At 34.6% G+C, this 144,179-nt stretch overlaps 1 protein-coding gene across 2 annotated transcripts; it reads left to right on the top strand.

Annotated features, from left to right (window-relative positions):
• The first annotated feature begins 34,941 nt into the window (after positions 1-34,941).
• On the top strand, positions 34,942-139,017 carry LOC120632134 (syntaxin-23-like). 2 transcript variants are annotated; one of them, XM_039901943.1, is made up of 5 exons: positions 34,942-35,061; positions 128,273-128,439; positions 136,511-136,644; positions 137,344-137,526; positions 138,899-139,017. In XM_039901943.1, the coding sequence occupies exons 1-5, from the start codon at positions 34,942-34,944 to the stop codon at positions 139,015-139,017; spliced, it is 723 nt and encodes a 240-aa protein (XP_039757877.1). The 2 variants fall into 2 exon arrangements, with proteins under 2 accessions (XP_039757877.1, XP_039757880.1); XM_039901946.1 differs by lacking the exon at positions 34,942-35,061 and adding an exon at positions 105,633-105,698.
• The last annotated feature ends 5,162 nt before the right edge of the window (positions 139,018-144,179 follow it).

The following is a 144,179-nucleotide window of genomic DNA, read 5'->3' as shown; positions in this document are numbered from 1 at the left end:
TCAAGAACTAACTTGTAGAGAAATAAAAAAAAATCTATAAATAAACAAATTAATATACCACAACAAGACACACATCGCCATCTAGCTCAAAAGTAGCTTGTGTTATGGATACTAAGATGAATGATGAATAGTTCTACGAATAATATACATAATAAACTGATAAACACCCAGACACTGAAAAACATACATGTTCATCGCACAAACATTTTCCAGTTTTGGGAATTGAACCCACGGCCTTGGACTCAGAAGCAGGGTCGCTGCCCACTGCGCCAATCGGCAAATAACGGGGTTTGGCGATATCAGTGGTTATGCGTGGACGTCGTCTTCCGAATAGTTAGTGTGTTAGTCATTATTTCAGAGTCAAAGTCGGTTTAAGTAATTATTAATTGTCATATAGCACTCTAAGAGAAAGTATAATAAAAAATTCTCACGAAACCTCGTTTATATTAATTTTAGGCATGACATTGCATAATAAAAACTTCATTCCCAAGGCGCACGTATTATTAAAGGGATGTATTTCCAGATAGCAAAATGAGTGGTAGAAACATTTACATTTCTAAGCTAAGGGCGGTTAATTTTAACAAACCACATAAAAAATTTAAAAAGTCTTTTCGATTATATAAAGCCAAACCTATTTACAAAGAAACTGTAAAGGATTAAGCAAGCCCTAATATTTTGCTTTTTCAGCCCTTTTACCCGACTACGGATATATATCTTCATGCATTTCCGTAGTCGGGTATAAATAAACATATTACCTTTTATTTCTTTTTCGTGGTGTAATTTATCGTCATCGTACGGAAACCTACAGGCTACAGAGTTCTCAATAATTTTCTCAATGGTATGTGAAGTCCACAAATTCGAACTTGACCATCGTTAAAGACTACAGCCTAAACCATTCACATTCTGGGCGGGAGATCTATGCTGTGTAATGGACCGGTAATGGGTTGATAAAGATGATGATGATTCATACTGTTGGTGTAAAACTGTACATAGCCATACAGCTTAGGTTTCTTGCCCAAACGTTTTTCCATACTACTCGCTCGCCGATGCCTCATTACATATCCTAGTATTGAAAGGTTAGGTCTCAACAACCAATCTAAATCTAATATAGCTATCCCGCTATAACTTGTGATGGCGTCCGGGTCACTTTCACACCCTGGTGTGAAAACGTAATTTTATTGTCTCGTGAGGTGTGAAAAGTAGAGTATACAACTCAGGATTAAGCCTGCCTTCGTTTTGGGCGCCCCTAGCTACACTCAGGATTCTAGATAAAATCCCGTCGCTACGCTCGGGAGTTACTCTAAGATCCCTCGTTTGCTTGGGATTTATTCCGGCGCCCGTAACGTAAGACATCACTTTACCATTTTATTAGGGCCCTATTTAACATTATGTCTCCAAACAAGTAATCTTTTATAACATTTTGAAAATGAACCTTGAATATAAGCTTAAGAAAAATGTTTCCTAGTTAATATTTTAGCCATGACATTTACCTAATAAAAATTCCATTCGCGGAGCGTACGTGTTACCCACAGAATGTACCTACCCAATTTAAGATAACACAAAACGAGTGGCGCATTTACATTTGAACTTTTCATGTGGTTAATTTCTCCCCGTATTATCCCTCATATACCTAATGATTGTTATAATAAAACCACAAAAGGAAATGACTGAGCTTTTTCTCCGATAAATATATATTTTATCGAGAACCTGAGTAACAATGGATGATTGTGTGAAATTTTGGAACACTTTATATTGCTCTGTATATTGTTGCGGGAGAAGTAATTAGTAAGGCGCTATTTACAATATTTATTTACGGTATGCATTTTATTGCAAAATTTGATTAATATAAATGTTAATTTCATTGTTTATCTCATTAACGACACTGATATTTAGGTACATATTAATACGGTAAACCCAAAATGAACTTTAAAGCCAGAAGTAAAAGCTAACGTTTTGAAAAATTCAGTGTTTCTTCAAAACTTTTTAGATATTGCCACTCTGCGGTCTAAGGTATGCGCTAACTTTTTTTTTTTTTTTTTCGAAAAATCAATAATAATTTCTTTCGTACAGTTGAAACATAATACATCGAAATTAGGGCCATCCTAGTAGGTTACTAGTATTACTACATGTACTTGTGGCAGGCTGCCCTGGCTTCCATAACATTATAAAAAATAGAATTAATGACACAATTAATATCGACAATATTTTTGACCAATACTTTAATTCTTCTGTATTCCGAGGTATTTAAATTCTTTTACTATATTAATTATCGGACGTACTTACCAGTGCATGCTGTGACTACTTATAAGTAGAATTATGTGTCATTAGTAACCTAAGGGTAGTTTTATCCATAAATTATAATATTACATGTTATTTTGGTGGACCTAATAAATAAAATAAGATTCTTCAATACACACACTCACACACAGGCAATATTATTGTCAAAAAGCAGAATATTGTCAATAATATCGACGTTTTTTCGGGAAGCCTTAAAGCAAGTGCTATTTCACATAGCGACACGTTACAGGACGTGTTCTTGCCATACCCTGCGAAGTGTTTCTGTTTTTATAATATAAGATAGCTAAATAAATAAATAAATATGAGATGTCTCTCAATATGTTCAAAGTTTATATAAAACGTAAGCTTACCGAAGAATCCTATTGTAATGTGAAGGACAACTTTAACGATAGCTTGGGTGTGAATTGCTCTAACTTCATAGCTTAATATGAATTCACTGTGAGATAGAGATAAAAAAAGAAAAATTTACCCGGCTAAGTTTGTTGTGGGCTCTTCTTAGAACAGGGCGCGTTTGGAACCCTGGTAGTAGTAGTAAATAAAGAAATTTTTAATTTGAATTTATGGGCGATAGTTTTTCACTAACCATCATGCCATGGTGGGCCATCGGCTTGGTCCGTCAATCAGTACAAAAGAAAGATAAATTCATATGAATTGCTATATTGTGATAAGGATTGCTGCAAAGCAGTATTTTAGAAAAGAAGGTTACTTAGAACTGCGACAAACGTAACTTCAATAATGGTATAGCGAAGAAACTGCAGTACCTATTAAGACTCATGCACATGTGAAAAATATTGCGCGTATAGTTCGTTCTTACAAATACTTTGCTGAGCTTTGGAAACGTCCACTAACAGATGCCGAAAAGCGAACGTCGCGTCGGCTACTCTGAAGATTGAACCCCGCAGGCCGCAGTGTATAAGTGCGTAACTATTCTGAGGATTCAGGTGATTAAATAGATTGGACACTTTAATAGTGGTTGCCGAATAATGCCAAAAGGTGGGCGGTGTCCACTTCAAAGATTGTACACCCGCAGCGTACACTAAAAATTCTGATAGCTAATACTTTTATACTATTTTCATTATTGTCATAAATTCAACCGATTGACGTCCACTGCTGGACGTAGGTCTTTTGTAGGGAGTTCTAAAATCCACTTACTAGGCCGTTTGTTACCAGCGGCTTCCAGTGACTCACTAGATGTGGTCTGTACACGTCGTTTGGCCCCGATCTACGTTGCGTCAACTATTGTAACCAATGCAAAAAAAATACTCTATAACAAGTTCCCGTTGATGAAATAATTTTTTTTTTATTCCTCTACAAGTTAGCCCTAGACTGCAATCTCACTTGGTGGTAAGTGATGATGCAATCTAAGATGGTAGTGGACTAATCTGTTACGGAGTACAGACTAGAGAAAATTCAGAAATTATAATTTCCCAAATGGCCCCTGCCGGGAATCGAAGCCGGGACCTCCTGTAAAAATTCACGGCGCGCACCGTTGCGCCATGGAGGTTGTCAAACAATTTGAGCGGACTAACTGTACAATGTATAACGAAAAGTAAAACGAACCATATGCTATATGGCAACTATATAGCATATGGTTAGTTTTACTTATCAAATTACCCAAACGATCCATTCGGTGCAAATGTTCCCTTTGTTATTAAAACTATGAAGTGAAATTGCAAGATTACGTGTTTGATTAAATCCGAAATTATTCGGTGTTTCTTCTGCAATATCTAAATATGTTCAACTACACCTGCCAACGAATCGGTGATAGCCTAGTGGCAGTGGCGTGCACAGAGTTTGTGACCAGGGTATGCATAAAGAAGGAAGATGGTGTGAAATGGAATAATTCTTCTCCTTTATGAGAAATACGAAAATTTTAGGGTTTACCACTGCCTACTGGTAAGGACCTCGGTCTTCCTGGGACAAAGTTCAAACCCCGGCACGCACCTTTAAGCTTTTTGGATCTATGTGCGTTTAAGCTATCAAATATCACTTTCTTTAATTGAGAAGGAAAACGCCATGAGGAATCCTGTATGCATAAAAAGTGAGAGTTGACAATGATAATTTTCAAACTTCACAGTGTGAACTCCACCAATCCGACAATCATCTTGGATATGGATTTTTTTCGTGGTGTATTTATTGTACGAAATTCCTTTCATTAAATATACAATATGTATATATTTGATGAAAGGAATTTCACAGGGTTGTAAAAAATATGTAATCACCAATTCTGTGGCGGCGGCTTTGATAACATATCATTGTAATATCATACACTTATATAGACTATCATCAAAACGAATGGAGTACCTAAACCAAATTTCAGATCAATCCGTCAACAGGGAGGTTTACGCCCTGATTTCTATTAAGTTACTAGATTTGATCCACGCAATAATTTTACAAGGCAAGGCATAAAACCGTTTCAAAATTAAAAATATAACTTGCGAATCATTCACGAACTCAGCCGAGTTGGCAGGTGTACACCCAAGAAAAGTACGGAAGGCGACTCACAAACTTTCCGCTTACCCAAGCTGGTGTAATTTATAGATAGCGTATAAACTCAAAAAAATTCAATCTTCTAACCCGATCTTGCATTTACTTGGAATTCAATTTGGTTGATATAAAATTCATGCAGATGTAGGGGAGAAATACTCTACGGCATCCAATCTGCACTAGATCACTTACGTTTGCAAATTTTATTTCTTACGAAAAATGAATAGACCAAGTAATCTTTTCGGCTCTTCTAGAAACCGCCAAGTGGATCAATTGGCGAAAATGATCACTGCCCTAAAATAAAATATTTGAATTTAAACTCAATTTTTTCTTACATGTCTTATTATTTACGCAATCTTTCAATCACTTTATAGTGTAATTATCGTTTTAAAAATATTTAAACAAAAAAAGCTTTCGTTCATAAAGAATAATGTCTTTTTGTTTTATTTGTGTTAACTAATTACAATATATATTTTTTTCTATTTTCAAAACATAGTTTGACAGACGATAGTAGCATATTAAATCAATGCTTAAGACTAACAAGAGATTGTGTCCATAATAGGACAGGTTAGAAAAAATAGAGTTTAGGTTTTCGATCGTTTTTAAAAATAATATTTATGTAAAATACATTTGCTTTAAATAGGAATAAAGAGCACACAGATTTTAAAACAGGAAAGCTGGAACTACTATTATTCAATTTATATGATAATACTCAGGTCATTTTCACGTGACTTGACCTCTAATGATATTTCCAATAGGATATAGCTTTCTGAATCGTTATGTCTGGTCCATTATTAAAGCTATATATGAATAAACCTGTTAACTTAACAACACCTCTTATCAGTTTTTTCACTTCATAAATCAGACTTATAGTTGTTCATATTATAATAATATAAAACATATGATATTGTAATGGGATTTTAACTAAATGAGTAAATAAATTCACGGCATGGCACTGGAACTAGCTACGGCCAAATCCACCACACAACATTCAGACAACTTTGTAGATGAAACCAGACTTACCCAAAGTTCGATAAATAAACAGGCAGTTGGTAGGGGCTCAAAGTTATGAGAACCGACGGATGCCGAAGTCCTTGTTGACGCGCTGGACTAGTGAACACGAAAAAAGCATCGTTGTCAGAACTCCCAATAAGTAGACAGGCGACATCAAGAGTCGTAGTGACTTGTGATTTTTAATTTCTTCGATCCTTATTGAAGAAATTAAAAAACACCAATCACCACACCAAACAGATCTTCGGCAATGTACCCTCTACGGACGTTTCACTCCAAAATCAAAAATGCATACCCAGGAGACGTTGACTTGACAATGAATAATTATTAGTAAACATTAAATTTCAATTATAAATATAAATAACACCATAAAGATTCTCCTGTTTTTCGCGGAGTATAGCAAATTAAGCTTGATTTTCATAATATATCATGGATTTCCGCAAAGTAACGTCTGCTTCTGTCCAATCATTGGCCATATCCAAGCCTTCATTGGTTGTAATGTTACATTGGTCTTACAAATAAAGATATCTCGATTCAACCCTTAGGTAGGTATATATAAGTTATTTGTTTGTAAAAAGTTTTGTTGCTGTTCACCCTCTTTTTTGCGTACATTGCGTTGCTTTTCTAACATACGTTGTTAAGATGAGACGTGATGATAGATTTCATTTATAAGACTATCGGAATTACTCCGAAATAGCTATCACATCGAGATAGCACACCTACCTACCATACTAGCACATTGAACTCAGTTTTGCATTTTATTAATTCAATTTAAATTCAGATTTTCAAAACAAAACAAGTTTTGGCACCGAGCCGTAAGCATGCTACAAAGCAATGCATGTTTTAAAATTTTATGGCAACAAAATTTCACAAATAAAACCATGGAGCAACTTAAGCATATTTTGTGAGAGTTTTGGCTAAAATGGAATCTGAATGTCCTCTAGGCAAATATTGTTTTATAAATACTTTTTACGCGACACATTACTGAAATGCATAAGGCAGGGTTCCGTAGTCAAACAAAATATTTTCTTACCGTAAGCTAAAATCTCATTTTGAAACAATGTTGATTTCCAGACAATATCTACTCCAACTCCCACTAGTTGCTACTATTAGTATTTTAGTTCTGTAGGATTTGTTCGAAGTAGTATCAAATAAAAAGTACCAAATACAGATTGTCTTGGTTATTGTTCGTGAGTTAATTGTTTTAGCTATTTTGCTCGGTCTTAATAATTTTCATACTATAGTTTATACTATTTTTTTTATTTACTATACTATAATTTTCATATTTACGTAGTGTTACTTATTTATTTAATAAATTAGTAGGTACAAAGCCCCGTACAAGTGCATTGTTATTCTAATTATACGAATGAACTACAAGAGAAATACGTACAATTTATAATTAAATAATAATAATGGTATCAAAAAGAAAACAAAATAAATTTGAGAAATAAAATCAAAGTACTTAGTTACGAGTACATTCTTTCACAGAACTGAAGAAGCTGGCGTAGTGATTTCAGTCATCATATTGCAATTTGCTACGGAACCCCCTTAGCGCAATTCCAATTCTTAGCCGGTATTTTGTTTTGGCAAACATTACAGATATACCTACTAATTATTAAAAGTAGAGTCCCACAAATGAAAGTGGTATAACATCAGAACAGTGCAGTGTTTTGTCAAGCTATAACTGAGGGTACCTTTCAAATGTCAGAGCGTGACAAGCCACTGAATAATTATTTTGAAGTTATTCCACGTTTATTTGTGTATTAGCCGTGATAGCGGTGGTAGCTTATCAGGTAAAATAAATCTCACTAGTAAGTACTTCGTACCGAGTCCTCTTAAAGGGGGTCCAAATTAAAAAAAAAAAGTTTCATGCTGTTAGCGGACGCCCTTTTATACATTTTTTTTCAATATATTACGATCCGGTTCAGAATTAAAGTCGCTTTCAATTATGTGCGAAAAATTAATTAACAAGAGTAGCTTTCGCGTAAGGGCGTGACGTTGTATCAAAGGGTTGATTACTTAACGATGCGTAGGTACTTAATCACTTTGCTGTATTAATCTGGGCCATTAGCTAATATAGCCAATTTAAACTTACAACTACAATTTAGCTTGCATTATGCAATCACCTGCCAAGTTTTATGTTTTATTCTTACATGCAGGGATCAATGCACTGCAAGTGTTCCGTCGGGGATGTAAAAAAAGCATGCATACAATTTGTGTGAACTCGTTGACACTTCTCACTTTAGGCCAAAAAGAGGCATTAAGCCCGCGTTCGCGGTGTTTTGACCAATTACAAGACGCGCTGGTTTAAGCACTAGTTGTCATTGGTCGCAAATTAGTTCAGTATTATGAAAGCGGGCTGCATTCGTTGGTTTAGTCTTGCGTTAACTATTCCGGTTCCATCAGACTTGCCGTATTCTACAGCATGATCTGATGAACGCACGCTGTCAGTGCTAACCTAGCAGAACCACCTGGTCTTACAAACGCATAAAAAAGACTTCTTGTTCTTCTGGTCCCGGGCGTATCTACATATTTAGTTAGCCGGACCCATCCTTGGTAGGTAGGCCCGCTGATGTGGCTTCACCTTTTGTCATTCCAGCCAGCCGAGCTCACTCCAGAAGCGTAATAAACCAACCAGGTTTATTTATTTATTTAAATCTTTATTTGTACACCACAATGAAGTTAGGAAAATAAAAAAAAACAATAGAAATACAAAGACAGAAGTAGAATACAAAAGGCGGCCTCGCTTAGTAGCGATCTCTGCCAGGCAACCTTTGGATTAGGACAAGATGAGAGAGAGCGGACAGGTGGTGTAAAATTATTATAAACGTACATTCAAATAGCTAAATACAAATACATAAACAAAATTGCACAAATAAGAAAAATATAATAAATAAATATAAAATAATAAACTAATATATACTCAATCATACATAAATACGTATGAAAATATAGATAATAAAAATAAACATAATCAAGGTATAATAAATGTCGTCATTATTGTGCAAGATAATATGCTTTCACCGCGATTTTAAATGTTTCAAGCGATTTTGCCTCACGTATATTTAGTGCTTCAGGTGCGTTCAGGTTTCTGAGTGCTTTAGGGAGTGATTCTGAGGAACCAAGGTGTTCTGCGCGTTGTTAGGATACTCCGTTTTATCGGAGTATCACTTTTATCATTTCTTTCTCAGCTTCAATGCATGCTTTTCACAGAGGTGAGCTGAGCATGCTGAGTTAAACAAAACACTCAACTGTGAAATTATTGTATTGTATTTGTTTATGTGTGAACATAATATTAACCGTCATTTCACAGATTCATGTTTCCATGGCCTAGAATCTGAAAAACTGACCCTAATATATCTTAATAGACACTTATTATGGTGGAAGTGGACTCGTACTGTGATAATTTTTTCAACAAAGCTATACCGCAAAGCAAAGAAATAAGGGCTACTAAAATAAATGTCGGCGGCATTAAGAAAAGGGTCTTGGAGCTAATATTCATGCTGCTGCATTGCGGATAGTCCAGTCCATAAATCTTGTAAATTCCTTCAAGACACACTGTATGTTTTCTCAGGTTCCTTCGTTCGCTACATAAATTTTTAGTATAAGCTAAGAGACGTGAGGGCTTCACGCAAGTGTTTACCCAATAAATAAATTACGGGAAGAATTACCTAAGTAAGTTTCTATATTGTTTACTTGAAAAATTATCTACACACAAGTGAGATACCTATATATCTGATAATAACACTTGTGTGTTCACGGAATCACGCCGAATTAATTATGTGAACAGCTGTTGAAATGTGATTTTCGATCAGTATTTCTATACTCCTCAGATCGTCATCGGGATACAATATTTCGAAATATTTGAATATGAATTGAATCAGTAACGAAGAAATAGCTGTAAGTGCCATTTCTGTCTGGTGGTACCTTTGCATGATCCTGGGGTTTTGAAGAACCTCTAAGAAGTTCTAAGAACCAGCTATGACCACCCCATGGAAAATTGTTGGTCCCGGTTATTATCTCAAATGTAATGTTATTGTATTGGAGCAGCTTACGTGAGTTAAGGCATCCTATATCCCTGATGCTATGAGAGAGGAGGTTTGTGGCCAGCAGTGGGACAAATAAGGTTGATGTTAATGATAATTATAAAATTACAGATAAAGTATGGACTTTGGGGTCCAAAGGTGCTGGAATGGCAGCCCCGCATTGGTAAGCGCAGCGTTGGTCGACTCCCAACGAGGTGGACGGACGAAATTAAGTGCATCGTAGGTAGCCGCTGGATCCAAGCGGCACAAAACCGTGGAATTCGGAACTCCCTACAAAAGACCTATGTCCAGCGGTGGACGTCTATAGGTTGATATGATGATATAAAGTATTTGTCAATGACATTAGTCAAGACGTAAGAAACCCGTATTTATCTACGTTTCTGATATGAATTTACCGCTGAGAACGCTTTTCCGGCATCGGTGTTTTCTGATACATACAACTAGAACGTCTTCAAGGTAAGAGTGAATAGATAGTTTTTAATCAAGCGCGTCCCAACTTGAACCGCATCATAGTTTTCCATCGGGCATGATAGTTGTCAAGCGCAAGATTATCTAGTATTAAAAAAAAATAACATAAGTGCGATTTTATCTTAATTTTGCATTTTGACCTTTCAAATCACACTCTTGATGGGTGGATGGTAGAATGGGGATTCAAGTAACAACACTGCGTATTACAGATACCTAATGTTGTTACTAAGCTTTTTTTAGCTTTCAGTTTTGTTCCTTTAAACAGTAAGGTATGGTTTAAAATTATTAAAAAGCTTGAAAACTTATTTTTTTATTTATTTTGCTTTAACGTTCTTTCACACTAAAAGAAATGAAAAGATGGCTTACAGGATGAGGAAGGAAGGAAACTACATTAAACCCTTGAGTGTTTTTTTGATTTGGTTTATGAACATAAAAGTGCACGAGTATGTATCTATGCTATTTATCTATGTCGAATTGAAATAATTAGTTTGCCGAATAAAATTACAACTAGGTCAAACTTGGAAACGTAAGCTAACTTTACAAATGCCAACTGGTCTAGTTTGATAGTAACTTCTATTGAATTACCTACTAGTTTTACCTCACATCACTTTTACGAGCGTCAGGCAAATAGAAATTCTTTATAATCGCTTCTACTGCAGCTTTGACCATGCCGCCATTTCTGGGATATTGCTTTTATGCGCGCGATAAAATTTTATATTCATTTTAGTAACTTTCAACATTCTGAAAGCTATCAAGTAGGTAGTGGTATTATATGAAATCCTAATATTCAAGAGACATTTTTATTCAAAATATTCCCAAGTTTTAAACGCGTTTGCCTGGTAGGAGACTTCGGCCGTGGCTAGTTACCTCCCTACCAACAAAGTTGTGCCGCCAAGCGATTTAGCGTTTTGGCACGATGCCGCGTAGAAACTGTTTAGATACTCCTAAACAGTTTCTACGCCACATTTAATATTTAAATTTAAATGCAAATTAAAATTCAAAAATTCTTTATTCCTGTAGCCCTATCACATGCACTTATGAAGCGTTCATCCATAAAGAGATGTTAAGATAATATTGTGAGGATATGGTGATAAATACGTTGGCCAACCTAAACGTAAAGCTACGAGGGTTCGAAGAAGAGCCTACAACAAACTAACCCGGGAATTATTTTGTTATTACCGTCTCACATTTAATTAATATTAAGCTATAAAGTTAGAGCAATTTATCCCCAGCCTTTTTATGGTTTAAGGCTTGGGATTAAAATAGTTAATTCTTCTATAAGCTTAAGTTTTACATAAACTTTGAACTTATTGAGATAAATTTCAAATTCTTCGGTGATTAGTTGTAAAATAATAAACAATTTCCCTTGAATTACCAATTTTATGTAGCCTAGTAAATTGCACAACGCGTTTATTTTTACTTCTTATATTCATATTGTCACAGTCCTAGCCGGATAGCCGGCTACCATCTCAGACAGCATCTTTACAAGCAGGTGATATGGCACTTAAAAAAAGATTTCTATTTCATAAGTACCTACGTTACAAAATGATCACAGGAACGCAATCGTTTGATCGCATATCTATAATTATCACACATAGCTTGGCCAAATACAGGGTGGGTCACGGGAATAGGGCCAATAACAAAAAGGCATAAATATGGATATTTTAGGAGTACAATAATTTTATTTACATTTTTTGGTTGAGAAATATCTGCAATTTCAAGTTTTAAAAATTACATCGCGCATATGGTGTCCATCTTGTTCATAGCATGAAGCAAGTCGATCCATGAAGTTATCGAGAACGCGCTGCAACAATGGTTCATCAATTGATGCGATGTTTTCTCTTATTGCATTCTTAAGTTCGTCCAAAGTTCGTGGCTATATATCATCATCATCATGATATCAACCGATAGACGTCTACTGCAGGACACAGGACTTTTGTGATGCTCGTGTCCAGCTTTTCCCTGCTACGCGCTGAATGTCGTCTGTGCTTCTCGTTGGGGGTGGACCAACGCTGCGCTTACCAGTGCGGTGCTACCATTCTAGCACCTTGGGACCCCAACGTCCATCCGTTCTCCGAGCTATGTGCCCCGCACATTGCCACTTCAGCTTCGCGACTCGTTGAGCTATTTCGGTAACTCTGGTTCTTCTACGGATCTCCTCATTTCTGATTTGATCACGCAGAGATACTCCGAGCATAGATCTCTCCATCGCCCGCTTAGTGACTCTGTGCCTTCTTATGAGGCCCTATGTATATGCCCATTCAAAAAGTTCTTATCTGGTAAGAAAGCTGTGTTAGCACGCAATCGAATACTCACTTTATTGTTATATTAACGTAATTTTATATTGTAAGTATATAAGACAAACTTATATATCTGTTAGTAGCCATTAAATTATAGTATTGTGTTAATAGAATACAAATCAGTAAAATGTGCGTGTCTACATTTTTTATCTCTGTAAGTATTTGCGCGCTAGTACGTAGAAACAAGATGATGATAAATAAAAAGTCTTTTGGATAGCGATTTAGTCAATACAAAATTCTATGATTTTTTTTTAAAGTCTCACCTTATCTCCAGGACCAAGAGTTCAAGGGCCGCTAAATTTTCACGGTCTTTACGTGGAAAAATACGGACTGCGTGGAAGCATAAAATAAGTAACGGCTTAATAAATGGGTGAACCCGAAAACTTGGGTCATATTTGCCTTAATATCATCATCTTACGTACTAGTAGGCTTGTTAATATCTACCTAGTGTAGCTATTTGGAAATCCTTTATATTTTTTCTTTTCCTCTAGTTAACATCCGGAGAACAAATAAATAAAAAAATATAATAAAAGTGTGAATCTGTGATTTACGAATAACAGCGTCTGATTAGGTTGTTTCAAACAACGTAATATACTATACTTAAATCTGTTAAGTCCTTCAGCGCGAAAAAAAGGATATGTCATTCTTGACCAATTTATAACTAAATGGTTGTGCACTGTAACGGTTATTTAAAATTTTCTCGAAAGAAAAAGTGACAAAATTACCTCTAACATATATTTGCAGTTTGGTTTCTGTTGTTAATAATATAATAATAATAAAGTTTTTATTTAAAGGCATATAAACCCATAAATTTCAATGCAATGTTAAATATCAATGCTTATTAATATTCGGGTTTAAATAAAAAATACCATGTTATATGGTACTAGGTTCAATTTTACTTAGGCAATATAAAGCCAGGTATCATTTTCGGTCGTGTTCTTAAAATATAATCAAGTCATGTCACGTTTAAAACGTTACATTTAAATTATTTGGACGATCACTATTATCATCAGATGATTTTGGAGCATAGACCCACCATGCTCTTCCAGTACTTTTTAGTGGGATTTAAGAATTAATATTCATAAGAGATGATAACGGAAATTGACATTTTACTTCTTCTCCGAGGTGTGGACAACCTTAATGTCTAAACTACGTTCTGGTAGGTACTAAGAGTTTCTTCACAGAAACATAAGGAAGATGTCACGTCGTACGCTCCCGGCAGAACATAAAATTATAATAATTAATATATCTGTAAATATAAAAATACTCATTGTACGTTGATAACTCAGTCAGAAAGGATCTGTGCAAATATAAATTTTAGTCATACGATTAAAAAAAATCCTCTCTAATGTGTTAAATTGGGAAAATTAAGTATGGAGAAAGTTTCTCCCTAAATTAATAGTCTAATTCTTGTGGAATGTTATTCACTCTACAATATTTTATGTTTTATTTTGTTTTGATTTATGTATGTTTATTTTATCTATTATCATTCATTATATTAGTAATGATATAGCAAAACCAACATTAAATGTCAGCCTTAAAACTTATTTTTTTTTACTTTTTTTATTAACTTATTCCAGTTATTTTAACCTAAGCAGGCGTTTTATTATGAAAAATAAAAGGAAAATGATATTATTAACATGTTAATTTTTTTTAACAAAATGTTAAGCAGTAACACATCCAAATGCGGTATACTAATATTGTAACTGTATCTTATTGATATTTGAGCAAAACGTATGCCTGTTTTCTGCCGCAAATATGATTATATAATATTTCTCTTATGAAAGAAATACCTAAACCCACATCAGATATAAATTCATTGCTCGATAGAGGCGTCGCAAATGATCGACCCTCATCATAAACGGGTTATGGGTACAGCATTTCTGAACTAATATTATATTTTAACTTAAGGCTTCGCTTTTCAATTTGGCTTTGATTGGCTATTCATCATTGGTAAAAATTACAAAATCCATACATAATATATAAAATAAACAAATATTTTTCGAAGTTTTTTTAGTTTTTTTTGTTGCCAGAATTGTTTTGACGTTGATTAAATATCTTAAAAACGAAAAGAATTGCGCTATAACGTTACATTTTCTCCTCCGCAACTCCTTCCTTATATCTTCGGCAATAGTCCTCATTGTAGTTAAAATGGGACTTTCTGTACATAGAATTAACGGAAAAATAACTTTTTTTAGCTATGTCATTCTGGTTGCAAATGAGAGTAGTAGGTACATACAAAAACAACGAAAACAAAAATTTGTTCCAAGACACTTCCTAGTAAAAAATCGTATTCATACTTTATTTTAAATCCGTCAAAAAAAATTGTAATTGTAATATGACAGAAAAATAATGCAAACTCAAGGCTTGACGTCATCGCCAGAAGGTGCAAGCGTGCGAGCAATAAAGCTATATATGTCCTCTCTACATTCCATATATTCATCATTTGGAAATATTAATTGCTGCCCATTAATTGGTACCGTTGCTGCAGATAGTTTTCACCTTTATGGTAATTACCGTAACGTTTACAAAACCTTACATTGCAATCTAACCTACCTAGTCTTTAAATATATATTTAGATGATAAGAAAAAAGCACCTTTTTGAAGAGAACCATTAAAAAGTTGTATATTTAAAAGAAATTACTATTATTATAGTAACTGATTAAAATAAAACAACCAATAAAGTTAGAGTAAAGTTATTATTGGAATGAATGTTTACAAAGTCTAGGTACGAAGTATGTGTGAATGCTAAATTATTTTAAAAACAAGCTATAATTTTTCGTTATGACATTAGTGTGATGAATTCACCCGTAGTTACAACACGTGATACGCAAACACATTAGATAATGGATTTGCTTGAAATAGTGGAACGATCCTTTTAGCGTTATTTAATTTATTATTTTATGCCTCTCTTGCAATAGTGAAAAAGTGTACGTTAACAAATACAAAGTTGCTCAAAGCACTAAAGGCGCGGCTGAGTCTCTCTGGGGATAAAAATCGTAACGAGAAAATCCGTAGCAGAACTCAACTCACCGACATAGCCCAAAGGGTTGGGCAAAGATGGCTCCAGCCCTGTGGATAAGCAAAGGTGGCTGAAATGTATGATGATGATGGAAATGATTAACTCTTCCAAAGCCAAAATCTAAGTGAAGCCGAAGAAATATATAAGCCCTCTCAGTGGACTCAGTGGACAGTGCCAGTGAATATCCAGCAATGCACTGGTATGATGATCTGTGGTAACGAGAGTAATCAAGCCATAAACTGTCGTCGAATAAAAAAATCACATATGTACCGTACTAGCGCAAACTAGCATTTAAAACAACATTTATCACGTCGTAAACATCTTTTCACGTCTGCGTTTTTTTATTGTATTGTCCAACCATTTTGCCGGCATCCATTTAACGACACTGTTACGACATCAATCATAACCGATTTTAATCCAGATTGAGTCACCTGAAAAACATAAAATAATAATTGTGACTTTAATTCCTCATTTATTCCAGTTTCGTTGTTATCTGCCTATCAATGTGACTGTCCAGAAGCCATTATTTTATGCTGAAATACAACGTAAATCTCGTAAATACAAGCTCAATATAAGATTAAAGACAAAATGGGGACGTGACCGGCCGTCAGGCGCACAGCTCACTCGATGTGGGATAATGAAGGCTGACAGCCTACTAATAATTCTGTAGGTAACACATCTTTTACGGTCACGGTCAAATTTCATTTCAAATTTTCAGTAGGATTTGTTTGGGATAATAGCTTAAGCCTACATTCATGGTAGTAATCTACATAGAAACCCCATAAGCAAACACAAACACAGTAAGTAGTTTTAATAATTCGATAAGTATATTGAGATACTACGGATCGCGAGATTAAAATAGCTATTAATATATCACACTTTGCCATTTTGCAATTTTGAGGTATTAATTGGACGGAAGATTTGATGCTTCTCACAAATAACACAACAAAATGTGTAATTGAGACCCATTGAATTATTTATATTTAGAAGCGCTTTTCCAAACAAATGCTGAGGACCGAGCCGGGGGCTGCAAGCGATCCACGATGGGCACGCGGTTCGTATTTCTTGTTTTATTCTTCTTCTCAGTCGGTTCGCTCTTGTCAGAGCGGTCGTGGTCGTCATTTAAGGGTTGTGGCACGCTTGACTATTCGTCTCTACTCCTCTCTGGCAGCTGCCTTTCTAGCACACTCATGTAATGGGACAGCCACTGCAGCCTTTATTTGGTCAGCCCATCTCATGAGCGATCTTCCGCGTGATCTGGTGCCCTCGATTCTTTCTTGGACAACCAGACGTTTAATGGAGTCGTTGTCTCTTCTGGATACGTGACCAAAGAACGTGAGAATACGAGCCTGTACTATGGAGGATAGACGTTGCGTGATGCCGAGTTCTTCAAGAATGGCCTTATTGGTCCGGAATGCATTTCAAGGTATTCTTAGCATTCTTCTCCAGCACCACATCTCAAGAACGTCTATCTTCTTTTTCTCACTCTCCCGCAGGGTCCACGTCTCCGAAGCATAGAGGAATATGGGGAACACAAGCGCTCTAACAAGCCGGATTTTCGTGGCTTTGGTTATTTTACGGTTCCTCCATATTTTCTGCAACTTATCCATAGCGGACCTTGATATCGCTTGTTTTATTAGAACAATATATTACGCAACGCCTACCTACTACTATTATAAATCCGAAAGTATGTAAGGATGGTAGGATGTTTTTACTCTATCACGCAAAAATTACTGAACCAGATTAACTAAAATATTAATTATTAAAATATTAAATATAAATTGGAGATAGATTAAATACTGAATTAACCAAAAAAGATGCTGCCGAAGTCGCGGGCAACAGCTTATATGTTATACGGCGTAAGAAATTAATTGAGTTTTAAACAAAAGCGCGCTTCAGATCTGACTCCCAGCTCATTACCTAATATGCTCCTGCACGGAACACAGTAATGATGAGTGCTGTCTCCTCTATAAATATAACTCAACGGTAAGGCAATGCTTTACAGGAGATAAGATGACATCACACAGCGCCTTACGCCAGTTCCGCAACCTTTAATCGTGTTAAAGTTTCGCTTCCATGTACGCTTTGATTAATCAGCACCGCTTCTATACTGTGATCAGAGCACACTGTGATATAATTAGAATATGTATGCGTAGATACTTGAGAACTAAGTTTATTATCCTAGTATTAAGGCGGCACTGACGATACAGGTTTTATGCATCTCAATGTACTTGTTACATTTTTTCTAGGAGGAAGGAAGGAAGATCAGTAATCGGTCAAAAGTTTCAAGAACTGTATTGAAAATAACACTGCTTGAATGTTATATCACGTGAGGAATATAAACGTCAAAACTTGACAGTTTGTGTGAAATTTCGATTTAACCGTAATATGAATTGTCTAACAAAAATTTCGCCAAAATTTCGAGAACATGGTCTTAGCCGTCTAGGGTTTCTTCCTCTTTGAGAGCCAATCCATGCAATGCATTAACCATGATAATGTTCAATTTCGGCAAACTAATTAAAATATGTAGCTGTACAAAATGTTGTTTCTTTACTGCAGACCATTGAAGAGTGGTTTAGATTTAATTCTACTAATACAAGCCCGCGGTTTCGTCTGCATATATCTTACAATGTAGCCCGGTAGCAAAATTTTATTTTTATATAATCCGGAGTATCTTGATCTTGAATGACGTTACGATTATTTCTGCGGTTGAGCCAAGTATCGATAAAATATAATACAAAACATATTTTACTATGTATCCCGTATGAACGCTTTATTTGGTAAGCATGAAAAGTACATACTCTGCGTCCTTTACCGAGATGCGAGCTATCTCTGTGCCAAATTTCATAAAGATCAGGTGAGCGGGTCAGACAAATATTCATTATTACATTTATAACATTAGTATGCAAGAACCTTACTTCTCGGTACACGCCACCTCAGGTCTTTGAGAACCGCGAAGTTGCTTCAATGCGTGTTGGCGGGAGGGGCTTTTGATATACACAACCTTATATACCCTTGGTACAAGTCAAAAAATCATACAAACCACGGTATGGTTATATAAAATATATATATATATATACTACGGACAACACACACATCGCTATCTAGTCCCAAAGTAAGCGTAGCTTGTGTTATGGGTACTAAGATAGCTGATGAATATTTTTATGAATATAATATAATACTTATTATATACAGATAAACACCCAGACACTCAAAAACATTCATGTTCATAACACAAACATTTTTCCAGTTGTGAGAATCGAATCCACGGTCTTGGACGCGGAAAGCAGAGTCACTGCCCACTGCGCCAGCCGGATGTCAAATATATTTAAGCCTGTCGTCTATACAGACTCAAATTAAACTTAATATTTCGGGTCTTGACTTTTTTCGCCCAAACATTTAAAATTTTTAAAGTAAGTAAAGTTATCTGACTACAACTTTTGTATGGAGATGCGACTAGGTAGTGCCGCCTTAATATTCATCGCTCGCTCATTTAAGTTTGTAAATTGTTAGTGCCATTGAAACTACCCGCGGTAGGTATTATATATAAGCAGGGTCTTAATTTAATAAAATCAAACATATTTTTGTTTTTCGTTGGCATTGGCAAAAAATTATAAAACGGCTGATTACATACATTAGCGTTAACATTTTTTGACGTTCTGAATGCGTAGATCTGTGAATTTTAGGCTCAGTCATATAAATAATAAGTTTTTTAAAAAACTTTGAAAAATAATTACAATTTAAGGCTCAGTCATTGGTACAGTGATATTTTATTACTTTGAAAAAAAAAACAATTTACCGTTACTCCTATAGAAGTCAATCAATTTGAATCAATAGAAGTCAGTCTGAATTCTGAGGCCTGGAATGAAGAGGGACTCAAACCAAGAGCCTAGTAGGTAATAACGATTAACAATAGCTACATTCCAACGGAATGTAACTTCGTGAACGAATTTTGGCACCGTATGTATGGTTGCATAATATTATATTGCTATGAAACGTAACGATGACTTATGTTTTTTTTTACATTAGTATCTGTACAATAACTCAGTATGAAAAGAAACCTATTCTAAAGAATATTTGCGACTCGGAGATGCAAATGAATAGAGTTATAAACTGAGTTACTTTATTTACTAACCTAATACATTTGTTTTTTGATCAAGATACCTATTTCAATTTTCCCTCTCGCCTCAAATTCATGACACGCTCAAGTGCTCGGGATGACTATTAGTCATTTAAATGGGCAAACATGGTAGGAGTTTTAGCAAAAATAAAATAAAATGCGTTTTTTGTTGTTTAAGAGGAGAGTATAATTTTCCTTCTGAAAGTCTAGAATAAAATGTTCATTCAACGCATTAAACTTTTCCGCCCAATACTCTAAGCGGAAAAGTTTAATGAACATTTACAATGAAATCAAAAATATACACATTTTATAGTTTAGGGCTTCCAGGATTGAATCTATGCTTGGACAAGTTTTCAAATAGGGATCTTTAAACAGGCTCTGTGTTATTAATATTTCATTACAGATTTCACTGTAGTAAATTACCATACAGGTAGAGTTGATTATTGTTTAACAATTTTTACTATTTACTATTTTTAATCCCCGATGCAAAAACGACGTGGGGTGTTATAAGTTTCACGTGTCTGTGAGTGTCTATCTGTGTTATTGTAGCTCCCAAACGGATGACCCGTGTTTTACTTCGAATTCTTTTTTTGAATGGGGAATTAGTCGGGAGTGTTCTTACCTATGTTTGACAAAAATCGGTCGGTTTAAAATTTTTTTTATTTATGGTTATTTGTACCGAGTTTTAAGAATAATAGCGAAGTAGCCCAGTGAGCGAAGAATGAGATATAGAAAAAGTAAGTAATGGATACATATTTACATACCTATATGCAGATATATGTAGTAAGCAGAATTAACAAAACGTAGAATTACGGTTATATAAGTTTGTATAAATTTGCTCGTAACCTTCATAGAAACACATTTTTCATTCGTTTCAAGAATTGCTTCGACTTTTCGTTCAGAAGTAATTAGTTTTCTTCGTCACTTGAGTTGGTTTCTCCAATATCCAATTAAAGTACAACAATCGTTGGAACACTGTATCTAGTTTTAGTATTATTTATACGTTATAATATTGCCTCTGAATATAAATGTTATTAGGTTACAATTGTACGTGCAATTTTATTCTTATTCTTCAGAAGTACATAACTGTAAGGAGATGGTGATAACTTCGTACGCCAACTTGATCCTAAAGCGACGAGGGTTCCAAACGCGCCCTGGTCTAAGAAGAGTCCACAACAAACTTAGCCGGGTATTTTTTTTGTTATCACCATCTCACAGTTTATTTATATGAAGCTATGAAGCTAGAGCAATTTGCACCCAAGTTTTTTTATCGTTCAAGTAATCCTTAATATTATAATAGGATTTTTCCTCCTTAAAAGAAAAACTTAATCAGGAGTGAATCAGGAGTAATCACTAGTGAATCCTTAATAATTCTAAGCAATATTTTCGTTGCAAAAGTGTGTTTCTTAGTTTGTCCTTACTTTACGCTATAACTGAGCGACCAATAAACTTTATTTTTGGCATGGAATTAGTAGAAAGGACGGAGAGGAACATAGGCTAGGCTAAGCTAGGCTTTTGATCCCAGAAAAACAAACGATCACACGGGACTTGCATAAAAGCGTAATGGACGCGGACGAAGAACGCGGGCAACAGCTAGTACCTATTAGAAACAAATTAAGCTCTTACACACTAATCAGAAGCAATAATAGTCTTAGTAATTGTCCGAACATTAAGTTTTTTTGCTATACTCCCCGAAAAGCAGGAGAATCTGTATGGAGTAATTTATAATTTCTTCAATCTTTATACTACCACAGTCCACACCAAGCAGATTTTTGGCAATGTACTCTTTACGATCGTTTCGCTCAGACACTCTCAGGAGATGTTAACTTTACAATGAATAATTGTTGTACTTAACAAAACAAGAATGGGAATTCCGCAGATTAACGCAAGCCAATACATAGCTATTGTGTTTTCCTCGCGTTTGCGGCTCACAAGAAATGCAATCTTTAGCAACGATAGTTCTCTTAACACTGTCTCACAACAGTCTCTTCAAGAACATCAAACCAAATGAATCGTGCGAAAGCTTTTAAGCCCATTCACACTGCGCGCAATCCCTAGATGAAAAACATCGCTCGTCACGTCGCGTCGGAGAGGTCCGCTCTACACGCTAAGTGCGCGTTTTATTTTACGAGTATTTATTTCTGAGCCGACTGCCACGTTCAAACGACTAGGAACTAGAACTAAATGTTAACATTTAATAGATTTAAAATGCTATTAGAACCAAAGCCATAGTCCATGTGGTTAAGACTTCGGCCCCAATTATGGGGTCCTGAGTTCTAACTTTTCTAAGTTATGCGCGTTTGAAGTAATTAAATTATTTTTATTTATACACTGTATTTGCACACAAATAAAAATACAGAAGACGAATAAAAAAACACAGACAGAAGAAGTATACAAAAGGCGGCCTTATCGCTTTGTAGCGATCTCTTAGGCAACCTTAGGATAAGGGAAACAAAAGGAAAAATCCCTTCACAAATTATCACTTTCTTCAACGAAACCTGCATGCCTAAGAGTTTTCCATAGTGTTCTCAAAGGCGTGTCAAGTCCACATCATCATCTTCATCAACCCATTACCGGCCAATAACAGTTCACGGGTCTCCTTTCAGAATGAGAATGGCTTCGGCCGTAATCCACCACGCTGTCCAAGTGCGGATTCTAGTAGTCTACCACTACCCACGATTTTGAGAATATTTTGGAAAACACTTATGTATGCACGTGTTTCACGTAGTTTTCCTTGAAGGTTAAAGCAAGTGAATTGACAACTTCGAAAATTAAAAGGTGCGTTCCTTAATTCGAACACGGGCTTCCGATATTGATGCCGAAGCCTTAACCAGGCTATCACTTCTTTATAGGCATTATATTTTTTTCGCTACGCCCACAGTACATGTTAGGCTAGTGCTATTAAAGTCAAAGTCAAAGTCAAAAATATCTTTATTCAAGTAGGCCCTTTTAGGTGGCACTTTTGATGCGTACATAACATGTTATGAGTGCTATGAACATGGTATAAGGTGTAACTTACATTGAAAAAGGCGAGACAATCATTAACGTATTTATGTATAATATAGTAGATATTTTGAGATTGTTGATACTTGTGTAAGAAAAACATTCTTATCTAATTATATTTTGGTTTTGTATAGTGCTATATGTGTTTATGTTATAGACCTTGTTTCCTGATTCGAATATATAACTATCGGATAGAAGCGGGCGTTTCTTAGTGGATTTGAATTTACTATTAATAAAAATATAAACATTAAGCCATTCAATTGTACAATGTGCATTACAGATAAGCCTTTATTGAAGCAAAAAATATGTTAAAATAACTATGAGCATAAGAGGGCGCAGCTGCTCGGTTTCATTATGGCTGAGATCCGCAATGTGGAGGAAGAGACTTTAAGCACCGTCATCGCCCATTAACCTCATAACACGTTAAAATATGCTAAGGAGCTCCCGTTTTATGAAATTAATAGCAGTAAGGGTCTGCAACGTCTCACATAAGACAAAGCACATAAGACGGGGCCAAGGAGTAAGGTGGACTGGGGCGGCAATTTTCGTATGCTTTAAGTTTGTATGAATAATTATGGTTTATAATATATTAAATAAATTTTTACCAATTAATATTAACAATATGGCAAATGGCCGCAAACTTAGCCTTATGCCGTGCATTAACAACAATTCTCAGCGCGTATTTTCAGTCTGCTGTAGTATCAAACTGAGCAAACAAACGCGTCGCCCGTTGCGTTATTACGTTATTATTATTATTACTTGTTGTGGGCTTCTTCTTAGACGAGGACGCGTTTGGAACCCTCGTAGCTTTAGTTTTAAGTTTACGAATGTGGTTATCGCCATCATCTCACTACCGTGTGGTTCTTATGTACGCATCAAAAGTGCCACCTGTGGGCCTACTTGAATAAAGATATTTTTGACTTTGACTTTGACTTTGAGAGTTAAATTTTAATAAAAAATTGATATAAAAAAAAGAAATTTAAAAATAACAAATAAAACTAACACAAACAGTACATATTTAACAGTATAAAGTAATAAAGTTAAAATTGTAGGAAAAAGAAAAATAAAAATAAAATGTTCAAAAATAAACAAAACAACAAATGTTCATAACTGATTAAATTACTTACTATTTATCTATTTATTTAAAACAGAACTCAACAACTTGAATGTATATTCAGGTTTGGAACCAGAAGTCCGAGTTAGATTAACATTACAAAACGGGGTAAGGAAAGAAGCATTGTTTCAACCCCATGCCTCGGTAAGCACGTTTAACTTCTTCGGTTGTTATCACAAACATGTGTAAAAACGCCACTACAACCTTATAGCAAACAAAAGTTAACTATACCAGTTCGCTTCTATGAAGGGAGATTTAAGTGACCAGCAGGTATAAACTTAAAGCTGATTATAGCTCCATTTAATAGAGATTTTGTCAACTTCCCTCGCGTAAAAGCTACCTAGCGTAAGTGGGAGAGCCTAGTTTTGATCCCCGGTAGGCAGTTGCTAGTTATAAATGTTCTGCCAAGAGATTTGGCGTCCCAGTACAATGCCGTGCAGAAACCGGATATTAGGTATAATATAACTGACATACTCCAGACAGATTAACCCGTTAGTTACGATGCGAAAATACAATCAAGGTATTGGTAGCAGAATAAAAAAACGGGGATTTTTTTTTCTCGCTGACGACAAGCAGATGTGTTGTAGGATAATTAATTGCTTTTTTGACAATGTCTATTGAGTTAATAGTCATATCGAGACAAGACTGAAGTAGGATTTATTTAGATCTAAGAATATTATTTTCGTTTTTAGCCGGCTAAGACAGTCTAACATGGTGAGTTGAACTGCCAGCCGATTTGGATGGTGCCTAATTATTAATCGTACTAACAAGTCTACAGTTTTTTTTTATTCCCCTACAAGTTAACGGGCTTACCTGTATGGGGTGTGGCATTTATATTTTACCCGTACTTACCTCTTTTCGGTAAATTGCTTAGCGGAACGTCTTTATCGGTAGCGTGGTAACTAGCCACTGCCGAAGCCACACACAAAGCCAGACCAGGCAAAACTCACTATTCTGTCGAGTCTGTTCGAGTCACAGCTTTTTGTTATTATTTTGATGTTGTGAAGAGAATCTAAATTTACTAAAGTGAAAATGGATTGAGAGCTTTTGCTTGCTAGGAAGGAGGTTTGTGAGTAAACAACTGTTACGTATGAATGAAAAAGATTTATAGCTGCTACGTAAATAGGTTTATAGCGACATCCCGTTTACAAAGGGCAACTACCCACATCCGAAATGAAATTTAAGCTATAAAACGTAGCGCAGTGAATGCATTCTCCAAGGAAGCATTCAAACAAGGGCATCGTCGAGCAAAGCAATAGGTTAGAACGATTAAATTCAACTGGCAGCTATAACAAGCATGTCATGGTAACGCTGACTTTGTAGGCATCTGCTAACAAAAATAAAAGTACTAGTGAGTTCACAGTAATCCAAAAACATTTAACCAGCTAGAGATGAATTGCTATCGGAAAAGGAGTGTAGTTCATCATTTTATTGTTAAGGAAATCATCACTATCATTATTTGGATGGCCGATTGGCGCAGTGGGCAGCGACCCTGCTTTCTGAGCCAGAGTTCAATTCCCACACTGGAAAAATGTTTGTTTGATGAACATAATTCATTTTCTGAATATTTTTCAGTGTTTGGGCGTTTATCAGTATATTATTAATATTTATGTTTTTTCATAAAAATATTCATCAGTCATCTTAGTACCCATACTGCAAACTATGATTACTATGGGGCTAGATGGGAATTTTTACAGTGTATACTGACGTTGTACATTAATTTATTTACATTTACTATCATTCTCCGCTATTTAGTGGGAGAAATTTTTTTTAATCTTATTTTATTTAAATCTTACATAAAGAAATCTAATGAATACAAGATTGCTAACTTCGTTTTCTTCTTCTTTAGTATGAGCCAGTTTATGTGGGTATTGGATAGAAGCAAGCTTTACTTTGCGGAATTCTATTATATGCCTACAGTTTAAATTTTTATACTTCACACCAAAGAGAACTTTCGCAGTGATCCTACTCTTTACACACGTTTCGCTCCGACACCAGAACCTCCCAAGATTTCGACTTTACAGTAAACAATTGCAAAGTACATTGCGAAAGGTATGCATTGCTATTTGGAGTAGAATGAAATTATAAATTGCACCGTACGGATTCTCCTGCTTTTCGCAGAGTATAGTAAATTAAGCTTAAAGTTCGGTGTGGTTTATGTGGGATTTCTAACCTTCTCGATTACCTAAGAACGCACCGGTGCGTCTCTTACTACACACTTTCACTCGTCCCTGGGGAAAACTTTTGCTACGGGATGCGTACCCATGTTTCTTGCAGCGTGGCATGGTAGCCTGGGCTACCAATATCAAGCTGCCATATGGAGTGTGGAAACGTAAATGGCCAAAGCCCCCACTCGCGTCGATTGCAATCCCTTCGCCTGGGACTAAAATTGGACGGATCCCTCTTATAATTATGTACCACTGTACAAACATCCTTTTAGAATAATTTGCGTAGATCAAAGTATAATAGTTTATATCCTAGGGGACATGGCATACTTTTTAGCTCGGACAATAAGCGCCTACAGTGCGCCGACACCTGAGTTCTAACGAAACAACCATGAAGATGTAACGGTGGTTTAGGTAAATACTAAAGATACTCAACACATTTTAGAGGCTATTAAAAGGGGGCATTTTTCAAGACGAAAGGAGTCCAAATTTTGTTATTATAAAAAAAGAAACGGAAGGCACACACGCAGATACCGTTTAATTTTATTAATACTGTTATAATATTTCTTGCTCTGAATGCGTTAGAATTATACGAGTAAGTGTGCCGTTAAAACGATGTCAGCCTTTATTGGATTACATCGCAAGGCGAGCGTCTGTCAGTCGTTCATGGCCTCTCAACATTCGTCCTTAATCTTAGTGACCTTGAACGAGAGTTGTGTGTCCTTCATTCTTACGTAATGGTCTGTGTATAGGCTTTGGCATCTGCCAACTACTTTGTTGAAATACATAATGATTAGTCCCTAAACACAATCTTTCTCGAGCTTTTCACGAGCTATATAGATAGCTTAACAAGACGCGAGTAACTGTGGTTCTTCTAGGGATCTGCTCATTCCTGACTTGATCACGTAGACATACCCCAAGCTAAGCTCTCTTCAGTGAGCAGCTGGGCCCAAACGACAGAAGACCACAAATTCCTACAATACCAGTCCAGCAGTGGACGTCCATTGATTGCTCGAAATTACTTCCCATACCGTATCGTCAGTTTATTAAAGTCCCACAAAGGTTTTTATTATAATAAGGGTTTTAGAGCATCACGCTAATTCAATAAAGGTTAGTGGTCTTAACTGATTGTCACACGGCACGGCTTCTAACTTTTAATGTAAAAAAAAATAAACTTACGAGGAAACAACCTTGCCCAGTGTCTCCCGTTGGCCTTTAACCATTAACTGCAAAGATTAAAAATAAACTATCAAGCCTATGTAAAGAAGCAAAGTCTCCTGACAGACATCGGTCTTCCAAGAAAAATCAACTACAATACTCTTAACATCAAATTCATGAGACAAAATATCTACATAGGAGACATTTTATATACCGAACCTACTTGCATTTTCGAGGGGCTAGGTAGTCTTCAGATTTTCTAGCATCGGGTCAAGGTTACCATTATTGCAGTGTCATTAGTAGTGAACTAACGTGAACCAAAGGGGTTCGAAATGTAGAAGTTCGTGTTTTAAAATGGAGCCTAGCTTACCAAAATTTTTGAATTTTGAATTTTGAATTTTGATAGCTGAGAAAAGCTTTCCTTTAATCGCTTTGGAGATATTCATAAAACAAAGCCTAAAACCGTCGTAATAAAACACTTAATCGAATATATCACCAAACTCAAATCAGGCTGTACGTTTGATATATATATACTCGTACGTTACACGCACAAATAAATTTCATCACAAATGTCTTGTTTTAATTTTTCAAAAGACGGGGCATTGTGTTTTTTATTTGCATTAAAAGTCTTTGATCAATAAAGTTTGTAATAGAGCCTAAACTTTTGTCAATAAAGAAAAATAAAAATCTCTCACCGCCTTTGACATCCCATATTGATTCCAACAAAAGTACTTTTAGGAGTGCCTAAACAGTAAAAGGAAGTTGCTTTCTCATATTTCCACCCTCGGCGGTTTCATGCTGGCATTGATGAATCGCACGATAGCCCGTCCTGATATTTTCCTTCACTGGTTTTATAAATAAAATATTGCTCCTTCATTGTGGCTTACTTACCTACTCTTGGAAAAAGTTTTAACAAGCAGAAGTTTAATAGATTGGATGTATTGTATAGTTTAGCTATTCAGAATTTTTGATATAAAGTTAAAAACATTAGTGTGATGTCATCTAAATTCACCGTCCAATCAATCTCCTACAAATATATATCAAAACTAGCGGACCCGCGTGACTTCCGCCTAAAAAAATTGTCGTATGTTGTTGCGGACTGTTTTATAGAATTTTAACGAAACAACAATTCCGACAATTCCGATATACTTACTACATACTTCCGTCGTTTGGAGTAACGTTTAGGTACCATCATAATTGGCAAAACACTCAGGCCGGAATAGCCACAGAGCAGTGGCGTACAAAGGGCTTCTGAGATATTTTTTGTCTGCCTGTCTTCTTTTTTGGATTGGTAGTAATAATTATGGCTATATAACATCACGCTACGACCAATAGCTAATATCATTAATGAGAAATGTTGCAAAAACTGCAAAAAAAATCCTTTTTGAGAGTAGTAGTAGTTAAGTATCCTATATGTTGACTCGGGATATCAGCTTCCACTATACCAAATTTTATTTAAATCCGTTAACCACTATACCAATTTTTTTCACGTGATGCCCGGACAGACAGACAGACAAAAATGATCTCAGTATCAGTACAAACCCTTTGCACGCAACTGATCTATGGCTATTCCGGCCTGAGTGTTTTGCCAATTAAACCATGGTCCTCTGTCCTCCAATACAGAAATCTAAGTCTAAAGATATTTGCGACACCTAGTAAGAAACATTAAATTTCCTTATAGGTTCATATTTCAATGATTCAAGACATGTGTGTTATGTATACAATACAGGATGAATCCTACTTCTCCGCATGGAAGACCTGGGTAAAGAGGCAATACCCCGAGGCTCGCACCCCAAGTTGCCAATACGGAGCTGACTCGTATCTATTTTTTATTTCAAATTAATCAATCAATCAATTTTTTTATTTTACTTGCTTAATTTTTATAAGTGTAACGTATCCTGCCCAGATTGGCGTGCAAAAAGTTGTCGTTAATAATCTTAGAGAAGAATTTCAAAGAGACGCTTAAAACAATAGAACATACATATATACATAAACGTCCTCATTTTTTTGCTCTAAGTTGTACTGTCTTAAAGTTCGCTGGTTATAAATCATTTTCTGTTGCGCAATGTACTTAATTCTCTGCTACGTTACAACTAGATACCACTCAACTAAGAACAATAGCTTCTTGAACGAAGAATGAAATCTCATTAGGTATCGTAGAGGTAAACTGGTATTGCCTATTTGCAACAATGCTGCAAAAACATCATTAATCAAATTAACTTTTACCTGATGAATAGTTGCTGTTGGATAGAACGAAGCTAAGAAAATTTGTACATAAAAACTGACTTTAGTTCAATATCAATTGCCGCATTTTATTAATATGCTTTCCGTATCTAGTTGGAGCGTACTAATCATGTAATTTAACAAAATGTATTTATATACTATTTATGTTAAAATAAATATACTACGATAATACACATATCGCTTTCTAGCCCTAAAGACAATGCAGCATGTGTTTTGGGTAGGTACTCAAATGACTGATGAATATTTTTATATGAATAACTAGCTGTTGCCCGCGACTTCGTCTGCGTTTGATTTTGTTTTTAAAGTATTCAGTATCGCTTAGCCTTAAGTGAGTATTGTAGTATATATATATACATATACTAGCCGTTTCCAGCCCGCTTCGCTGGGCGAATTGAAAAAGGAAATAAATTACATTTTATGTTTCATTTTTATTTATTTTTTTCATATTTTTATTATTCTCCTTTTTTTTATTTTAGTATGAACATAAATAGGCCCCGCGGATAGAACTGTAAGCATCGATATTGTTTAGACTTACTCAAATTCCAAATTCCATCGATTTAGCCTATATCTTTCATCCAGGTGATTTTTCTCACTAATATTCATTGTAACTTTCAATGTGCAATCATTATAACATTTCCGTGCCTTTCTTCCAAAAATTAATAATAATTGACATGAAGAAAAAAATTTGAAATGAGCATTGAAAGTTTAAGTTAAAGTCATTGCAAGTCTCATATGTGAAGTTGAAATCTGTCTAGGTTCAAGTGCGATGAATTTTCTGTTAACTAAAATTTTCTCCGTGACATCAATTTTTTATAGAAAATTAATTGTGCATGTTTTTTATGAATTCTATTGGAATAAGTAACTAAATTTTTTTTCCACATCTCATGTGCTTGGAAATGCATTCATTTTAATCTGTTACATTTCCGCGATCCCGCAATAAAAGAATTCGTCGGTTATGTAGTCTGCAAAAGTAAAATGAATGTAAAATTCTTAGTCCGTTGATTGGATAGCTACATGTAAAGAAAAGTTTTTGAAACCTCTCAATGACTTTTTCTCCGCTGCCAAAAAGACGATTGTTGTAAGGAAATACACGAATATCCCTACATACACGAAGATCCCCACCAAATTTGGAGTCTGTAGAAGTTACAGGTTAGAAATAAAAATTTTAGATTTTAACACCCACCCCCGCAATTCCTGTCGGAAGTAGACTTTATTGAAATCCATTTTGAGATGTTCTTTATGTGAATAATAAAAGATTCCTACCATATTTAGAATTTTTAGAAGCTATATTTCGAAATTGAAATTTTTTATTGTTAACACCCACCCCCGCGAACCTTATTGGAGGTGATTAATTGTAAAATCCGCTCGAAGATCATTTTTATATTACATATAGAACACTCTCACTAAATTTGGAGTCTATAGGAGCTATAGCTTGGAAATTGAAAATTTTCATTGTTAACGCCCCCGCAATCTTCTTTGGGGTGGGATATCGTAAAATTTGTTCATAAATCATTTTTACATCACTTATAGAAAATTCCTACAAAATTTGGAGCTTGTAGGAGCTTTAGCTGGAAAATTAAAAATATTAATTGTTAATACCCACCCCCGCAACCCCCTGTGGGGTGAGCTATCGTAAAATTCGTTCATAGCCTATTTCTACACCTCTTACAGAAGATTCCTACCAAATTTGAAGTCTATAGGAGCTATAGTTTAAAAACGGGAATTGTTCATTGTTAACGCCCCCGCAATCCCCTTTGGGGAATGAATTTCTTAAAATATATTCATAGCTGACCTCTACATAGCAAAAGTAATATTCCTACCAAGTTTCACGTTTCTAAGTCTTATGGTTCCCGAGATTTCGTGGTGAGTGACTATATAGATGGGAATTCTTCGATTATCATCGAAATTTTTACCTTTTTATAGGGCTTTTTTAAAATTTTCTTACATACAAAACTTTCTCCTGACAATTCTGAAGATAAAAAAAAAAGCTCAATTGGTCCAGCCGTTCTCCACTACCGTGAGTAGATTCTTAGCTGAATGTAAAAAACCATAATCCGTTTAATACACTCTGTTGAAATCCATGAAAACAAAAGAATCAAGAGAAAATGCTTATCTTTTGTTTTTATTAGCGGGATAAATGTTCATAAAAGTAAAACAGCAATAAAAAAATGAAGGAATGTTGGAATTCAAAAAATAGATAGCCATAAACCATCTAGGAAAAATTTCGCATCGAATGGTGGTAGTTTCATGTCGATACGATCAGTGGTTTAGGCGTGATTGAGCCTCAAACGAAGACCATTTTCATTATATATATATAGATATATAACATGTGACAAATAATTTGCAATAAAATAAAATTGCGACTATAATTAAAGATCTAAGATATCCTATCTCTTAAGTTGGACCAGACTGCTCACGGTGAGCCAATTTTATTTAAAATCGGTTAAGTAGTTTAGGAGTCCATCGCGGACAAACATCGTGACAGGAGATTTATATATATTAAGAAGATATACATATAATACACAGATAAGCACCCAGCCACTGAAAAACATTTTTTTTCATCACATAAACATTATTCAGTTGTAGAAATTGAACCGTCAAATACATATATATGTATATATAATTACACTATAATGCTCACTCATATATTTTTATCATTTGGAGTCTAAGAACGACATACCCCAAGCACTATTATTAGGTTCTTTTATCGTAATACTGCTAAGCCTTGGATATAGCTGAGGGTAATATGAATGCCCATAATACACGTTTGGACGCTCTCGCTTTATAGCCTTTCCGATGCTAACGGAGGATTCCTCGAAGTAAATACATTTTTCTGCATCACTTCTCCTATTTTTATTTTTATATTTTGTTATTTAAGTAAAGTAAGTATAGTTCTGAACTGCTGTGTGTCTTTTTGCGTCAACAATACACAGTACCTTCAAATCAGATGCCTCTAGAAATGCTGCAACGACATGACTGTAGCGTGTAAAACACCAAACAACTGAGATCCTATTTATTTGTTTAATTAAAATTAATGTTTTTATTATTCCGATGCTTACGGAGTTTTTGATGAAGTAAATGCCTCTCGAAGCACTTCACAACTACATTAATTTGTGCCTCATGTTATGTAAGCACAATATGTAGAAGTATAGTCACTAATGGAGCCTTAAAATCAGACGCTTTTAGGCGCTGCAGTAGCGTGACTGTGGCACAGACTCGCCAGTAAATATCACGGGAAAACCCTACCATCGACGTCGCAAAACGGACGTACTACCGGGGCGTTTTAGTTCCTAGAACTTCCTTCCCAATTCGCGCTGAGAATAGCCAATGATGGAGGTTGAATTCATAGGAATCTAACATACATAAACTCTGCCTTGGTTAGGTAAGACACCAAATTTGATTGAATAAAAAAAATGCTAACACAGAAAAATAACGACATACCATACCATATAGCGCGAGTCTGCCACAAAGGTGTTGCTGTCACTGCGCTTCTAGATATTAAATTGGCAGCCCCGCCAACATACTGCGCGTTTTCTCATGTCTCTAATTTAAACGGTCCTTATCTTTTTTTATTATTTATTTTATTAATTAAAGCTTTCTGATTCAAAAGTGCGTGACCGTGTCTCTACAGCAGAGTATAATAGCTAATAATCTGGTGGTCACGATGATCTATTTATATACTAGTCCACCTTCATTTAAGCAGCGAGAAGAGTCATAGCTTTAAATCTCTATATATAAAAATTATTAACATCTACTTGTTCCCGACTTGCAAAAAATCCTTTGCTATTTTTAGCCTGTCCGAGAGCACAATATTAGAACAAAGTTATGTTCTCGTATTATATTGTGGTTATGCAATCTTTTTTATTAACCAGTATTGGACAGCTTTGATTAATGTTGTATTACGAACCATAGACAAAATCGCAATTCAAGTTCAACATAAACATGATTATGATGTACATTCATTTATATTTTTCATTTTTAAGAAAAAAAATGCGACTATACACACATCAGTACAGGAATGAGTTCTATCACGGACAACAAATGGGCGTCGCAAATGACATACCCTCATCATGAGCAGAAATTTTTTACTGTTTGGCCTATCTTTACTAGTATTTCTAGAGAAAGTGGCTCGTTTATCTAATACAATCATAATATAATACCTACAAATGTTACAATTAATTCCCTAGTATTTTCCTGCGGCTCGCCCGCGTGATCGCCAACTGTATCACCACGTTAGCTCAATATGTTACAAACAAATTTAACCTTGGTATAAATGATGTTTCGCGTGAATCTTCTAATTTACTGTAGTTATAATAGTAGCATATAATGCGTTCGTCTAGAGTATGCAGCCAAGTCATATTAGTATTTAATGGATCATGTATGGTAAATTGCATTTTACAGTCGAGGCGGTATTAAAAAAATATTAAATAACACGGCGTCATTTTAAATATAACAGCATACTTGTTATTTACTTATGATGACCCGTTTAAGTTTATTTTGTACCTGACAGCAAGTTATATTGACAAATTCTATTTTTTAACCAAATAGGGCAAAAATAGTAAACATTTCCTTAAATTAACAAATATTTTTATCTTCTCAATTATCATAAATGAACGTTTAATTTTACCAAATTATTCACGATTCATAATTAGTTATACTCTCTTAATTATACTTTTAATATGGGCTGTATCCAATGAACGATGCTGGTTGGTCGGTTTACCTTCACCCGCGACAAAAAACGTCGCGAATTTTTTTCTAATTAATTGTTTTTTTTTAACATATGTTTGCATTGTGGTTGATTATAAGTATTTTAAAAGCGCAGATTGACTTGGAAAGCATAAATCGAGGCAAGAATTGGAAGTGAGTAAATTTTTTCAACCAAAATCTAGTGGGCTACGAAACTCTCATACATATAGCTCATGGGCCTAATACTGTCATACTTAACGCATAATCTACTATACCGTGATAGCTTGAGCTGCCAAAATTCTCAATCCTCAGATTCTTGGGAATTATATTGAGTTTGTAATTTGCCTATTTTTCCTTTGCACGCCCAATTCTTCTAATATACATTTGTTAACTCATTCCAATTTGTGGAATAAAAATGTATTATTTTCCTCAATACGAGTGAATAAATTAGCTCTGCCTGTATTAAAAGTCATCTTGTTTGTTTCAGATGCAGTCGTTGCCACTTAATACTACCAAATAATTTAGTGTATAAATAAAAAAAAAAAATATTTAAAAATAATGTGCCTACTTTGAGAATAATACCAAAACTAATTAGCTTTAACTATTAATATGAAAAAGTGATTATCATACGGAATACGCTGCTGTGTTAAATTTAATAACAATAAAACAATATTGTAAACGAAAGGTCAATGTGATTGTATACTATCTATTATATACGAATTAATATTACATGAAAACATTAATATTCCATTAGTTATCTCTATAATATTATGTTACTATAGTGTCGTTGCTTCGTAAAGTGATACAAGTGAATCCAACATGTTACCAGTGCCACAAGATCGTATGTCTGGTCGACGCAGCAGTTCTATTGTTAGTAGAACATTGCTGGGTCGTCGAGCCTCCGTCTATGTTACAAGCAACCAGCAAGATCCGGCGAAGGTATGTACTAACATAATAAATAAATAAATAAATAAATATACTACGACAATACACACATCGCCACCTAGCCCCAAAGTAAGCGTAGCTTGTGTTATGGGTACTAAGATGACTGATGAATATTTTTATGAATTATATATACATAAATACTTAGAAAATACATATTATAAACACCCAGACACTGAAAAACACTTAATGCTCATCACACAAACATTTTCCAGTTGTGGGAATCGAACCCACGGCCTTGGACTCAGAAAGCAGGTTCGCTGCCCACTGCGCCAGTCGGCCGTCGATAATATAAATATAGAATTGTAGTAGAGACATTCTTGTAACTTTTAACTCACATTTTTGTTACAAACATGATGATTGATAACATATTTATGTGTATTATAAAAATTTAGCTTAAATTGCTATACTCCGCGAAAAGCAGGAGAATCTGTATGGTGTAATATATAATTTGAGATGTTCACTTTACAATGAATAATTGTTAAGGCTTAACAATTATTCATTGTAAAGTCAACATCTCCTGAGGATGCTCCGGTTTCGGAGCGTAACGTGCGTAGAGGGTACATTGCCGAAGATCTGTTTGGTGTGGAGTATAAGGATTGAAGAAATTATAAATTACACCATACAGATTCTCCTGCTTTTCGCGGAGTATAGCAAATTAAGCTTAATTTTCATAATATATCATGGATTTCCGCAAAATAACGCCTGTAAATATATTTATTTGCACAAGCTGAGATACGCGGTGTTGCTTGCATTGAAGAAGTAACTGATAAGTGATTGAATTAACAGAAGTAGTTATAACTCATAGACATGAATTTAAATTTTTTACAAATCGCACGGAAATCATGGTTTATTCCGAGGTGAAAAGAAGCCCAGAGGTATTTCAGGGTATAATCCATCTGCATTCCAAATTTCAGCCAATTTTTTTTGTAGTTTTTGCGTCGAAGAGTAACAAACATCCATTCATTCGCACGCAGCGGCAACCTTTACAAATGTGTTCAATTTTGAGGGCAAATGCGCATTATTTTGGCAAAAGGATAAATTTTAACATGTTCAAACAATCCCTTAAAAAAAACCTTAGTCAAAACACACACTAATATTTTTATAAACACACAAATTTCATTGTCATCTCTCTAAGAATCTGAAATTTCATATTATGAAAACTGATATAAACATTATTTGAAATTAAAATATTTTATTAATAAAGTTTAGGTTGTAATTTCTTTAAAAAAAACTGAAATTTCAAATGATATGAACATTATTGGAAAAAAAGTCTAAATCGAGTAGTGGTGAGAATTTTTATGGGTGTTTGGTACCACTACCATTTATTTTCCTTATATTGTTATCTGTGACAGCTGCTTTTATATGTTTGGTCTAGGTTTGGTCACTGTGGTCCGTTTAATACTTATTGTTATCTATAGCGGTTGTCACTGTTTCTCACTGGTTTTAATTTTAGAACAAACGAATTGTCTTCCAGTGCAATTAATTATAGTTTTTGATAAAAATATATTTATTCATATCTGAAAGGCTATCCAACATTAACAGTGAATTTTATTGTTTCTGTCTTTAGTTCATTTTTGTCATGACTTTCCTAGAAACCAAATTATAGGTACTAAAGTTATATAACTATGCCTTAATAGATAATAAAAAATCATGCCATAAGATTTCCGAGATTTAAGATTAGTTTTGACGCACTGTAATGGTTTTCTCCACACTTTATTGCTAAGGGTCAGAATTTGACGAAATCGTAATCCCGTAGGTACAATTTATGGCCCCAAGTTTCCGAAGTCGATTACGGGAAGCCTCAGTCCTGCGATTCCCTATAACGGGAAACTATCTTTTGTTGATCTCTGGTTTATTTATTGTGAATTTTTTTTCCTACAAGAAGACAAATAGAATTTTCAAGGTACGCAGACTTGTTCTTTTATTTATATTATTCTAGGATATATTACACCTATACGTAATATATTTTTCGTTTGATATCATAATATTATGACCTTTTCACAGATATAGTTATGGATTTCGAACTATGTTCACCGTGTATACTTTATTGTAGCTAACATGTATATAAACATAAAGAATTGTATAAACTAATCATATTTCATAATAGGATGACTGCTGATATTGATGATTAGTCCGGGGAAAAAAACCTTTTGTAAGGTAAAGTGGGATTTTAGAGCTAAAACCACTACGCATTTCCAATATGGGTCGGTAGGATCTTAAAAATTGCTATTAAATCATTAAATAACATTTTTTTAAGATAATAGTCTGGACAGAACATAAATGTTATTTCCGAGGCACGTGGAATACGCCAATTTCTTGTTCTCGGGACTGAAAATCCAATACTAATTTGCTTTTCTTTCTTAATGACGATGGCAATTACATAACTACAATATTATACAAGAACATTTCTTTGTTCTAATATTGTATTATCGGACGAAAGTCAGGCCAAAAATAGCACAGGGCTTTCTCGGAAGTCGAGAACAAATTATGTAAAGTACTTAACAACTAGATTCTGATATTCTTGTAAGATGATATTATTTAAATACAGATACAATGTACTGGTTTACAAATGTTTAACAAAACGACTCAAAAATGATCATTTACCAAAATCTTTTCATAAACAGTTGAAATATCAAACACCGTATTCTGCAAACATGTTTTTTCCGTTCTCTGGTAATTTCATTAAAGATCATTTTACAAAAACTAAATTTATAACGGTTTATTTTTACGAAATGAGTAAAAGTATAACATGTAAATTTATTCACAGCAACTTGAAATGTGGTTCCTAAATTTGCCAAACGTTGCTTGTAAGATAAAACATTGATAACGTAAGCATTTTCAAATTTATTTAGTTTTTTTTATTTATGTAAATATTTTCAAATGCAAATTCAGTCCGGGTACAATTTTATCCGGTTCATGAGATGAATAGAACATCTAATGCACCGAATTGAGTTGTACTTGCATTCATTATTGCCCATTCCGTTTGTCATGAATTATATCAGTATTCATTAAACAAAATCTTCGTACCCAAACTTAACTCTTTGTGATTTTACTGAATACAAATGTTTTGAATATTCGATAATGCGATAAATAAGCGTGATTGATCGTTCCTTACCACGATAGCTTCACACGATACTTTAATACCTACGTTTTAGATTTTATTAACATACTAGTCGTTGCCCGCGACTACGTTTACGTGGAAATTTAGATATGTATGCCTATGTTATTCTCTAACCACTTAACTTCCACTATACAAAATATTTCGTAATCTTGCTCTGTGAAAAACAAAAACAATTGAATCCAACGGGTACCGTACATTTTTCTGAAATAATAAGTACCATATAAGCTATTCCAGAATGTAATCTAACTCTCTAAATTTCATCAGGATCCGTTCAGCTGTTTGGCGTCACTGAGTAACAAGCATTTATACTATTATTATCTAAATATTAAATAACTTCAAACCGGTACATACGGAGATTTTTTGTACAGAATAACTCATTATCTAACAATGTTTGGCCTATCGGATATCAAACTCAGTCTTTTGTGATCCGTAGTTTTCTTACAATACATTTATTTTGTTATTCTTACTTGCTCTTAGTTCGCGTGACTGAAACAATTGAACACTATGTGAACATTATCACTGTTGTACTTGAGGTTGTACTCAAAATGGATGACATTTCAACGACAAGAATTCCCCCAAGCATCCAACTATGTGCTCCAAGCATTCGGAACAAACTCATACTGTGACACGAAATGTCACTGTATTTTCTGAGCGAATCGAAATTTCTTTTTACAAAGAAACCAACGTTACTCGAGTCACGATTCGCTGTATGGCTACACTGTTATAAATAAATGCACTGTTCTGTAAACATTTAAAATCATTCCATCGATTATTTTTTAGGGTTCTGTGAAATAGTGAATGCCAAACTTATGTAGAGGTATTCAAACTCTTGTAAACGTACGAAATAAAATTCGCATTTAAAACAATATTTTGAAATAATAAAACAAATTAGGATTATAGGTTTAATATAACTGCCATACCTCTAAACCATTTTAGACTGCATCATCGCTAACCATCAGGTGAGATTGCAGTTAAAGGTTACCTTCTAGTGGAATAAAAAAATATGTTTACAGATAAAGATAGCGAAAGCTGAAATTACAACGAAATTATTATCTGGAAATTAATCATTTCCTCCGCAAACAAAGCAACGGAAAATGATACGAATTTCTGTTTGCTTTTATCTCATATTCGTATATCAAATAATAGGCCGCACCTGTCGACTGCGTCACACATGCGGGAATAACTTGAATAGATTTCAGAACCAATTACGTATAGTGACTTTTTTGCATGAAATTTGGGTATCGTACCTATCTAAAATTTGAATTTTTTGGAATAAATTAAATTGCTGTTATACTGCTAAATCGTAGTGGCTCTAGCGGTTGTTTTGAATATCCTATAACTATTGTAAGACCCAAGCTGGATATCGCTGCACATAGCTCGGAGAACCGATGGACGTTGGAGTCCCAAGGTGCTGAAAACGTAGCGTTGGTAGACCCCCAAACATATACACCATCAAACGAGTCACATAAAACCAATGTAGCATAGCGTTAGCAGCGGTATCGCTAAAATATCTGAGTAGGTATGAAATGTATTAAGTTTCGTTTTTAATAATTTATTACATATCTATTAGACTAATGACGCTAATAACTAGTCATTAATTATGTATTAAACAATATATTATGTATTAAGAGATATAACAACAAGCGAGCGCCAACAAATAATCTCCCTTGTAATTGCAATAGTAGACCCTGTTCCCTTGAACGGGTTGATATGACGATGATGAATATAGATTAATATAATAAAACTGAAGAGTTTCATAGTTTTTTTTTTGTATGCTAGCTAGTCCCTGAAACCATCAATAGGATTTGAAAAATGTTTTTGTTCCATTAGGCACTCATTCATAATAACGAAATTCTGTTAAACATTACGCTATGGCTACTAAACATTACGCTACGGCTATTAAATATTACGCTACGATTCTAAGCAATCGAGCAAGATCAGAAAGAAAGCTAAGAAATCGAAATAATAATGAGGGCGGGGCCATGTGACTGGTGTACTAGAATAGCAGATTGATGTTTGTAAGGAGAAAATAAACTTCATCATCATCATCATATCAACCGATCGACGTCCACTGCTGGAAATAGGTCTTTTGTAGGGAGTTCCAAATTTCACAGTTCTGTGCCGCTTGGATCCAGCGGCTACCTGCGACGCGCCTAATGTCGCCTGTCCACCTCTTTGGGGGTCGACCAACGCTGAGCATAACAGTTCGGGGCTGCAATTCCAGCACCTTGAGACCCCAAAAATATTTTTATCTAGCTATAAATAGATGTTTTCGCGTATGAAGTAGCAGTGAACTGCTAGTCGTAAAATAATACGGTACCTAGATACTAGTAAGCCTCACAAGTTCATGTATGATAGCTATTATCTATATTATGGGGGGGAATATTAGGTGGGTTACGATATAAGATTGATGAAAGCTTTATACGATTTGTAATCTGGTTCTGAATAAGTTTACCTCGTTATTACTATTACAATATGATATAACCAATTCTTAGATACTGGATTCATTATCTATAAGCTTACTTTGGCCTACCTTACGCAGGGTGTTTGACCAGCGCATTAAACAGATTTCAAGAGTGGTAGGAATTTTTAAAACAAAACTCGTCCTGGGAAGTTCTACAGCCACGCCTGTTTCTGCCGCCAAAAAGCCGGTGTAAATAGAAGCACATGTGGCTTAACGTACGCCTCAGGTGTATTACACAGGGCGTGTTGATTGCATGAAATATTGCTCTGCTTATAGATAATCATCTATTCAGTACAAACAAGAAAACATAAAATTCTTTCATCTTTTAAATATGTATGCAATGTCTAATTAATAATACAATATCTAATAATAAATAACCCTTTTATGTTTAGTCATACCCCTAACAGCTTATTGGGGTACCCATCTTAAGTGGCTTTATCTCTTACCGCAAGCCAAAGGCTAAATTGTAGAAAATAAAAAAAATTGGTTAGAAAAAAACAGAAACAAACGCGGACGAAGTCGTGAAAAAAACAAGTTTACGATACGATATAAAGCTCTGCCATAAGCTGGAACCATGCACTGATTGAAAGCGGTATCAACGCACTATATAATTCAACCAGTCCCCGCAGTTACTTTACACTGCTACTACAATATTAACCTTGTGAACTGACTCGCATGTTTAACTATTCATGTATTGTAGCTTTAGATAAACATGTGCTCACGAAAACATATTGGTGCCTTGGGCAAATATGTGCTTCCCAAAACAACACAATACATACGCAAGACGTAATCGTTGTTCAATTTCAGTTAGAAACAATTCAACTCTAAAGCAAGTTCAAATAATAAAAAACCAAATCCTCTCCTATAAAATTAACTTCAAATTTCATATTTTCATACAAATTACAATGAAATTGCTAGTGTTGCTCGGCTTAAGCGGTTTAAAAAAGTTAAAAAAAAGGCTTAATATCTTTCTTCGCCTTTAAAAATTAACGTACAAACTATTCAGCTATATTTTAGGTTTATTACAGGTATATTTTTAAGTATTCATGAAGGTAAAAGATTTTTTAACAAAATATAAAATTAAACGTTTGAATTTACTTAGTTCTTTTAGGTATTGAGGTAGCATTGCGATTACAAAGTAGGTATAGCCTGAAAAATATCAAACTGAAATTTACGTTTTAATTGGAAACACTTGATCAAGAACTCGGTGATTTAACGTGATCATTTAAATATCTACGAACAGTATCAAAATTTAAATTTACGATTTCACGCTGAAACGTTTAAGGTCTTAACGTCTTCAAATAGGCTATCATCGAAGATTTTGGTTATGATAAAGTTTAACAGGAAATTTAAGCGGCGGCACGAATTCTGTAAGTTAAGGGTCAAATTTTATATCACTATCGATCTTATTTTAAAGATTGTTACGAGGGCCAAATTGGAAAAGTACGCTTAGGTATTGTGCCAGTTTTCTCATTTAGACTTAATCTTGTAATTTGTTTGGATTCTAAAAAAATAAACGACAAATTCATTTGATTGGTGTACTTTCGATGAACCTTCCTACTTATGACAACAATTTAATATCGAACAATCGAATATATAAAATTTTTGATACCTCTCGTAACTATTACTTGCGTCATGCAGATTTTTCGATGTCATCTCTCCACCTGATTGGGGTCTACCTACTAATATGTAATGGTATATAACATATTTATTTATTTCTATAAATTTATATACTTGTGTTTTTCACGCCATTGGTTGCCTGGAAGAGATCGCTAAGTAGCGATGAGGCCGTCAGATTGAATACGCTGTGCTTTGTATAATCTTATTTTTTGTTTGGTGTGCTATAGAAGTATATTCATTCATTCACCTTGGGACCTCAGTATCCATCCGTTCTGCGAACTATGTGTACCACCCATTGGCAGTTCAGCTTCACGATTTCTGATATGATTCACGTAGATTTATATAGTCCGAGCATATTTCTTTCCATCGCCCGCTTACTGGTTCTTAACTTTATTCAGTATCATCAAAGTCAAATATTTCCTTATTCAAGTAGGCACATAGATGGCACTTTTGGTTTACATTACATGTAAAATATGGCAGAAGTTAGTTGATGGCGATAACTAAATTCGTCAACTTAAAACAAAAGCTACGCGTCTACTTTCAGAACGCGCCCTGGTCTAAGAAGAAGTCCACAACAAACTTAGCCGGTTGATATTTTTTTTTATGTTACATCTCACATTGTCAAGCCACCCAAGCATTTTTATCGTTGACGTAGTCCTTAATACTACAATGGTACTTTTGTACGCTTACGTTAAGCTTACGTTTAATACAAACTTTGAACTTTTTCAGAGACATCTCCAAGATATCAACTGGTAGTTAATTGTAGAATTGTATACAATTTCCTTTATGAACTACTTATTTTATGTTGTCTAGTACATTGCACTGCAAGTTTTTTTTTCTAATCATCAAATTATTGCAGTCGCATTTTCTCTTAAATTAAGATATATTTTTGTGAACATACATTCAAGTTTCAAATATGTATTGGCTAAAAACTGTCATTATCTGAAAATCTTTAAATTTATCTCTCAATGATCAATCAAAATTCATCATCATTAGCAACCCTCTTACGGGGCACAGCCTCAACCCTTCTCTAAGAGGTGTTTAAGCCCGAGTCCACCACGCTGGTCAAATGAGAATAAGTGCGAAGTAGGAATTCACAGGCTTTTGAAAAAATTATAGAGAACTCTTTGGCATGTAGGTTTCTTCACGATGTTTTCCTTCGACGATAAAACAAGAGATATTAAATTATTTAAAACTCTAATATCTTCGGAAAGTTGCTGTGTGCCGAAAATATAGCCGAAGACCTAACCACTGGGATTTATATTAAACAATTCTTTGTAAATAAGTCGTAAATAGATACATAATATAGAATCTGAACGGTACCTTCGATCTGCATAAGTTTGTAAAGCTCTCATTCAAGTTGTCGTTGCAATGAATGCCGGCACAGTTTGTCCCCAACTTTGCCCATTTAACTCCATTCGTTTGTTCCAGGCTTTGTTGCGCTTTCCTTATTAAAATATCTCATTTGTTCTTGGAATTAAAAACTTCATCAACTTCAAGCGAGTCTTATACCTGTGTCTTAAGTTTTACCTAGCATAAAATTTTTATATTAGAATTTATTAAGACTTGAAATAAAGAAAGAAGAAGAAGAAGAAACACTTTATTGCACGTATAACATACAGGAAATGAAACAGTAAGGAGTATACAGTACACAATGTAGACATGCAAAGGCGGCCTTATTGCTAGTTTAGTTGCTAAGTATACTTTAACGAGCTAGCCACGAAACATATGCAATATTAGCTGTATGTGCGACTTTTTCGCGTATGTTTCGCTGTTTTTTTTTATTCTTTTCAAGCAGTTCCATCTTATGGTAATTGGAAAACAGAGCAACATTTAGAAGGTAGCAGAAATAATTATGGTGATAGTACTTCCTCGGATGAGCTCTGCCACCAAGAGCTCCACTACTACTAAAACATTAATCTTCCGGGAACAAAAAGTATCCATAACTATAATAAGGGTGTGAGCCATATAGGTGTAAAATTTAATCAACTATGTTTCCCTCAATCATTGCTATAACAAATAGACGAATAGACACTAGGTATCGCATTTTATAATACTAAATACTATGATACACAAACGCCACATAGATTTTACACTTACACTTTTGACGGCCGATTGGCGCAGTGGGCAGCAACCCTGCTTTCTGAGTCCGAGGCCGTGCGATTCCCACTACTGGAAAATGTTTCTGTGATGATCATGCACGTTTTTCAGTGTCTGGATGTTTATCTGTATTTTATAAGTATTTATGTATACTATTCAACAAAATTATTCTTCAGTCATCTTAGGACCTACACAAGCTACGTTTACTTTGGAGCTAGGTGGCGATGTGTGTGTTGTCGTAGTATATTTATTTATTTACTTAAACAATCGGTGGTCTTATCGCACCTAAACAGGGTTCGCTGCGTGGCAACCATGCTGACGAGGTTATGATGAACTGTGACGGCGAGTATAAATGCAAAAATAAAGTAATTGCATTGTCAAACTGGTTTTGCTCTAAAATCGATACTCGATTTAAAATAGCTAATCTAGTTTTATACATATGCTTCATTGATTATATTTGCTTTGAGAGATTATTTTGGCTTGATATCACACATTTTTTATACTTTGCGAAGTTTTGTAACTCTAGAAGTGCCCGTGGCTTGGCCCGATATTGTTTAGGTTTCTTTACAATCCCACGGGAACCACCTAACTAATTAAAAAAAAAAATATTAAGTAGCTTGCATCTTTAAAATGGCTCCCTAAAAAGTAGCCCGTGATTTTGGCAATTTTTTTTTAAACCGGGCAAAAACTTGGATTTACTTGCGGATAAAAGTATAAAATATACTGGCGCTTGGCCTAAGTGATGTAGACTAAGGTGATTCGTGCTTGCCTTGAAGATCACTCTTGATTTGGAGGTACTCATATTATGAGTTATAGGGAAACAGAATCATAAGATCAGTATAGAATGATATTTGCGAAGCGTATAAATCGGGAAGAAATACATTCGGGTAACCTCCACAAATAAAATTAAGTATATAAACTAATTCTATTGATATCCAGAGATCTTAATGCCTTTGAACAACTTTGGAAGTTCTTGAATGTTGAAATACAGAAACTCTAAGACGATACGAGCTTACCCATAGCCGTTAAAAGGGTAAAGCTGAACGACGTCAATCCGATAACGGAGTTAATAAATAACACCCTTTCGATTAAGAACTACGGCGCCTCGTTAGTGATAAGCGTCTTTTGAGATAGTGTTAACATTTCGTATAAAATAGAACCTATTAGCCACTGTAAACACCATGGCAGTAAGTATTTCTCCACATTGCTCTTATGTTAGCACCACTTAAGCCTGAGATCTTCTGCCCATGTTGTGTGCACATTAGGCAAAAAAATTGGTTCTTATCGCACTAGTTAGGTATGTAATGTTTTTTCACTCCGACATTTGTAACGTGGCGTCAGTAATGTGACAAAATAATGTATTCCTGATTTTGATTTTGTTAATCTTACTAGTTACTTAAATTACCTGATGTGCACACTAATGATATTCTTTTTTTAAATGCAGAGTTTGATAGTATTTTTCTCTAAATCAGATGTTATGTATAAATAATTGAGAAAGTGTCTTTTGGCTTTTTGGCAAAAAATATATTTAGCTAGCTACGTTAGGTACGTATACGTATATGGTCGGATCGCAATATAGGTTCACTTTTACACAAATAGCATGTTTAATAAAAACAGACACTTTCTGATTAGTCCAACGGAATATCCGCTCTACTAAAACTACGATATAATAATAACAAATTTTCTTGTTTATGTACGGGAATATAATTTCTAAGTAAACTTGGATAAATATTTAAAAGGGCGAGTCGATTAGGTTTAATAATTTAGTGGGATATGAATAGACACGGGGAAGCGTTGAATAATGTTATGCTCGTACCCTTTTCATTCAGCGTACAACTGTCCACGATAAATCATAGAAATGTCATTTGAATTATTTTTATATTAAGTTCCGATATAAAATAAAGAAGTCATTTTGGATCTATATCATACTATTTATTTATATATTCTATATGAATGAATGAATGAATGAATACACTTTTATTGTACACCACATAAACATAACAAATTAACAGTAAAAATTTAACAAAAGGTATACAATTTGGCGGTCATAGTGTTCCCATTTATTATATTTATCTAACCGAAATTATGTGAAGTACGTCAGTAAATCTATCGCGAATATGTACGGTGCTGCTATAATATGGGGTTGAAACTACTATAACAGCTCCTTCATGTAAAAGAACTGATACATATCCCTTTTTCGAAACCTTTCGTATAAGTATATCTATATACTTCTTGACAACAAAAAAGGGAACCACATTTCTGTTTGAAGAATTTTTCGTTACATGTCACAAAAAATTTTAAGCATGTTTTTCATTGTTTCTACATGAATAACTACGAAAGTATAATATGAATATTCAGTGATTATTTAAGTTGTTTTAATATTTTTTTATTACTTAAATAAAAAAATTATACATAAGTTATGATGAACGACTCCTAAGACTGCTAAGTTATGTGACGATCTTAAGTGGCTTTGATGGAATAGAGCAGAACTTTATATATCCACACCTGAATCGTAAGTATTTCTATGGTTTGTTTATAGGGATTGTCAAATCATTGTCTTTCTTTCACGAAGAAACTTTCGCATGCATGACAAATTAATAGGGTTAGTTGCGGTTGTATGCGATAGAGTTTCTATGACCCAGTCACCAGGCAGTGTGTTCGAGCACCGTAGGCAGAGCCAACAAACATTTATAATTTTTCGTTCCAATATATTTGATAGACATCGATAGACAGATAGGAAAAGGACGTTTTAAAGTTTGTATTTGTAGTTGTTGTAATATTCAGACATACGTTTGTGTAATAGATAATATTCCGATTTCTTGTCAACCTATTACTTTCCGCCTTCTTTAAGACCGCCAGTTAGTTCTTACGGCAATCTCACCTGGTGTTTTTGATGATGATGCAGTCTAAGAAGGTAGCTAACCTGTTAGGGAGTATGGTAGTCATACACCTAATGGGTTTCTACGCGACATCGCACCGCAACACTAAATCGCATAGCAGCACGTCTTTGTCGGTGCTTCTTTTGTGTAACTTGTATTGTTTTAATATATTTATGTGCAGTAAAGTTTTTAAATAAATAAAATGTTACTTTACTTATTTCAGCTGCTAAATAATTTGCGAGAGTAAAGGGAAGTAATTAATTCATCATGGTTATCATCCCTAAAACCCCACGCAAAAATACACCATAAAAGTAAACAGTAGATATGTTTTAATTTCGCGGGAACTCGAAATAGGTCATTGTTCCCAGAATAAATGGGAGAGGGCTAGCAAATGGCTGGAAACCCGACAGCTGTTTTACCTCTCGAATTACGAGTACCTACGCGGTGTGTACATTAACATTGAATGGGGAATGCGTACACACTTCTAAATGAAAGTGTAATAAAGGTCATTTCTAATGAAAAATGCGAGTTTTTTTACTTATTTTTTTCTTGTAGTGTAAATGAAACTGCTTAAAACCTTACTTTGCATTATTTTACATCAGTTTCCAACCCAAATTCTTGACCCAAAATCTGTGACGCCATGCCGTTGGCAACTTAGGTAACCCAAGTATCCTTACTAATATTATAAATGCGAAAGTATGTTTGTATGTTTGCCCTTCTAACTAAGCAACCAATCAACTTGTTATTTGTATAGATTTAGTGAAAAGGACGGAGAGTATAATACATAGGCATCTTTTTACCCAGGAAAACAAACGTTCCCGCGGGATTTGTTAAAACCCGTAAGAATCGCGTACGAAAAACGCAGCTAGTATGTAATAAGTGTTTAACACAGAGTAACATATTAAATCAATGGTTTTTATTTTATTTTATAGTTTTTTTTCAGTTTTTATGTCAACTATCTAAAGTTCTGAAAACCAGTATGGTTGGGATAGTTGACTGGGATTGTTGACTGGGTTCCTGTGATATAAATAAATCTTAGATTTAAATAATTCATTAAGCCTTCATGATAAATTTGCTGAAAGAGTTATTGTTAGGTGTTAGGTGGATCGTGCAAAACTTATTTTTAGCTCTGAAAATGAAAATCAACTATTATTATAAATGTACGATGATGTTTATTGATTGATACTTCTTTTGCGTAACAGTTTACGAATTTATAGCATTAGTAGGCACTTAATCCGGTAAAGAAGAACACGCCGGATTGTACGGTGTATTAGTAAAAATTTTATTTCACCTTCTAACAATACATTTCATTTTAAACGTTCACCAAGGGTTGTCCGCAAAACCGTTCACAAACAACCCTTGATGAAAGTAATAGGTTAAAAAGAAAGAGAAATAATGCAAACATTAAAACAAACTCTTCGTATCTGTCCATCGATGTCTATTAAATATAGTAAAAGTATTTCTGTATATTCGTAAGGACTCGCTTAAGGATTTATGCCGTTTAATAACATTCTGTGGTTCCATCATCTTTAGCCTCCAACAATATGATGTTAGCGCTTAAATTTACAGGCGAACCGCGCTTGTAAAATTACACACAATTTGTTGCCCTTGAATTTGTTGTTGGCTTATATTCTTTGTCGTAAATCAGTAGAATTTTGATTTATAGACCATCAAACGAAACTTTATGACCTAACATGATTCATTACTTATACTTCGTAGATGTTTACATTAACGCTAAACGCGTAATATGGTCGTTTATAGTCCTATACCACGTAAGGGCCTAACAGCGTCACTAATTATTTAATGTTGCTTAAGTATATATATATATATAAGTATATATACTCATCAAATACATCAAAAGTGCTTATATTAGGCCTACTTGAAATAAATGAATTTTGAATTTTATATATATCCATCATAAGTCTATTGATTCCTATGTTCGATAACAGATCATGCGATTCAATCCCTTTTTTTATTGTGGCAGGATCTCGTCTGCATGACAGGAAAATGTCCCTTTCATACCACCGGGAGGTATCTTTGCATCGTTCGAGTCCATGTAGGACTGAAGTGTATCGAAAAAGCAGTCGTATTTATATCAAAATACCCACCAAATCAATGTCAAGAACATTAAACAAAGTACAGATTTGGTCAGTAAATAACGATAACCGCGAAGCCCTGCCGGTTTAGTGGTAGGTAGAGCGTTTTTGTACCATTGAATCAATTAAATCACCGGAATGAGTCCGCAGACTATGACAATTGAAAGTGCACACTTTCAAACATAGCTAAATTCAGGGTGTCGGTTTTTTGTGACGGTGCGCGCGCGCATCGTAAAAATTTACTCTCATCATTTTTCCCTAACGTGCCAAAAGAAGTACAACTTCAAACAAATACAAACAGAAAAGTGTTCTTCGGCTCTCTCTGTAAAAGGCTTCAGTAGTAAATAGGTGAGCCCTCACTATATAACCACAGGTAACTAAGTATTTTCAGCAAATTCCGCTTGTGTATTCGTTGAGATCATACCGATTTATCCACATAGTATAATAAATAAACTTTTAAGGTTGTAAAACGTAGACGTCTCGTTAAATGTTGGTAAGATTTATCCTTCATTATTCAAACGATATTCTATAAATATGTCAGCTTCTTTATGCTGCCTTTGAAGCTGAGAAAACCCAAACGTGATTGATTATACTGTAAAATACGTTCTCGTGCCTATGATGCCTAATTATTCATTTTATATTGCTCCCCCAAACAGTTGGTATTTATAGGGTACGAGATCTTGTGGTAGAACAGTTAGAAAATTGTCCGTTGAAACTATGTTGCAGAGAGTGTTCACGAAAGGTATGACATTGTGACCATTTATAATTCTTATTAAAGTTCATTAATTATCTGTTGGATAAAAACCCACAAAACAGATCTTCGGCAATGTATGGTCTGCGCACGTTTCGCCCCGAAACCGGAGCAACCTCAATAATAATTGTAAAGGAACAATCCTTAACGAAACGTGCGTAGAGGGTACATTGCCGAAGATCTGTTTGGTGTGGGGTATAAGGATTGAAGAAATTAGAAATTACTGCTTGCCTATTATTCTCCTGCTTTTCGCGGAGTATAGCAAATGAAGCTTAATTCCGCCCCTTTCTTTGCAATACTTAAACTTTTTGATATTTCAACAAGGCCCTATGGAATCGTTTTTCCCTGACCACTACGCTGCTGCTGTACAGACGCAGGTGGCCACAGTAGATGGTAGTTGTATCACAGAACATTATTGTTATTACACATTATTAGTATTCGTATCTGCCGCCACCAAACGGCACATTTTTACTATTAAACTCACTTAATTCCTTCACACAGTATTTAATTTATTTTTTAAAGATAAAAATTAACGGGGCCTTTGCAAGACACGTTTTTTTTCTGGATCTTGGTAAAAACATCTGTATTTCTGATATACCTGGGTACGGAACCCGTCGTGTGCAAGTCTATACGGTACTTCCTAAGATTTCCTCTTTCTTAGGAGAAACAGTTTTCGAGCATAAACCCACCATACTACTCCAATGCAGGTTGGCGGGCTTTAACGATGACTATCAATTGTAAGTGATACAATAAAATTGTATCAATTATATCCATAAAAATATTGAGTTAACGCTCCAAGCTGACTCTCCCAAACCCAGTCTTGGTGTTTTAATTTTCTTGGAGAGATTGTTTGTGCATATTAATTTGGGAGTGTCTTTGGGAGGACGTTTGTATGGAGAGAGGTGACGACACGTGCCTTCGAAATTCATTTAAAATTTTAAATTTAATATTACATTGACTTGTGGATCATTAAAATTAGGACCGTATTAAACTTCTATTAATTAATAATCTCATTAATTACGTGCAGAATCCACATGGTAACGAGACACTTGAGTTCATAACGATGCGGTTAGTGTGCTATTGTTTTAGAATCCATAGCGCAATACCACTCGCTTACTGAATGAATATTCGACTGTGTAATAAGGTATGAAAAACTAAAATGTTACAAAACATTTTTTTTAATTAGAAAGGTATGTTTTTATATGTAGAAAGCGTCCAATAAAATTAAAATTCATAAAAAAACCGGGTGTGTACTTATGTACACGCGTTAGAATAGCTAACTTCAGGGTGTCGATTTTTTGTGACAGTGTGCGCGCGCATCGCAAAAGTTTACTCTCATCATTTTTCCATAACGCGTCAAAAGAAGTAAAATTCTAAAACTGTATAAATAAGGCAGGAACAAAGCAAAGCCAAAAAACTTATACAGTAACAGGTAAAGGCTCGTAAAAAATACAACTGTATCCTAAAACTCCATGTCATCATCATCATACCAACCCATTACCGGCCCACTACAGGGCACGGGTCTCCTCCCACAATTATGGGCTTAAGGTAGTAGTCCACCACACTGGCCCAGTGCGGATTGGTGTACTTCACACTATGGAGAATATTATGGAGAACACATAACTTAGAAAAGTTAGAGGTGCGTGCCGAGATTAGAACTCGCCCCCCCCCCGAAACTGAAGTCGGTCCTACTCACTCAGAATCTCAACGAGACCTTCCTTTTGGTGCCACCATTCCCTTAATTTAATTTTTATTTTGTTCCAAACAAATTGTCATAAGAACACATAACATATGACATATGACAGAAAAATATTCTTTTCTATTCTATTCTAAGAACAATATCTACATTAGTTCTTAGGTTTTATTATATTATATATGTCAAACAGTAAAAACGGAAAAGCGATGATGAGATAAAATATATAATTTTTTAAAGTAATACGAGGAACATATAATAAACAAACATAGAACCAAAGCCGTAACCCATCCATAATCGAGTAATTGCGTTAATTAAGCTACGGTCTATTAATATTCCACTGCCACGCAAATCTCTCAATAGACTAGTATGCAGTATAGAATATTATAGGCACGCTGTTCTATTGCAGATAAGCTGTATAAACATATCCCTGAATTTCCGTTGAGGCGTGTATGTAGATTTCTTTATGTATAGTGATTTCCTGCACGTGATTTAATGGGTTATCCACAATTTGTTTAACCTTTTACAAAAAATAACTTTACTATTTTTATCTATTTAAAATATTTTTTTCTTTGACGAATTGCTCATCAATACTACCAGTACTTACATTGGTTTAATTGCGACACCTCGATAGTTCTTATACAAAATTGGAAAGTCATACGTAACCCATTTTCCTGTACTTTCTTTGCTCTGAAAGGGGTATTTACTTGCAGATTATTACAAATACTTATGCGTCATAATACAAAAAGGTATGCATAATTTCAAGCGTGTATGTGTCCTACCTACGAAAAGATAACGAACGATACAATCTGTGCCTTTAGGGTGTTTTCTAACCGCTACTGCCTCCAAGAATGAGATGGCGCTGCCAAGGTAACGATATATAATTACTATGGCAGTTACCTGAGACCCTAAGATTGTACTTTGACTTTTTCAGACAGAAGTTACAAGTAATATCAGCAGATCGTCTAAGAAAAGTGCAGAAAACCTTTGTGGGGTATAGTAGTAAATATACCTATGCTTTTATAACATGATACCGAAGTTAGCATTAGATTTACTTTTACTTAAGTTTAAAGAATGAATCAATACACATTTAATACATCGATGTGACGATAAGCAAGCCGATCCACTTTCATCTCACACAAGATAGAACAATAGTTGATAAATTGTAAAATAGTGTTGAAAAAGAGCAACTGCTGAGTTTCTTGCCGGCTTCTTTTCGGTAGAATTAGCCTCCCAAACCGGTGGTAAAGTCAATACAAACCGACATACTTGTCGTATCCAAAAGTGCTTATAGGAAACTTGAAATAAATTAAATTTGAATCTTTTTGTTTTTTTTTTATTAATAAGTGTCATATTATGTAGTTTCCAAAATGAAAGATGCAACTATCGATGGTTTGAGTCTGGGTACTTACTTGACTCTGACGCTAAAACATTCAGGAAGCGGGACACAGCGAATTTTTAGTGCCGTAACTAAATTTAGCAAGGTCTATTACCACATTAAACCTACAGATTTACGATTTAATTATGAGGTTATAAAATATAGAGTTACATGAAGCATATTCGCATATTATTATAGTATTAGGTAAAAAAAAAGCAGAAACTATCAGACAGTTAAATGGATAAAGTTGCGAAATCAAACTTTGGCATTCGCTTTTCTTTGCATCGAGAAGTTCGAATGAAAGCTTTCGAAACTCATGCTTTGTGGACAGAAATCGAATGTATTATAGGTACCTGGTTCTTATGAATAAACTTTTATTGAACGTAAACTAATTGAAATAGACAGAATTCTAATAGGTATTGTTTGTTTCATAACTTTATAATCTTCGTTAGTAAACTTGGGATGGAATTTAATTCGATAATATATAGTTATATAGTAGATAGTTGAGAACGATATCAATTTTGATTGATCAATACGTTATTAGGTATATTTAAGTACCTGTATGTCATATTACTAAATTATATGGAAGAAACTGGAACTAAAATATATGTCACCAAACATGCGTAAGACGATAGAAGCAGACTAATATTATTGAGACACTGGGCTGGTTATCACTACAGGTGCAAATTACAGCCTAGATTTTGCCCCCCATTTGAATCTGAAACTAATAGTATAGTTTTATGACTAGTTCAAATCCTACACTTCAAAGGGTGGAACTGGGAATTTCCTACTAGTAGAACTTGTTTGAGTAGCAGTAGAGCTTCTTTTGTCAGAGCTCGTCCGGGTAAGTACTACCGCCATCCTTATTTCTGCCGCTAAGCAGCATTTTTGCAATGACGTTATCCGGTGTAAAAGGCGTGGCTGCCGGTCAGTGGCGTGCATTGGTTACCAGGGTATGCATACTGCAGGAAAATTGAAGAAAACGGTTAAAATCCTTCTATACAAGTTATATATCAATTTTAGGGTAGGCAGTGCTTTTGTGCATGTATGAAGTGCACGCCGCTGCTGCCGGTGTAATATAAGCACATGAGGCTTAGCACCTACGCCTCAGGAAGATGGACATATCTAGATGGCTACGGTGGCACTTTGCAGGATATGTTTCTTGCATGCCCTACGAAGTCTTGTTTAAAGGCGATGGTGTTTTACTCACAAACAAGTGGCCCATCTGCTTAGTCCGCCAATAGCTAATACAAAAAAAAAGTGTGTGCGTGTAGGTTACACGCACACACTTTTTTTTTGCGCGCGATTGAAGTAAAACTTTTATAATTATTTATTGATGAAAGAGTAAAATGTTACTGGAACTCCGCCATTCCAATTGAATTTCACTATTGCATTTTATATTCTATTTAAAATTTATTAATATTACTTTCACATCTTATAAATATTTTCATTTGTTAAATAGAATAATTGAGAGTACAAAATTGAAGTAGATGTCAATATAACCTTTTTTTTGTATATTATAGAATGTCGCAATCGTCAGGAAATTTATTAATAATTAAAGATTTTCAAAAAACTTGCTATTTAATTTTTTTTTTAATCTCTTGAATTTTTATTCACTTTGCTATTCACAATTGCTCAATGATTTTTTTGAATTTTTTAAATAACGGAAACTACACAGACGTCTGACGTAAGCGTTACTTACGTCGAAAAAAATCTGAGTTACTCCCTAGTCGCGCCTAAAGAAGTTTTAGTTCAACAAAACATATTCAGATGATAATTAAGTAAATGTTTATTTGTAAAAAGACTATCATTATGATTATAAGCACTGCAGTACAATATAGCTGGTAGTGCATATATATTGGTACTAAAAAATGAAAATATCCTAAAAAAAGCTGACACTTTCTTGAAGCGTATACGCACTCGGCTCGACAAATCTCCCTCCATTAGCGAGTAAATAAATTTCAACACGCCCGTATTGACAAGCTGCCCCATTCCATTCGATTTGCCAACTCGATGTAAAACCGAGCATGTTTAATGGTGACCCAAAGTTACTATTTTGTACAGAAAAATACAAGTTTTCACAAGCCGTCTAGTTTATGTTCAAGATAATTATTTTATCAAACTTTTATATTAGTTAACTTTTTTATAATATTTTTTTAAGAAACCCTAAGTAAAAGAACTACTCTTGCAGTTTCGATTCGTGTTATTTTTTAGGGGTTTTTTTACAGAAATTGCTTTCCAAACCGGTGGTAATGTCTCTAGATGCAGGAAATGTCAAGTACATTTCCTAAAACAAATGAGTTTTTAATAACGATCAGTAGCAAAAGTTCGTACCTAAGTAAATTACTACATACTAAAACACAGGTTAGTATTTAAAAAAAAATAATGCTCGTAATGTTTTAAAATCATTAAATTGGTAACAATCAATGACATTACCATGAGAATAAAATAAATATTAGAGAAAGACAGGAGATTGAAACCTTCTAGAAATGACCACAGCACGCTTAATTAACATAATCTAAAAGCTAAAAGCTAATCAACTAACAAAGCAAAGTTTAAAACTGAATACCTGTACAAAGAAAATGGATAGTAAAAAAGTAACACGGAAAATAAATAAATTTAAGCTATGTAAGTACATGTTTGACATGTTTGTTGAATGAGGTCAAAGAACTACTAAAAATGTCACAGTTGTTTCTGTGTATTTAGTAGTTAATCAGGCATTCCTTAGCATAATACTCTTAAAAACTCACATATTATCATGGAAAGCACATAATCTCGTGATTATTGTAAGGGTTCCATTATTTATTAGTAAATGCTTTCGAGCTATGTTTTTGCTCATAGCAAGAGCGCGCACATTTGATATTCTCTAAATCGTAGTGTTCATCGTTGCAACGAAATTCATCTGTCGTCAAAATTAAGTCATATATAAGTATTTTGGATTCTTATGGTCTTACCACTAAATGTGGTATATATAACTTTAGAATTGTAATGCAGTATTTTGTCACGCTTAAACTGAGAGCACTTTTCAAATGATAGAGCGTAGACAAAACACTGAATATTGCAATATATTGACATTGAATATATATTGATTTTATATTGCACCGTTATTATTTTATATTATCATCAAAGTTAGCACTCTTCGTTTATTAAAATTTCAATGTCAAAGAAAATCAGAGACTGCGAGCCAGGTCTCAGCGATGAAACGAAGATGCACGCTCATATAATTGACACTGCTGCGCAATCTTCATGAGCCCCAATCTGTCATCTAGTAGTAATGCCAGTGACAAGGAGCGGTGGTTGCTAACATGCGCTGTTCTTGTGATATTTCACAATTTGGTTATACTGAACTGAGACGGTAATAAAACTACACTAACAAAGGCATTAACAAACATAAGAGTTCTTTTTTTGTTTACGGTATACCATTCGTTTTTGTTTAAACCCTCACGTTTTCATGTAACTAACTTTATAATGTTTAAATTAATAGTTAAATTAAGAAATTAAAATGTTACTTGCTTGAGGTGAAGGACAACATCTTGACGAAACCTGCATACCAATCCGCACTTAGCTAGAGTAGTGTGACTAATCCCGATATTTCTTAATGGTTACGCATTTATTCTTTTTAAATTTTTCAACGCATCTTCCTATGTGGAGCACTTAATGAAATCCAATTAGGTATTGCGACCTGGGATTCCGATACATATTTAACGTAGAGCAAAGATATGCATAGATGACTAGAAGGTAAACCTTCATGGTACGAAAAATTTGCTACGAAGTTTTGATTTGCTCGTAAATGAAACTCCATTCGATGGGTCGTTAAACCGTCGGGAGTTCTGCCGACGATTTCACGACCCCCCTGACGCAGTGGTAAAGCGTTTTCTCTGGTCTGCTGCCTGATTTACGAACTAACTAACTAGTTGCCAACTTATCGTCTTCATACAAAACACACAATTTGATAACGACAGTTTTCAACTCATCGTATATTTGTATGGCTTTAACAGCTGGCCATCACTTAGTGACTGAAGTCAAAAGTTAGTGACTCGGGCAGCTAGTCCGGTTGACTGGAGGTTTCGACATTTACCATCTTACCGACAAATGCGTGTTGCGAAGTGATCTCTGAAATCTGTTAGGATAAGGATTCCTACTCCCATACCCCTCACAGTGCTCATAACCAATATGTATGACGTACCTATAATAGGTACAGTTCTTGCATGAAGATTTTGTTGTATTCACCCGAAATTAGTAGTCAGTTATCGATCCAAAATGTGTAGATTAAAGATCGGAAGTTCAATCTGTATAGAGTGATTAATCTGGAATAAATCCGGGGAGCCAAACGATATAATAGAGCGATTTGTATTACTTGATTAATTTCAATCTTAGATTGTAGATAACGTATCCACAATCTCGTACGTTAGAAAATAGGAGACTGTAACAGTATATGTTTATATGTCTGAGTTCTATTAGTTGTTCGTATGAACGCGAATCATACAGAAACTACCTAATAGAACGTTCGAACGTCTTTCACAGTTTATAAAAGATAGCATATTCCAACTTTTATCGGAATTGTTCCACTAGGACCTATCAGGGAATTATTTTGACCTAAATTTCATGAAGCTGCGAGCCCGTACAAAATAAATAAACTTGCTCGTTCAATTAAAAATTGTAAATAATATATAAAGATAAAATTTAAAAACCTCCTATTTGTAGACTTGACTTGACTTGATGCGATGTAGTGTAGGTACATTATTCTACTAGTCAAGCCCTTTCATTTGACACCCATATCAAGGGATTTGTGAAAATGAAATGTTATTCACCATGTTTTTGTGGCGGCCATCTTGGGTTTTAAATTTTTAGTGTATAGTTACTAATCAAGCTTTTCCACTTGATACCCATATTGAGAGTTGCGAAAAGAAAAATGTAATTGGTAATTTTTTTTGGCGACCATCTTGGATTTGAAATTTCTCATTTTGTATAGTATTCTACATAAAATCTGTACATCTGCCCATGAGCTACAAACACACACACACGCCAGAATCATAACACCCCGTCGTTTTTGCCTCAGGGGTTAAAAAAAGCGTTTAGAGACAATCTTTCAAAGATGAGTAAAATAATTCAAAAGCACAAAGTAATTGATTCGCATATAGAGAAAATACTATATTTATAAACCATTACAATAAAATAAAAATAAATAATAAAAAAAATATATTATAAAAATATAAAATAAAAATAAATAATAAAACAAATATACTACGACAATACACACATCTCCATCTAGCCCCAAAGTAAGCTTAGCTGACTGATGAATATTTTTTTGAATATTAATACATAAATACTTAGAATGTACATATAATACCCAGACACTGAAAAATATTCACGCTCATCACATAAACATTTTCCAGTAGTGGGAATCGAACCCACGGCCTTGGACTCAGAAAGCAGGATCGCTGCAAACTGCGCCAATCGGCCGTCACAAATATATTATTACAAGATCGTTATCAATCGTAGACATCACAAAATATAGTCACAGAGAAAATTTAATAATTTGACCCGATCGTGCCAATCCACCCGGTTGATGGATTAGTATCGTTATAATCTTATGAAACCACTTTCCATTTACTTAAATTTTCAAAGTATTCAATGCTAAAATAAGAGTTCACCGCCCTGAAAATTGTATGCAGACGTTATAAATTTTATGGATTATTTTTCTTCGCTAACGTAACATTTTACATTCTGTATAGAATTTTAAAATTATTTTAAAGTAGTGGTTCGCACTCACGTTTTGAGGAAAACCTTTTTAATTCTACATTTATAGGTACGCTTATAAATGTATACATGATAGGTATTAGTCTTACATTTTGTTGGTATTACTTTTTTGTTATTGTTATTACTATTAAACCGGATAATATGATATGATTGAAAATATAACAGTATTTATTTCGAAATAACTATCGCTTTTCAGCATGTTTAATTTGGGCTCTTCTTAGACCAAGCGTTCCAAACGCTCCCAGCTATATTTCAAGTTAACAAATGTAGTAGTTACCAACACCTACCATTAATGCTAACATATTATAAATTCAAAAGTGCCTGTGACAGTTCTACATGATGAAGCATGATCCGAGGTATGGTAATTTTCGTAGAATACCTAGAACCAATTCTGTTTAAAACTTTTTTTTATTACAAAAAGGTAGACTTTCCATAAGTCTTAATAACTTGGAAGGTGTACTTTTCCGCACTAATATATATATTTTAATACAATAATGTAAATGTATAAATAAGTAAATAACGTGGTTAAAATGATATTGAATTATTCTTATTCAATTGGCTGAATGTATGGAAACCGTTGCCCTGCCAACCTACTCGAACCTCGTGCAGTAATGACTTACTTTTCTTACTGAGATTAAAATTTGCTATTTTCTACAATAAGCCACAAGTCTGTACAAATGATAGGTATGTGGACAACCTGAGGTTTATCTGTCACAAATAGAGGATAACGGACAGAGCCACGCTAGGATCTAACGTTGTTTCATTATAGGTAAGTATCGTATCTATCAGTCAATAGCCCGGTACACAAATTTTCGATTAATAACCAAGCGGACAAAGAATTTCATACTTACTTTGTGCGACACTATCACCGCAATTCGCTTCTCTTTATCACCCTACGCCATTTTAATGTCACAAGAATATTTAACAAAGATAGGTACGAAAATTAAAAAAAACTAAAATGAGATGGAACTAAAATGAGAATGGTCCCATTAAAATGAGAAAGATATGAGAATGAGAGGTTCCAAATTCAAATGTAATATTATAGTTTTTAATGTTGCATGCATAATTATTTATGGCCAGACTATGTATATTTTAACGTAATTTGTGGCGTTTAACTCTAGATTCATCACCATCATATCAACCCATTACCGGCCCACTACAGGGCACGGGTCTCCTCCTACAATGAGAGGATGTGAAGGCCGTAGTCCACCACGATTTTTGCGAATGCATGTTTGGCAAACTTTGAGAAAATTATGGAGAACTCTTAGGTATGCAGGTTTCCTTCATCGTTGAAGCAAGTGATATTTTGGTTGCTCAAAATGCACGTAACTTTAAAATGTTATATAAAATTATATAATTATAACTTAAAAAGGTTCGTGCTCGGATTCATACTCGCCCCCCGATAGTGAAATCGTAGTCCTACCCACTGGGCTATCATCGCTTTACATCACATTTCTAGATTACATGTAATTTATTATCCTGAATGAAAGTAGTAAGTAAGTTAATAAGGGAAGTCATTTGTCTCTAACAGGACAATAAACGAAGAAAGGACGAAAGAAATTCAACTAAGTCCAAGTAAACTTAAAGATATATCAAGTACTGCAGCTGAGTAGGTTGGAAATGATGGATGTGTTATTTCACTTCACGAAAATCGGCACTAAACTGCATGCACGCCTCGTTGCTGCCTTCAAAGTACAATTTTCTCACAATTGAATTGCATTTGAAATACGTAAAAGCGTGGCTGCCAAATCTCTCGTTCCACTTTGGAATATAGCAAGGAACCCACCATTTAACGCCTGGTTGAGTCTTTTACATGTTTGTAAGCAAAATTGCAGTGCAAGAAATCGCTTTCATTGCTTTAAGGAACGCGGATTATTTACAAAACACATTGAGAGGATTGAGTGGTGAAAGCCAGCTGGCCAGCATTTGGGACACTTATTTATATGGTCAGGTCTTGTTACCGTCAATCAGTGTCTGAAAACCAAAGTATTCAAGCAGTGTGTCCTTTCCGTCCTCACTCATGGCGCTGAATCGTGGACGCTTACAAACGGGTTCATTCACAAATTTAAAGTGACTTAACGGGCTGTGGAGAGAAGAAAGAGAGTACGCGGTTTCTGTATGTTCTTAAGTCTGTGTGGCGGGCGTAGGCATGTCGTAGGTGCGATGGCCGTTGGACCCGGAAAAGGGTGGTATGCTCGCCAGCACGACAGACCGACGACATAGAGAGAGTGATGGGTGTGGGTGGATGAGGAAGTCGGTGGAACAGATGAGTTACGCTTCTTGGGCTGGGCCTAACGAGAAGAATTAGTGTTCATATGGAAAAAATAATTCGTATTTATATCATTATTTCGTAATCGATTCATGTTATTGGCTGTTGTTGAACAAAACTAAGTAACCAATATATACAAATAAACTCTTCAAGATAAGTCCTCAAATATAAATAAATAATAAAATATAACTATTAATTGATACTCTAAAACGCGTGTTCTTAAATAAATAAATAAAATTAGAACAAGTTATAGACCGCCGTCAGACGGGCGGACAATCGTATAGAAAGCATTTATACCCAATTTGACTGTAAATAAAGTAGTCAGCTTAGTACGGGTTGACCTTTATCCCTTGAGCACCCCCATTATTGCCTTTACCTATAATAAACCGTCCTATTAGTCAAACAATAAATGGCTATTTTCCAAACATAAATTCTTACTTGTGCCAAAGGATTGCAAACGCAAGGCTTGAAATATTCAGGGATCACGATTCTCGAGCAGATGTTTAATGCCTCAACTGAATTTAGTAAGGACCTTTCACTCCAAAAGCACTTGTGCACTAATTACGATCGGAAACCGAAAATTACGGATCGCAAAAGCTTGAACTGAATTAAAATGTCGCTAGTGCAGCATGTTGTGAAAGATTTTGCACTATACAAGGTTAAATGTAATTGTGAAATTTTTAATATTTTACATAGGTACTCTACTTTTACAATGTAATGTAACCTCGGCTCTTTTTGTGTTTGTCTTTATAGAATCTTTATCTGTCTCATTGGCATAATTAATTAATGCTTTACAACAAAATTTTATTAAACATTTGTTATATATTTTAAGGCTGTAACATAAACTATACTTTATTTTAATTATTAATTATTAATCATTGTAGTTTTTTTTACATTAATATAAGTGTTATTATTATGTTTTTACAACAAAAAAATGTATGTCGTTCATAAGTGCTGTAACTATAGCCTAAACTGAATAAAGATTTGATTGATTGATTGATAGCATCGCGTATTTCCTAACTACTCGCAGCAGTTTGGTAACAGGAACAGTTGACTATACACACACAGTGTTTTTCAGGCATAACATGATTTTCTTTTTGTATTTAATTAATTAATACTGAATTTTGGAAGATATTACAAAAGATGTAAGTTTTATTTATAGCAACTACAAGGCCGAGAGCTTTCTGGTATTTCTATTTAACCCTGTTTAGTGTACCTACCCTCTTACTTCCGCCACTTATAACAGTATAGTGTTAGTTGACGCTTTATTTCAAAATCGTAATCCTTATTTTTAAAACGACAAGGTATGTCAAATAAACGATCATTTTATAATAATATTGCTGTAAGCGACGGACGGACAGACTCTAAAGAAAATATAGTTAAATGTGTCAAACTTGTATATAGATAGCACATAATATTGAAGAATCCAAACAAATACAACGGGATGTTCATAAATTAAAAATCTATACTTAGATCGATAACCGCTCATACAAATTGTACTTCACCTAATATTGTGCGTATTTTCTCGGATTCAGATCGGATGAAGTGCACAAGCGCTATAACTCCGCTAAGCGTACAGATTTATGAACTGGCAACATGTGGTGATAAAGTAAAGGGACTGAACCAAAAGCATTATGGATATTTGAATAAGTTATTTATATTTAATGCTTTGTTTTATTTACTGCAGTACTTGAACCTGATTCGCTTCTGCCATATTACTATTAGAACACACTCTCAACTAATAAGAACCTAATTCCCGAAATTAAGAAATACAAAGTAATCAAAAATCCCAAAAATAAAAGAATATATGTACCTTGTATATTTATTTATATCTTGTTCTTCTGTCGATAAGGTAAGCTCTACTAACTTAATTATTTGATCTTAGTGCCTCGTGTGAGATATTTTACCGAGAGATCGCGTAAAACTTTACTACGATTTGTATGTAATCGAAAGTTCGCCATTTAACGGCAATACTATTTTCCAGTACTATAACTAAATCTTAGATAACTTCGCGAATTAACGCGATCGAATAGATTATAATTAACTTAGAGCAACACTCCACCACAATTTGAGACGTATGGACGTATTTGAGAGTTTTTTATAGGAACCGTCATATAAAGATTTATATACTTACATAAGCTGAAAGTGTTTCAGTTATGAATTAAACCTTCTTTGACCAATAAATAAATAAATAATGTGTTTTGTTGGTTTATCCAAATGTACAAAATGGTGACAAATATTTTTTTTACTTTGATTTATTAAATTTCTTCAAATAAGTACTGCAGGCCCTGATTAATTAAAGATTTAAAAGAAACAGGTAAACGCTTATTTGAGTTAACTAAAATCATATTATATTGATACAAAATGTTCATCAGAGCTTAATAAGCCGCAGTTATTTCGAAATAACAGACACAAAACTATAGTCAATTTTAGGGCCAATTCTGCTTATCAATCAGCCACAGGCTCATTACCAGTATCATAAAATAAAGCCGGATTTAAATTGGAATTTGAAACTACATCACAATACCAGAACCATACATTTTATATTAAGGCTATCAATGCAACATGAAATATTACGACATTGATACGGCTTTAAATATGTTTAACTTACCTAGTCGTCCACCATCTATCTGCTTTTGAAGTTATACTTCTTTTGGAGCGTTAGGTAAAAATATGAGAGTAAATTTTTACGATGCGCGCGTACACCGTCACAAAAAACCGACACCCAGAAGTAAGCTATACTTAGTCAACATTTTAGTTTTAAAACAAGGTTTGACAGTGTACACTTTCAATTATCAAAATCTATGAGCTCATTCCAGTGATTTAATTTATTCAATTTTACAAAAAGTTTAACGTTGAGTGATACTTGGTTGTCCGGTGATGAGATAACTAGATAATGCGTTGTAATAAAACTTTTAATGTATTAAATACCTTTTTTCTATTGTTAGTGTAGTTTTTTTCTACAAACGTAAAATAAGATAAAAGATTTTTATCTTGTTACCCCAAAGAAGTAAAACTTCTAACGCGTGTACACTATTGTATATTTATTTATTCTAGTTCACATATACCGAATAAACCTTGGGTCGATGGCGAAAATGGATTATAAAGTCAAATAATTCAATAATTATTATTATTATTATTTCACCACCCAATAGTACAATAGACATTGAATTATTAAGAACATACAGAATCCTCATTCAGCCATTATTGTATGCAGTGCTTTGTATCCAAAACCAGTGAAAACGCCCCGCGCACGTTACACGTTGCCAGTTCACAATTTTTTCCCCATTTTATCATTTTATGGTAAACGCTTAGAACATTAGAGGTAAATTAATTACTACTAGTCAGTGGCACCGTCAGACGATTTTTGATACTACCTTTTTTTCTCTACTACAAGCTAGCCCTTGACTGCAATCTCACCTGGTGGTAAATAAATAAAATACAGATTATAAAATAAAATTTGCGGACTGTAAGTAAGCTAGGACTCCGTACGTACTAAAATATTAAAACCTCATTGCAACGTCGATGTTACTGTTTAGCAATTTATCACTGTCGAATGAGAAATATTATCACTAAAAGCAAGTAAATATTCCTGTTTATGGTTTAAGTGCACATTAATGATTTACACAGTTAGTATTATACATGTATGGGCTTTTTTTCTAAAGTTACATTCATTTAAAAAGTTTTTCTTACAAATTTAGTTGGCAGCCTAAGTCTTTTCAGGCTCCAAGCCAAAACGTGGAAAGGCGCATTAACCAAAACGAACTCTGCATTCTATCAAACTGATATCTTGCCAAGTTTCTCTGAAGGATCCTTTGTTGATTACACGAGGACGCGCGGAATATTTTGATCTCTTTCCTTTTATATTTGTTTCTCAACAATTAAAACAGTTACCGAAGTATTATACAAATTTTACTTTATCGCACTCCTTTTATCAAGACACACGGCAGTTTTTCAGCCAAGTTCTAAACAAGAATAAGGAACTGGCGACGCAGCTACCGTGTGTATACATCTTTCTCCAACCAAACAATTATATAATTGGAACCCCTATTCCAAATTTTTGAATAATCGATCAGATATTTCTCTTTTTTCGTCTATGCTCTATTGTCCGATCTTGTCTCTTTTCCTAACAGAGTTTTGTAACTAACTTTAAAAAAAAATTAGTTCGTGATTCAAGATTTATCCCGGCTAATCTGAGACAAGCAATTTATTGTTTGTAATCACTCTTTGACATTGTTTCTGTCCTATCGTTGTGTATAGAACGCAGATCCATTTCCGGCAGAAAACCGATTAGTGGTAGGAGTTTCAGAAAAATACCACAGATCTAACAGGTTAGCACGCTAACATCTCAACTGTATAATCACTTTCCACTAGGTCACATTGCAGTCAAAGGCTAACTTCAAGTGGAATATTAAAAATATATATATGCACCAAGTATTAAAGAAGAATGACAGAACAAAACAAAACAAAAAGTCACATGGCAAATTGTCCTACTTCATCGATCAATTCAGAAAGAAGATCTGAGCAGAACTGTACCATCATACATAAAAAGGTCAAAGACACTTTGTTAGAGATTTATTTCTTCAGTTCTTTACATCATGGGAAATAAATTGGTCCTCAATTAAAATGGCTGACGGACGTTGACTGATATATATCCTCCGTAGTCCTTTCTCGCTGTAGTCCTGAGAGCGACAGAAGCGAAAAAAAATAAGGCGCCCGTCCAGCCACAAAATTTATCGGTTGTTTTAAAAGAATCTAATTTTTGCCATGCAATCTCACTTAAATAGAAAATGCCCTCATAAAATCCGCTCCGTCACGAGACGCTGCGAATTATTTCATCTAAAAAACGCGTAGAACGTTAAATTAATATTTTAAATAATTGTATTTTTACGCTATAACAAAAAAACAGCTGTTGTGGTTAGCCAAAAAGGCATTCAATTTTTGATGGAAAATCAACGCATCAGTAAAAAATAGCTGCATTGATATATTTTGGCTGTAGTTCTTTTTTTTAACGTTAGTTTTTTTTCTTATAGCTTACACTATAATCCTATATTATTGTATGTTTATGCATGTTCGGATAGTTATACGATACCAACCTATTGTATATATATATTACCCAAAACTTTCACGTGTCATATTTCACGCAAGAAAAAAGGAAAATTTCAGTATATCCCCCGTCAAGCGCCATCTATAGGTCTATCTAGTAACTAGCGCGGTGCACGGGCTTTAGTAGGTTTTGTGATTTTCGTCTAGTTTATACAGAACCTCCTACTCCTCCTGAAACACAACTTAAACGTAGTCAACTAGATGTCGCTGCTCATACAATTCGTAATGAACGCAGTATAGTAAAAGAACAGTGGCAGTTTTTTTGTTTTATTACATTTAATTTAACAGTTTCTGTAGAAAATTCCATTTGAATAAAAGGTATACACAGATTACATAACTAAACTTTTTATTTTATCACTGGCACTTGATTATTGAGAATGATTAGTAGGTACTGAAAAGTTTTTTTTACATTCAGATCCGTCAATCTTCTACGATCATGACGATTTCATAGCAAAGGTTTCATATCCGAATACTCGTTCTTTTATTTAAAGTTCTATCGAATATATAGAAGCTACAGGCGGACTGCAGTTTGTAATAATATTATGTAACCTGTAGCTACGTTTGCTTAATTTCTTATAACCATCCCATGAAATCTTTCGTTTGACACAATTATTAGAACCCCGTTGTACACAAATATACGCCTACGCAGTTATTTTGTATTCCTAGTACCAGAATGTAAGTCTACAGCCTACCTAAATAAATTACAAGTGCACTGTCTACAAAACCCCGATTCGGACTACTTGTAACCTTCATCAAGTATAAGGATAACAAATGCAACAAATGTTTTACAATTCCGTCGCCTTCACGTCCAGAGATTAGCTTGAAAACAAAATTAAAAAAATACGTGTCAACTACTTTTTTTTAGGTAGGTTACGTTCCTTTTTAATTATTGAGACACCACATTATTTGCTTTTTAAATTAATACACTGTAAAAGGGTTCATTTCCCTAAAATATTATTAAACTCCAAGAAAACACTTTTATTAGGCACTTTACAAAGTCGACGCTAAGTTGTACGAGGTAGCTTTTTCGAAAGTTCGGCTAAGTCAACGAAATCCCGGTTCAGAAAGTTCTTTGCAAAGTAGTCTTTACTCATATATAACGTGCCACATGAGGGGCATTCAAATGGCCTACTTCTAGCCTTTTCCACTTTTTATTTTAGTCATCATCATTTATATCAACCCATTATCGGCTTACTATATATCGATACTCCTTTCAGAGTAAGCAGGGTGTTAGCGATCACCACGCTAAAAGGTTCAGACCAAAAATGAAAAAAAACGATTAAGCGTTCCGGTACGATGTGGCGTGGAAATTGATTAGGGGGTTTTAATATAACTAACCTGACAAATTAGCCAACTAACATCGTAAACTGCTTCTTCATTTAGTTACCATCAGGTGCTAACTTGTAGTGATAAAAAAATGGTTTATGTGGTAGAGTTCACACGCCTTTGAAGACATAATGGAGAACAGGACTCCTAACGTTGTTTTCCTTTACTATTTATGCAATAAAACTCGGTCCCCCCGAAAGGCTATAGCTTCCATATATCCGTTTCCGAATATCCAGTATCTACGCATAGAAACCGATTATGGATATGACTACCTTACTCCCTAACGGGTGAGCTCGCTACCATCTTAGACTGCATCATCTCTTACCCAGGTGAGATTGAAGTCAATAGCTAAATAGTAGTGAAATTTAAAAAAAAACTCTAAGGATTTCTTGTTATCTACGGAATCCAAACCTACTTATTCACTTATAAAAAATCGTGTTTGTTTACCATTATGCAGAAGTTCTATAATAAACCATAATACCAACTTACTAGCAAGTTTATTTCTTACCACTGGCTAATTACTAGTGGGCTTTTATAATAAAGCCCCACTATGGGCTTCATTATAAATGGAACGTAACCTCATTTATGTATCGTAAAACATAATAATTTTCTCACAATCTTTACTCGTGTACCTTTTTAACTTACTCGGAACTTTAAAATTTAATTTCTCGTTAAAAACATAATCCTAGCAAGAAGATATTAATCATGAATGTACACTAGCCGTGGTTTTCTTGCTAAAGCATTGCATTATACTTTCATTACACACGCGAATGTTTTATATAAATAATTATTACGAAGCGCTAGCAATCTTGTAGTACATATTTTTAACCGACTTAACAAAAAGGAGGAGGTTCTCAATTTTATTGTATGTTTTTTTATGTATATTTGTTCCTTGATTACTCTACAAATTATAAGCCGATTTTAATGATTATTTTTTGTTTAGTACGTTATATCACAGAGGTAGTTAAATTTAATTGGTGAAGATTTATTTCGGGCATTTTATTTTATTTAATTTATACAACTTTATTCCATAATAAATGAAACACACACAGGAACACTTATTTTAACATTATTTTGAATGAATAAATTAATTAATTTACTTTTTTGCACACCACAAAAAGTACATAGAACCAAAAGAAAAGTATAACAGAACAACGTATACAATTTGGCGGCCTTATCGCTATATAACGATTTCTTCCAGGCAACCAATGGCGAAGATAAAAAACAGTTACAGAAAATATTATGTGCAAAAGGCGGCCTCATCACTAAAAGTGATCTCTTCCAGGCTACCTTAACGAATGGAATAAGGCAATGAGAGACGGGAAATCGCAATTCTATAAAAAAAATACATAAATAATTAAATAAAATAGTAAATTCAATAATGTATATATATACATTTATATAAAATAATAAATGTAATAATAAAATGAGAATGATTGAAGATAATGGAGAATCATCTTGGGGCATCTTCGAGAAATCGAGGGAACTCTTCAAATATAATAGTTACACCTATAGCAATTTGAGTATTTTTAATATAGATATGGCACCTATGGAACTATACAATCATTATCATTTTATTCGATATTACATTGGTTGCGCTTTGATTATGGCATATGGCTGCTAAGCAACTAAGGCTTCATCAAAGTCATCATACAACCCATTATCGGCCCATTAGCCGGCGCAACATTACCCACTAAACAGAGTAAAAACAACTTTTTTAAACAACTAAAAAGCAAAAAATAAATATTTTCAACAACATTTTTAAGTGGGTGCCCAGTAAAATGTAGAAAATCACTAGGAACTTTTCCTGTTATTGTTAGGTGCTATAAAAAGGAAACCGTATACAAAGTATATCTATATTAAGTCAAAGTATTTCTTGCTTTTTAGTTGTTTACCAAATTCGGTTTATTTTTTACTATATTTTTTGTGTGACATAGTTTTATGAATTTTATTACATTATCTTGCTATTTTTTATGGTAAGCCTTTGATACTAATGTTTAAAATGCCATCGTCATCAGTCTTTATAATGCCCCAGGCCCCACTGCTTAGTATTGTGTCCCGAGGGCATACGCCTTTTCTCTCATTATAGGAGAGATAAGTAGAATTTACCATGGCCCGTCATCCTGCTCTGGAATAAAATGAAATGAAATTACACTTTATAAGTCCTAGGCCACGGGTTCGATTCCCACAACTGGACAATGTTTGTGTGATGAACATGAATGTTTTTCAGTGTCTGGGTGTTTATCTGTATGTTATAAGTATTTATGTAGGTATATTATTCATAAAATTATTTATCAGTTATCTTAGTACCCATAACACAAGCTACGCTTACTTTGGGACTAGATAGCTATGTCGTATGAATGAATACACTTTTATTGTACACCAAAGAAAAAAAGTAGTTACAGAGATATAAATACATATCGAGAGAGTACAATTTGGTCGTAGTATATTTATTAAAAAAAAAAATACTTACATACAGTAGAACATAGAACATTATATTTTTTTCAAAGTTGATTAAGTACTGAGATTAAACAATATAACTAAAATAAATGAAGCCTTGTTTGTGTCATAACTTAACAAAGAGGTCACCCGAAATAACACGAGAGCGTTACGTTTAATTTTATATGATGTTTCCGTGTTATCATAACTTTTTAGCACCTCATATATTTCATAAAAGTGACCTTTTTCTTGGGATGTGACCCAATATATTACAATACCCTTGGCGAGCATTCCATTTTAAAATGGTAACGCTGACTTTTTAGCTACGTCCTTTTATCAGGGGTCACCCTCTATGAAATGATAATCAAAACATAGTTCGTGACGTCAAATCCACGTTTTTGGCTGACAAAGTGTGGTTTTCTAACGAGGAACAAGGCGGTGCCTTAATAAGAAACTCCTAATTTAACGTTATTCCTAGGCAGATATATGCCTAGGAATAACGATAGATAACCTAACCTTTGACCAATAGTTATCAGCGTAGATTAGGCATTTATATTGGCGATTTCTAATTTTAGTGAAAACAAACAAAAATAAATCTCGCGGGTAACGAAAGACGAAAATCTGAAATTTCGTAGGATGCAATTATATCTTCTAGTCTAACGGTATTTGAATGGTATGGGTGTAGTCATGTTTTAAAAATTAAATAATCTTCATAAAAACCTTAGAAACAGCAGCCACAGTAGAGAATATTGGATCCCGGAAAGAGATCAAAACGATATGCCACCAAATTATATGCAATGTCTTTTTTGTTTTTATTGTTTGTATATTTATTTGGCGTACACTAGAATGGTTTTTCATTCATTCATTCAAAGAAGTTTAGAACGTGAGTTTTTAGATCATTAGGTCAATGATTCTATTATTACTCCCATAGATGCACATGTTTGTGTTTAATGAAACCACTGTAGCTCGTGATGGATTTCCACACCAGCAGCTACAGAGCCCGGCTGGCACATAAACACGATTGGCCCTTGTTGTTTGATTGCCCGACCTGGTTGCGCGGCGCATAGTTCCACATCGCCGCCTCCAATATGCTTTTTGCTTTATTTAACTCGCGGTACATTTTCAACTTTCGTTAACTAGTTCAATCAAGTAAATTAATATTAATTTTCACTAGATTCGTTTAAGAAAATGAACGCGGGCACGTTTGGCTTACCCGTGGCTTTAGCTTTAATATAGCGCGATAATAATGGCCGTGGTCAAAGTACTCCAAAAGACAAGACCAAAAAAAATCATAAATTGTCCTTGCCGAAGAGAACCAAGGAGCCCCGGGAGATCGTCAATGCGGACATAAATATATTCCGCCTATAATACGAGACTGAGAGAAGTCTAGAAAAAGTAAGCTACCTTTTTCTCGCTCTCTTGACCGCTGGGAGCCCTTGCTTGGCAAATGGCATGCCACTAGTTGGTACTCACTAGGCAGAGTTAGTCAGCGACAGCAAAACTAACCCCTCTCCTATGTCATATTTATATTTCCCCGTAAGGGGCGACAACCATATCCCAACCGATACCAAGCATACAAATGCCGTTACCGCCTTTATGCAGTAGCCACAGAAGCCGCAGTGACACTGCATAAAGGTCGTTGTTTCCTGAACATTAATAGTTTGTCATGTTTACTTACTCCCCTAGAAGAACCCACAGAAAAAAGGCTAAAAATAATGAAGATTCTGATAAATAAACGTCTATTACAATTTATATCTTGAACGAACGTAACAGCGTATCCAGCGCTAAAAGTGTAACTATTTTCAAAAATTCTGGCTTCTTTTCATTCAGACATCCAATATAGGTGAGAATTATTTATTGTAAGTAGGGAATTACTGTTGTTTCACCTCGCTAGCCCACATGGGAAAGGTAAGATTAAAAATAAATAATTGATCCTCGGTTGCTTCTATTTCAAAATAATAGGTACGGGAATCCTCAACGAGAACAAAATTGCCAATGAAACTTTTCGTTTTCGGAGGGAAGTTTTTAAAATTTTGATTTAAATGCGCTAGCGTGGAAGGAAACTTTTGGGTTAACCTACCTTCCGTTCCTACTACTTAAATTAAGTGTGTTTAGTTGCGGTACATAGGTATTATTGGGAAAGTTTGTACCTTATTTATTGCCGGCAAACTTTCTCCAGCCGCTCGGTACGGCAACCTTTAGTTTTCCAGGAATAAAAGATGTCCTATATCCGTTTCCAGGATGCAAACTCTGCAAAATTTAGCCAAGATCAGTTTAAATGTGTGGCCTACATGGGTAATTTGTGTACGCCGTTGTTTTTCCGGGATAAAGAGTATCCTATTTCTTCTATAGGATGCGAACTTTATTCGTGCCAAATTTTATTAAACCCGAATTCTGGTACACCCGAACATAGGTAACAAACAAATAAACAAACAAAAACACTTTCGCCTTTATAATATTGGCATTGACGCCACAATATAGTTGGGCAAACTAGCACGATTGCTTAAGCGTATAATTGAAAACTATGACGGTTTTCGTAATCGGCACAGCAACAATAACGAAAAATAAACCTAAGTGTCCATGCGCAAGGGAAACCTCCTAAATAGTTATGTTCTGACTTAACCTAACCTCACTTTAGATTTTCTTAACAAACTAAAGAAAGGACAATTACCTTCATTAAGAACTAGATACAAATTTCCTTGACAATACTGTTGTACACAATATTCAATTATTACTCACCAAACTAATTTAAATTAGCAGTCCTAAACATAGTGTTGTAATAAGGTACAAATATAACACTCCACATAGAGGCTTATATATTTTATGTGTTTTATGAATTACGCGATATAATATACTGTCGCAATTTGAGAATATGCTATTTTTGAAATGACAGGATATGAATTCGAAATGAGACACATAATATATTTAGAATTAAAGGCAGTGATAAATAGTCTGTTTTAGCGCATTGTGTTCGAGGCCATTTAATTTAATGATAACATTTTAACAACATACATATGTTTTTATTTTAAGTGTATTTTATACCTAAAAAACTAGTGATTAGGACTTCGATCTCCCTTTAAAAAATCGAACCCTCGATGTTTTTGGAGTTATGTTAAACATAGATATCACATGCTTTAATAGTGAGGGAAGAAAATAATATCATGTGGAAGTCTACATGCCTGCGAGTTCTCCACGTTCTTAAAGGCATATGATGTCTACCAATTTGTTGTTGGAAAGCATGGTGAACTACGGGCTAAGATCTTCCGATTCTGAGAGCAGTCTGAGTTGGACCGGTGATAGGTTGATAATGATAAAGATGATGATTGCCTAAGCTTGTTGCTTGGATACATTAAATCAAAATTTCGTAAATTTGGACGCCACTAAGGACGCAGGTTAGACGCGGCGGTTTTGCCTTTGCTTTAGAGTACGACGTGACTAGAACAGTATGAGCTTCTTGTAACTTATATTACAATTTGACAGCAGGTAAGTGTCCGAACAACCCCAAACTACACTTATGTTCTAATGAGCTTAGGACAACCCCTTAATGATTCATTCACGTGCCCGAGACGGTACAGGGTTTAGATTTATTGAATAGTTTTGTTTAAACTAATTGGTGTTATCTCGGTACAAATCTTTTGTTTATGAAACGGTTCCGTTTTAATAAACTGGTATCAAGCTAAGAAACTATTATCAAATTCGGTCTTAAGCATAGATTGACCTATACTTGAAACCAGTTTAAGTCATAATAGAGCTTTTTGTATGAAGTATCGCCATGATCATTTCTGCCGTTAAGCAGCATTGTTACAATGCTGGGTTCTATCTGAAGGGCGTGGTTGCCGGTGTAATTACAGGCACATGAGTCTTAACGCCTCGCTTCAAATCGATGGGCACAGGGCGGCAGGACGTGCTCCTTGCATGCCCTGTGAAGTTTTGCCCTGTTTATAGGCATTATGTTATGGAGTATGATAGTCATACCGGTAGGAACACTAAATCGCTAAGCGGCACGCCTTTTTCGGGTGGTAACTGGCCAAAGCCACCAGGCCAGACCCCATATAAATCCCCAAATTTCCCCTGCCGAGAATCGAACCCCGGACCTCCTAGTTGAAATTACAGCGCTAACCGTTGAGCCAGGGAGGTCAACGTTATAATCAATGGTATAAAACAAAAGAAAGCACACGATCAAATGAAGTAACCACTAACCAACATATGAATATCGATGAATATACACGTTATATACCTACATTTTATAAATCAAAAATGTACTTCTTCTTTTAAAAAGTGTGCCTATTTGTTAAAAGTTGTTACCGATGTCCGACACAATCGCTGCAGGGATATTTATGAAATTTTGCGTAAAAAAAGACTGTCACCCAAAAACCGTCTCTTAAAACCGAAACAATCGCGTGCTAAGTTAAATACATTTCTAGTACATAATAAAAAGATAAATAGTACAAACACACACAACATATATTATAATACAAAGATAAAATTGACCTTTGTTAACGCAATCGTAACATATAAGTAACCTCTATCTACCTTGATATCGAAAATAACTCGCCCCTTGTACGGCACACAACCTTATCGTGAAAATGTGCTCGTGATCATTTTATATTGTGACATTTGCTGACATTTGATAGGAGGAAAATAGATGGCCCTTATTTATCAAACTGATGGGAAGTGTTATTTTTGCCGGAAAACGTAGTGTAAACGTGACGGTGAAATGAAAATATCGAACAGTTTGTTTATTTGACTGTCACAATTTCGATTTACAAAAAATGTGATGGTTTCGATTTTCTAGTTCAATCAAGAGAACGCACACCATAGGACTTTAATTTAAATCTGTTCTGTTTCCAGATTTTATTATAATTTTTTACAAAATAGCCAAGTAGTAAATTATAAATCTCCATGGTCTCCAGCAACAAGGGTTATTAGTCCATAAGGGCTTTAATACCTTGCCTAAAATAAGAAATGGCCAGTGCCCATCAGAGAAAACTTTATTATTGCAAGTTTTTATTGGATAGAAACAAATTCTATTTTGGGAACGTAAATCTTAAACGTAAACTAAATCGACAGATCTAGTGATAAAATATTTTCCTTTTCCACGATAAACATGATGAGTGTCAATGTGGTAAATGTTTAGGAAAACACATGTTTGCTTATAAGATAGAGAAATCATCTTCATGTTTGTAAAGTACCTAATGTGCCAGTAACACCACAATAACCCATAAGTACCTACAAGTTTCAAAATGAACTATAATTTCGCTATACAAAGCTTAACATGGGGCGATAAATATTTAATTGGGCTCGATTTATATTGTTACCTCATTATTTTATAGTTATACTTAGTCACTAAGATTCACGTCGAAGGACCATACCGAAATGGTCCGGTATGAAACGATCAGTTTTAGTCGTGCATACTTAAAACACAGTTATAAAGTCGGTGGCCTGCTGGCGCAGTAGGCAGTGACCCTGCATTTTGAGTCCAACTCCGTTGGTGTAATGAACATTAATGTTTTTCCATTGTTAACACCCAGTTGATCTGTATTATTAGTCATCTTAGTACCCATTACAAAAGCTATGCTAGATGGCGATGTGTGTATTGTCGTAGTGCATTTATTTATTTATATCTATGAATAATTATCTAATGATTAAAAAATAATGATATATGAAATACTTGCAGATCTTAAGATGTTGTTTTATAATCGTCGATAAGTCGCAATAAAGTAAAAATATTATAATAACCCGTACAGCGCCTGCGTCTGATTTTTTTGTTATATACTTAAGTAGGGGAGGCCGGGGCTGAAAGTTCCGATTTTCAAATAACATGTAATTTTATGAAAAAAAAATAAGATTTCAATTTTTAATATTTGATTTTATTAAAAAGTCTTAATCGGTCTCTGTAATAGTGAAGTCATTTCTGCTAGTTTCTTAATATATTTTTTTGTACAGGCATATTTTTGCATAATTTTGGAAAGGAACATTTAACCCCACTTTGGGGCGAGTTGTTCCATGTGTGGGGCAAATTGTTCCACTTGGATAATTTAAATAAAGTAAAAGGATAATATAAGGTTTCTTTAAAATAAAACAATAATTTCTATAGATACGTTTATTACGTTGTTATGAAATGGTATAAACTTTAAAAAACACAAAAAAATTACTAGCTACATCTAGATTAACATTTTGAAATGTTGACACTTCCATAACTGAACTTAAAAAAAGATAACAGAACAAAACTGGCAATCTTCAGATAAATATTTCTTTTAATTCAACTATAATAGAGATTCATCAAGTTAAAAACCTTACAAACATAACTGCACTTATTTTAACTACATAAAAAAATAGGTAACCTTCTTGCAAACGCTTCAATAATAAATTTAATGGAAAGTGAGATCAAAACTTACAATTATAATAACTAAACAAATAACGTCAAATTATTTATCACCTTGAGGTTATCAAATTATTTTTATTAAGTGAAATAAAATTACAATGAAGACAAGTCATCAGTCTTGTTTTAATAAGTCGTAATCAACTTTGGTAACTTTTATTCTTATTCATCGTTAAATTCTTCATCTGACTCACAGTTGGGACACACATAAGTAATGTTATCAGTTTCATTTATACATTTAACGTGTGCCCAATTTCTACACAAGCTACATTCTATCCACTTTTCTCTTGGTAGTGAATTTGAATATGAATCACAACAAATTATGCAGTACCATTCCAGAACCTCATCATCACTATCACTCTCGCTTTCTTGTAATACTCTTCGTTTACCTTTTTTTTGAGCTTTTCCCTTGCCTTTACCTTTTTCTTTATTATTGTTGTTTTCTTTCCCCTTGTTTCTAATTGCTTTTTCTTTCCTTGATTTCTTCTTTACCTGTTCTTCAGCTAATGCATTTTTTTCTGGCGTGTCGGTCAAAACAGCTGTCTTTCTAATACGGCGTTTTGTAGCCATCTGCAATCTTGGGGATGCCTTTGGTAAAGGCTTTACAATTTCAGGATTAAACACAGCTGAAGCATTCATCTTTACTGGTGTAAATTGAAGTTCTTGGGCACTATTAATGGTCACAGAGGCAGCCTGAGATACATCACCCTGATCTGTTGCAGATTGTTGAGGTGGTTCACAAATCTGACCCGATGTTGAAGTGTTTATGGTAATAGATTCCGGCTGCAAAGTAATCTGAGGTAATATTTGAATATTGGATGGTCCTGGCTGGTCATCCATTTCAATCGTAACTGAACTGCTAGAAGGCTGGAGGGGTTCCTCATTTGAAAAGAAAATTTAACTACACATTCATACGCAAGTTTTTCGCACCTCTTCTGGCAGCAAACCGAAGTATATCGATGAACACTTTAAAATGTAGTTAACTAGCTCTTTTTCCTGTTCTGTGGTAAACACTGATCTGCTTTTATAACCTCTTCTTTATAGATAAGATAAGATCTTTACCAGCTTTAATTTTTTTTACAAATCGATGTCATGTGGCAAATTTCCAGTTCTCTGGCTACCATTTTTACTTTTCTTCCATCTTGTATGACAGCATTGGCAGCTTGACGTAATAACGTTTCGGATATTTCCCCTCTCTCAGTTTTTCGTTTGTAGGTACGTACCATCCTAAAAAAATGAAAAATATACTGTAAAAATGTATAGAAAATTTAAGGATCGATTGGGGTAAGTTGTTCCGGGGAACAACCAGCCCCTTTAGGAGGGAACTTGTAGCCCCAAATTATATTTTTGGATAAAAACTGTCATGCTAGCAAATTAACAAATTCAATTGAAAAAACATTCAAGCTACAAAATACCTCACAAATGCCACTCTAAAATTTGAAAGATGCACATAAATCGGTCAATAATAAAGAAAAACAGACCAAAAAGTTTAATAACGAAAAAATTTACTCACGTGGTGTTCTAATAGCACAGTGCACACGGCCACACTTTCGCCGTTGCCGTCGAAGCAACTAAGATGGCCGCCAAAGTGGCGCGGTACCTGATGCTTCAACGACGCACTTCACGTGAATTGCTATCTCTTTTCTTTACAAAGTTATTACTGTCGGAACAACGTGCCCCAGGAACTTCCAGCCCCGGCCTCCCCTACTTGCAATTTAGAAACCAAGTATTTCTTTAATCTTCAATTAAATTTCGTTTCATTCGTGATTGCTAGGAAACGTATCAATTTGTAATTTAAATGCAATCTTATTGCACTTGATGGGATCCTAACGCCGACTGGCTGGAGGTAATCGCGTTTTAACCCGTTACGTGTGAACGTAATATGCGAATTTCAATTTCCGAAAATTGAAATTAAAGTTGGTAGGAGATTGGAAATAAAGTTTGCATAAACTGCGCCATACGCCGGCGTGAATTTATCAGCTAACTTGGAATTGTTAATATACCGGGTATTATATTTTCGAGCTTGCCTTGGGTAGACCCGGACAGTTTGGGCGTGACTTTGTTCTGGCATAAGTTGCTTTTCTTGGATAACCTCAAGGCACGAAGCTGAGCCATTTGCTCGCTACTGGCCCGTTAGGCTAGATATTAGGATATTTTACTATGGATCGAAAGAGTTTGCGTTTAAGAGGTTGGGCCAAAAAATTGTTAGATATTGGGTTTAGTGCGTCGGAGAGCACGTTAAATCGTTATTCTGGCTATAATCCCCCTGATATTATGTGGTAGTAATAATTAAAACTATCAACCAAAATAAGGTACAGTATAGTAGAATAAATAAATATTGAGATCGATAAGCTCGTTCGGTTCTGGATTGTGTGAAAGAAAATAAGCGTGTTATAGAAGTGGAAGATGAGTGGAAGTAAAAGATATGTTGTACCGAGGTAAGTGCAAGAAGGAAACTGAGTTTGGTTCTGCAAAAGTTTTTCTAAACTGATTAGGTAGTTATTGTGGGTAATCAAATATTTTATTGGGTATTCCAGTATGAATATGGGTTAAATAAATGCAATTAGGTTAAAATTGTTGTACATATTTGGATATGCAGCTTCGATATTATAAACCACAACACGCAAATCACAACCGCTAGTAGAGATTCGTTGAGTACTCTACCGTACGGAAAATGTTTGCGAATTTAATTTGGAAACAAATATTGAGCCATTATTAAACAGCTGTTAAATAATACTAAAGCGAGGACAAACCCGTGGCGTCCTTTGGCGATGAAGTTTATGTCTTACGAGCGACCAATCTGTGTTGACGCCGAAGTGGTTCAATATAGTGACGGCAGGTCAGAATACATTTGCTCCCACCGGAAATATAACGGAGAACGGGTATTACCGTCCTTTGTGCCAAGTACAATCTACAGCGTTCGCCAACCCGTCTGCGTGGTTATTAGGGGCCAATCCTTCTCTTAAGAGATGCTTTTAATCCAGTAATCGACTGCTATAGACTATATCAATAGTCAGATGAGCGGCCAATTACAGGACTCTGAATTACGGCTGCTGAGAACGCGGGTTGCAAGCTACTGTTTGTTTTTAGAAGCTCTTCTGTTGGTGTATAATTTTATACGTCGTTCTTCCTTTCGAAGACCACAGTTGTAGTTGTAGTAGCTCAGTGCATCAACGAGCGGATGCATTGAACTCAAAGACTAGCGACTGCAAGCGTCCGTCTTATGTGAAATAATATATAGTCCCAATCATGAGCGTACCCACCTTCTGGACTAGCGCACCCCCTACAGTAAGTTAGATTTTTTTAAGTCACATCGTCCGCAGCGCAGCTGTTTTGAGATTTTATATATATATATAATCTATACTGAAGCCAAAAATGTATTTTTTTTTCTTTTTTATCTTCTGTCAGTATCTTAGCCGCCATACATTTTTAAGAGAGTTCATGCATTTTCTGTGAGATTTCCAAGGGGGGGCAGCTTCCCTCCCCTACCGGTCCCCCTCTGTGCCCATGCTCCCTGTCTTACGTACACTTGTACAATATTTTCAAATCAATCTTTGCTAAACGGTATTTTTGTAATAGATTTACAATAGTAATACTTAAATATTACGTTTTATTAAACAAATATAAAACAAAAAAATATATAATAGAAAACTACGGAACAACAAGTTTTAGCGAAGGAGTGGTTTAAATCCTTGTTAATAATGTAAATCTTAGTAATATATCTTCAAAAATCTATAATATTTTCCGCCACAGTATTTCCTCAGAGTGTATTATTGTCTGTCCAGTTTCATTAGAGAAATAGGAAACATTTTCTTAGGACGCAATAAGACTTGGAGGGAAGAAAATGTTATCCTGGCTTTAAATAAAACTCTTTATTATTTGAAGTCTTGAAAGATTGTGAAAACAGTACGTCTGAAATACATGAAACTAAAATAAACCAAAATTAAGTGTCATATACATTTAAAATGCCTTGATAATTTGAACAATAGATTAACCAAAATTTTTAGGCTACTATTTTAGGTTACTAGAAATGTATGGCATGGTATGGCACTTACATTAAAATGGTAATGGTATTAAATTGTATGAACCCTGATTGGGCTCTACGCGACATCGTACCGGAACTCATAATCGTTAATCGGTTGGTAACTATCCACGGCCAAAGCCTTCTACTAGACCAAACCAGAGAATATTTTGAAATTATAAACTCACAAGTTTCCCCTGCCGGGTATCAAACCCGGGACTTCCCACATAATCCACAGTGATCACCGCTGCGTTAGGGAGGTCGCTAAAAACAAAAGTATCGTTTGAACAATAAGAGTGAATACTATTAAAGTTGCATAACAGATAGATAAGATTGTAAGCGTTGTAGGCATTGTAGTTTAAGAGCATCGGTCCTTTCCCAGTAATAAACTATATCGTTGTCAGAAACAGAATAATTGCAATATCATCACTTATTAACTCAGCTACATGGGGCGTGAAATTAAACGATTTGTTTTCATTAGGAACAATAGATATAAAGAGGGCTTGAGACAAGACAAGTTGAGCACAGCCGGCTAATTATTAATTACACCTTACACGCTCGACTTGGAGAATAGAAGCCGACTAGCTGCGTCCTGCGGTGTTACTATACTACTAATAAAATAATTGACTGATTTTCTGTACTTAAGTAGGCTATGTTACTCTCCGTCTTACTATTTTTTTTTTAATTAATTTATCAACCAACATTTTACAAGTTATCTTAATATTATTGTGAGGTAATCATAAATTCTTATAAATTTTACCGTGACATTAAAAAAACATGAAATTAATAACAATAGTCGTCCCTACCTACTCACCACATTTCATATTAGTAGTCAATATTAATGAGAATGTCGGTGAAAGTTTTAGATTAGGTAGTAGGTTACTTGGTACCTATTAAAATAAAAAAACCGGTTTTCCGGTTTATTGTGTATATTCTATTGAAAAAAAACTATCTACCAGCCCTGAGTTGGGAAGTTGGCGGTGTCAGCCCCCGTGCCTCGGAGATCACGTAAAGCCGTCGGTCCCGGTAAAATAAATAAATAATGAATAAAGCCTTTATTGCTGATATAAGGTATGTATGTACATTATGTAAAATTTACATAACGTCAGTCCCGGTAATTATCCCTTAATTGTGGTAAAAGTCATTAAAGGCCACCAACTCGCGAGAAGCGTGGTGGGTCTATACTCTAAAACCGTCTTTCCTCTGAGACGAGGCCTGTGCCCAGCGGTGGGAGGATAATGATCATGTGTTTTTATATTAGGACGTGTTATTTAGTGACGTGTTAATTAGGACGTGGGAGTTTGATGTTTTGCCAGGAAAATAGCCTATTCTACTCTTTGTTCTTTCAACTAAGTAGGTCTAGTACAAAATCAAGTGGATTGGTTACTTAGTGAAGGAAGTACTTACAAACACACCTTCGTATTTATAATTTTGACCACCTCCCTGGCGCAGCGGTTAGCGCTCAGGTTTTAAGTTGGAGGTTCCGGGTACGATTCCCGGCAGAGGCATTTCCCGAATTTATTATTTCTGAATTTACTCTGGTCTGGTGTGCTTCATCGCTCAGCGGTTCCATTTTGTCGGTAGTGTGGTAGCTAAGTGCAGCGTCTTACTACAGAGACATTTCAAAGTTACAAATCGCAAGACTGACTCTCACTTTGTATAAAACCTGAAACCGTAGAAGACCATCCCAACCATTGCGCCAGTGAAGTACTCGGACACACCGATATATCATGTGTACAAAAATAGCACCACCTTTTTATTAGTTGCTTAAACACAAACGAACGAGATCTTATATCATTGTTTTATGGCTCGATTTCTCTAGAATTGATATGAAGAGAAAATAGAGAACTTTGTTTTCTTCGACGACTATATATATCTAATACGGGAGGCAAATATTCTTGGCAAATGTGGTCCGACCTCAGCGATTTATTGCTATTTGATTGTCGTTTGCACAGGGTTTTAGTTGCGCATAAGTTCAGTGGATATTTAAATACAAGCTTACGGTTAATAGTCTGGATAAACATTTGGGCTATTATATCCCGAAAAACAATTAAATTCCATCGGGATGGCGGATAAAATGTTGTCAATGTTTACTTCATTGAAGGATTATGTTGGGCTACTGACGCCCCAAGAGGGAGAGGCCTATCTCTATATCATTGCTGTATATTTATGAGTTCGATGCCCGATTTAAAAAAAAATGTTTAGTATTGAATTTTTAGATACTCGCAATAAACCGGGCGTAACAATAAACGTTGTTCTTTGCCGCGCCTCAGATAGGATATTGTGGATATTGTGGTGTTAAAAAGTAATAATTTCCGGACCAAAACAATTAAAGCTGACATGATGGTATTTTTTTTCCTGTTATATTCTGCAATCAGTCCTAGACTATGACCAAATGTGCTATTTTTTTTTTTTTTTAATCCTAGACCTAAAGAAAAACTATTTATTTATTCTTTAAAATAATTGTTTTATAAATATAACCTAAAATAAACTATTTAAAACTAAATAAAATATAAAACGTCCTCGAAACCACCGCAGCGAGGCACAGTTCCTAAGATGCTGGCAGCATTGCCCCTTTGGATGGCCAAACTAATTCTGTCTGTCTGGTAACTGCCCGCTCTAGGATCACCGCTAGACTCGATAACCCTTTTCGATAATTCTTTGAAAAGAGCTCTTGCCTCCGGACCCCACGGTCCCAAAGTCTCTACTCCAAAAGGCACAAAAATGAAGCTGCTTTCCAGGTTTTCATATTTACGCCTCTTGTCCTGCTCGGCACTGGTAGCAGCCGCACCCACCCACCCACCATTGACGAGGTGGCCTGGATGTGTGATGCAGCTAGGGTATCAACACAAGTTGCATCCCACAGAAGTGACCTTCCAGGCCTCCAAGGTATGAGCGTCATACCATCAGGTCTACCTAAAAAATGAAACCAGCCTCTACTCAATATGACAATATCTAATGAGAAATTAACATAAAAGAAGTGTAAAATCATCGCCTGTAATGCGATCAACACTTTGCAGGGCTTGCAAGACAACGTCCTACAAAGTGACGTGATGCTGGCCTCTTGTGCCTATAATTACACGGTACACCACGTCTTCAATACTGCATGACTGCAGAAATAACCATAAGCGTAGTACTTCCCGACACGAAAACTGTTACAAAAAGCTATACTAGTTTGGCGCTAGCCGGCCGATTGGCGCGGTGGGCAGCGACCCTGCTTTCTGAGTCCAAGACCCGGGGTTCGATTCCCACGACTGGAAAATGTTTGTGTGATGAACATGAATGTTTTTCAGGGTCTGGGTGTTTATATGTATATTATAAGTATTTATGTATCCTATTCATAAAAATATTCATCAGTCATCTTAGTACCCATAACACAAGCTACGCTTACTTTGGGGCTAGATGGCGATGTGTGTATTGTCGTAGTACTTTTTATTTATTTATTTATTTACTAGTTATACTAATATGATCGCATATTAAATCATTACATGAATCTTCTTCAAGCTTGCATTTTTGAGGCTGATGTAAGTCTATGCATTTTAATCTCAGAATTCAAAAACACTAACTTTGATACATATGTACGGACGCAGCTGAACTGATATTGGCAATATTTGCATGGAGACAGATGCATCCAAAACAGTGTTAAGATTGAGGTATAAACGGATCCCGCGTGTTTTTTTGTAAAAAATAAATTAATGCATGCAAATTCCTGTTAAGCAACTAATAGTTGTTTAATAAGCTCGACCGTAATAATTACCCGAAACTTCTCGCTTGCGAGCATTCGCAGAAACCTCATGGGACGTGAAACTCAATCATACATTTTTCCTCGAAACCAACCGAGTGAGAACATCTATATACGCATAAAAGCTTATATAGATCTATTTCCCGTGTACAATGACCTACTTTGCCGGTTGTCGTACCTATCGTTAATATAATCCACCTTTCGAATTGGAACGGAAAACGTGGAAATATTGTAGCCGTTATTTATCGAGATAACGCAAACGTTAGTTTTTGACGCCTTCGTCATAATTTGGGACAGCACTTTTTTACTTCTATCATAAAATCTACTAAACCTATTCATGCGCTACAATATTCCATTTATGGAAACGTTAAAAAAGAACCAAATTTCATTACAATTTTATGGTTACAAGCAGCGCTCCATAGATACCAACAAACGCTGCTCGTATATCTTGCTGTACATACGATACCGTTGTAAAGAAATGCGATCTTTTTTTTTCACTTCTAGTTAGGCCTCCACTAAAACCTTACCTGATGGTAAATGGTGTGACAGTGTGAGGTTGTATCAAGCTTACCCATTAAAGGGTTTATTAAACTCATTTTACTAATCGTTTTCTACGCGGCATCGTATCAGCTGAATAGCTTGGCGAACGAACGAGCCACAACCTAAGTCTCCGTAAGAATTAAAAAAAAAGAAGAAGTAAGAAGAAGTATAATGATTTAATAATATATATATATAATAATAATAATAAATTAATATTAAATAAGAATAATATAATAACTATAAATTCTTAAGATGCTCCGGTTTCGGAGCGAAACATGCGTGGAGGGTACATTGCCGAAGATCTGTTTCGTGTGGAGTATAAGGAATGAAGAAATTATTAATTACACCATACAGATTCTCCTGCTTTTTGCGGAGTTGAGCAAATTAAGATTGATTTTCATAATCAAATAAATGGAAAATAACAGAGTTATGTTTCCTTTCCAAAATCGACACTATGTCTCCTAGACTAGGAAAACTCTCTTTCTTCACAAATACATTTACTTTCATATGGATTTATAATTATTTAGGCTATGATTTGCGATTGTAAGTCAGATGTATACGAATTTATTATAGTACTATAGATACAATTAGATACTATAAATAAAATTTTTGAGAACAAAAAGTGTTCTAATTTTATAACTACATCAGATAATGTAATTCAATAACTGGAATATCGTTTGTTATAGCAATACAAAAGTAAGTTAAGTTAGTAAAAGTTTTTTATTTACAGTTGCGTTATTTCATAGAAGCCTGCCTTGAAGTTGCCATCTCAGATATCAGAACGCCCACTGACGCAGTAGGAAAATATAAGTAATCGATATGCAATGCACAGTTGCTGATCAGTTCTCATAATATTCCGATTGGATGCTTTCATCGTTGGCAGTAATATAACAGCCGGTTGGTGCATTGGGCAGCGGTCCTGCTTTCTGAGTCCAAGGCCACGGCCATAACCCACGGGTTTGATTCCCACAACTGGAGAATATTTTTGTGATGAACACGAATGTGTTTATCTGTATACTACGCTCCTTTGGAGCTAGATGGTAATGTGTGTATTCGTGTAAAAAAAATGCACTACGTAGCTTTATTCGTTACTAGACTAGATCCAACCACCGATCTAAATCTGTACGCTATTCTCAATTTAAACTGGCTGTGTCCGTGGTTTCAATATCGCAATCCCTATCCCTATCCCTATCCCTATCCCTATCCCTATCCCTACTAATATTATAAATGTCAATGTAAGTTTGTTTGTTACGCTTTCACGCAAAAACTACTAAACCGATCCTCATGAAACTTTGTACCCATATTCTTGGAAGTGTTAGAAGTAATATAGGATACTTTTTATCTCGACATTAAGCTCGGTTCCTTTGGGAGAGGAGATGAGTGTTTGACGATTTTACACCATAACTCCGACAAATTGTAACCGATTTAAATAATTATTTTTGTACTACAGAGGTCATAATATGTGTTTAATTTTGCCCAAACTGTGGTTAGTTAGAGATAGAGGGCAGAACTCCTCAGCGGACAGAAGCAAACCCCTAATTTAGGCTTAGCGATACTGAATACTTTTATTTTTTTAAGAACTAAAACAAAAATTAATGCCACATCAAAAAACAAAATCAAACGCAGATGAAGTCGCGGGCAACAGCTAGTGTTTTAATAATTAACGCCTTTTAAAGGAACGTGGAATAACGTCCGACAATTTTGTGTTTCGTCACACTCTGACATTTATAAGGTGCTGTCAGTTGAAGTGTGATAAGACACTGAATAACAATTGCGGCGTTATTCCTCGTTTATTTGTAAGTCCCTCACAGTTTAAGAACCGCGCTATCATAGACGTAAACTTACTACTTGACCTCGAAGAATAATGTAAAACGCGCGATCGAGCGCCACAGATTATAAACAAACCACGAGTACTTACTACTTTCTACAAATTTTATTTTTTTAATATCTCCTAAACTAAATTCCAATAAACATTATCAAGGGTTGTCCTACATAAGATTGATTGTCTTGATTATTTTTTTTCTTGTAAAGAATAATTTCTATCATATCAACTCATTACAGGGCACATCTTCTCCCACAATGAGAAGGGGTTAAGGCCGTAGTCCACCACGCTGGCCCAGTGCGGATTTTCCTTCACCGTTGAAGGAAGTGATATTTTAATTGATTAAAACCCACATAATTCAGAAAAGTTAGACGTGCGAACTGGGATTCTAACTCGGCCCCCTGAAAGTAAAACCAAAGTCCTAACCTAGGCTATCACCTCTCTATTGACATTATATAGACACAATATCATTGTACTCGTATAGGTCGCACAATATAATATTAGATGTACTATGAGAACGCTCACTTTACATGAAGCCGAGAGTACAATAACGTAAACCTTCACTCAATATACTGTTCAATTCAGCACAGCTTGACATTAAAGATTTATTGAAACCCTGTATTTTGCCTGACTGCACTAGTAAAGTATATTTTTGGGTCAATTTATGGAACAACTAGCTTGCTTTGCTATATCCACAATATGCGGAAAATGTATGTGTTGGAAATTGTATATTGTGTGTAAAGGCATGCGTTAACATTTGCAGCCACAGGAATTTTGACCAGGCACTCTTAAACATTTATAAATGTTTAAGAGTGTCTTTATTGAAATAGGCAAGTTTATATGAGTTTGACTAGTAGGTATATACTTTTTGCGTTATTATGAGATGATCGTTTAACTACTTAATTCGTAAACTTATAACTAAATTTATTCGGGTTCCATTTCGAACGTACCCTAGGGTGTTACAACAATCACTTAAAGCTATATTGTTTTTACATTTTGGATAATTTGTTTTAGATTTGTAATCCTTATTTTTAGGACGTGAAAGTATGTCATATACATACTGTTAATTTTAAATAATGCAGCTTAAAGCTGGTGATGGTGGTATTCTTTATACTAAGAAGAAGCCAAAAACAATCTTAGACAAGTTTTGTTTTTTATTTCTCATATTGTCACCTATTCGTGATACTTACTTTTGGCGAAGAAATAGTTAAAATCGGTTCAGTACTTTCGGAGGTACAAACAAACAAAAAAACCTTTTATCTTTGTAATATTAGAATACATTTTTCTATAAGTTGTACTACTCGTTTGTTTATATGTAACCTATAATTAACTCATCACCGACATCCACAGCAGCGATCTTGATAAAGTTTGTATCTTGTAGTTGTGCTTAATATACTCTCTACCCCGAAACAGGGCCGAAGGATCTATTTAAATGGCTTTTTTTACCCTTGAATGGCTTACCAGCTAACATTATCTTGACGAATCTTTACTAAAAGATAGCTTTCATCTTCTGCAGACAAAACATAGGATATTTTTAGCCTAGAAAAACATGCGAGAGATTTAAAAAAAAAAAAAAAAGCTATAATAACCAATTTTATCTAAACTACCATTTTACTTGGTACCAACTTTTTGGAAATTATAATAACTCCTATCGGTAGACAACTGAAAAAGAGCAACACGGCTATGGCAAAAGCTTCATAACTTGTGTGCTATACTTCAAATTAAGTATGCGCTGGCGATTATCCAAATCGCATCACTTCACGAACGCTCACTTTCAGAATATCCCATTATTCAAACAAAGCCTTTATAATGATAATGCAATTTGTCTGAATTATGTTTAACTTTTATCTGTGTCAGTTATTAGAAATGTTTAGAGAACATAATTTTAAATTACAGAATGGACAATAGTTACAGATTATCACTTACAATTCTTGACAATTTTTTAAGAAATTAATGGATTAGTTGCGGTGTATAATTTTTTACTTAATATTATTTAATACCACGTTTTACTTAATATTCAAATTTAAGAAATATTTAATATCAAATCCAGTGTTAGGAAAAATCCAGTTTTTGGATTCCGAATCTACGTAGGTACCTACTAGACTGCTTCGTTGGTCTATGAGTTTAGCATATTCGAGTACGGGTCCCGAAGTTCGGTATTACATACCGAGGTCGAGCTAAAATATAAGATATTAGCGGACTCCAGTGCCGTCTGTCGGGCTAATTTGTGAATCTAAACCATCCAGTGTTCCACCCAAACGTATACCAAAAAATTCATTCAAATTGGTCCAGCCGTCTAGGAGTAAGAAATATATATATAAAGATAACTCAGTAAAAGTTGTCTGAATGACTAATATGAATGGCCGGCTTTGAGTAGGTATTATGCTAAACCGCAAGTTAAATGATAACTAAGTATATAAAGACAGACCGTCTGATTCTGCATATTGCAAATTAAGCTTAATTTTCATTGTATAAATACTCGCTACTCTTTTAGCCATAAGTCATTAACATTACTTTATGTTAACTTATTTTGTTATGTTTGTTGTTTAACGTTGGCATTTTTTCGCAAATGTGTTGAAACGTAGTTTGACAAGATTGCGTGCGTAGATGTCATGTCAAATAACATACTATCCGCACTTGCATTACAATTTATTGATTGAATATGTTATTCGTATTTTTGAGCTCACTGTATTATTATCGTTGCTGATAGAAAATTACATTTACGTGGCACGTTGACCTATTCACGGTTACAATGGAATGCTATATAATACACTTTGAGTCACATGAATCGAGCATCGAGGACCATTACAATTGCATCGCTTTGAAAGCTCTTGCTTTTGAAATACAATTCCCGCATCATTGATGCCAGATTTATCTAAATTTAGACATAGTATTCTTATTTCTAAATTTAGATAAATCTGGCTTCAAGGATGCGGGTATTCTATTCCAAAGACAAGAGCTTTTCAAAGCGATGTCCATCAATCCGCACTGGGCAAGCGTGGTGGACTACGGTTTGAACCCTTCTCACTGTGGGACTTGATATGATGATGATGATTCTTATTTCAAGGGGCAAACAATTTTATGTAGATATAATTGTTAGAAATATTGGGTTAGGCTCTCATAAATAAAATACAGTGCACATATTTAAGTTATTTATTTACTTTGTACTTCGAGATTTATTTTAGTTACCTACTAGGTAAACATTTTTCATACTAATACCTTGCTTTCGCTTTATTTAAAGCAGGTACTTATAATTTATTATCGTACCTGCCGACTTAATAGGTTTGAATAATTTTTAAAGTTTAATTATCATGCCTAAACTATAGCCGATTATTATTTTGCCACAATGGTGCTTATAACGGCTTCTAGCAACTAAGTTTAATGTAAATGTGTTAATACTCATCTCCAATCTCTGTGGTTTGTCAGAATACGTTTCAATGACTCGAAATTAAAGTGGTTGTTCGTTTTACTTTCCTTTATTAACAATTACTTCTTTTCATAATTAGGTGTAAGAGAACAGTCACCATTTAAACTTCTATCAACTGTACTTTTTAGTTTTAACCATGCTTGTTTTTCCACCATCACCGGTTAATTCCCCCTTTTTTCCCACTGACATTGACATTCCGCCTACCAAGACCTACAGCTTTCGTTCAGGAATTGGGAATCCTAACTGATTCTTAGTGCCGTTTATTACAATTTGTTTGTTTGGATGTTTTATTTATTTATATTTATTCCAAATGTTAGTCCATATTATATTAAATACTACGTTAAGGCACCTATCTCAATAGATTTGTAGACCTGGTAGGAGACTTCGGCCGTGGATATTTACCTCCCTACCGACAAAGGTGTGCCGCTAAGCGTTTTAGTGTTGCGGTACAATGTCGCTTTAAAATTGATTAGTGGTGTGGGTTTAATTGTATATAATATATGATATATAACTGCCACACATGAAGAAGTATGTAAGTAGAAATATGTATGGTAACCCGTTAGCCCGTTACCATCTTAAACTGCATCATCACTTACCACCAGGTGAGATTGCAGTCAAATAGTAGTAGAATACAAGTTACAACAAAGTAAAAATTAAGACAAATTATTTTGATAAATTTATTCTGAACTGAAAACTGGCCGGAATGAACACGGAAAGAATAAAAGAAGAATGAAAATTCTTTATTTATAGTAACATTGCAAAAGAACTTAACTTATAGTAAATTACTTACAGATTAATAAAAAAATATTAAAATTTTATACTACATGGTTACGACTCGTTTTAAATGGTGTAATGTTGATTAATCTATCACATTGCGTTAAATTTTAATAAAATTAGATGCCTACTTAGAATCCGAGATAAATCTTAAGCTGAACTTTTCGTAGCTGTAGCCGTGAAGCACTACTTTAATAAAAAAAAAAAAAAAAAAAAGCATGTTTCGCCATAATAAGATATTATACAATCATTGTGCGTTTGTGATTAAAGAACTCAAAATATAACTAAAAAAAAAATAGGTTCTTCGTTGAGCGGTGAGATCATTTAAATTGCATCACTTGAGAGTGCTCGCTTTGGGAATACAATAACAAATGCACTCACTGCTACGAACTCCGCTCCATTGGAGCTTGATAGGTGAATTTATTTAAAGTAACATGGTTCCAACTTAAATTTCATTGATAAAAAAATACATTACAACACTAAACAGTTTATTATGAAAATTATGCTTAATTTGCTATACTCGCGAACGTGAGTAGAGTGTACATTGCCGAAGATCTGTTTGGTTTGGAGTATAAGGATTGAAGAAATTATAAATTACACCATACAGATTCTCCTGCATTTCGCGGAGTATAGCAAATTAAGCTTAATTTTCATAATATATCATGGAATAATATATCATTCCGCGGAGTAACGCCTGCTTCTATCCAACACTAAACAGGAAAAATACAGAACAAATGATGTTGCAAAAGAAACAGCAATAGACGAAATAAAAAGCTTTGCTAATTTCCTGTTAATAGAAGTTGGTTGACAAGATTTACCTACATTTCAGTCCTGAGATAGAGTTCGCAATACACAATCAAAATAATGCTAAAGATTGTTTCTGCTTAAGCTGATTTATAACGACTTTGTTTATGTAGCTTTTCTTAAAAAATCAATGAGATACTTGTGCTACTAAACGCGAGAAAGAGTTCAAATTCAAAAGTAAAAGTGGGTAACATTAGTATCGCAGTATTATTTTTTATTCAAATAAATAGTTTTGTCATATTGCAGTAGAATACAATTTATTTAATTTGATTCCGATTTAGCATTGCGAAAATTAAATTTGTATTCGGAATATTGACTAAAGATAATAATTATAATGTTTCTATTCACTGTGTCGAAACAAGTGAAAACTAATTTATTAACTAATTAAATAGTTAATACATATACAATATTGAAGCATACGCTCGTTTATTTCAAAGTACTTACTTTACTCTTGTATATTTAAGTAATCAAAGTTTTTCTACTTTTAATTAACGTTACATTATGTTATGGTACCGCCCGTGCGAGTTTTATCTTGAAAACTTATAATATGCGATACCTCGTGAGAAAGTAACGCAAATTAAAAGTTAGCATGCCTGTCTAATAGCGTTGCCCGCAACTTCGCTAATCTATAATCCTTGTGTAACAAAGCTAATTGAAACATATACGACCGACTTATCACGAATCTTTACTAAGCCTTCAAGCTTGAAATATAGAAGGTAGGGCGAAGGAATGGTTAAAGAAACGATTGTAGGAATCTCAATAAGCCTAGTGGCGTGCACTGCTTACATCCACAAAAGCACTGCCTACTCAAATTATTTTATATAACTCGTATGGGAGGGGAAATTTTCCATTTGCACGCCACTGCTCCAGGCGTAGGAACTCTTTATTTTCCCGGAATATAAAGTAACCTACGTTCATCTCCAGGATGCAGGAGACATCTGTGCCAAGTTTTATTAAGATCGATTGAGCCGATCATTACGTACACACAATTGCATTTAAATTATTATAAGTTGCCGGCGTTCTACGCCCGCGTATATTAGTTTTTCAAATCCTGTGGGAACCGTGAGTTTTCCTGGAATATCAAGTAACCTATGTTACTCTCCATCGTTACAATTAACTCTATGGTTGCTTATTTAGGGTGTGAAGGACCAAACAAACAGACCTACTTGCACATTTACGCGTTTATGATATTAGTAAGAATTATTAAATAACAGTCGCTTGGTGACACCGACTGCAATATACGATTGTATTCTCTGAAACCCAATTGAGTGAAAGTATATGTGTGTGTAGGTCTGCTTCCCGTGAACAATGACCCACTTTGGTGCCAGCTGTATTGTTGATATAATCCGCCTTTCGATTCGCAGCGGAAAATGTGGAAAATATTGTAGATACAATATGATTTGATGTTAGATTAAGAGCACGTCCGAGATTCAACTGTGATACTGTAGATTTAATGCTTCATAGAATAACACACCTTAATTTTTTTATTAGAGGCTGATTTGCTCTGAAACCTTTGGAGGTACTTACACGAACGCTTGTTACTAGAGTAAATAGAACAAGTGTACCAAATGCAAGATAAAAGGTCAACCTTTCTAAAGTCAAGTAGATTCTCGCTTCAATCTTGACAAATTGCAAGACACCGACTAGTAAATTTATATATTATATATATATTAATCTAACCAACCCGCACTGGGCCAGCGTAGTGGACTACGGCCTTTTTTAACCCTTTCTCTTTGTGGGAGGAGATGATTCGCATTTATCAAAAAGGAGACTATTTAAATTATGAAAAAGCCTTAAAAAAAATAAGTTTTAAACACAAAAAAAAAAATTTAATTATAATCTGAATTCCGTTCGTGGTTCGCAGCAGTAGCAAAGCAGACAGACAGGAATTTTCAAAATAACTAGACGTTCAAGTCAAGTTTAATCAAGCGTGGTAAAATATATGATCAAAACCTACGATTGTTTCTAAATTCTTATTCCAACTTAACTTTAAGTGCCTACTCTGTAATACTCTGTAATACTCGCACCAATTCATAAAAGCCTTTCTGTTTAAGATGACATCTCCGTTTTCACGACGCCCACTCGCGCAGAAGGAGATAGGTAATCGATAAGCAATGCTGAGCAATTCCGATATTATACCAATTGGCTGCTTTCTTCGTTATAAACGATCAACTTTGCCTACTAGTTATGTTGGTTTTGTAAGACAATTAAAGTTACCTTTTACTAAAAAAAAATTTTATTTCCTCGGCCCCTCGGGAATAATTATCTTTGTCTGTTTTAAAGGCATCTGCATTAAATTTATTTTAAATCCAGTTATTTATGTACCAAAATGTATATTAAAACATGTAATAGAATCTTTGTCATCGTTAGACGTTTATTTTTACTGACCGTGATGACGTCGGTCGTCCGTGGTTCAATAATTTCTTTAAATCGTTCAGGAACCGTTCGTTTTTATGATGTTTTGTCCGTTTCCAGGATACAAAATTTGCGGTAATCAGTTCAGGTGTGAAGCTTTGCTTAGGTAATAATGGCTAGAAATAGATAGCATCCTAGAGACTTATTTCTCGAGCAAACTACCTTTTACCGCGGATATTTGAAAAACCAAAAAAAAAAACAGCTAGTAAAATAAAAATAACTATAAATCACCTACCGATCAGATTTAACTTACAGCAAGGGGTGAATGCCTTATAAAAACGGTGGCAGTCTAATAAAAGCGATGATAGACGATAGCCTAGTTCTTAAAACTTCGACCGGACCCAAATCTGATTAGATAAAACTTTGATTCCCCTTTATAATTTCATAACAAGAGTTTATAAGTTTTTTAAAAGTCAATCCGAACTTAGTATGGTGGACCAAGGCCTCACTCTGAGAGGAGACCCGTGCGGTATAGTGGGCCGGTAGTGGGTTTATAAAGATGATGAGACATTTGTCTGCTTGTCACGGAAATAAAAAAAAATATACTACGACAATACAAACATAGACCGATTTGTAGAGTACAGAGTTATGGTTACTAAGATGACTGATACTTAAGAATAATAGAATAAGTAGGTATACAAAAATACATTCATGTTCATCACACAAACATTTTCAAGTTGTGGGAATCGAACCACTCGGCCTTTGGATCAGAAAGAAAGGTCGCTGACCACTGCGCCAATCAGCAGTCAAAAGCAAATGAGCTTTACGTTCATTTTAGAGGTAATTTCACAAAAACGACCAAAGGATAACTCTGCTATTTATGGTTATCAGCTTGCAGCGGCTAAAACATTTATGCGCCGGGTGTTGTTAGCTACGACTACGGCTAAACAATCTGGATGCTCATAATCCGGAGTGACCCCGGGGGTCATGCAAATTGCAGCACTTTGAATGCGTTTGTTTACAGAACTAAATTACCACACGCCCACAAAACTGCGACTACATACAAATCCTAGAGGAGCGCAATAGCATTGTTGTACTTATCTATCTCTCTAATAGTTATATTATCTAGTCTAGTCTAGTTATATTTATTATGTTTAAACAACGAGCAAATCTTATATTTATATTAATCTACTAATAATCTATACTTATAATAAAACTGTAACTGGACGATTTCTGTGCATTTAATATATTTTGAAAATTTTGACTGTGGAATGCTCTATAAACGATACCGAGTCCAAAACAGATGTTTATTTAATTTTCGTGAAAACTGAACGGATTTAAACAAAATTTGGTGTACCTAGTTGTAGTTTATATTCCGGGTCAACATATTACATACAGGATAATTTTTATCCCGATAAACAATAAGTTTACTCTGGGAAATGGGATGAATATTTTTATCAATTTTACTTCATACCGCCGTTAAATTTTAACCGATTTTAATAATTCTTCATTTCAGTCCGCGACAACATACGACTATGTTTTGAAGTTGACTCATTCGCGGACGAAGTCGCGATGGTCAGCTAGTTATAAATAAATATACAATTCTAAGTCGAGTATTTCGAAACTAAAGATTTGGATCAAGTTTTGCCATCATCATATCAATCCATTACCGGAGGCCGGTTAAGACACTCTGGCCCATTGCGGCAAGCTTAATACGCACATAATACATAAAATTTAGAGTTATGTCCTGGGTTTCCAACTCGGCCCCCCGAAAGTGAAGTTGAAGTCTTACACACTCGCTATCACCGCTTCGCAAGTTTTGTATTTATATATGGGGTTGCTTCTTTAATTTATCCATATACTATTATTATTATATGTATTTATTTCTTTAAAATTTGATTTTACGCAAAACAACATCGGTTTGAACGCCGAAATTACCTAAGTAGATCATTAAATAAAAATAAGCGCTGATAGACTAGTGGTTAGGTCTCGGTCTCACTGCCTGCGACCCAAGTTCTAACCCCGGTACGCACTGCTATGCGACAAAGTGAGGATAATAAGTCACGATGAACTTTTTATAAACCCTTCTCATTGTGGGAGGAGACCCGTTACCTGTAAAAGCGGTAATGGGTTTATATGATTATAATAAATAAATAAATAAAATAAATAAATATACTACGACAATTGGGGCTAGATGGCGATGTGTGTACATCGCCATCTAGCCCCAAAGTAAGCGTAGCTTGTGTTATGGGTACTAAGATAGCTGGTGAATATTTTTTTTTATGAATATAATACACATAAATACTTATAATATACAGATAAGCACCCAGACACTGAAAAACATTCATGTCCATCACACAAAAATTTTCTACCCAAGTTGCTACCCACTGCGCCACTCGGCCGTCAATTATGATGTTGATGATGAACTTTTCATTAGTAGGCCACGTGTTCATCTGTAAACAAATGTTTTAGATACATCACGTACTACGCCTCGTTACTAAACTCCGTCCAAAATTGCCGTACTTGGTAACTATTATTATCAGGTGTGAGTGATAATCGCCAAGACTATCGGCTATTCGTATGTTATGTCTTAGCAACAAGTATACAGATTGTTATTAAAATTCATCGGGTACTTTCATTTCAAAATGGACATTTGAATGGGCAGTGAACACCACATAATATACCATAATTACTGAACATGGCTTACTAAAATACTAAGTGAGCAAATGTATTGTAGCGACTGCAAACCTTGAAAACGTCTACTATTAATACACCAATAAAACCTCAACACCAAGTGGCAAAACAGTATTTATATTCTAACCTAACCTAAGTACTAACTTTAGCTAAAGTAGCAAGGGGATAACAAGCCTTTATTTTTGGAGCACTTTATTCATTCATCGGATTTTACAGTCGCTCACTTTGTATAACACTTCCACTCAGTATTTCTGTTCGCCAGCTTTCTTAATTTTACACAAACATAAATCAATGAATCTACTTTTTTCTTTGGTGTACAATAAAAGTGTATTCGTTAATTCATATTTGTAAACAAAAATAACCTAAAATAACTTATGTACTAAAATAAAACTAAATAAAATTTAAAAGGTCTTGTAAACTACCGCAGTGAAGCGAAATGCCTCAGATACTAGCAGCATTGTCGCTATGAATGGCCAAACTATGTAATTATTTTGCCGCGGTAACAGCCAGGTATAGAATCACCGAAAGTCTCGTTAACTTATTGCCACTTATTTAAAAAGAGCTCGAGCCCAGTAGGATATAACGTATTATGCTTTATACTATTTTTTAAAGTAATTAATTTAATAAAATATTGTATTTTTTTTTTATAATTTGAAAATGAAAACCGATATATTACTTCACATGCTTTACAGGTTCATTATTTACTCTATCTAAGACTTATCTCTGCCATAGTTCTTACTGAAAGAAATCGGATACAGCCCTCACATGCAAAATTAAAATTAACTGGCTCCTGCCACAACGTAGGTACTATGCGCGCGTCGATTTTTTATCTTCAATAGGGTTGTATTGACATTCGTAAATACTTCGAACGTTTAGAATTATTTTGTATGGAAAAATAAATATGCTTCTTTTAATTTAATATTTTTCCTTATAAAATATCCTTATGCAGCCTGAACAGTCATTTAAATTCGGTTACACGTTGTATAAAAAATGTTACAATAAAACTTATAACTAAACTAATTACTGTTCAGATCATTCCCGCGTGGTCATTGAAAAACGAATAGAGAATGTAACGAAAATGTTTCAGGGTGAGCAACGAAATAGATCATTGCAAGGTACTCAATTCGTTGGTGCACGACGATTGCCGAGGGGTGATATACGGTTTCAAACCTTCAAGTCAAGTGCCACTGAGCCGCATCAAGATGAATGCTCTTTAAACTTCTGCTAATTGCAGATTCTAGTAATATTCTACTTACACTAGTTAGATAGATTAATAAAAAAGAATAGCAATAGGTTTTTTAGAATTATACACTTTCTTTAAAGTAGAAGGTCCTAGGTTCGAGTCCCGACAGGGGCAATTTGGGAATTTATAATTATTTCCACGGCCGAAGCCTCCTATCTGACATCTATAATGAATTAGCTGGATTTCGGAAAATGCAATTCACTGGTTTTTCGATAGTAAATTAGAGTGGAAATTGTTTCTCGTGGCGAGTTAAGGTGTATTCAAACAGGTCTTTAACTTTTTTGAAAACCGTAGAAGACAAATTTAACAGGTATGTACACAAAACTCGTTGGGTCCTTAAGTGAAAATTAAGATAATCTTGCACTTGTTAATAAAAAAGGTTAGTCGCAAATTTACAAATGAATACCTCGAGAAAAGTTGAGATTCTTTACAAATTGCTGACCTACAATTATGGCGCGCCACAGATGTTCCTATAGTTAGAACTCTATTTGTTTAGACTTTCAACAGGTAGCGGTGGCATTTCAATGGGCACCTAACTATCTTTTACAGTCAAGTTGTTGGTTTTCAAAAATATCGCATTGAAAAGTATACAAATGCAAAAAATATAATAATACAAATAAGGTTTTTCTAGAATGCCTATTTTACAGAATCTTTTGTCACGTTACATTTTTTTAAATTCTATTGCCAGATTTATATTTTCTACATTAACCTTAAAGAAGCTCCGTGGGTTTTACGTATTACTTAAATAATATTTTTAAAAAAAATTTTGTACAAGTAACTCTTTACTTTCAAAATCCATTACGAGTAATTAGGTCGGAAATTCATATTAGTTTTACCTTCGATTTAACTGGGTACGTGCGCCACATATCCCACCTATGCAAAAATATTGACTTCATCAAAGTAACGCCTGCTTCTATACAATAAAATATTGACTGTTAAACCGGCCGGGGCACAGCCCTTTTCAGGCCGTGCTGCGTGAAACACCCTTTTCACTGCTGTAACTTTGCGCAATATACATCTTTTATTAAAATAACTGGGATTGCGTGTGTAAAATACTGGTACTAAAATTAAATCACGGGAGACCTGAATAAAACGCCAATCGATGCGGCATATCAAATGAAAACAAAAAAGAACGCGGGATCTTATTACGCAAAGTTATTATAAGGTAAGCCGAGAACATAAGGTGCTATGTTCCTCCGATTATCTTTTCGTAACGTTTCCCGCCACCTGTTCACGATGTTTTCTGAAAGAAAACACAGGTAAAGTATTTTGTCAATCATTACGGCGAGTGCGCGGGCGGGCGGGCCGGTCTGCGGCAGTCGGGCGCTGGTTGCCGCGACGTCGGTACGCGGCACGCCAAACGTCTTATAAGACACGCGCTTCGGCACGAGGCACGCACATGGCACGCGTAGTTCACCCGTAACGTGTAAATACGAACCATAGATGTGACGCGTTTAATATTTCGTTATTTTTTTATCATACAAACTTTGTTTTTCATACTTGAATTTCTTTTTAAAGGCTTAATTTCATTCAATTGTATGTATCACTTCATGAATTTATAAATGACTTTCAATATTTTTACCAAATTTTTAAATGTTTAAATTAAGAAATTTACCAAGATTACCCAAGATTTGATCTCAAAAGTAGGTACAAGGATAACAGGATGATCCTCGTCATTAATAATCCAGAAACAATTTGTCAAATATAACGTATATTTAACTTTTAATAGCGTCTTCAGCGTATCTCAGTAATAGGTTACTATTAAGTTCCTATGATCCTTTCGTCGGAAGGGACTGTTTGAAATGAGTTACTTAATTAAATATTTGCAATCTATTAAACGCTGAATTACACATAAGAACTACAGATTAACCTTTTGTTTATTTAAGTCTAGCATTTATTTTATCAAAATGTAAAGTGATTTGAATTAATCGTTTTTCAAAATATTACAATGAGTATGAAATCAGGTGAAAATAGTAATTACAGAGCTATTAATTCTGAAATTATTTCCATAAACTGGTTTAAAATTAAATTTATAATTAAACTATTTAATTCTGATAGTAAACTAGTTAAAATATTATAGATACTAATAATAAACTTTTACACTGCCTACAAGTGAATAGACGTTTTTTCGTTAAGCTTTTATGTCCATCCTATCTTTTTTTCTTCAGGTCGTCAGCAACTTACTTGTATTAGTATGAAAGGTATAAAAAGTTTGCCCGAGTTTCTAAATTTGTAAAAGCTTTGAAACTTTCATACATTTTTCAAGAAAATACATTTATATAATCTAATTAATAACTCTGGTTATCTCTACATTTTCTCGATCACTTATGCCTTTGCAAGAGAACTAAGGAATGTGGAATTTACAAAGGCAATGAACAATATTTAGTACCGTATCCTCAGGACACTTTTTTCAATTATACCTAGGCATAATTGTGGAAAAAAAATGGGAATCGGTTAGTACTAGGTCTAGCGCCTGCACTTAATGCTGTTAACTGAAGGTTTTGTAATATTAAAATAGTTGTTTGAGCATTTGTGAGGCATTGCGTTATAATGTCGCAATAATGGCGAAGATCTATTGATTAGTCGAGGCCATTCCCCTGAGTGTTTGCCATCAGTATTCAAAGTTCACTTAATAGATGTCTTCTGATCACAGAATCCTTAAAAAGCTATATCACACCATTTAGGAACCACCTTAAAATTATCAATAACTTTTCACTGTGTAAGCACCGCTTGTTCTGGTGTTATCGTAGATGATCCACTTTTCACACCTCATAATCCCGTAAAAGATATTTTCATTTCTCTAACTACTTATCAAAGCATAGCAAGCCTCAACGCGTCTTCTATAGCACCTCATGCTTCTATGCACATCAGTTAACTAATAAGGCAACCATTTCACGAGTTTTTTTTACACAGCCTATTTGGTGCAAAAGAGGTTACATGGTCTAACCAAGTCAAATTAAGACGCTAATTCCTTGGCTTATTATTATTTATAAGATTAATTTTAGTCCAATAGTACTTTAAAGTCGCAGTTTCCACTACCGTACGTTAGTCAAATACTATACAAACCCAGCATTGAAAGAGTTCCAACGTTTTATCTGCGCGCTTCAAAAAACACGGTATTAGTGAAACAGTTTGGTTATTGACTACATTCAAACGAAGCTCAATACACGAAGTTGTGGTATTAAACTTTGTTTTAGGTTATTTGTTATACGAGCTCTTGTTAAACTACGTGGTAGGTATAAAATCTCCATTGGACTATAACATGAAATTTACCGTGTGGCTGTGGGTACCTACGTACTTAATGCTCAATGTAAATTATAAGTTTTACAAGTACATTAATAAAATAAAATCTAGTACAACCTGTATTTAAATATTGATCAATCCTAAAGAACCCCTGTTTGTCTTCATTTCGGTTTTAAAACTGGTTTTCAATTCACTGAGTAACGAATTGAAATCGTCTAGCGTAAAAATGCTAATTTTTCATAAACGAAATAATCATTTTAGGCGAGAACTTTAAATTAATTACACTTATTGGGACTTTGAATAATTATAATAATGTTTCGACGCGAATTCAATTTCAAGCTTCAGCAGACTCTTTCGATTACATTACTCATTAAAACATTAAATATAAAATGAAAGGAAATCATATTATTTTGAGTTATTGTTTGATAGTCATTCTGATAGCGCTTATTATTTCACTTAGATTACTTTTACATTTCTTCAAATGCTGTTGTAAAAGCGATCTAGCGCGTGTCGGCCTTACGTTGTCGCTCCGTACTATATAACTTGTTTCCCGTTGGAGGGTAATTATTTTCCTGTACACAGTGATTATTCCGTATTTCTTTTATTTTCTTTTTAAATTTCAGAAAATTAACTTTCATTTAAACCTATGAAATTGGTTTTTGTGTATTAGACGATAATGGATAACTATTTTATGGGGTTTTATCCTGGGACCTAATCCTGTATGACATTAAAAACTTTTTATAATAAAATACGTTTTTGTATTATAATAAGTAGGCGCTCTGTGTAAGTAGAAAATCTGTGTCGTGAATTTTGAGGCTAAATAAAGAAAAAAATATTTTTTTCTTTATTTAGCTGAATGGGCTTAGCCCTTAGATATCACAAAACAACAAAATACAAGTAAAACAAGACGGCTCGTGTCATCTAACATATTCAATACAATATATAAAACGCAATACAAATTGGAATGTACATTTTCATCGCACGTGGATGTCAAGGAAAAAGTAAATGTAGGTTGGTGGCTTTATAGACAGCTTTTTGTCTTTGTGCCAATATATAAAAAGAAGAAGAAAAAGTTCAAATAATAGGAAGTATGTTCAGACTGGTACTCTTAAAAATACCTACCAACCTATACGAAGGTCTTTTTTCTCTTATGAATTATTAGTAGGTGAGTACCCAGCGAACGAATATTTTTTTCGTTCGCTGTCGGTACCTACCTGAGCGACACAGCTACACTGTGCATCTTTCTTTCTACCTGTTTTTTTCTCTTGCTTCTATAAAGATAAAATACCGATACTTTGCATCAATGATTTAATATGTTACTATATAAGCTCAATGCAATATTAATCATTATCAACTTATTAATTATTTCAAAGATACCTTATTTTCTTTTAAGCATTACTTCAAAGATATGTTTTTTATTTTTATTTTGATATTTTTTCGCATTCATCAGGAACGTCAGTATGATTATGCCGTTCAGATAGACACCGGCCTTTTCTTCCACAGAAAGATAGAGTTTATAACCCCTTCGACAATCCTATACTAGGAGGCTTTTGCTTCTAGAATTTTAGAGATATTCACCAATATACCACCAAGGAATTTTGCTATTATCTATTAAACATCACCTACGAGTACCACTGTCCAACTTTTTAAAAGCTTCGTACCCCTAATGAAGTTTTTATGTAGCCTTTTATACATCATCTATTAAACTTTTAGTTTTTAATCTCACAACTTACAGTGGTTTTCATTTCTTAACCATATTTTTGTCCATATCTTTCACGATTGTTTCGTGCTTTGCTAGATTATTAATTATATTTTATTATTACTGTGATGTTACTCTTTCCAGCGTTGTGAGGTAATTATAATACACGACATATGCTAATCTGTAAACCAATCTTGAGCAGTGCTACAGATATACATACTAATATAGCTAAAGGTACTCTATTGTACATGAAGGTAAACATTCAACAAGAATAAATGCGTTATTGGAAATTTTCAAAGTACATTCGAATAAAGAATATGCAAAATATCCCATTTACGGAATGGGTATAAACAAAACTTTAACTTGAACAAAATCCTGGTCTTCCAAGGACTGTCACTAGGTAACTTAATGTTTGTATACTCTAAAGAGTAGAAACTTTGTTAGAATAACATACAAGATTAAAATCAAATTCAAAATGAGTTACAGTGATAACAGTGTTGTGGATTTTGATTTTACTGTGCCAAAAACAGAAACCAAATTGGCTATGGAATATTTATTACCAAATTTGTTTTAAAAATATTTTTTCTTTTTTAATTTTTTGATTAAATCAAATGTCTCCGCGGATTAACTTGCATTATCGAAGTCCTCGCCTGCGGCTCAGCCACTACTACTCGTCCTTAATACTTTTTCTTGCCTCCGCGATCATGAACTATTCTTGCTTCTTTCTTCTAGAATGCAGTACATATAAGCATATATAGACACTGAGGACAAACATAATATCTCTTCTCGACAATTCAAATCTCTAATGATGCCCATTGTTTCGTGGAAACCGACTCAATTCAGCAAATTTCCCATATATGCGCCACTGTGTTGGGGCACGCCAACAAAACACCGAACGCATTAATATTCTCCAAGCACAGAGGCTGTAGGATCTATTTGTATAGCCCACCCACCAGTTCCACTTTAGTACACTGCAGTCGCATTCAACATAGTAATATTTTATACGCACAGCATCGATTTGCTTTTGACGCAGCTATTACGTCTTAATCATACCTCTATTTAGAAACATTCCTATGAAGTATCATTTAAAGTTAACATGACACATTATATTCTCAGGGATCTAAAAAAGGTAGTTGAAATTGGACGGCTGATTGGCGCAGTGGGCAGCAGCCAGCAACTCTGCTTTCTGCGCCCAAGGCTGTTGTGGGCTGAATTCCCACAACTGGAAATATTATTGTGTGTCTCTCAGTGTTTGGGTGTTTATTTGTATATTATAAGTATTTATGTATGCTATTCATATTACTCTCAATAAGTTCAAAGTTTATATAAAAAGTAAGCTTACAGAAAAATCCTATTATAACGTTAAGGATTACTTAAACGATAAAAAGCTTTGGTGTGAATTGCTCTAACTTCATAGCTTAATAAAAATTTATTGTGAGATGGTGATAACAAAAAAAAAATACCCGGCTAAGTTTGTTGTGGGCTCTTCTTAGACCAGGGCGCGTTTGGAACCCTCGTAGCTTTTGGTTTAAGTTGGCGAACGAAGTTATCACTATCCCGTTACAATTATGTAAACATATTATATGTATGAACGCTTCATAAGAGCCTGTGATAGGCCTACATGAATAAAGAAATATTGAATTTGAATATAAAAATATTCATCAGTAATAATAATCATAATCTTCTTACTCATAACACAAGCTATGCTTTCTTTGAGGCTAAATGACGATGTGTGTATTGTCGTAGTATATATTTTTAATATTTATTTTATTACAATTCCATCAATAGCATATAACAGTCCACTGCTGGTCTAAAGGCCTTTCCCAACAAGAGGGATAATAACTACGTGGGGCAAGACGGGTTGGTCATCTCAGGAGATGTTAGTAGTAGCACAGAGGACGCGCGCTGCTGCCCTTTTACTGTAATATTATTCTCTTAGTTGCTTCTTACGACATTTCTTACGACTTCAAAAAGGAGGAGGTTCTAAATTCGTCGGAATCTTTTTTCTTTATGTATGTTACCCGATTACTCGAAGACGCCTGAACCGATTTGAAAAAATCTTTTGTTTTAAACGGCATAGTTTCCAGGTTGTCCCATTTATATTTCATCGAAATTGGTCGAGCTGTTATTAAAAAATCAACAATAATGTAACCCAAAGTAGCAATTTTTAATTTCTTTTTAGTTCCTGAGCGTATGTTGAAGTCTTTTTTTTTTAATTTAAAAATAACTTGTGTATTATAATATTATTCTCTTAATTGCTTCTTACGACATCCACGGGAAGAAAAGGGGTAGTGACAGCTGTATTCTGATCTGCCACCATCACACGGCATTTATTAATACGACCGCACTATATTTGAAGAATATCCCATCATCTAACCAAGCCATATATTGTATTAATATTCACCCCGTCCTAAAAATATTCATGGTTATCTGTACAAAATTTACAAACGTTGCTAGCATTTTTTATATGAAGCGCCATCTATTAAAATCGGTTAAGACATATATGGTAATATAAAATTTGACAAAAATTTAAAATAGGTTTAATACGCTGTAAACAATTTTCAAACGGGTCCAGTAGATTTGGCGTGATGTTCTTCTAACAAACACGCAGACATTCAAAAATTCAGGGATACCATAACGTAACGATTTGTTGAATATCTTTAATCCACAAACATCCTTTTCCTAAGATTCTATAACAGTGTCGATATACCAAAAAAAAAATGGTGGTGCTACGGACTCTAGGTATGAACGCTGTTAGTACCAAGTTGAAATGACATTTTTCGAGTGGAGTGATTAAAGTGATGTATGCAGTGCGGCATGGCGGGTCCCATACGTCATCTCTCCACTTACCACCACGAGCCTCCTGAGCCCAATGCAACCTCGGTAAGTATACAAGTAAATAATAAAGCTTTGTTCCATTTGTTGAGAAATTGAAACATTATTTAAGAAATCCAAACGTCAGCTCAGTCTCAGTCAGCTCTTTCCTGCGTGTACACGTCAGCAGTTTCCAACACGTCATATTTTTTCTATAGGAATAATTGACGGACCAAACTTGTAGTGGGTGGAATACCGTCGCCCATAAACAGAGCTATACTTCACGGGGCGTGAAACACCACGAACTACAAAGCCCCGCCATAATATGTCCTTCAACCTGAGGCAAAGGGATTATTATTTCTCATGTGCTTGAATTACACTGGCAAGTTAGCAACCACGCCTTTCAGAACGAAACATAGCAATGCTGCAGAGCGGAAGAAATAAGCATGGCGGTATTACTTTCCCAAACGAGCTCTCAATTGCTGGACTAAAGCCCATACCATATTCCATAATCACCACACTGGGCAGATGAGTTGGGGATCCCAGTTGCTAGCAGTCGTAGCACGGAAGTTTGCTTCTTTATTGACGTACAAGTTTGCGTCCAGCGTGCGACCAATCACTATGTTCTTGTACTAACGCACTCTTCTTGTGATTGGTGGTAGATAACTTTAACTCCGCTAAAGGACGAAAGATTGACACCGCGGTTTGGCCTTGCCTTAATAGAAATTGCTGAGCAGTTTTACGTGCTAGCGATGTTTTCAAGTACACACGTAAACATAAATTAGGCACACGATATTTATATTTTTTTGAAGGCTAAATGAATGCGACGACATTCTTTTAAAAAGTTTAAAAATAGAACAACACCTTGCGGTATTGTTTTGGTGCGAATTAAAATTAGTTAAAGTTGACAATAACATAAGTTTAAAATGAAGTACAAATTTATTAAGTAAACAATTTAGAGAAAGCACCTAGGTGTCTGAAATAGCAATTGAGGGTCTTATTTAGTTGAAAAGAAAAAAAAACAGTCTGAAATACTCCTTATTATTCGTCCGTAAATTGCTCTATTTCAGGCATAGACAGGTAATTGTACCATGAGAAAATCGAGGTGCTTTTTCCAATTGAAAAATCAGTACATGTATCGATAGATATTACACTTAGTCACCAGAACCTCCATGGATTTTAAGGACTGCTTAAATGCTGCTGAATTTAAAAAGATTTTGAATCGATAGAATAGATTCAAATCTGCTGATCCAATAGACGCCTATCTAAACTACTGCTACCTTTAGTAGGTAGGTAAATTTGTAGGAAATTCGTGGAAAACTAAATGAAGCAAAAATATTCATCCATCGTACAAAAGACTTCAATACAATTCAAAATGTACCTTTTCCATATTTTAGTAAAATAATGAAGTTTCCTTTGAATTAAAAATTTTTATAACTATGCGACTTCATCTAGTTAGCTTTTCTAGTTTTAACGTGGAAGGCAAATTAAAAGAAAAGCAAATTATAAAAAAGGTTGTGTTGTGCTTATTGTAGCCAAAAAAGCATTTCCGAATACAAAATTTTAAAACTGAATTTCAGACGAATGTTTAAAAATGCATGTGTTATTTACTAAAGCGAGCGTTTAGGCTCTACACAGACTGTGTATTTTTTAGTCCCCGACAACATGTATTAACAGCACCCTTTAAGCAAGAAACCATCGCAGTCCGCTTGCGCGTTTGCTTGCTATTTATGTTTTTTTTTTTATCGATTGTAAATCTATTAGGCGCATGAGCTAAAAGATAGAGAAAGATATGACGATTTTCATCACACTTGAGGGGAAAAAAACCAGATGAACTTTTTTCTTAGAAAATGACTTTTCTCGCGCGCTAAGGTAAACTGAAATACAGCCAGCATCGTTCGCTGCTATATTAAAAATATATAAACGGGAATATTTTCATTTTATTATAAACATATTTAAAATATAACTAGTTATGAATTGCAAATAATGTGATAAAATTAAACGTTAATTTATCATAATTATGAAGACGGTAAAAACATTTATGTATTTATCGCAATGCCTTCATAAAACCCCTATATTGGTTAAAAAAAAACCTGGCTGATCTTCATACATATAACTTGCAGTGAGGTGCAAACTTAATCGGGTCATCATAAACAGGTTCTCGTTACGAGCAAGTGCAATGAAAAATTCTAAATAACATTCTGCGTTTCGTGTACGGAGAGCTTTTGCGACAGAGCTCGTCCGGAAAACTACCGCCATTTATTTATTTCGGCCGCTAAGCAGCATTGGTACAATGCTGTGTGGAAGTCAAAAGGGTGTGGTTTCCGGTGTAGTGACAAATACATGATGCTTGACACCTAGGCTTCAGATTAATGGCCACAGGGCGGAACTTTTCTTGACGTGCAAAGTGTTGCTCTTGTTGTAGGCGATGGGTTTCGAATTAGGTACCATCATTAGGGTCATCTGCATGGTCCGTCAATTATCACTATAAAAAGGTTGGAACCATAATTCTATCGTCGTTTGGTTTAGAGACTTCACCCCAAAGTTTAGGTTTCTTATCTGGAAACCCAATCGCATCACAAGGGGCGCTACTGGAGATCTCAATATGCATCGTATTTCTTTATTATGTCGTAAATTTTTACTTGTTCTTTTATATGTGAAAACGGTACGATAGCACTTTTTGTTTAACAATGCTAATAGAGCTGGAGGAAATGTTTTATTCATACGTAATTTGTATTGAAATTCTTGAATCAAGCCTGTACCTCTAGAGCATCTTAGGAATACTATCATAGTATGTTTTTGTGATGTTAAATATATTACGACCTTGTATTGATGACCTCCCTAGCGAAGTGGTGAGCGCTGTGTATCTTATACGTCGGAAGTCCAGCGTTCGATCCCTAGAAGAGCTATATTAGGTTTGTTTGGAGACTTTGGCCGTGGTTAGTTACCCTACCGCCAAAGACGTGCCGCAAAGTGACGTAGCGTTCCAGTACAATGTCGCATAGAAGCCAATTATAGGGTTATGAGTTTAATACAACTATCTTAGCCCTATAGCCCACTATAATTTAGGATTGCAGCACCAATAACCACCAGATGAGATTTCAATCAAGGCAAACTTGTATTGGAAAACTATATGCCAATGAAGCTTGTGAAAAGCCTTTTCCTCTTACATAAGAGGATTTTGGGATTAGCGGGTAGACTTTGAACTCCCACGCTGCTCTGATTCGGTTTCGTGGGGTTCGAAGATTAATAATGATAACAATAGCATCCGGGATCAATGGCTTAATTTTCTTTTCTGCTGTCTGTGAAACGAGACCTCTTGATTGGTTAATTAACAACGCTAAACATTAGACCGATGCACCTAATTAGCCTAATAAAACGAAAATTAAACCAAACTGTAAATAAATTCCTAAAAGGTCCACTTTTTCGCAACACCACATCCGCTCATTATTGTGATACGACTAACCTCCTACTCGGAGTTATCTAAACTGAACTTGATTATCAAGTTTAGTATATTATCAATATTATTCTTCGATGAACTATTTACAAACTATAATCATAACAAACTAAATCTTGAATATTGAAATTCAATTTAAGATAAACTCGCGTGTAGTTATAGCTACTGGGGTAATATTATTTTTTAATAAAGCATTAATAGGTAGGGAATAAGTAAATATGTACTGAACACCGTTTATATTTGGTAATAAATCTAATCTACCGCCGTTTTGTACCTAAAGCGAGACAGGCGCCTTCATCAAAATGTTTTTTTTAATTCAGAGAGTCTGCCGGTACCTAAAATTCAATAAAAGGAAAGTATAGCTTGCTGACGAAGAATGCTCGAAAAAATGCAATCCCTCGAGACTCCAGGCCCTGAATATTTTTATCTTACTTATTGAGACACTCAAGATTTGCAATTGATCCCCATACTTGATTTTTATTTTTTAATTCAAAATATGTCATAGTTTTTAATATAAGTGCCTGTGATAGGCCTACATGAATAAATAAATTTTGAATTTTGAATTTATATCCTGGACTTAGCTTCATTCAAACGTCTGGGAAGTTGATTAGTAAATAAGCAGAATAAAAACTGAACTATTCGACTGCCATAAAGCGTTTGGTTTGGGACAGTGCGCAGCGTGACTTATGCCCAAAGTTCATAAACAATCTAATCAAAAATCTTTAAAAAAAATAAAATAAGTAGAGCCATCCTTATCGATAGGGAAGAGTAAGAAAAGGATAGCACTACTATAAACTAACTCTGCAACAGATAAAAAATTACTTAAAGATGGTATGGATACTCCTATGCCTGGAAAGACAGTAAGGTAGACTAAGGGATTCTTCCCTTAGTCTACCTTACTGTCTTTCCAGGGTTTCAGGGTTGGTTGGCTATAATAACGAAATAGATTTGCTAATTTACATTAAAATATTCTGTCGGTACCTCCTTAATTCAACAAAATTAATATGAGTTTGTTTACCGAAACCGCTTAGAACTTGTTCTTAAAAAATATTCTGAACTCGATACCATCTAAAAGTTTTGCCTCAGATTAGTTTGGAAATATAACCCTCGTTTGATCAGACAAGCTCTACGGCCAGAAGAATCCAAGCAAGTCTCGACGGCATACAAACTATCTCAATCAACTAATTTTTACTTGCTCATGAAGTTATGTTAACAAACCGGAAACCTCCTTGACTTATTAATGATATTCGATTATAATTTTCGCTTCATAATCATCATGAAGTTTTTCAAAGTAAGGAACATTAAAATTCGGTTTCTTTGGAGGATTGTCCTCTAAGAAAGGATTTTATTTAAACTTTACCTTTCAACGCTAATATTAACCACCATTTAACAATGAAAAAAAGATTGAATGAAGATTCTTATTTTTGAAATCTGCTTTAAAATTTGTCTCATTAAAATACCTCTGAAAAGGTTTTTTTTATGTGTAATATAAGTGGTGTGTAGTTTTTATACATTACAAATTACAAATTGTACGTGAGTGAAATGCCGTGACCAACATCATCGTCATCATCAAGCAAGTAAATAAATACATCGATTCTGAAAGAGATTACTCTTCTGTAGCCCAGGCAAAATGAAGATGGAACATTTGTTGATAGAGCTGAAAGTGTTGATCGTACAAAACCGAACTCTCTGAAACTATATCACAGTAGTCAGACTTATAGTTGCGAACCAAATAGAAGTCAGAAAGTGAAGTCGAAGTTGCGACAGTACAGGATTTATTTGGTAGGTAACGTAACCGATTGCAGACCCATTTGTATTGAACGGAAACGGAAATCATAGCATAGCGGTAAACACATTACTCTCCGTTGTAGTTTCGTATATCTAATGTTAAATTCCATTATTAAAATTCCGTGGAAATGGGGAATAAATGTGAATAAGCAAGTATTGTTGAACCTAAAAATTCTTAAAAAGGTCAGTTATGTGGAGTCTAAGGAGGTCAGCCTAGTGCAAATATTTTCCTGCAGTTATTTTTATTCCGGTATGTTTAAATATGTACAGCAAGCTAAGCGGAATGCGGCTATACTCACCGTAGAGTTCTACGATACTACGCCGGTACCTGCTACGGCGAAACACTACGGGAAACGGTATTTAATCATCTAAAAAGGAAAATTGTTCGCCGTCACATGCTGGCCACGGGACAAATCGCGTCGTGCGAATTTTTGCGGAGTATTGATAAATGTATGAATACCCGAGAGTTTGCAGTGTTGATAAATGAATGAATGCATGAATTATCTTGTCGCAGCGTCTTATGATTCGATAATAAGCGTCAAGATAATTCATGCGACGCGAATTATCTCGTGTCCAGCACGTTTAAAGGTGTATTGGCTTTGGCGTACGCCAGTTCTCCGTCAAAATATATCACTTACTTAGTAATTTTGGAATAAATTTATGAGTGCCATACTTGGTATATATCTATACACTCATTAAACGCTGCGACGGTCGCACTGCAAGATAATTCACGCGACGCGAAATATCCAGTGTCCAGCACGTTAAAAGGCGTATTGGCTTGGGCGTACGCCAGTTTTCTATCAAAATATATTACTTACATCGTATCTGTGGATTCTGATTTTAAAAAATCGGGTGTTCGATTCAGAAGTATGCAGATTGATCGGTAGATATTACCATCGATGTTCAATCAAAACTTTGAAATAAGTGAAGATTATTTGAAAAATCATACTTTTTATGGATGGGTGGCCCCATAAAGACCCGGCAAAAACATAAAGAAGGTGAATAATGGAACTGCTAAAGAGCCTCAAAAAGATGCACACCTGCTTTCTTAAACTATATTTTTTTTATATATTACGGAATAGTTGTATGATAATTCTTCTTATTTTATTAGAATAAAACCACGTATATATCTTACTTATTGTTTCAATAAATCTTTGATGTTCCTCTACGACTTCTATAAAAGTACCTATAAAACTTTTACGGCATTGATACATTGTGCATGGTCATCTCATATACGTTAAATAAGTATTCGCTATTCGGTGCCCTGGTTTTATAATTACCACGTTGGTCTAGTTGTTAGTATGTTCGACTCCGAATGACGAGTTCCAGGATTCGAGTCCTGTGTCGAGCCAAAGCATTTGGTTATCCTGTGAAGAAATGCACAGTACAATACTAGAGTTTGGAAATTGATCACCTCTATTCCTCAAACAGTACGATTAGCCGTAAATCCCGTTTATTACAAACAGTGACTTTTGATTATAATTATCAAATCCCGCCAACACGCATTGGAGTAGCGTGGATGGTCTGATGGCTTACCTTCTATAAGGGGGCATGTTTCCAGTCGAAGGAAATTAGCGGATGAAGATGATAAATCTGAATTGAGTTGATGGTGTAGTGCCAGGAGGACCTCAACCATTAACTTCTTATAACTTAGATAACGCAAACCCACCCACTAACAAGTTATATATAGCTTAGATATATAGCTAGATATATAGCTTAGATAATTACTAGGTGCTTTCTTTGCTAAAAGCAATAAATATGGAAATAAAATGGAACGGTATACAAAGTATATACTTAGTAATTTTTACATATCACTCAGCACCAATTAAAAAATGTTGTAAAAAATATTTATTTCTTGGTATTTTGTTATTTTGATTATTTTTTTTATATTTCCTTATATTATCAAACCAAAGTATGTTCTAATATAATCTGTTTGACACGATCATTTTACGGCAGCATGTCAAAAACCAAGTTTGAGCGAAGTTCACAGGTATTATAAATAACTTTGTAACCTTTGGTTGACAATATCATAACTTTTAATATCCGATAATCATTTATCATTCAATAATGTACTCGTCCATTAACAAAATCCATTACCTCCACGTTTATACAACTTTATCGACTTATGCTCTTTATCAATCTACATTGTGAACGATGATACAGTCTACACCATTTGCATGACAAGGTCATAACTATTAATTTCCTAATGTCATTTATTAGAACACATTGTGTCACAAACGCAAACCTTCCACTTTTATGATATGACATCAAACCGTGATCAATGGTCGTCTGAACTTGAATTGATTTCAAATTTATTGTTTTTATCTCAGCGGGCAATGGAGAGAGATATTCTCAGAGTATAGACGAACTAAAGTTATTGACATACCACAACGAATCGCGTAGATGAAGTGGTAATGTGCAGGCCACATAGCTCGGATGAACCTTTCGATGTCGTCCCAAGATGCAGGAATGACAATCTCGCACCGGCAAACGCTTATTTAACTCCGACTAGGTGATCAGACGACATCAAACTGGTCGTAGGGAGCTGCTGAACGCAAGCAACAAGACGTGGTAATTGGCACTCCTTACAAAAGACCTGAGTCCGGCAGTAGACGTCTACTGGTTGACATGATGATGATGATGATGATGTTGATTAATTTAAATTGTAAACTGGCCTCAAACCGTAAGTTTCATTATCTCGAGGTCCTAAATTCGGCGGGGTCTACCTAAATTGTTAGGCTCTTCCCTACTGAATTTTTCTGTCATGAATTTCTCATAAGCAGCCCAGAGTTACAAAATAGGCCTGGTTCCTTGCATGGTAAGCCATAAGTCCAAGACCCGTGACCATTATAGTGGAATAATGGTGGCAATGCTTTTGCACACAACTCTCTTACTGAACCGAAATGTCTAAATATAGTGCTGTCCTTTTCACATCGTTCCCCGTGTAAAGGGATAGCACTATTTTAAGAACTGACAATTTAGTTAAGTCAATAAGTTGTAATTTTTTATAGTACTGTGCAGAATATCTAATAGTGCTAACTGTACTAAAACTAGATTGATTTACTTTCATAAAGTAGAAGAGAAATATCAGAATTATTGAAAATCATATATCAATATGTCGAGCGATATTTTTGTAATAATATAAGACGTCGTCTTGCATTGACACAGACAAAGTATATTTCAACAAAATGGTTGTTTCTTGAGATTCTGTTTTGTGATTCCTTTTTGATCGACTATTTAACACAACGCTAAGAACCGTGGAGTACGAGGTTTGCAGTTTCGTAGAATAAAACCTTTTTTTTTTCAATTCCCTGTCAAAAATATAGTCGAGTCTATAGTCTATACTAATAATAAATCTGTTTTTTAATTGAACGCGTTAAGCTCGCTAATTGCCATTTGGATTGGAATAATCTTTTTTGCATTTGATAATCCAATTTTCCAGGAAGGTTAAATAACTCTTTAAAATTTTACCTCTAAGGAGATTAAAAAGGGGATGACAAGTAGATTGAAGTTTCTATATTTTTTAGCTTATAAATGATAAAAAAGTGGTCTTTATGAAGAATTGAATGCCTTTTTTGTATTTATGAAATTCCTTCCCCAAGTGAGTTAAAAAGGGGATGAACGTTTTTTTTGAAGCAAAGGAAGCGAATGTGCAGTAAGGTGAGTTAAACGGTAGGTCAACGGACCTCTAAGGACGGTATATTGTGGAGAATATAAAGTTTGTATGGAATTCTTATCAGAACTTGTGAGCGGACGCGGTCGTTTTTCAAACAAAATAGCATGTCAGGGTGTACACAGATTGTATTTGTTATATCTAGGTGCAACACAAACCCTGGCACGGCATAATAAATTAAATGAAACTTTTTTTTTAGTTTTGAACAAGTTTTCACACGCTCCGCAACTAGCATGCAAAGTACATAAGTTGCATCTAGACGATACATAATAATTATAGTAGTGATAAATTAGTTCATACATGCGGGAACCGCGCGTTTAAGAATCGCGCCGTTTGAACCCGCAAAATTGTGATACTATTTAGACACCGGCGGTTATTATGTGATGTTCGTGCATCAGTTTGAAAATGGAGGTCGACGAAGAAGTGTGAAAAGGCGGTATTTTATTATTAAGTGACCTACTATTACATGATCAGTTCGTACCGTTATATCCATATTTAAGGATGTGCGATAAAAAATAAAAAAGCTCGGTTCTTGATAATTTTATTTGAGTAATCTTCACATTGAAGATCCCATATTGCTCTTCTCCACTTCATCAATAAATATTCATTAAATTCAGTGTCGAAACGATCCATGGCGAACTCACGAACTGTGACGTGCTAACCGCGCGGTATCCGCAACGCAACTGAACGCGAAGTAAAGACTCCATAGTAATAGAAACGCGCGGGAGAAGCGCGATTCTATTGGCGGTTGGATTACGTGCGGATTGGATTAAGTAATCGTTCAGACATAACCGCGCGGCTTAATTAACCGCGCGGTTATGTCTGAACGATTACTTATAACTCATATAAATAAGACCCGCGCAATTTCAATGAGATTCTATAATCGCGCGGTTTCTGCCGTGTCTGAACTAGCGCTAAGAGATGCCTTCGCTATAATAATTGTTGTATTGTTATATTACTTCCCTTTAATATGGGCATATTATAGGGGATTTATATAAAATCAATTCCACCTCATCTGGTTATGAGTGATATTTCTCACCTAATCTCTATTCGGTTCCTATAGGGAACGTTAAATCGCTTGGTAGCACGGTGTCGGTAGAGTGGTCACGGCCGATGTCTCTCACTGGAGAGTGAGTGAGTATTTTAATGACAATGCGAGATGGTGATAACCCGGCTAAGTTTGTTGTGGGCTTCTTCTTAGACCAGGGCGCGTTTGGAACCCTAGTAGCTTTAGTTTTAAGTTTACGGTTGTAGTTATCGCCATCACTACTCACTGCTATGTACACATTTTGTATATAATCAACGCATCAAAAGTACCATCTATGTGCCTATTTGAATAAAGAAATATTTGACTTTGACTGTGCCATCTTTGTGCCTATTTAAATAAAGAAATATTTGAGGACTGTTTTGAACCTTGGCTATTTTATTTTATAGTAGGGGTCAATATTACAACGCGTTCGACCTTACACTGTATTATCAGTAGACATCAAATAAATATTTTAGTCAGTCAGACAAACTATCGATAAAAACACCCCTGTTTTTTTGTTTTCACTCCACTCGCCCGTAAAATACCAGAAGAACTGAAATAACTTTCGGGAAACCGAAGGGATCGCTTGTAATTGATTTTATCTTTACCGAGCATAATGTAGAGCGAAATTAGAGGACCCAATAACGATCCGGTTGGCAAACTTTCCGAGTTTCAACACTTTTCAAGGACTGAGCAAATTGAGAACACAAATAAAACGGGATTTACCAAACTCTTTAGTAGTCTACAAGTATATGTTTACATAAATCAGATAACCGTTTGCTTACTTTTAATATCATTGACACATAATTAGTGAAAATAAAGTAGTTTTCCTCTTAAAAAAGTAGTTAAAAGTATTAAACATTTTTGGTGTTCACTACTGCTTTAATTATTCGTTATTTAATTTAAAGTTGCATACGAAAAGAAAAGCGTTTAATCCATTTCTGTTTATTTATTATTTCACATAGAATTCCAAAAACTATACTTGTACCAGAGGTAGACTAATTTTTTCAATCGTCAAACTGAAGAAGACGGCAATGGCAGCCGATCGGCTAGTAGCATTGACAAGCCGCAGTAAAACGCAATTGTCGGCTATGTTTTTTTGTCTCTTTCTAGCGGAAACTTGATTGGTTGATTCGTCTTAGTTGCCAAGGAAGAAAAAGTAGATAGTGGCGAGAATTCTTAATATTTACATTTAATTCTGTAAGTGGTCAACAACCGGTGCCTGGTCAACTATAGGGTCAACCATCCTACTACCTAGTAATCTTAGTACCGGTACCTAATTAAACTTTTTTTTTGTTCCACTACAGCCTAGTACAGTTAGTTAGACTGCAATCTCACCTGGTGGTAAGTGATGATGCAGTCTAAGATGATAGCGGGCTAAACTGTATGGGAGTATGGTAGTCATACCCCTAATTGTTTTCTACGCGACATCGCACTGGAACACTATATCACTTAACGGCACATCTTTGTCGGTAGGGTGGTAACTAGCCACGGCCAGAGCCCGGACCTCCTACTTAAATTCACAGCTCTCACCGTTGCGCCAGGGAAGGTCGTCAAAAATTAAATAGTAGTTTTTAATTGATTACCAAGGCTCGCGAGCTACACATATTTAATTATTTATTGTCAAAAAGTAAACAAATATCACGAAGAGCCAAGTCTACCCCTCTACCACGATCAAACTCTGCAAATTCTATCTCTTGGAGAAAAGTTTCATGGCCGTCGCACAAACACACCTGTTCACATTTACGGTAAGAAATTATATCGCAACGTCATACTTCTGGACCAAGATACAGGTTTTCTAAGACTCGAACCCTACATTACATATCGGTATTCGAATATTCTGGCTATGAGATAAATAAACCAAGTATTATTACCAATAACAACACTTATTTATTTATTTGGGTCAATAATTAATATCAGGCCTTTTTCCGCGGTTATTACGTCACTATGCTAATGGTTAATGCAATACATTTTGCGTGTCAAACCCCATTTAATTTATTAAACCTCCACCGTGCCTCCACCCTTTTTTATTTCATTCTTATTTGCAAAATACACAATATAAAGTTTAGCTTTGGTTATAAAAAAATCACAAATCGAAAAGCATGAATGAATGAAAACAACGTATCCAATTTTGCGGCCTTATAGCTTCATAGCGATTTCTTTCAAGCAACCAATGAATTAGTAGTTACTAGTTATATAAAACTACAAAATCAGAAAGTATATACCGAATTTACATACTAATTCATTGGTTGCTTGAAAGAAATCGCTATGAAGCTATAAGGCCGCAAAATTGGATACGTTGTTTTCATTCATTCATTCATACTAACTACCACTTCTGCTTCACCGGAAGAAAAACACTACTGTTGAATATAAAATTGAATATTTTTGTGACGCCAAGAAAAATATCTTTCCAATCGTTTCTAAGATTTTTTTTCTATGGGCTGAGCATTCTTCCTTACAAAAAACAACATGGTTGTCAGAAAAGAAAGTACGTACAAAATATTCTTTTTTTCAATAATATGTCTCATCCCTATAATTTTAAATCCACCCTTTTCATGAGCTCGTCGGCGGAACATGATAATTCGTGTCGGTCACGATAGTTTATACTCTATATACCTAATTGTTTTTTATCAGTACAGAAATAATATATCAAGTCAACATTTATTCAACTTATAGATACGCTTAATTTTAATTCCTAACCTGACAATATAATTGGAGCTTTCTGGTCTAAGCGCTATATTATTGATCTCTTCCAAAGAGGGATATAATATTTCAAGGTAATTCAAGCGGTGATAGCCGTAGGACTTCGCTTTCGAGGAAACAGAGAATCAATATAACTTGCTTTAACGGTGAATTAAAACATTATGAGGAAGCCTGCATACCTGGGAGTTCTCCATAATGTTCTGTAAATCGTGTGAAGTCCACCAAACCACACTTGTCATGGTGGACTATGGCCTAGACTGTTCATTCGGCCACTAATGGGTTGACAATGATGATAGTAAATATTTCTTTTATCGTTATAACGCATGAATAAATATTCTTTGTCTGATATAAATACCAATAATTGATAAGTCGCCTGAGATTGGTTAAATACCTGTATTCTCGACGGAGACGTTATTGGAAATACAAATTAATTTGAGACAATGGGCTCTCGAGCGTAATTTCGTAACGTAATGACACGTCGTTAAACATTTTTCGTTTGATATTCATGCTGATAAAAATTAATGAGTATTTTACCTACTATACCGTGAGCTTTGATATGTATCTATAGTATTCTATAAATGATTTTTGAAACATAAATTCTAATAACTAAAGTTCGGGAATTTCAAATTGTGGGCAATCCCAAACTACCTCAAACTATCGCGTTCTTTGATCTTACTGAACGCTACAGAAACATATTTAATCCTCACCAATTGGATGCTATGGGCATCATAAGAAGGCTCAAAGTCACTCAGCGGGCGATGGAGAGAGCTATGCTCGGAGTATCTCTACGCAATCGAATCCGAAATGTGGAGATTCGTAGAAAAACCAGAGTTACCGACATAGCTCAACGAGTCGCGAAACTGAAGTGGCAATGGGCCGGGCACATAGTTCGGAGAAAGGATGAACGTTGGGATCCCAAGTTGCTGGAATGGCAGCCCCGAACTGGTAAGCGCACCGTTGTTCGACCCCCAACGAGGTGGACAGACGACATTAAGCGCGTCGCAGGTAGCCGCTGGATCCAAGCGACTCAGAACGGTGGAATTTGGAACTCCCTACAAAAGACCTATGTCCAGCAGTGGATGTCTATCGGTTGATATGATGGTGAATTGGATGCCCGGCATTCTTCTATCACCCTTTTAATACCAGATTGTTTTACCATGCAAGTTCTAGAACCTTGTCCAGTGCAAGTTTTAGAACCGTGTCCCGCCTTTGAGTTCACTCGACACTCGATGATAATATTATATATTTAAGAAATATAATGAGAGCGCTGCTAGCCTGGTGTTTAACTTCAGCCTTCCGTTCGGGGGACCGACTTTTAATTCTTCACCTCCTATTTTTCGGAGTTATTTGCGATTTAAATTGAGCTCATATAATATCACTTACTTGAAGTTGAATTTACAGGCTAACAGGTCTTCCGTTTCTCCATTGACATGTTTGATGAAACAAACCCTGAAAGCTTTCGTCATTCTCATAGACCCTAATATTTATTATTTTAAAATTAACTATAAAACTGGAAAAGGCTGGTATAAATTTGATTGCAAATTTCTTCATCAATAAATAATAAATGGATTAAAAAAAAAAAGTTATTATATCAAATTCTGTTTATTAGTTTTGTTTATAAAACAAAATTACAAAAAAAGACCTAGGTACTTTTAAAGTAGATATACATAGCTGTACTTTTTGTTTTAATTTATCTATTATCAGGTATTTTAGATCTTAGAGAGAACTTGCACACTTCACGGTCTTACACCAATGCAGGGTCGCCACGCTAGCAACTTGAAAACCCAACTTCCATCGGTCCTCCGTGCTACGTCACAGCCCATTACCACTATTAGTTTCGCAACTTGTACAGCTATGTCAGTAACTCTACTTGATCCACGAATGTCCTTATTTCTTATTTATCACGTAGAAATAACATTCTTACGGAGCCTTCTTACGGTTAGCGATCACGTTTTAGGGCACCATCGTAATTAGTTTTTCACACCATTCGCTTAACAATTATTATTAGGTAGCCTAGTACGTCGATACATCCTATAGGCTTAGCGGATAAGTAATGTTGTACTGGAATCCCTAGGGGCTTTTATGTAACTAAACTATGATATATCAAACAGTCAATCAGTCACCTTTCCTTTAATATACAGCTAAACAGCTCGTTGGCTCATTTGTTTTTGTTTATTTTTGAAATACTTCGCTACGATATAACTCTTAACCGGCTATATAAATCAAGCTTACAAATGTCCACTGGAGTTTCGTGACAAATTCTAGTTTCGCGTGACGAGATCACACCCCGTCATAACTTCTATTAAGCTCGTTATCTAACGCGACATAAATCACAACTTTACTGACTATATAGTGAAAGCATGAATATCAAAAAATAAAATACCTACTTTAAAAATACTTTTATTTATAAATAGTAACATATTAAAGCAATGTTTATAACATCGCCATTTGTAATAGTTGTAGCAAATTTGTTACTTTTAAAAATCGACACGGAACTCCTTCGCATAAAACCAGTTATAATTAAAACACAAAGTAGATTGTCGGTTATTAAATATCTTAAATAATCATTCAGCAGCTATTGAAACAGAATTGAAGTGGTTCATGTCAATGGCGACAACGGTGTTGCTATTGTAAATATACCCTGTTTAAAAACATTTTTGATAGATGATTTTTTAAATATAAAAAAAAAATCATCAAATTATGTTATAAACTTGAGCGTCTTCAAAATCTTGCTATTCGGTTCATATTTGGCCTTCGCAAATATGACCATGTTTCCGAATTTCGACAAAAACTCAAGTGGCTTCCTATTCGTCGTCGCCGGGATATGCATGTACTTTCTCTTCTGTACTGTGTGTTATTTCATCTAAATACTCCCTCGTATTTAAAAGAGAAGTTCACTTTTCTTGGTGAGCAATCTGGTTTAAGATCGTGCCGTGCGCTGACGCTGTGTATGCCTTATCATAGAACAAAATTTTATAAGCGTTCGTTTAGCGTACGAGCTGTGGAATTGTGGAATGCGCTTCCATTGAGCATACGACGATCCAAATCACTGGCGATATTTAAAAGAGCAGTTAAGGCCCATTATATTGTTAACGACTTTTAATAGTATGTATATACTTACTCATTTATTGTATGTTAAAGTACTTTTTATCTATTTGTGCACACTAGTTTATGTATTAGCATGTAGTTATTTGCATGTATGTATTTTAATATTTGTACCACCAGCAGTCTATTCTCCTCTTCTTTTTTTTCCTATTCTAAGTTTGCCTGGCAGAGATCGCTATTAAGCGATAAGGCCGCCTTTTGTATTACTACTTCTTTCGATGTTTCTGTTTTTGTTATATTTTAAATATGTTAATGTTGTGGTATACAAATAAAGAGTTTAATAATAATAATAATATGTCCATATATCGATGACCATGACCACTTTTTTCTACAATAATTTAAAGAATAATAGTTACTTAAACTTTTATTATTTTAAAACAAATTGTTCACGTTTTCTCAAGAACATAGAAAAATATAAACGTTCTGTTATTATCAAGCTTGTGATGGCGCTACAATTGAGCACGGTAGTCAATCTTGAAGTGTTCTTGAACAACGCTTGTTCTATCATCTTCAATAGTCCATCGCCAATGGGCCGTGCTACTTAAAACTTCCCTAAGCAGTTTAGTAGCATCATATAAGTATCTAACAGAGTGCTAAACTAATACTAAAATAAGAATAAACTATTTTTCACTCAACCCTTGCAAGATACGCCAAAAAGAACGAAATGAAAACTAAAAATAAATTTTCGTTAAGGAAATATTTGTATAAACGTATTCACGGTACCGCCTATGACTTTGATACAGTTATTATTCCTGTTATCATTAGGTAAGTCGTTAATGTGTATATTGATAGTGTCGGGTATGTTGATAATTGTATTAACTGTAATTTCATAGAAACACAAAGAGAGCTGTTATGAGTTTTTGTGTTTTATTTATTTTATATAGTTTTAATTGACGGATTGCGCATGTGATATCATTTTAGGGTTCCCAACTTTATAACGGCAAACCTTTTGGAAACACTTTGTTTCCTATCCGTGTGTAAAAGCTTGTTTTTTCAGTTTGAGGTATTAAGTTGAATCTACACGAATTATTGAAGTCATTTATTCTCTTTTCTGCCAGATACTAAAATCTCCGAAGTTTGCAATGTGAACAATCACTAAATGTTGGACAAAACCTGTAAGTACATAAAAAAAATTATGCGATGTCGCTAGTGAACGGAAAACACCTGCTGTCGTATAAAGAGGTAGTATTGTTTTGTTTTGTGGTTTTTGAAACGGCCAATTAATTTAAACATATATATTTTACAAGCGACTGACTGAGTTCTACTAGATCAGTCTACTGAACGGATTGGGCTGAAATTGAACTTACAGATTACAGCTTTTATCACGTAGTCGTACGCGAAGAGAGGACTTTTGAAAATTCATCCCCTTAAGGGAACATAATAGGAGATTGATATTTAGGTATATAAAAATCGTTCTTAACGTAAGCGTAGCCACGTGCAAAAGCATTCATAAATATATATTTCCGTACCTTTCAAAATATATATACCTTTCAAGGAAACGTAATTGAATAAAATCACAATCGTTTCGATGCGCGTGTCTGACTTACCATTATTAATTGTACGTATATTTAACAGGTATTTTTGAAAGTCTCTGATAAAGTAACGCATGAGGCGGCTCAATCCATAAATCTTTGTCAGGGAACAACAAATCAGATTCCTTATAAAAGCAGATTTTATGACAAACAACTTTGTTAAGCTTGCTAACGGCCCTCTCGTTCTGTCTCCGTTAGATGGGAAGATTTTACTTTTGCTCGCTGAGCTATTGTTTACTGAAGCTTCATAGGATAATAGGGTTGTGTCAAACTGTTGGCACTCGTTTACACTGTAAGAAACTAATTATATGCTGCTAAATGTCCGTCGATAACCTATGTTAACTATAAATGTGATTTCCACGACACGGCCGCAGTTGCGTGCATAGAGGGTATGCACAGGGTATGCAGATGATATAAAGTGAAGAAAATCTCCAGTACGAGTTATAAAATCTACAGGGTAACATTTTTATAACTCTTATAATGCTTCCTTAGGTTTTTTATAATTCTTACTGGAGATTTTTTTTTTATTTTATATCATCTGCCCGCTTAGTGCATACCCTGTATGCACGCCACTGGACACAGGGAATCCTAGTTTGTAAATCACAGACTTTATCTGTATTCTTTGGCCTGTTTTTTTATTTGTTTATTTGAAATAAATAAATAAAAATCAAATGTAAAATATTTTACAATGATTTAGGAAAAGGGCAACTGCTGCGTTTTTAGCCGGCTTCTTCTCCATAGAATCTGCCTTCATGTGGTAGAAGTCACTAAAAACAGACATACTTGAAGTTATAAAGTACTGATATTATTACTTGAAATAAATTAATTTTTGAATTTCAATGAATTCCGAATGTAGTAGTAGAGCTTTTTTTGACAGAGCTCGTTGGGGGAAGTACTACCGTCTTGCTTATTTCTGCAGCTGCAAAGCTACATAATTGCAATGCTGTGTTCCAGTCTGAAGGATATGGTTGCCAGTGTAATTATAGGTGATGCTTAGCACCTAGGTTGATCGACACCTGGCGGAATTTTGTAGGACACGTTAATGCCCTGCGACGTTTGCTCTATTTATAGGCGATGGATTCCACTTATCGTCAAGTAGACCATATGCGCGGCCCCTCATTTATAACTATACATAAAAATTAGAGTAAAATATACTTTACGAAATTATTTTAGCAAAATATAATCTCGAATCTCCAGTGTAAAATTAATTCTTTCACGGATCATTGTTCGTTTTGTTTCAGTGATGTTAAAATATTATTTAAGAGATGCTTCATTCAATTATTGAATTCAAATAGCCAGTGGAGTGGTACGGTAAACAATAGCCTTTCTGTAATATAAAAATACTACATTCTGTCTGATATAAAAACAAACTAATTAATAATACAATCTAATTGGAAGAAAAGGGAAAATTAATAATAAAAATTCGTTTCAATGAGTCGTTTCAGGCCTTTAATATAAAGACATTTATATTTAACACTATTGTAACTGAACTCAACAACTATTATAACTCAAGTTACCTGTCTTATTTGGTACTTATGTAACATAAAATTTAAACAATTGGCTGCCTCTAGAATGCCACACTTAGAGCGATGCTTTTCACTCTGGAAAAATTGTTGGGCCCCCAAAATGTTGGAATGGCGACCCCGCACCGTTTAACGCATCGTTAATCGGCTCCGACGAGGTGGACAGATAACAACAAACTAGTCACTGGGAGCCGCTGGAAGCAAGGAGTCCAGGACCGTTGAATTAAAAATCCCTACAAATATCTATGTTCAGCAGTTTACGTCCAAATCGGTTGAAGTGCTGACGAAGATAATGATGAAAGCTTGAAGTCTCTTACAATATAGCTGCAGAATTAAAGCAAGCTTAAAGCCAAAATATGAATCCCCTTTCCAGTTCACGTTCTCCTTATCCCGTTGGAAATTCTATTACTCGGACCCCAACATTTGCCTACTATAAAAATGCCTCTATCTTGAAGTCGTGTTTTTTGAAATTACTCTTACAGCCCTTTTAACGAAAAAAAATATAACTGAATTTAAAAAATATAATTGAATAATTAATTGGAAGAGATCCCTCTTAGCGATAAAGTAATAAAGTAGCCTTTCTTCTTTTTATCTATCAGTAATTGTATCTTTTCCATTTTGTCGTACAATTAAGTCATTTAAATAAATAAATAGGTAGGCTATTGCTTTGTACTCGTAACTAACAAGGTAGGCATATTGCCAACTTTGAAGCATAAAACAAACAAATAAATCATAACTGGATGATCAAAGTCTGTCACAAATTATTGCCAGGCTTCAATAATCGCGGCAGCGCCATTTTTTATTAAAGATACAAATTAGCCAATCAGCAATCGGGCGCAGGCAGGGTTGGCAAGCACTCACTCAATTAACGCTCGCTACTCAATTTGCCGCAGGGCTGCCATCGCGCCATCAAGTTATTTCCACAGATTTTTATTTCGTAAATAAACGATAGATAGGTAAATCAATTTGCTTGGGTAAAAAACGTAGCAGAAGTACCTAACGCCTAATACAAATCCAGTTAAAACGATACAGGGTTTATATATGTGTTGGTGGATCGGCCGCATGACTATGAAGCGAATGATTAGTAATATTTTATTGCCGGCAATTTCCATCACAACTTGCATTAAAAACTGCTATGTCCGCAACATAATAGCTGGATATCGTCCTCTCAAACTGAAATAGACGAGTAGCAAAGCGCTACTTATCTATATGATTTTTTTTAAATATATATATGAAAAAAATTACACATTTAATAAAGGTTATACGTTGTATATTTTTAAAAGAAATAATTGACGGACCAAGCATATGACCCACCTAAATCATTACCTATAAACCGAGCAACACTTCGCAGGGTAGGCTCAATGTGTATGGGCATAACACCGGCAAGTTCACAAGACACAGCAGTGCAATGCTGCTATATGTCAATAGCGTGCATAGAGGGTATGCACAGGGTATGCAGATGATATAAAATGAAAAAAATCTCCAGTACGAGTTAAAAAAAACCTAAGGATAGGCATTGTAAGAATTATAAAAAGCCTACCTTTAAGTATTTATAACTCGTACTGGAGATTTTCTTCATTTTATATCATCTGCATACCCTGTGCATACCCTCTATGCACGCCACTGGTGGTAGTACTCCCCTGAACAACATCTGTCAAGACGGCCGATCGACGCAGTGGGTTCGATTCCCACAACTGGAAAATGTTTGTGTGATGAACATGAATGTTTTTCAGTGTCTGGCTGTTTAAATTTGTATTATAAGTATATATGGATATTATTCATAAAAAAATAAAAATAAAATATTCATCAGTTATCTTAGTAACCATAACACAAGCTACGCTTACTTTGGGGACTAGATGGCGATGTGTGTATTGTCATAGTTTATTTATTTATTTATCTGTCACAATAAACTCTAACTGCCTCCTACTTATATATTTACATTCATGATCGCTTTAAAATCCAAATCAAATGTTAGTAAACGGGAAGATTTAAACTGTCAAAATCAACACGGTTTTCAAGCAAATTCGTCCAATTTTGCACGCTACTCAATTTTATCAGGGGTGACATCGCTCCTTTAAGTTTTTTACCCAATATCTGCATCGTTTATCATGATCCTCTCTGGCGTGAAATGTGTTGAAAATTTTTTCTCTTGCAATTATCCAAAAGATAAAAGAATATTTAACACTTTCACATTCTTATAGGTAAACATCAGAAAATAAATAAAAGGGTTTAAATTAATTCTTGTTGCCTTTATGTGCCTGTATTACGTAGATTAAAAATGCTGTGATAGCCTAATGGTTTGGACTTCGGCTTCATTTTCGGGGGGCTGAGTTCGAATACCAGTACGCACCTCTAACTTTTCTAATGTTAGTTTTAATTAACTAAAATATCACTTGCTTTATCGGTAAAGAAAAACATCGCGAGGAAACCTGCATGACTGAGAGTTCTCCATAATGTTCCCAAAGGCATGTGAAGTCCACCAATCCGCAAGGTCCACTAAACCCTTCTTATTGTGGGAGGTGACTCGTGCCCATTACCGGCCCACAAGGCCTGTATTGGGGTTATATGATGATATTATCCAATAATATACAGCGTTGGATTTTTAGAAAATAGGAAGCGCCAGGTTACTTGAGGACACCTTAAGATATTGTTATGGGCAGTACGATTTATTTATTACTATGTTTTCTTTCTGTTTCTAACATTATTAAACGAACGTGAACGAAATTAGAATCCGACTCTAAAGTTCGAAGTTTTAATATCGCTAATTAGACACAGAGAGAGAAAAAAATTCTCAATTCAAAAACTTTAAACGGTTATTAAGCCATTGATTTATTTCCAACACAAACCAACTCCTGAAGCTAAAGGATATTCTAAGTTTTATTATTTTAACTGTGTGTCTAGCGGTGCGTAACATACTGGCTTTCAAATGAATGCATTAATTACATACGTTTTACTTGTTTTAAAAGTAGGTATAATTGAAGGGAAATAAATATAGGGAAGGTTGATAAAAGTCTAATGAAAAACTAAACAAAAATAAGATTCACAATCAGTTCATAAATTATGAAAAAATGTAAAAAATATATAAACACTAGCGACCCGCGTCGGCTTGGCACGGCTGCAATGTAAATATTAATAAATAATAAACAAATAAATAAATATACTACGACAATGCACACAGAGCCATCTAGCCTCAAAGTAAGCTTGGCTTGTGTTAAGGGTACTATAATAGCTTAATATGAATATTTTTATTATTTTATTATACAGATAAACTCCCAGACACTGAAAAACATTCATCACACAAACATTTTACCCACGAATCGAACCCACGGCCTTGGACGCAGAAAGCAGGGGTGCTGCCCACCACGCCAACCGGCTGTCAATATATACATATATGTCAATAATGTGTGGCAGTTTGGAGTGATTAATAATACAATTCCGTACAACAATTTAATCTTGTAAGGCTGACTAAGCGTTTTCAATGTGAGCGCACCAAAATATGTTTGCTACGACATCACAATACAAAACTTTGATTTTTTATGCTTCTTTTCTTAAATTATATATGTTTATTACATTTAACCCTTTCTCTTAAATTACTCTATCTATTGGGGAAACTGCATTAAAATCCGTTGCATAATTTAAAAGATCTATGCGTGCAAACAGCGGGAGCTACTTTGTTTTTTAGGCATGATAAGCATTGCATTATTTAATCTAACTTTATATATTTCAACGTTAGATAAATAACAAAATGCTGAACAAAACTCTAAAGCGATATAGAACACTGCTGAATCGCAGTTTCTGCAACCACGTAATTAACGCTACGTTTCTGTTGTTCCAGCTAATAACGGATATAAACGTGCAGCTGGCATTGTTCCGCGACCTTCTTATTCACATCGGGCAACCTCACGACTCTCCTGAACTACGTGAGAGGGTGCGTCGTCTACGTCGAACTTGCGTAGAAGCAACCAAGCAAACCAGCCAGTTAGTTCTTCCGGCGTGCAAAAAGTAAGTCCAACTTTATTATTATCCAACTGATAATATAATTTATAGGTGACTCCAGACCTCCTCTCTGATATAAAAGAGGTACGTGTAGGTTAGACCAGCCATGCTTATCGAATATCGGGCGGAGATATTAATTTATAGTCGTAATAAAGACTTTTAACAAGAGCAACCACTTTATACCTTAATGGATTAAAGTTTGACAAACTCCACTGCTTGTTAAAAAAAAATTTAGTTAGAAATCAATCCTAGTCCATCGTTAAATCAGTGAGTTAAATCTTACTTCTTTTTAATCTTACATAATTTATTATTTATACGAGTACAACTAGTTGTTTAGGAATTCCTGCAAAAATATTCCGCGTGTAGGTTACTTGACGCTTGATGAATAAACTCTTAAATAGACAACCCTAAAATATTGAGTATGTTTATTTTTGTCCAAGAATCCACTTTGGTTGACGTATTTTATTATTCAAAATAGTTGTTCGCATCAATATTTGTCAACTATCCCAGTTGCGCTATAAAATACTATTTTATTTCGCAAGATCGATTGAAAAGGCAAGCGGGTTCCTAAAGAACCGTCTATGTATACCTTAATTACGAAACTTTTAATGCAATCCTGTGTAGAGATTAAATTAAGTTACCATCTCGAATTGCATGCAGTCTTAACTGCGACTCGCGTGGAGAGGATTCCGTACTATAAGTAGTTCTGCCATTTCCCGGGGGAATGCATAGACATTATTTTTTCGATAAGACAGATTGATATAAAGTATCTTAATTAAAAATTTTAAAAACCCCCAACTCTCAATACAGTGTACAATTCTACTAGTCAAACCCTTTAATTTAATACCCATAGTAAAACACTTGTGAAGAAAAAAATGTAATTCGCCATTTTGCTGTGGCGGCCATCTTGACTTTGAAATTTGTCATAGTGTATAGTATTCTACTAAAGTGTATATGTCTGTGCATTTGATACCCATATTCAGGGAGTTGAGGAAAAATATATGATCCGCCATTTTGTAGTGTTCCGTTCAATTTTCATCAAACATCGCTAAGAACAAATTAAACCAGTTCCTCCGTAAGTCAATGCTACAGTAAGTCAAACATACACGAGGTCAATGCGGGTTTAGACGATCTCCCTGGCGAAGCGGTGAGCGCTGTGGTTTAAATTGGAAGGGTTTGATTCCCAGCAAAGGCATATGGCAATTTATAATTTCTGAATTTTCTCTGTTCTGTTCTGATGTCTCCCATTAAACCGTAATTAGTGACCACCCCGCTTACAAAGACGTGCCGCTAAGCGGTGTAGCGTTCCGGTACGATGTCACGCAGAAACCGATTAGGCTAGCCCGCTGCCATCTAAGACTGCATCATCACTTACCACCAGGTGAAATTGCAGTCATAGCCCTTGACTGCAACAACTTTTAGTGGAATAATAAAAAAATCGGTGATCGATGGATTTATGTGCTTTCCTGTTCACTGTTTCTAACACCGGCCTTTCTAATTTACACTGATAACTGAAAAAGATTATATTCTTTATTAATTCCTGTATACTACGGGCATGAAACATATCTACATGTCTAAAGTAAATTATATATAACACAAGACAATAGATAACGAAGTTTTGAAACCCCGTACCTGGATATGAAGCTTGCCTACGGCATGTTTGTAATGCACACGCTCTGCATATAAGTTTACCCTACCTAAAGATGAATTGAAACCTAAACATTTCATTTTATTTGCCTAATATTGCAAACCAAATATCTTTCACCTAAAATGTATGCCCTCATTTATATCGATAATATTATTCTTAAACATACAAAAGTGAATCGCGACAAACTTTTTCGAACAGTGCGTGTTGCTCGTGATGACTTGCGGATCTGAAACGTGGTCACTTACTATGGGCATCATAAGATGGCTCAGAATCAGTCAACGGACGATGGAGAGAGCTACGGTTGCTAAATGCTCAGGGAAGCTTAAGCCTTACCTTAAAGCCAAGTTCCCTTCATATTAAAGTCTGGTATTGTCATCGGCGCAAAGTATGTCTGCGCAAAAATCACATAAATAGGTATGTTGCTCAGATGCTGTGAAGCCTGTATGCCTGTGAAATAAGGACAACGAAATACACTCACTTTATTAAATAATATTTGTAGGAAAGTAGGGATAATCTAATTGCTCTATTCCCTGAACCACTTCGCTTCAATGCAAACGCACCCTAACACGCAATCGTACTTTTCTTTGAATTGCGCAACACGAAACTAATTAATCAATCTCTTGTGCGCCTTCCAGTTCTTGTAACAACTTGATATAACTTTTTAAAAGGTTAAATATTAAAAACATATTAGTTTGAAACATATTTTCGCCACCGCAAGTGACGCCATACAATTTGAAGCAAATAAAATCTTATGGTGCTAGTAGCACCTGATATGGCGTGATATGACCTCGAAATCCAAGGGATACGTATAGCTGGCATTGCTGCCGATATAAAGCGACACACGGTGGGTTATGTCTAGTGTATTCTAGAGATAACTCGACGCGTCTCTCATTAACATTTTACAGAAAGGAGGGTTGCCTTGCGACAGGCGTTGTGAAATTTCGAAATACCACGTACCGTTACCACAAATCGCGTCGTCCGCGTGCCCTCTACACGCCTTTGTGTATTTGCAGTGTTTCAACAATGAATTTTTTAATCAGAATATATATTTAGTTTACGTTGGTATGTAGCCTACCTATTTTATCATACTAAACTGTAAATACTTACTTTTGTGTACGTTGTTAAATATTTCATCAAAAGTTACCAAAACATAGAATAGTAATAAATTATATTACAAATTCAAAAATTCTTTATACAAGTAGGCCTAAAACGGCCACTTATGTAGCGTTAATACACACGTTTCCATTAATGTGAATTGTGAGGTGATATCAATTAGTATAAATAATAATACCGGGAACAACTTCTTCACGTGATCCTCATGGAAAGGAAAAAGCCGAATCAAACATACAATGGATCATAGGGATCTGTAATATAGAAAGACACGTTTGAAGTAATTTACTTCTTGCTTTCTAATGCACACAGTAAAGGCCTGGAATGCCCTTCCTGCTTCCGTTTTCTCTACCAAATATATATTTTGGTTCCAACTTCGAATCAAGAGTGAACTGTCTTCAAGGCTAGTGTGCTCATCGCCTTAATATAGAGGTAATTGCAGTCAGGCGCGAATATATATACCTAGTTATTGTTCAAAATAGTCAAGGTACTTTAGTTATCTTTTAGTTACCAACTGATATAGAGAAACGTAAGTATCCAAAGTATAATAATATGCCCGAAGAAAGCGTAAGGATGAATCAATGTTATAAAACAAGTTTTGTTTAAAATCTAAAATTATTATCAAGAATGTATAACAAACAAAATATAAAACTTAAATAAACTTATAGCTCGTAATATTGTTAAGAATGTGTAGAGAAAGGGCTCCACGAAGCTAAAAATTTTTAGATCAATTATTTTGGTCGACTTTTGTTACCACAGAAGTTGGAAAACAATTGTTAGTTAACAAATTAATTGAAAAATCGACATAAATTGTTTTCCCCCCTAGAGCTTTATTGTTTTAAGTGTTCTGATGACAGTATCATTTCTTCAAATGTTAAAATTAATATTTAATATTATAAAAAAATAATTTTGTGTGATGTTCTGTTTCAAGAGGCGTTGTCATCATACCGTTACAGCCGCGCGAAGACCTATGTTCGACGGTGAATAAAAATGACGAATGACGATGATACAATATGAGAGGCCAGATTTTTTACTGAAAATTTCCTGTTCTTCGAGGATCTTTTACCTAAATTCCTTAAATAAAAATTTTTTTTTGGTATTTTAACAAAACACGAAATGCTATCTTTTGTACATCTCAATTGTTAATAAAAATTATGTTATGTGTTTATATATACTCGTTCCTTTGATACATTTTTTCTACACGGAATTCCAAATTGAATGAGCCATCGCTCATACTATTGATCAAGAATTAATACGTTTTTGAACTTGTTGACTACCCTTATTGTTGAATTTTTTCATGGCAAAGAGGCTTGGAAGCACACCTCTCCGCTATCATCTCTCCTAAGATAGAATAATGATTATAGTGAATGGACCGGCGTCTTCTAGGGAAAATCTGCCTTTCGAACGGGTGGTTAAGTCTCTTCAAACGGACAGACTCGTCATGCAAAAGTGCTTATATTAAGACCTACTATAGAAATAAATTAATTTTAAATGAATGTTGAAGCATGACCGAGGCAGATTTATGATGTTTCGCTACAAGACAAATCGCTTTGCCCGAACAAATATATCTATAACCTTTACATCCGAGTAAGTGGTCTTATTCTCCAAATTTTGTTATTTAATAAAAACTTCAGCAATAAAACAGACGCCTGACCAAATGTTAGTTTAACTTTAAACCAACTGAGATTAACTTTACGGTACTGCAAACTCATTGACATTCCGGAGCGCATGTAGGCCATGACCTGGTGACTGGTTACAGTTCCACAATTTAAATGAAAAATGTAGTTTTAAGCTGCTGTTGCTCTCATATTAAACAAGTCACGGTTCTCAATAATTGTGTACAGGCAGAAGCACACAGACGTCATCGCAGAATTTTGAGACATTACATTTCACTTGTCTCAAAAATTGAGCAAAAAATACATAGTGCAAGGTACTTGTACTATGTATTTTTGGATTGGATTACCAAATATACATAGTACAAGTATGTATTTGGATACGAGTTTGTTTTAGTAGTGGCGTAGTGGTGAGCCCTGTGGTCTTACAAGTGAGAGATGCTGAGGTTCAATCCTCAGAAGGGGCAATTTTGAAATTGAATTACTGAATATTCTGAATCCATCCATTTTTTTTTTTATTTTAAGTTCTAACCCTTTGTTTTGTTCTTGGGCAAAGATTTTTTTACAATTTGTACTTATTTCGATTTATAACATACAGTAGATCATTGTGTACATTACCAAAATGCATGTTTTAATAAATTACAACTTATATTATCTGAAAAAATAAATCAAACAATTCCCAGAGTTAGGAACATACGGAACCCTCATTCATCCATTTTTGCATAGAGTGCAGTCATTGTTGTGTCCAAAAACAGTGAAAACGCTCTGCGCACGTCTCACTTCACACCTGAGGAATCTTGCTAGCCCAAAAACCTTTTCCCATTTTCCCACTCTATGGTAAACGTTTAGAACATTAGAGGGAAAGTAAATACTGTCAACTGCTAAATGGTAAGAAGTGATAAACCGCCTGTTCGACAAACACTACTAAAGTGGAGTTCTTTATTATGCTTCAACATTAGTCGTGTACACGGTTTCTGTTTCTTAACTCTGTGGTCATTTTAATAGGCTTTGTGACAGCTCCATTTGTGATATAACGATAAGCCTAGGTCATAAATGTCAAGATAACAAGACTCAAGAAAAAAAACTTATTCCCACTAATTCCAATAGGAACATATTAAATCAATGACCCTTCCATGTTTCTGTGTAGTTGAAGAACTTCAACTTAAAGTCACTAGATATTTTTAGCTTTAGATATGTGCTAAAGTACAGTTAAAACAAACAACAAACTCGCCCAAATTTAAATATGTATGTAAAGTAGAAAAACTATAATGGAAAAAGTTTTTCACCTCGACCTCTGCATTAGGAACATTAAACTAATAAAAGACCCTTTGTGTGGCTTTCAGCAACTGCATTGAGGCCAGATAACGCTTACCGTTTAAAAATCACTATTGTAGTGGGAATATCGTATCATAAACGTTTAGACGATAGAGTAATGCGAATAGATGGCGCTAGCAAGTGTCTGCTATATCTATACAGTTATGTAAAGTCTACTCTATATCTGACTGTCTACTTATACAGGTTTATCTTTGGGACAGTTGAACCAAATTATTTCGACTGGACTTTCTCAGGTAAGTAGACAATTGTAGAGGGAATTAAATTAGACATTTTTTTTTAAATGTGATAAAACTTCTAAGTTATTCAAAGTTAAAAAGTTTAGAACAACGACAAATAATGAATAATGAAATACAGGCTACAAATAAAAAGGCTAATAAGAAATATATTTCGTTTAATAACTATAAATACCTACTTTTTCCCACAATGTTACTGTACACAAGAGATGTTCTTAATGCTATAGATATCTTGAATGATGTTCCGTTTAATTTCAAACAATGTATAAAACGTTCAAAACATTTAATCAAAGAGATGTAGTGAATACAGAAATAACGAAAACTCCACGACGTTTCCGACTTTTCTCATCAAATTTTGAAATCTTCACATTTTGCTATTGTACGTAATAAATACAGAGGAAAAATACATGGCATTGTCTCGTTGAGAATAAGAATCGCAAAGGCGCAAATGAAGGTGGGAGGTAATACTGGCATTGCGGCCAGAGAGCTATTGTTGTTAAAGTTTGCAGACACTGCAAATGCTTGATTGATTAGTCTTTGTGTGCATTTCAACAAAGCTTAAATAAGTCAAATGTAAAATTACAAAGAATCCTTGGCTAAATAATAAAATCCATGCATCCCAATTAATATCTATTACAAATTCAAAAATAACTCTGTCTTTTATCTATTCACATCTAAATCAGAGAACAGATATGGCAAATAATGATATTCTATTTTATAAACTGAGAAATGCTGGATGCATGTTATTCCTTAGGACATAGGAATCTTTTAAGCCCTGGACCTTTGACCTCCCATACTTTTTATAGCTTTAAATTTTTACGGCTTAATTAGTTCCCCGGAAGAGGTCACTATGTAACGATGAGGCTGCCAAATTGTGCCTTTTAGCTTTTGAAGTTAATTGCTCTATTAATTGTATGTAATATTATTGTATTTGACTTGTGAAACTGTTTTGATTTCTGACCATCAAGGTTACCTACAATCTATATATCAGGTGGCATCGGCTAAAAAGTACACAAATTAACAAAACCTCCGTGTCCAATACAGGAGCCAATCCTAAGTGACAAGAAAAGGCAGGAAAAAAGAAATAAGAGACTAAAATAACAGTGCAAACACGAATACGAGATAATTATTTTAATTGCCCACCGCTCCTGTTAGTAAGCCTCCGCCTTTCCTATGGACCCCCGCCCTTGGACTCACTCTGGATGTAATATGAGTCGTTGATCTCTAATTTTCGTCAATAAACAGCCTTTCTCACCTTTATAATATTAATATAGATATTTCTTCATTATTTTAATATTTATTACACTAAATCAATATTAACGAACTTGTTGAGAACTTTGTCTGTCCAAATTATTGGTTTAGGATCTTGAATAAATAGAAAAACTATACAAAGCAACACTTCATCCCATAAAATATTAATTTACTAGATTAGATTAAATTTTTCTTTCCCTAAAAACCTTATTCGGACACAAACAATAAAAGAAAATTGCCATTTCTATCGTGACGTTCAGTATTTATTTAGGGCCTTACGGTCTTACAGATAAACATGACATAAAGTCGGAATATTCATGGAGTTTTTGCTATTACCTTAAATATCGAAGCATTAAAAAACACTGCTTCTAAATTCCGACGCTATCCCACGTCTTATGTTAAGGCGAAAGCATGACAATTCTGATTCGCAGTTCGCCTTTTAGTGCCTTTTATCACTAGCGTACCCAGCCCGCTTCGCCGGGCTAGATTTTGCTTTATTTTATTTAAACAATAAACTTACATCATTAAATTTTTAATTTAAGTCTCATAATATATAAAACCATTTATTTCTCTCCGTATTCATTCTCTTCTATTCTCTTCTCGAGCGGGTGAAGATCATTATCTACACCCATGTACACACAACAATAGAATATCATCATAGTAAATAAAAGCTGTATTTGACAGTTCAAAAATAGGAGTGCTCCGATCGTCACCAAACTTTACAGGATTACTCGCCAGGTCAATCCGAAGATTCCCTGAAAGTTTCATTGAAATCGGTCCAGCCGTTTCGGAGTCTATACGGAACATACCCACACACTTTCTCTTTTATATATATAGATAGATAGATGATACTTTACCTTTGCTCACTTATATTTTTTTCTATTCAGACCAGCAGGCGAAGGGTGCGCAGACCAGCCTCAACTGGTGTTGCTGTACTTTATGTCCCAACTACTCCTCCGAGAGCTTGCAAAGTGCCACCGTCTTGTTCAGCTCGTGCCTATGGACATGACTTCATACTATGGTAAATTAAAAATAAGCTTCTGTTTATTAATTTCTTAAAGATTTTGTAATTATTGAAATAAGTTATTTCAAGAATTAACTAACTTTTTTCTAACCTAGTGCTCACTGAAGTGTTTCACAGATTATAAATATTTATTGGCCCTATAATCTGCTGTACTCAAATTTGTAATCTAGACTAAACTGGCAGGTCGAAAGCTGGTTCTGTCATTTTTACCTACAGTGTCTCCCTTGGAAAATATAGCACTATTATAAGCGTATATAATTATAAATAATATAATTAATAGCAGCAATACATAGCCAAACTTGAAAGTTACAATTCTGTACTCAAAATGTTTATGGCAGACACGTTTGTACGTGTCCAATTTTTACTGTCCAAATCTAAGAAAAATTAATACGTATTAGATATAAGGTCATTTAAAAAAAAACACTACGATTCCAGTTATAAAAAGTAGCTCTTATTCACTATATGTATAGATAAATAGTTTTCATTTCTAGTAAAACATATTTCAGTATTGTAAGCCCTAACTAATTGTTACACCTTAATATAACATTTACACTTGTCTGTGTGAGCGTGTGTAAAATATTAAAAATAAACAAAAATCATATACTATCTTTGATTTAATCCACGTAAGTTTTGCTGTTAAATTTCTAATAACTGTTGCTATTGAAGTACCAATAACAAAAATTATATTTTACACAGAAAATCGCGCTGGCCCGTCGAACTTCGGCAACGTGATTAGTCAGATATTGTTGTGCAAGCAGATCACGCCTGACTTCAATCAGGAGGAGCTGTGCAGTATCGCCAAGGATACGCAGGAAATCACAAGAATCGTCAACGACATACAAGAGTACCTACCACAACACGAAAACCTTAATCATCTAGGTAAGATAATTTTATTGAGACCAAAGTTCCATTGAGTTCCATTTGAATTTTGTAAATGATTGTCTAACGTCCAATTTAAAAAAAAAAAAAATATATTTTATCACCCTCATATCATTATTAATGCATTACCGGCCCACTGCAGGGCACGGGACTTCTCTCACGATAAGAAGGGCTTAGGCTGTACTCTCTACTACGCAAGCCAAGTGCGCATTAAAAAACTTCAGACGCCTTTGAGAACATGGAGAACTCTAATACCGCTTTCTTCATGATATTTTCCTTCACCGTCGAAGGAGGTAATGTTATAAATTGCTGAAAATTAAAAATGCGTGCCGAACTCGATCCTCCATAAGGGAGGCAGAACCACTAGGCTATCACCGCTTAGTATTTTATATTCATTGCAAAAGGGCCTCAAATAGAGACGATGAAATATTTTACTTGGATATCTCGTTCAAATTGAATATCATATGAAAGGGCTTCATTTGCACATTCTAAAAAAGCTGCGCGAGTTTGAATAAAATAACACTTCCCGGCCTTATCGGCGAAGATTAAAAAAGCAAAAATCCTAAATAAATAAAGTTGCTAGATTTTAAATTATTTTAGGTAGTTAATTTAATGGAAGCTAATTTTAAAGAAAAAATACTAGCTCAAGTGGGATAGATGCCATAGAAAATAAAATAATTAGCACATTCATTAGATAAACTTTCTACCTTACGATAATGATCCACGCAATAATCCATACACTTGATATTAGTGAAGTACAATGTGCTGATTTGGCACACCTAAAAACCCAAAAAAGAAAAATAAGCAGAAAAAGATTTTGGATTTAGACCATAACGATGGAACACTTAATAAGATTGCAAAGAGGATATAAACACTACATTACGCAATCGATTCCATAGCATAGTTCACAGATCATATAAGTAAAGCAAATCCTCCATTTACATGCGAGGATTATGAGCTTTGTATAGGTTGTGATATTCTCCACAGATATTAGAAACACACCAAGGAAAATATGAAACATTTAATTTACCTCACGCAGTAAATTTCCATATTTCAGCATTTCTATTAGGTTTAAGCTATATTAAACAGGACAAATTTATGCGTTCGGATTTCGACTTTATATTATTTTTTTTCTTTTCCTTTCCTAATATCAACTAGTTTTTATTTCTATTTTGATAAACTTATTTGCCAAAAACGTTCCACTCACATTATATTTATAGAATGTACATACCCTCGCTCTATATAAGATATTTTCCAGCACCGCATCTCTGCCTCAAGGCAATCTATAATGATAAATCATGTATGTAATCTACCGTGTAATTTATTGTAGCTTGCTTGAATTGCTGCCCGTATATTCTAACTTTTGTTACAGAGACTAGCGTGGCGCTTAAAGGCGACGACGTTAACGGCCTATGGAGGAATAAACGAAGAGGATCTCTTTACAAAGGCATGGGAGTGCTTTGTTGTATGTCGCGTCCCAACTACCTCTGAGGGTGACGCGTATCGCCTACACGGCGGCTTAGAAATACAGATTAAAGTATTTAAAAGGACTTACAAGTCAAAACACCAGTGTAACAATAAAAAACACTCCAAGTGTACAAAACTGTAAGTGAACACTAGTAACTACTCGTAAGTAGGAATAAGGAATGATTGATTCATCAAGAGTAGAAATTAAAGGGTCCATTAGATTGCTATAGCTAATAATAGCCAGGCAAAATGTGCTTCTTTTGTTTTTTATAGATCATACCTTCGAAACTAAAATAACCTAAACCATGAATTTAAATTTAATTATAGAAATAAATTAACAATTTTGGTATTTACTCATGATCACCTACGTACCAAAATTTATTATATCATAGCTATATCACCTAGTTTGTGTTACTTTATAAATAGTTTTCATAGGAATACTTATCCAATTCTGTTACCAGTTACTTAACCAGCGTGAGAAGATTTTTGGAATAGGTTACTTTCGTGCTGAAGGTACATAAGGGCATTACTCATAAGTGAATGTTTCAATTAATTATATCAGAATAATAAAATAGTGTAAGTTGCACGATATGCTTATAATAAAGAAGATATTGTGAAAAGCCTGGAGTGGGATCAAAAGCGTTAAGTAGATTAATGATTCAACTTTAAGTTGCATAACTTATTGTACCTAGAAAGGTACTTATTTAAAAAATGGAAAAACCAACTTCTCTGCTACTAAAGTTAAATCACACGTATATTTAAGAAGGCTAGAAATCGGAGATTGACAAAATAAATTTGTATAAAGTTTAGTTAGTTTTCCCATTATCTTGTAACAGATCTCTTATTTTCTGAAGCAGGTTTAGCGCATTATTTAGATGTTTAACTGTAACTGTGAAGCTGCCGACAAAGTTATCGCAGATTTTTATAGCTCGACCCGGTTTTCTTTTGCACCTTACTAAATTTTATTGGTCATTTGACAGCCTTCAGGTCTTTTTTATAACTGTGCTTTACTAGGTTCTGACTTGTAATAATTATATGCATGAAACATAGTATTCTAGAATAACATCACTGTACAGATTAAGTCAAAATCGCTATACAGCATGTAGATTTTAACATTTCAAAGTGGTCCCTCTGAAATCATATTTACCGATTGATATATTTATTAATATGTATTTACATAACTACATTTCTTAACTGTACATAGTGAAATTATTTTGAAAGTTTTATCTTTTTTTTTGTTCCATAATATTTGATAATTACATGTAAATTTTCATATCCTATATAATATCACATACGTGTTCCCTTTAAATTTGCATTCCGTAGGGTATTTCATATCCCATGTAATACAAACATAGTTTATATGGGTATATTATATTTTTAATTTCACGGGAATGAAGTAGTGAAACTATGTCCAATTTTCTCGTCTTCCAACATCAAATCAGAAGATGCAAAAGATCTCATTAGACATAAGTAGTAAAATACAAAGAATTATAAACTCATCTAATACATAGTTTATTTAAAAAAGATTTTTTTTATTATACATGTATTATATTATGGCGACAACTTAAAAATATTGATAACTACTATCTACTGTGCTAATTTATGCTACTAGATTTAGATTATTGATTTAGATTCTTATCTCCTATTTATTAATTTCTACTACAAAACCAAAGACTGCCTTTTAGTTTAGACCAATATTATTAATTTACAACCGTTTTTTGTCTAACATATTTATTTAAAGAGTCGTTTTATTGTGCCTGATGAATTGTCCATTAAGTATATTTTATTATATAGTATGCTAATGTCGAAAATGTGTATAACTCAAAAAAAATTGAGATATTTAAGTTAAGTAAGTTATTTTTATGTTATTCAATGTTTTATATAGGTACACACATCTGTGAAATTTATAATTCTAATTTATTTAAATCGTTGTAGTATAAACGCGTAAAAAACTTGTGTATAGATACCGAGAAGTTTATGGCATTGTTAATATTAATAAATGCAACAATTATACCATTGTATGTAACCATCATGAACTTGTAATTTAAGACATATAAATATGTAAAATTTGTTCGATCCAATCTCCGTATCCACGCTTCGGACCGTATATGCTGGCAGATTGCAGATTTAAATTTCACACGGCTTTTAGAACATTAGGAAACCTGTTTTATTCAGAGTTCTCCACTCAATCAAGCAGGTTTCCTCACGACGTTTTCCTTCACCACTAGGCTCCCCACCCACAGTCAATATTTTTATCAATACTTCAATACGCTCACAGGCAATGACAATATTCTGACTATTGTCAACAACATTGACGTGTACGCGGACAGCTTTAACGCAAGAGATATTTAATAGGCATGATGACTAATTTTGAAAAAATGCCCTATGATATGATAAAATATCTTTTTTTTTCAGAAATTAAAGAATTCATTCATTGCAAATTCTATTTTTTTTTAATATTGTGTAATGAATGAGTGAGTGATATGCAAATTAGAGCTTTAGTATATGGAGGGTAGAGGTAAGGAGAGTCATCTTATATGGGAGAAAAGTTGAAAAAGTGTCCAGTGTATGCGCTAAATAACAGTTAATAAACAATCCTGCACAATGGCGCTGGTGGATGCACAGGGTATGGTATGAATGTAGCAATCGTAGATGAATTGAAGTATGCCGAGTTAAAAAATTTAATGTCATTATCGACTAAAGTAGTTAATTATTGAGAATTACAACAACTAACGTTGTACAAAATATTGTGGTAAATATAACCTTACTTCCTTGTATCTCCATACTTCCTTGTTTATTTTTCAAGCCTACTCTAACAATATTTATATTTGGCGCTTCTTTTAAGAGTTACCCTGATGCAAATGTGGCGCCATCCTAATTTAATACATTTTGACGACACTTTTTCATATACACAGATGACTCTCCTTACCTCTACCCTCCATACTTTAGTATGAGATTATTGATTTTGGTATTGTATTCGAAGTTCAAGCGGTAAATAATTATGTTTACATAGACGTGACGTCATTCGGCGTTTTCCCTGTCATGGCGGATCGCTAGATTTTCCAGTTTTATTTACTGAAAATGAATGCCAATCTCACTTAGAATACAAACAAAAATACGTTTTTCATAATCCATGAAATATCAACTAATAATCCATCATATACCACTAGATAAATACAATATTTTAATGATTCTTTGTTATTGTCATCATGTTTATTGCTTATAACGCAGAATATATAGAAAAGTTAGAGGTGCGTATCGGAGCTCGAAATCGGCCCCTATAAAGTAAAGCTAAAGTCCACTATGCTATTACCGCTTACTCGGTCATATCAACTATATGGTAATCGAATCGGGTAAATTATATATGTACCACACTGTTTATCAATATGGCTACGCGTATTATACGTAGATTATGAGTAAAAATATTATATACAATGTTAGACAATGTAAGCATGTTATTTTAACAAATATATGGCATGTGATAGTGATAGATACATAATCTGGACTAAGACAAGTCCTTTAAATAAAGAGGAAACAATTAAAGAACCTCATTTTAGTGACAGTATTAATATTCCATACTGTTGATTATTAATCATACACAAAGTAATTGAAAACGTGTTTTTTTTTTGTTTATTAGTTACTAAGAATGGCCTAGTCAAAATTGAAGTATAGCTTAGCTTGCATATTCTAGTCAATTATTGTTTAAGTCCCAAAATGTATTTATCAAAGGATCAATTATTAATATTTATACTTAGACACTTAATCATGTAATTTAATTAATTTAAATAGCGGCATTTAATATAGAACTACAATATAAATATATAAATAGATATTTAATTATCTAAATATGTCATTTGTATGAAACTCGGTAGGTACTTGAATATTATTTAAACACGTGCTCCAAGTGTTGTGGTGTATCGTATATTCATAGTATAATATATATTGGAAGCAGGACTTACTGAAACTTTATTTAATAACTACACTAACTTTACTAACGTACCATGTGGTTTTGCATTTTACTTTCTTTGAGAAAGTATTTTTCGTATTGAATTAAACATATATGTACTTGTAATTTCATGGTATTATAACATAGTATACTTAATATTATATTGAATGATATTTTAATGAATATACAATTTTGTTGACTGTCAATCAAACCACAATATTGTAACAATATATTCAATATTTATAATTATGCCCTCTATGCCTCTATTCACGTCACTGCCAGAAGACGGTCACGGCCTTTGAAATTGTATTCTATTATATAAACCATGAAATGTTTACATGTAAATGAATATAACAAACTTACCTAGGAGAAATAATTCTTGACTCCTGATCAAAAGAAATTGCTTTTAGTATCCACGGTTAGGTTAGGTGCCTTTTTCGAAGGCCATCGATACCAATTTTTCCCGAGGTACGAATGTATTTAAAAATCTTTAAAGCCGAGAGTTGTCTTTGGCAACTCGGGAACCATAAGTTGAATCAAATCAAATCTAAATGTTTGGTTTTCCAATAAACATATTACCAAAACACCAGACGTTTGGTGCCAATTTAAAGATATAATATTATCACTATCTGCTAAGAAATAATGTTAGTTTTAGATTAATATCTCAACATTAAGGATCCACAAATAATCTATATTACTAGAGGTTTTATTATATTTATATTTATGTGTCGTTCCATCCACATTTGTTGCTCTCAAATTAAAACAGCGTACCGCAGTGCGCGGAGCAATCCATAAAAACAAACATTGTCTATACAAACAATAGGATGTCATTTATCAGCACAAATAGAATATTAATTTAGAATTCACATTAATTGTAGAAGGTTAAACATTAATAATGCACCATTTAACTATAGTCTGACATATTGATAATTTTAAATAGAAAGGGTGAATTAGCAGATTTGTTTTGAGTGTTTTCATTGCAATCTCAGTTTTACCTATAAAGTAAATCATTTCATATTTTGTAAAATTAATTGTTTTCATTTTTTTTTATTTATTCCAAATACTTAATGTATATGCAATCCCTGTATGTGCAATACAGGGATACGTGATACACGACTGTTTCATTATTTATTTTGGCAATTAATAGTTTGTTAAATTCGCCCTTTTAAAAAAATACTGCAGATGTAACTAGTCATGTCGTTTTATTTAAAACATTCATTGTATAATATCTACTCAAACT

This window comes from Pararge aegeria, chromosome 2, assembly GCF_905163445.1.
Source record: "Pararge aegeria chromosome 2, ilParAegt1.1, whole genome shotgun sequence".
NCBI lineage: Eukaryota > Metazoa > Arthropoda > Insecta > Lepidoptera > Nymphalidae > Pararge > Pararge aegeria.
The sequence above is the reverse complement of the archived record's forward strand: the minus strand, read 5'-3'. Positions and strand labels throughout refer to the sequence as shown.

Bases quoted from the DNA above. Each gene is read 5' to 3' on its own strand.
- LOC120632134 (XM_039901943.1), top strand. From the start codon at position 34,942: ATGTTACCAGTGCCACAAGATCGTATGTCTGGTCGACGCAGCAGTTCT. The intron at 35,062-128,272 runs GTATGTACTAAC...CTGTTGTTCCAG, and splicing joins ACCAGCAAGATCCGGCGAAG to CTAATAACGGATATAAACGT. The intron at 137,527-138,898 runs GTAAGATAATTT...CTTTTGTTACAG, and splicing joins CGAAAACCTTAATCATCTAG to AGACTAGCGTGGCGCTTAAA.